The sequence below is a fragment of the Salarias fasciatus genome, chromosome 1 (genome assembly GCF_902148845.1).
Source record: "Salarias fasciatus chromosome 1, fSalaFa1.1, whole genome shotgun sequence".
Lineage (NCBI taxonomy): Eukaryota > Metazoa > Chordata > Actinopteri > Blenniiformes > Blenniidae > Salarias > Salarias fasciatus.
This window is the reverse complement of record NC_043745.1, coordinates 12180862-12302757: the sequence shown is the minus strand read 5'-3', so window position 1 is coordinate 12302757 and position 121896 is coordinate 12180862. Positions and strand designations below refer to the sequence as shown.

Genomic DNA, 121896 nt, shown 5'->3' with positions numbered 1-121896 from the left:
CTGATAGTTTTTGGCATTCCTCACCCTGGTTTTTTATAACTTTTGGAAGTCTATTCATTCATTCATTCATTTTCTACCGCTTATCCCTTTCGGGGTCGCGGATGGCTGGAGCCGATCCCAGCTGCTGTGGGCGAAGGCGGGGTATGCCCTGGACAGGTCGCCAGTCTGTCGCAAGGCGACGTCTATATAATTCCAAATGTTTTTCTCGGTCTGACCTATTGGTACAACCAATGACACGGCAATAATTTGCCATTTTTCTTGATAACGCTCTGGATCTTCCTTAGGACTCGTGCTTTGTTGTGATACGGAGTACCTCCAAGATGGCGAGTTCCGGGTCGATGACGCGCCTGATGACGTGTCGAGAAAACCCTCTATATGTTGGGCCTTATTTTGAGTATCTTGTGTCACATTTTTGCCTCATTTGGATGTTTTGTGTCTCTGTTGTTGTTGGGTATAGTTCCTACAAATTATTCTTAAGGTTGGTTGCACTTACGCCTGAAATTTGTCAGTTTGTTTTCAGCCAACCACGTTTTGTCTTGTCTACTAATTATAATGTCTCAGTCTAATCAGTTCGAGACACTAAGTTTCGGTTCTCTTATTTCTCCTTTATTTTTCAACATTTTACAAGCTTTTGTGGTTTTTACACACCTTTTTGTTCGCAACTTTCTCCTATGCTTTGGTACCTGAATGTGCATATAAGGCCAATTTAGCCATCTGTCTTATATTACATCTTTAAATAAAATGAAACAGACAATAACAAACACACAGCAAACCTGGAAAGCAAACGTTTCAACAGCAGTATATAAATTCATAAAGTAATTGCTGAAGTTTGTGTACTTACAGATTAAAGCTCAACAAGCTGCAGATGTCCGTCAGAATTTCTCTTTAAAGCGCCCCGGCTCGTCATTTGGCAGAAGAATCCACCAATCAGCTGCCAGAACGTTTCCCCTCTCGACCAATCAGAATCTGCGCTCACACATTAGAAACGCCCCTTGAGTCGCCGTCTGTCAAATTGTGTCGCTAGCTAGCATTAGCAGGGTAGATGACATCCACAGGATTCGTGGGCAGTTTTTGCTTAAATTAAACTGGTATATACAGCAACGACTCAATAAAAGGGACTTCGCGGTTTTTAACTTGACACGGTGAGTAACGTCGTGACGCTTCCTTACGTGCAGGTGCTAAAACGAATACGTGAAACCCACCAGCAACGCCAAAGCTAGCTTTTGAGCTAATGTTGTTGCTGACCATTGGGTAAGCCAAGAAAAACAGGTTACAGCTTCTGTGTTCGGACATTAAGTTGACTACCATTGCCGTATAAGTATGTTCAATCTGATTTCCAGCTGTCAACTAGCGTTACGGTAGCGTTTGTGATAAAACGCAGTTTAATGTTGGCTATCGTAGCACCCTAAGCATATAGTCTATAGTTAGCGTAAAGCTTATCGTGAATCGGACGTGAATTTCAAAGCAATTTGTCACATTTTATTTTTCTTTAAAGTTACGTGGTGTTTCTGCTCTCTCTGTAGAGATTAGCTGTGCTCAGTCTCGATTGAATTGTAGCGTTATGTTCGTGCTGATGGGGGATTTTGAGTAGGTGTTGTCACTTTGGTGCTGCAGCAGTCATTCCTTTGACTTGTCTTCTTATTCTGTTCTTTCTTCTCTCTCTCTCTCTCTCTCTCTCTCTCTCTCTCTCTCTCTCTCTCTCTCTCTTTTTTTAGGCCACAGTAGCCTATGGCCCGGACGGCACTTGTAGTGGGACCTACATAAAAAGAGGGACACCCAACCGAACCTCGAATGAGTAATGAACTTAAACCCCTTCTGGAGCATGTCTGCCAACACAAGTCGTAAGGTAAATCCGAAACACACTGACTGACACCAAGGCACATTGTATCACTTTACAATAGACAACATGCATCAACTGACAGCCTGCTAGAGGTGAAACTGGAAAGATGCTGATGTGTGGAAGCCTTGATTTTGTTTTTACATCACAAGATTCTCACATGAATTGCAGTTCAGTAATTTCAATTAGACCCTAATTATATGGTTGTGTTTAGAGTACATCACATGGACACCATGCTCACTACATAATTGGCTTCACTTAACACTGTTTGTCTTTAACAAGAATGTGGAACATGGTTTACTTGTATGTCACAACTTGATACCTAATAATTATTAGCAGTGTTTTAGTACTTGGTCTGTTCTTTTATTGTGTTGAGTTTTTCAGCCTTCAGTCCTTCACCTGTTCCTATTGCAGTGTTTTCCCAGGAATCCTGCTGAACTGGATATGTTAATAGAAAAGTTGAGGTGTGGTCTCACACACTCTTTGGGGTATAGCGACAGTTTAAAATTCTAGAACTGAAACATGTTGATTTTGACATGTCCTTTCACATCAATATGGCACAGTGTAACTTTTGTTACTGGTTTTGTGTAATTGTTTTGTACTCTTTTCTCAAAGTGGAATGTACAAAACATTTAGCATGCTGGTGCAATATGAGGTAGAGAAGAGGCGAGATGACCTTGAGTGTATGTGTTCATTTCTTTCTGCTGAGTCACAGGACTATTTCAGAGTCATTCTGCTGTCGGTTCATACTCTTATGAATGTGCAGACGAGATCGGTTTCACTAGCCTACCATCCCCTGCTTGCGTTCATGCCATGCTTGCTCTGGTTGTCGGCAGTATTTGTTGTGGCTTCTCGAGGCCCCCTGCTACTGTGCGCTTCATGTGCACAGTGACGCCACACCACAGCTTGCTCTTATCATTCTCAACAGCATCCATAAGATACCATGATAGCTATGCTCTGTCAGAGCTCGCTCACGTCTAGACACCGCATCCTGATAAGCTGTGAACCAGATGGGCCGTGTAACCTGAGAGGCCAGTCGCAGCACATGGTCACTGCTCTGAGCCAACGGTTCAATCCAAAGTATAAACGGTAGCTCGCTCTAAGGCTGCTGCACAGGGCATTTTTTTTCCCCCCTTTTCCTTCCTGTCTGCATTTTTACCAGTTTTCTGTGTTTCTGTGGTGCAGCAGAGGCCTGACAACGAAGATCAGAGTGGGCACGGAGAGCAGAGAGCCAGTCCGGCCCGACTGTCGTTTGGCAAAAAGCAGCTTCCAGCCATTCCGAAGAATGCAGCCCCTATAACCAAACCCACCTCTACAGGGACGCCTGTCCAGTCAGCCAATGGCATCCACGCCTCATATGGGCCCTTCTACCTGGAGTACTCCTTGCTGGCTGAGTTGTGAGTATTATTACTGGATCAGGTTTAAAGATTATCTAAGTGTTATGAAAGTAACTTTGTTCCTGTTGCTGTCACTGAACTACATAAAACTGTGAAGCTGCACTTTACTGCATTTCTTTTCTTTTTTTTAAACTATATTTAATAGTTCTTTTTATTTAATAGTCAGTTCTTTTCCTGGTTTTTATCCCAAAGACTGCTTCTTAGCTCCCTAAGGTTTTTTTATATTTATTTATTTATTTTTATCTATCTTGAACTTCCATATCTTTTTATTTCATCGTATCTTTTTACTCGGCCATTCTCAATTCTTGGACAACAGCAAAACGCCGAGCACTTGTTGTTTATCATCACTCGATCAAGTACCTGCTTGTCAGATGTGGTGTGTGTGTTTTCTTTTTTTTTTTGTTCCCGGTTGCCACATGCAATCATTTCCTACGCTACAAATATCCACCCACTGGTGCGAATAGATTAACCTTGACCTTGTCTAATCAATCTGCGCTTCACATGATGCTACTTGTACATTTTCGGCACTTGTAATATGTGCATTTGATGAGTTTGCGTACTCAAACATGTCTTTTTCATATTTGTCAATTATTCTTGTAGCACTCTTGTGATCAAACAGAAGCTCCCTGGGATTTATGTGCAGCCGTCATACAAGTCTGCGTTAAGTAAGTAGGCTACATAAAATATGCTACTGTAATGGTTTGACTTTAACTTGAACATTTCATGAGATCTCATCCTTCAGCTGCACGATTCGCCTAAAACTAAATTTGCATTTATGGCTCCATTTGTCTTACTCTTGCTTGATTTTACCCAAAGAGTAAAAAAACAAAAAAAATATATATGTAAAATGTTTTGTCTCTCACTCTTCAGTGTGGTTTGGAGTGATATTCATCAGACATGGCTTGTACCAGGACGGCGTCTTCAAATTCACTGTGTATATTCCAGATAACTATCCAGATGGGGAGTGTCCTGTAAGTCTTCAGTTCATTTAAACATGGAAAAAACATTAAAAATGAAGGTGTGTCAGATGTTGACTTCAAACACTCCACTGACCTCCCCTGTGCTTCCATTCAGAAATTAGTATTCGACATCCCAGTCTTCCATCCGCTTGTGGACCCTGTGTCTGGGGAGCTTGATGTCAGAAGAGCTTTTACCAAATGGAGGTTTGTTCACTTCTCTTCTACTGAATCGACTCACTGGCTTCATTCACAAGATGCTTTGCATCAATACAAAAACCACTACTTTAAAAATTATTCCTCTGGGTTTAATGAAGTATTTCTAGTCTAATTTGCTTCTATTATAAATGCATGTAGTTTAATTTTGTTTAGAATGTTGAGTGCAAACTTCAGTTGCATCTGCTGAATGTGCTTTATCGTGCCAGTAGAGTGAGACCTGTCAACTGTGTTTCTTACAGACGGAATCACAACCACATCTGGCAAGTCCTGATGTACGCTCGCACAGTTTTTTATAAGATCAACACCACAGACCCACTTAATCCAGAGGCTGCTGTGCTGTGAGTTACTGAGCCAACTTTCCCCTCATTTTTTTGATAGTTTTGATACTGAAGGATGTTGGTACAGTTTAGTAGTAAAGAAAAATATATTTCTGACGTGTGGACTTGACCATTTATCACAAAGTTTCTGAATTCCCATAACTGTGAGTTCATTTTTTTTTCCCTTTTGGAATCAGAAGTCTTTTCTTTCTTTCTTTCTTACTTTTGCTCCCCATCATTCCAGGTATGAAAAGGATGTACAGTTGTTCAAAAGCAAAGTGGTGGACAGTGTGAAACTATGCAACAGTCATCTTTTTGACCAGCCCAAGTTTGATGATCCTTACGCAATAAGGTCAGTGGACTGTCCTCATTTTGTTTTTGTTTTTTTTCCAGTGGTAGAAACTCTTTACCTTCTTGCATGTTATCTAGCATAAAAGGATCTCTCTTCTCACTTTCTCCTCTTGGTTGTAGTTTTTCTCCGTGGAACCCAGCTGTGCATGACGAAGCAAAAGACAGGATGTTTGCATACAAAGTAAGTCTTTCCACACCAAGGTGTGTCATTTACATGTACATTTAAGTTTAGCCTGAAGCAGCAACTGTTAGCTTAAGCTGAAGGTTGGACTGTGAGCGTGATAGGTTGGCCTGTGCCTGTTATGTAAGCACTGAGTTCTCTTTGCTGCCTTAGCGACGGCCTGAGGATCACCACAAGGGAACGCAGGTGTCGGGGTTGTCTTGGGTGAAGCCCGGCTCGACTCAGCCCTTCAGCAAAGAAGACAATCCTCCCCCAAGCTGAGCCTGCACTTCCCCACTGCGGCCACCAGAGGGAGGCACAGGGTCGCTGATGCCACGCCACACGGCTCGCCTCAGCTTCTTATGTGGGCTGGATCCTGGAAACAGTTGGGAGAACTCTATATCAACCCCTCCACGTTATCGCTCAGCTTTAAAAGCTTTTGTAGGCCTCTTCCTCAAACAGCTTTAGAATAAGGAAACCAAGTATGTATGATATGTAAATCGACGACAAATGGATGTCTCAGCAACCTCATTTAGGCTGGGATGCAACCAAAGCGCATCCTCACTTTGATTCTCTGATCCACGCACGTTTGCTTTAGGCGATAGCTTGTTTTCCCGCTAGGAGGTGGAATGTGTGAGCAAAGCGGTTTGCATTGATTCAATGAGCGGTGCAGATTTCGTGACTGATTCCTCCTGGTCAAACTGGCTCAAGACTGTTTGGCGTGTTGTCACTCGCAGCTCTGTGAAGGCAACACCCCAATCCACCCGTGCCCATTATCCATTCAGGCTGACAAGATTAGTTTTCTATTTCCTATCTGATGAAAACTTATTTCTACCATGTAACCCACATCCATGTCTTGCATAGTTCCTAATATATATATATATAAAGCAAAGCAGGCAAGTACGGTTATGAGTGACATGCTGAATAAGTATGCTTGTTTTATTTTGTTTAAATCATTCTGAATGTTTATGTGCTTTTTTTTTTTTTTGTTATTAAGGGTTAAATGTAAATAATCAGCTCTGTGCTAAGGTTGGACTTTTTAAGAGGCACATCTGTATCAATGCTTGGGTTTTTGGTTTCCATGAATGTTTTGAGTTTCTTTTCACCTTGTAAATTTCTTAATCACTCAATTCAAAGTTACTGCAGATTTTGAAAGAAAAACGGATGTCTTTTAAGGTTCAGTTGTTAAACGGTTTTTTTGAACAGCATTAATTTGCATTAAACTGGACTCCAGTCCATCTACCAGGGTTTTTATTTTTATTCCATAACAAAGCCAGTTTCTTTTTAATTTCTTCATTTTAGACAGGCGAGCTGGCTCCGTTGCCGGTTTGCTCGGCCACTTTCAATATGCAAGTCTTGTCAGTGAAACAGCGAGGATGTTTTGAAGGATGTGTGGGGAATCTCGGCTGGCAGTGATCATGACGATCGCAGATACGGTGCTCAAACCTGTCAGACTTATTTTTAGCTTGAGAGAAAGGTGGTGGCGTTAGTGTCCTCCGCATATGTGCGAGATTTGATGTGTTCTCAATCGAACCAGTACTTCTCCACTGCATAGACGGCACAGAGTTGAAATCATGTTCACTCAAATCAATAAAATGAGTATTTAAAATATCTTTGTTTTGTATTTTTTTTTTTGAGTGTGTGATCTCTTTTCCTCATTGATAAAGTGTGGGCTCCATAAATATGGGCCCTTTTAAAAAAACAATATGGGAATATACTGTGAGGTAAAACCATCTGAAAACACTTTATCTTATGCTTTATGGAGACAGATCCAAACTGAATGCATGAAGCCTTAATAAGGGGTTTTCTTCTTTAGTTTCCACAACTAAGAGTGACTAAGGAAAGTGTATCGATGTATTTAGACGATTGTCATATTCTTAATATGAAATAAAACTGCTTCTCAATAGCCATGATGCATAGATTAATGCACATAACTTAAAAGCCATTGCTAAAAGGATTGACAGTGTTGATGAAAACACTAACTCAGTCTGGGAATAAAGCAAACTCTCGCAGAAAAGCCTGATGTATAAATAATTAAAAAACACTGCTGCACCAAAACCCCAGCGAGCTGAGGCTTGATCAGCGTCGTGTCAACTCATTTTGAATGTTTACCTGTAACAGAACATTATTTAAGTTTGGTTTCATTCTAACTCATTTGACTAAAACACTCACACAATATTTGTCACCTTTGTTCGTTTTCAGATATGAACAATACAGCAGCTTCTCAAATTCAAACTAATCAAGAATCAGAAAATAAGGTGGATATTTAAAGGAATACAGGAAACACTTTATGTAAATAGCTGAAAATGTGCATACTTTTTGTCAGTTTATTTGAATGAAATTTAAACACATTTATTTTGAAATCCAGAGTCGTCATTCACGGAGCTTGAAACATTACGGATGAGACGTTGTTCTTAATCCTCTTTCCAGAGACATGAGATGAAGTGGTGACTTTAAGTTGCTCCACTGTGTTTATTCGCTTTGTGTCTCAATAAATTTCCAACATTGTCTAGTCATAAGCTGCAGCTCAGTGGAATCCTAACCTGGCTAAAGCAATGATTTCAGTATTTCATGAGCAAACAGAGCGGTGCCATGTTCCAGTAGGAGGTTGAGAGGAATGCAAAACGTGTTTCAACATACAAGCCAAGGTGAAAAACTGTAAATGAGCGAAGAGACGAACCCTGAAGAGTAATATGTCAAGCAAGTATGTAAAGCTTGGGAAATATCCTAGTTTTATGCAGAATATAGTGGTAAACGACAGTGATAAAAGACATTACAAAAAAATCAAATAAAAGTTACGCTATAATCAATGAAGCTAAAATTATTGTGCTTGTCTTTTGCTCTGCTGACGTTGCCCATGATTCTGATCAATAGCTTATTAATACCATTAAAGAACGGGATGTCAAAGAGACCAATGCAACCACTGTGACATTTCCAACCTGATCCTGATGGTGACTTTAGGAAATGAAGCTACACCATGCACAGTCTTTGAAGAATGAATAGATACACTATACAAGAACCGAAACATTAAGTTCCACTTCTCTAAATAGCCTTTTTTGTATGCCACCCATGTTTCACTCACACAACAGCCTAAAAATTCTCTGGATTCATCCCTAGAAGTGTTACATGCTTTAAATATGCCACGTAAACTTGACTTTTAATAATTGAAAGGTATACATATCCATATGCCTTAATTTTATTGCAATTTTACACATTGTACTATTTTATCTTCTTTCTATGTGCGCTTTAAATGCTGTTTAGTCTGAGTTTCACCTCCATTTTTTTTTTTTTTTTGCATTATATCCTCAGAGTTTATTCTATTAAATGGAATTCATTATTATAGCATGCCTTTCTGTGTGGAGTTTGCATGTTCTCTCTGTGCCTATGTGAGTTTGCTCAACGTACTCCGGTTTCCTTCCACAGTCTAAAGACATGCATGTGGGGGAATTGGGGGTCCTGCCTTCACCCACCTGTTACCCTTAACAAGATCAAATAGTGTAGAGATGGATGCTTGTTTTGACTTTTCTATGAAGTTTTTTTTTGATCGCTTGTATTAACTTTTGGTCATTATAGAGCCCATTTAGTGCTTTTCTGGAGTAATTTTGGGCTGAATTCACAATATATCGGGCTTTATATTGATTATCTTGTCACATTTAGATCACTTTGTGTCTATATGTTGTTTAGTAGCTCCTGTAAATGATCACCTTTAATTGTTGTCAAAATGTTTCCACTTGCAGATACCCATCCTTTGTGTGTGTGTGTGTGTGTGTGTGTGTGTGTGTGTGTGTGTGTGTGTGTGTGTGTGTGTGTGTGTGTCATGTCACATATATAAAAAATAAACAGGCATATATCTAATTTTATTTTTTATTATGTTACATTCTGAATATTCTATATCTTTTTACACAGCTCTCTGCTCTCATCTTTGTCTTGTGCATCTAATTCATTATTAATTCCTGGACAATATATTGCATTTCTGAATTAAAATCATAGACTTACAGTCAACCTTGATGCTTGGGTGTGCAATTTATCGATCTAGCTTGTATTATGTCTATCAACTAAAACGAAAAGGACAATTTAAATACACACAGCAAGAATGGACAATAGCAGTTTCATCAAAGCACTTCCAGTATTATAAATTCAAGATGTGTAACATGTTATGATTATGAGAGGCTTTTCGGGTCGGTGAGTACCGCAATCCGCCGCCAGATGTCGCTGCTCACCAGCGGTGGCGCGCCGCTCTCGCGCTGCTGTCACGTTCGCAGTGAGGAGCGCCTCCGCTCCATGTGCGAAAGTAAAACCTCTCCGGATTGGCTCTGGCCCGGACGCGGCCATCTTATGCACTCTGTCAACACGGACACTTTTCGCGTGTTTGCCGAGATTAATCGGCGGCCGTGCGGGGCCGGTCGGAGCGCCGCCGTCGCCACGGTCCGCGCGCTGGGGAAACCGGTTCGCGAATCCACGCGCGCGCGTGGCGCCGAGCGGAATTGCGGCGCGTCCAATCACAGGGGGAGTCACTAATATGCAAATGCGGTGTTATCACGGTCACGTCAGCAGCAGCGAGCAGAGCCGCTGCGCCGTGGTCGCCAGCAGGAGTACAACTAACAACACACACACACACACATACACACTCACAACTTGGCCGATAACACTCACACTGCCTTGACGTCAGGAGTTGCGCCTCGCGTCAATTTCAGGTAAGGAAACGACACTTTTGCTGCTGTTTTTTTCGAGCAAGGGACCCCGGCGACGTGTCCGGCTCGCGGGTCTCCGGTTCATTCAGACCCGGAGCTGTCAGACTCGGGACAGTCAGCCGGCGGAGGGTCGCCCCAGCTGTCTGATGACACACCGCCTCGCTCTCTCTATCTTCCCGGTTTGGAGCGACACACACCGCCGAGTTGTCAAACTTGTTCGTTTCTCTCTCTCTCTCTCTCTCTCTCTCAAGCCGGAGCGTCAAAAACCGAGCGATATGACTCGGTTCCGCGGAGTTTTGTCGCTTAATTGGAACACTAAGTAGTTCCCCCCGGTGGTCCTGAACTGACAGCGACCAGCCGGGAGCGCAGCTCGGCGTTCGAACTGAAATGAAAGTGGGACGTGGAGGACGCACCAGTCATTTGCATGATCACGGACACCATCACTGACGACCTCTCCATCCATCTCCGGCCTCCCCTTCCCCCTCTTCTCCACCTCCTCCTCCTCCTCCTCCTCGTCTTCCTCGCTGAGCACCGTCACGACACCTATCTGAGAGCAAAGTGAAGGGTTGGTTAGGAGCGCGTGTGGACGCGCTCGACACTTCCTAAAAGGAAACCTAAGGAAGCCACGCGTAATTTTGCGCATTATTTTGGTCTGCGCGCCTCGCACAGTTGCGCGTAAAAGTCGCGCAACACATTGCCGCCTCGTCTTATCGAACAGGGCGCTCGGCGGCTGAAGCCATTCCTGGGGGAGGGAGAGATGAAGAGGATGCTGCTCACTTCAGAGGTCAGCTCTGTCTTATTCCATCAGACCAGACAACACTTAAAACAACCGCTTTTCGCTTTAAAAGACAAAAACCTCCACACAGACTTCTATTTACTCGTTTTTATTCTTGGGGGAATGTTGCGGCTCATTTGTTGGTGCGCAGAAGTGTCCTTTTGTGGGACTTTTGGGGTCCCAGGCTAGAATGGCGACACACACACACACACATTGGTTGTTGATGGTGGTCATGAGTTGCACGTGTCTGGTCTACGCTTCCATGATTGTGGAGGAAACAGCTGGAAAGCGACATGGGGGGCTGGTCTGCGCCTCAGGGCCAGATGGGTGGCGTTTAAAGGTTAGCACCGACATGACTTGCTGGCTCCAGAATGTGCTGCACTGAGTTTTCTGTTCTATGTGAGGAATAATGCTTTACTATTAGATTATGAGTGAAGCATAACAAAGATTTGTGTGCAGTTTGTGCCATATGTTCAATTATCTAAGCCTGGGGTGTCAAATATATTTTAGTTCAGGGGCAGCATGCCGCCCAGTTTCATCTTGAGTGAGCCTTAAGTTAAAGCTTTAAAGATTCTTTGTGTTCTGGCACAGAGAATAACCAATGAAAATGTCTATATTTTCACAAAACCAAACAATTATTGCTGAAAATGGCTACAATCTCAACATTAAGCCAAAATCCAGTGATGTCAGCAAAAAAAAAAAAAAAAAAAAAAAAAAAAAAAGAAACCTCTCCTGAAGCTGCATTCTGTATATTTTTACACACTAATGACTGCATGACTGCAAAAAGGTGACTAGTTTTCATGTGAACATCACCAATGTCTCAGCTCAGGTCTCAGCATTGCGTCTTGTCCACTACTCTGAAGATTTATTTTAATAAAAACAAAACAAAACACCTTTCTTTGCACAGTTTTGCAATTTGCAGGTGGTTTGTTGGGCCAGATTTCAGCCTCTGTCGGGCTGGTTTTGGCCCACGAGCCTTATATTTGACTTGACAGCCTTGATTGAAAATGTCACATAATTTTTAAGGATGTTGCTCTTAAGAAATGCCATATGTGTTGGTGTAAGAACCTAATACAGCTCTAATAAATCTAACTTATCATGCGTTCATTTATCCTGAGACCTCCAGGAAGCTGGAGTCAGTTCCTGCACTGCGGGTTCAAACCCGGACATGTCAACAGGCCATCACAGGGAGAGTGTCAGCTATGCAGCCATTCAGAGGAAAACAGGCGATAGTGACAAAAGCTGTCACCGCAGCTGTGCGTACGATGGTGAACGGGGTCGCGGACAGCCGACGTCACAGTCGTGCGACCAGCGGCGGCCTGCAGTGATTATCCGCCAGTGTCAGAAATTCCACAGCCGTCATCTCATCAATTGAAGTGCAGCAGGATGTGATTCAACAACTGAACAAGTCGGACTTGATTTGAATGCAAAAGAAAAAAGTTTGTTTGGTTCTGAGAAAGAGAGAGCCTTGTAGAGCAGGAGTGGCCAACTGGAACTGGTGAATTATCATTTACTTTTGAATTCATTACAGTAATTATGCAGTATTATGATTATAGAAGTTGAAATCGGGTGAAAATGACTTGCCCAGTAACCACTGCTGTATTCATTTCTAGAAATCCGTCTGAGGTCCGCGAAGAATCCAGACGGGGCCCTTCAGGTGCCGTGTGTGTGTTGTAGAGCTGTGGCAACAGGAGCCTTGTTTATGCAATGTATCATCCAGCTCCTGCCGTAATTGCGTCATTGTGGCATTGCAGTGTCATCGGCCTTGCATATAGACACGCGTCGCAGTCGGCACTGCTATATGTCTGTGGACTTCACCTTCTCTAAGTGGAGCATTGAAGCATACGGTTGTGTCCCAAGCTACCAGATCCACAGTGGAAAGGGTGGCGGGAGACTTGAAACTGTTGGAGTCGAAAGGTATCGAAATCTGGACACAGAGATAAAGACACACAGACTAACTGAACAGGCATTATAACAACTTGACATGTGAGGAAATGATGTGAATGAAACACAGTGTCGGACGCTTTACAACGGTGGTGTCAAACATATGGCCCAAGGTCCAAAACCATGCCAGCAGAGAGTCCAGTGTGGCCCACTTGATGGCCTTACAAGTTGTTGAACTTTCACTGAAGAAATTGACTGGATTTTTTTCTATAAATGCAACGACTATTGCTAATTTATTTACTAGGAATTGCAGTGTTAACGTAAAACTAGCCAAGATAAAACATCTAAGGTGCGAGAACAGTGAGCCTGTGCTGACAGTTAGTTTCTGTATTGCTCGTCAGGTTTGTTTGTAAATGTTTTCACACTGAATTAAAACCTCTACACAGAAACAATTGGAAACATTTTGAAGTTACGCTATCATTTATCTTGTCCGGCCCACTCAGGATCAAATTGTGCTTGAGTCTCCCCTGAACTACAATGATATTTGATATTTTTCCTCCACAAATAGTGCATAATCCAAAAAGTCCGGCTGTTTCTTTATGAGTGGCAGTCTCTTTGGATAGATATTGGCTCTTAGTTTGCCACATTGTTTTTTTTTCCTGCAGTGACAGAAGTAAAGAAGAAAAATGCTGTATGGCTCGACTAAATGGCTACTGACCAGAGGTTAGTCATGGCAGACTTGACGACTGAGTGAATCTTGGTTTGGCGATGGTTGAAGAGGAAATGTCTGTGTGGCGTATGTGGAAAGTACTCAATCCTTAGAGACTTATGAATGTGTTATTTAGCCTATATGATGGACATGATGGGTCAAAAGGGTTTACTGGCCCAGTTACCTTTCCCATAATTTGTACTTATGACACAACAAATTTTCATCATTACAGCTAATTATGTTTCAAGTGTGACCTGCTCAAGAGAGAAGTATGAGCCAATTTACGACGTCAGTCACAGACTGACAATTACAGCAAGTGTAGTCTATAAACGAGTTGGGCAAGATGTCCATTTATTGTGAAACTAAAGGAAGCCGCTGAGCCAATTAAAACTCAGGGCAAAACTTAAGTGAAGATCTCCATTTGACGTTTTAAAGTTGTACAGAAAGTTGACGCTTGTTTGAGTCTGGCTGGGTTTTTCAATATGGCTGAAGTACTAAAAGACACATGGTAGAATAATTTGTAAGTCTTCAAGCAGCTGTAGGTGTGATTGTGGCAGTTCTTTGTTGGATTTGCGACTTGCCCTGGACACACCCTGGGCGCCAAATGTTACAGACCCCCCAACTTCCACCCCTTCCCCCACCCCAACCCGCAAACCTAACATAGTCGAAAGGTGTTTTCCCAGCTGCTTTAAGAGCTTTAAACAAGCACATTACTTTGAATATTGTTGATTTATCTTCTCTGCCACTATCAAAAAGAGTTCATTATTTGTAAACACAAATAAGACCATTGAGTTTGCTCTTTTTGTGAAATTGACATTGTCATAGGGCCATACAGTGGTGTAGTGGTGTGCACGCTTGCCTCGTAGCCAGACTGTCCCCAGTTCAGCAGTGTTTGATTAGTTCTGGCAGCCTTTCTCTGGGTCCTCCTCTTTCCTCCCACAATCCAGGGTGATTGTCTGTTATGGCCCTGTTTTCACCTTGCATTAAAATGTGATCGAACTTAAGTCGGTATTCATGCGTCTTCACACAGACCACTTCGCGAGGTGGTCTAGCACTCATATTTTCGTATGTTTGATAGTGGAAACAATTTACATCTTGAATGCGGTCTGGGACAGTGGTGTAACCAGAAACTATGTCATGCCCAGTGGCAGCTGGTGGTAAATTTCTTAGGTGGGGCAGTTCATCATTCTTAATTTCAACCAATATTCTGAGCGTTAACTTACAGTGTGTTTATAGACCAGACAGCGATGGACGGGATAAAATTCACCCTGAGTGGCGGCCATTAAAGGACACTGGTTGGTTTGATTTGATGTCATTCATTTATATTGGTAATCAGTGATTGGTGGAGTCACTACTAAAACCTGCCTCCTTCATGCCGTTTTTCCAGGGCTCCAAGCTGTTTTCATTGCAGATCTTTTAAAGAAAAATAGGAGGGGCAAACGTGACTTCGCTCCGCTGTGCACTGGGACTGTCGTTAGGAATTAATGGATACTGATCTGAAGCAGCTAGCCCGGCACGCATATTAATACAAGTGGTAAACTGGCATACGTCTTGCCTGGCCACATGTGCTCCAATCACACGAGGTGCATGTTAATGTCAGGTGAAAACGGGGCCTATAGGTGTGAATGTGTGTTACTGTCTTTCCTGCTGTGGTTGCAGAAAGTAGGGTTTTCCTGTGTTAGTCCATTGGGGTTGGCTCCAGTGCAACATGATCCTCAGTTGTATGAAGCAGAATAAAAGAGATGGATGGGCATTTCCTTATATTTGGAAGTATTCTTAAATAAAAGCTGCCCTTTGACCCTGAACAGGATAAATCGATACAACAGATGAATGAGTGGCCTGATGTTCAGTAATACCGACTCTGACCATTGAAACATACTAAATCCATTTTTTGGGTTGTGAAAAAGCTAGGATAGCCATTCAGTCGGATCGGTAGATATCAGATCAGGGCAGTTATTTGTAATTTTTCATTGATAGGGTGTGAGTAAATCTGGCCGATCACCTCACTGATTTTTTTTTTTTTTTTTTTTTTGATCATCTGCCATCAACTGAGTCTCGTTTGCGACCTGCCAAAAATATTCAAATAGCCAACACGCCATAAGCAGCATTAGAAATCCAGTGGCTAACATGTCAGCAGTCTAGAAGTACAGTCTGATCTGGATTATCTGGACCTCGCTTATCCAGATCTGGGCCGTGCATCAAGTGATCACCGTTTGTGGTCAGGTGTGCCCAGACGTGGTCCGAGATTTTCACCTCAAGGTGTTACAGAGCAGTGGTCGCCAACCTTTTTTGCACAAGGACTTGTTCAGTTTCAAGCATCAAAATCTTTCCAAGGACCGCTTTTTAAATAAAGCTTTTAATTTTTTATTTAAATTTCACAATATAGCAATAGCAAAAAGCATCGTATCTTGAAAGTATCGGGATCGGCTGATACTGAAATCTGAGAAATCGGGATTGGGGTCCAAAAAGTGTAATCAGGACTTCTCTAGAAAGAATAAACACTGTACCAATCAGTTCTCTGTTAATTTTCAAGGACTTCAGTTGTGTATTATCTGTGATTGAATTAGACATTCTGACATGACATCATGTTAAAAACCATTGAATGTGTTTTTGTGTGTATAAAGTGTGAATGTAAAAGATAAACAAGTTCACAGTCCTCTTTTGTCAGTAATCAGGATACATAGAAAAATCAGGGTAGAACTTATATAAAAGTTTCTGCATGTAATTTCAGATGCTTGCTGATAATCTGAGATGAATCAGTGGCATGTTGCATTGAAAATTGTCCTTTGAAAAAGTCTTTGTAAATGACAAGCATGAATTAAACAGTTCTGAAAAGTCACGTGAGCCTTTAATGAACAAGGTGGAAACCACAGTGTGCTGCGGTGAACTCAGTACTTGAGGCACAGTTCATACTGGAAACAGGAATTGCTTAATGTATATGTGAATGAATTTCACTGTGATGTATTGCAAAGGGTGACAGATTTGCTGCTTGTTTGCATGACTGCAGAAGAAAGATATAGTACTGTGGAAGTGAAATCATTACTTTGTTGGTTTGTGTTTCTTGTTTGAGTTTCTCAAACCGTTTCCGCAGTGTAACGTGGTTGAGGAGGTTGTAACAATTGATGTTGGGTTTTGAATCATTAGTTTTTACTTAAAGAATATTGCATTCAACAATGTAATAAAGCTGCAGTAAAAAGAGCAATTAGGACCGAGCTTCTATATTTTTCTGTTGGTGTGGGTGATCTGCCTAGAACCAAAGTAACTAGAGTCTAAATGTGGCCTTCTGTTTCATTGACAGCGATGAGTTAATGCCACATTTTTACTGGAATTGGTAAACAGTTCTGTGTCAGTTTCTTTTAATTCTTCTTTCCTGTTAAGCTGAGTTTTTATTGAAGTAATCTGAAAGCACTGCAGGCCACTGACCAGTGAGATACAATCCTCACTAAAATCTTCATTGTGTCACCTTCATTGGAATTTGTTTGACAAAATACATGATCCTGCACAAAGCGACAGTGTTTAATTGTCAGACTGCAATAACAACTGCGGTGTGTGTGGTCAGCTGAACAGGTGCTCCCCGCCTTGGCTTTCCAACTGCGCGTGTTGCGTTGAAGAAGATGTCACGGTAGTTTCACATAGTGTCACTATGACAACCAGTTATGCTAAGGGAGTACGATCTCCAGTGAAATGCAAAACCAGGTGCTAATAGCAAGTCAAGACGATGGGAGTGGAACAAGGATTAAGTGGGACTTGCCTACATGACCTGCAGCAGCAGAGTGTCTCCTCATTGTACATGTGAGATCAAGATTTCCTTAAATGAAAACTAGGAGAGAATAACCTTCTGTTTCTACAAAACCACCTCTCAGTCTTGCATGATACTGAGATGTGTGTGTAAACTTACTAATTATTTTTCATGCGAGACATTCCTGGGAAATATTGTCTTTAAGTACAAGTCAAACATGCAGTTATTGGAATGATAGCATGAAATATTCCTGATCTATGAAATGTGTATTAAAACAATTAAAAGCCTTGAGATCAGTTATTAATAAAGGCAAACAAATATCTCTTCATGCCAGACTTCTGTGTGCTTCAGTGCATAGCAAGTCAGCATGTAATGACTGACCTGGGTGTGCTTCTGTCATCTTCTGCTGGTCTGTGGTTGCAGCGCGCGCGCACACACACACACACACACACACACACACACACACACACACACACACACACACACACACACACTTTAAGAGCCTCCTCTGCTGCTGTCCTTAGCTGTTGAAATTCTATCAGCTGTCTGCACCTCCCACACATTCTGCAGTAGCAGGGCAGGCAGCTTCACTGTGTGTGGAGTTGGGGGTAGATGTGTGTGTGTCTGTGTGTGAATGTGCGTGTGTGCAAGCGTGTGTGTCTGTCTGTCTGTGTGTGAAAGGGGTGGGGGTACAGGAAGAGGCACCTGCTGGTGGCTGGCGGTTGGTTTGCACCAGCTGCTTTGCTGCACACATGAAAGGCAGTGCTGATAGATTACTGACAGCACCAAATTTCTCCAGGAGCCCTCTAACCTAGCCATTACCTGGATTTTAAAAGCTGTTCCCTGGATTTTTTTTGGACTTCACCTAGCCAATAAACGTAGATCCCTGATGAAACAGTGGTGAGGAAACAGATGATATAAGCAAATGCTGTGGGAAAATTACACCTGAGAACTTGTGGGGTCATCTGGGTCACGACATTTTTCACTGTGGTGAGGTTTCTGCTGGATTATTTTGATTAGTAAGTTGTTTGCAAATGTATTTAGTCTTGATTTGCATCACAGAGTAAATTATACGTTTTTATTGGTTTTTAATATACATTTTTTTTTCTCCTTTTGGGTGCAGGCACACACTATAATGGACATGCTGTAGCCCTGTGGACGGGCTCTTTGGGACCAGCTTGGATTCAAAGGTTCCTGTCACCCTCCAGCCGAGGCCATGGACTTCTTTGATGACCCCAACCTCTTTGTTGGAGGGTTGGATGGGCTGGACGAGGATGGCTTCTCTGCAGCCCCGTCGCTTGTGGATGAGCTGAACCTCAGCGCTGACTTCGAACCCCTCCAAGTGGAGCCGCTTGGCCCGGGGAAGCAGCAAGACTTGATGCCACCGGTTTCTGCTCAACAAGCCATGCCCAGTTACAGTCAACCAATGAGTCATTACATTGGCATGAAGGCACAGAATCCCATGGGGCAGGTATTTTCTGGTTCTCCTAGCACAGGTGGCGGCATGATTGCAGAGCAACATGGCCAATACCACAGTGCCACCATGAGCCAAGTGCCTCAGTCCAACGGGCTGTTCTGTAACAGCAGTAGCCCGATGTGGGGCAACCATGACCAAAATGGGGCTATGTACCACCCTCTTTCTCAGCAGCAGCGACAGCTTTGCCATCAGCAGCCACAACTGCACAACCAGCAACTCCATGTCCAGCCGCAACAAGCACAGCAGCAACACCACCACCCATGTCACCGTCAGCAGCAAGAGCAGCAGCGCAGAATGCGACAGCAGCAGCTGCAACAACAGCAAAGCCATCAGCAACAGCTGTTGAACCAGCACCAACAAATTAGCACGCAGGCTGTGTCCCTGCAGCAGCATCAGCAGCAGCATCACAATTTCTCCTTTCACCAGAGAGGTCAGCTCAACAACCGGCAACAAGTCCTCCACGCTCAGCCGCAGGTTCATCACCATGCACAGTTCCACTCGAGGCCTCTCCTCAACAAGTCTTATTTGGACAGTCAAAATGCTTCTCTGACTGGGACTTGCTTACAGACACAGCAGCAACAGTCCAACTACCAGTTGCTCAGGGGAGGTCAGGCCTTCTCTGGTTCACGACCAGAAGACCCTAACTTGCCTTTTCCCATGCAGTCGTCGTCCATGGTTCACGCCCTGCCTCCCTGCTCTGTCAGTTCCACCAACGCTTACCAACCGGCTCAATACCCTGCCTACCCTGGAGAGCCAGAAATACCCAGCCTGAGTCAGCAATCTTTGTCCTCAGCCTCTGTGTGTAGACCCACCACCACCACTGCAGCACTCGCTTCCACAGTGCCTGAGCTATCAGGCACAGCATGTCAGTTTTCATCCACAGCACTTATGAGTCAGCAGCACACTAGGGCCCCTGTCAGCCAGACAGAGGAATGTCCTTTCCGAGCCTTGCGCTGTTCTGGAGCCACACAGGGAAACTGCAAGTCATCTGAGATGTTTAGTGACTCTATGGGGTGCTACCCCACGATTGCCAGCCACCTGCCTTCTGAGCAGCCTCAGAGCTGCAGGGTAATCAACACTAATGGATACCAAGGTTTGGGAGATGGTCTCCTGCCATCAGAGGCTCACGATGGAGACTTGGACAGCCTGGAGCCTCCTGACCTCTTACCTGATTTACTACCCCAGCTGGAGGATGCCTTGAGGCAACAGGAGGAATCCAGCTGCTCCTGGGTGGACTCCAGCCAGGAGAAAGCACAGGAGTACAAGAAATTACCACCCATTGAGTACAAGGAACAAAAGGTAATTTGCTTTTTTTTTTTTTTTTTTTTTTTATTTAATTTTTACTATTTTGGTTCCAGAAACATTTTGCAATCCATGATTTTCCAGAGCAACCGTCTGAATTCTATTCTTAATTCACACACCTACATTACAGTTTCCTCATTCATTCACTGAATTTATCGGAACCAGCAGCAGGTTGTTTTTACACGTGCCTCTGTTTCACTTGTGGTAAACATATCGCTGCAGGTATTACAAGAACTTGTGTATTCTTCCTGGTACATGATGGCACAAAAGCCAATCAGTCATGTAATGTTTAACTAACCATTCCAGATAGAACCTGCGCTCGTCTGGTAGGAGACCTGCAATCAGCAGTGGGGCGGAGAGGTGGATACGCAGTACCTCGGGCTGCCTGCAAGCCTTCTGAAAATGATAATGGTCAGTCCAGCCAGGGCTCTCTATCTGCCCTGTGCGCTGACAGCAGGTCAGGCCTGATTAGGCTAAGAGTGGCAGGAGTGTCTTCAGGACTTAGCTGTAAGCATACTTAGGGCTATATCAAGATGTGGGTCAGGGCAAGCCAGAGGCACTTGCACACTGCCTCGCTGGAGTGTGGGGGAGGTTGCACACTGTTGTGGTAGCTGCCACAGTTTTTCTGTGCGTCTCTGTGCGTGAGCGCATGTGCACGTGTGCGTGCGTGTGTGTGTGAGAAAGAGAGAGATAGAGAGTGAGCAAGCGGCTGAGTGAGCGGTAGGAAGAGACCGTGGTGAAGAAGAGTGGTTAGCACTCGAGAGAGGGGGGAGGGGGTCAGGGAGATGGAGAGGGCAGCAGCTCATGGAAAAGAAGAGAGAGAGGGAGAGAGAGAGAGAGAGAGAGAGAGAGAGCTCAGGAGAGAAAAGGGAGGGAAAGAGAGAGAGAGGAAGAGCGGAGAGGGAGAGGAGAGGCGGAGGGGGAGGTTGAGAGAATGCATTAGCTGGCTGTAACAGGCTTCAGGCGGTTCCTGGACTTCAGTTGGCTCGTAACTTAGCAGCATCCACGCAGCCTCCTGGCCCATGAGTGACACATGACCGGCAGCGCAGGCAGCAGACGTTTCATCACGGTCTGCACGCTTAAATGTGCATGTGAATTTCACCACATCTGTGTGTGCCTTCTTCCCAACGTGTGTGTTGGAGTGCTGAGTGGTTAATTCTAAAACCACAAATGTGCAATTTTGCACAAGAGCTCTTGTGATTTATTTTTTTCTTTTCAGTATTCACTTCTGACAAAAAAAAAAAAATACTGCTGACGGCACAGAAATGTTCAGCATCATTTACAGGATTAAACACAGAACTGACTGCAATTTCACAGATCAAAATTTAACTTAGATCTCTTTTAGTGGCAGCGGACTGCTCGTGTCCCATCACTTTTCAGACTGAATCTTTGACCCTGAGCCCAAACAACTTGTGCTGTGAGTCCCTCAACTATTCCCCACCAGGCAGCGGGTGACCAGAGAGCCGGTGGCCTGCCTGGACCGGAGCTCATCCACACATGCCATTTGTTCATCTGCAAAAGATCCTTGATTGAAATGGGGCCACAAACCAGAGCCATATGAGCGAGCCTCTCCCTGTCTGTGTCAACATCCAGCCCTGTGTTGATGCTTACAGGCTGACTGTGCTATTCATGTGCACTGATGTGTGAAGAGCCTGCTGATAGTGTGTTTGCTGAACAGGCAAGGCATCAGGGGATAGCGGCCCACTCTTCACTCCCCCGCAGTGTATGTGGCTAATTAGTACTTCCAGTGGCTGTAATGGTCAGCTGCAGCTGTGATGAGCACTCCGGGTTCAAGATGGATCGTTCGCCTCAGATTGTCATATGCAGGGGTTAAATTGGGATGATTGGTGTCATCGGTGCTGCTGCAACGGATCTTAATTTAAACCACTGGTTTTATTTTGAGTCCTTTTTCATATTTCCGGGAATTTGCAGACTGCTCGAAGCTTTCTTGAGCAGACGGTTCACCCCTGTAGAAATCAGGCACACTGAAGTGAGCCTTTAAAGCTGGATGCTGATTTGTGATGCTTACATGCACTCTTGTCCTTCAGCCTTTATGCTGTGACTCGAGAGCAACCACTTTGCCCTCTCTGCATTTGTTTAAGTGGCAGACCAAACAAATGTAAATGTTTCTTGCACTGTCAGAATTCACTGGGCCCTTCATGTAAGCGCTTGAGTTGCAGAGTTATCGCTTTGAAGCGAAGAAATCCTTTCATTCCCATTGGCACAAGATAGTTATCGAGTTTGTTGCCCAAACTTAGCTGAAAATATATTTTCCACAACCCATTTAATTGAGGGATTATGCTGAAAAAACATACCAAATAAGTATTTGTAAACATTTTTGTGAATTATATAGAATCACAAACAGGCAACATTTTATTGTGCATCCATCCATGGGTCATTGTTAGCTGAGTTCAGGCGAAGGCAGCTGGACATCAGAGAGCAAAGACAAACACCCACATTCACACTCACAGGCAATTTAGAATCTCTTATGAACCACAAATGCAAATTTCTGGTTTTGTGGGAGAAGGCAGACATGCGCACAGAGTGAAAATGCAAACAGTGGACTCTAAAGGCGCGACCTGGCACTCAAATCTACCACATTCTCTCTGTTAGGCTAACGTGCTATCCACTACACCACTGTACGGCCTGACAAGGCGCCATCCTGGATTTTTTATGAAGAGGGGTGTGACAGAGATAGATAGCAGAACTTATTGATGTGTATGCTGTGTTAGCTCACCTGTTGAAGACACAGCTCCACCTCTGTTTTTCCTTCTTTTCTGACAGAAGCGAAACATCCTGTCTTTTTCTTAAGGTGGGACTGAGTGAGAGTGTAATTGTAATTAAACAAATTGGCCGAGTACAAGACTTAATCCAACAATCAAGGCTACAATTCAAACATGTATGACGCAACACAGTCATTGTTATGAAACTCCTCTTTAAACAAAACAGACTAAATGAAGATAATTTTGTATCTGATTGGTCAGAATCTTTAACAACCTGTAAAGCTCACAGTTTACTGATTAAACAAAAAACTGACCATAGAAACTAATTTGTCTTAGCAGTAAATGGCTGCAGACTGGGAGACATAATGCTGCTTGAAATGGCAAAATGACTTTTAGTCACTTGCATTTCTTCTTAAAAATTAAACATTTTTTTTGAGCAATTCAAAGCATCAGCAGTGTTAGCTGGACCACAACAACCATTGTATCAATAAACTAGAAATTGGCACTCAGAGAGCGCAGACCTCCGCCACAGGTCAAATCAGTCACCAACAACAATAAGAACACCATATATAATAAAAACACTGTGATCGGGGTGTGATCGGAGCGGAGCGCTGCGGCATGCGGTGACTCTCTCTCTCGCTCTCTCTCCGTGTGTGTGTGTGTGTGTGTGTGTGTGTGTGTGTGTGTGTGTGTGTGTGTGTGTGTGTGTGTTTATCTGAAAAGGAAAACCGAAAAGCCACATAATTTATGTTATTTAACTTCATTTTAATTTGAAAATTTACCGGATTGTCTCGTATTTTCTGTTCCCGACTTCCTGTCTGGTGCGATCTGCTCTGTCCAGCTTTACAACTGGCGGTACACGGCGCGCGCGGAGAAAATAGAGAGGAGCGGAGCGTCCGCGGTCCACAGCACGAGCCGCTACACACGCGGCGTTCCCCCGCGCCTCCTGTATGAACCGTCAGATAGGTTAACAGGGGCGCCGAGCTGAAACTCGGTGCGCGGCGCTTCCCACTTCCGCGTCGGAAGCAGCGTGTCCTGTGTGAACCAGGCTTTTGTCCCCCCTGTCGGCGGCCTGCCCAACTATGTGAAAGACTCCGTATCTGTCAATGATAAAGAATCCTTTAAAAAATTCCTAGATCCAGAAAGTGATCTGGATCATCACCAAAATTTAATGGATTCTAAGTTAGCCCAAGACCCACCTTTCCACAAAGTTTCATTGCAATCCGTCCATTACTTTTTCCGGGATCTTGCTAACAAACAAACCAACCAACCAACCAACAAACCAACAGACGGACGTGATTACATAACCAACTGGCGGAGGTAATAATTACACATGGGACTCACAATTGCATATTTAAACTATTTACAGCAATAGTTTGATTCATAGGATGGACCAAGCAGAGCATGTTTCATAGCAAAACCAATAAATGATTCTTAAACGGTTCAGTGTAAATACACGTATGATTTCTTTGTGCTATAAACAGGGGTAGGGGGGTTTATGATTATATCACCCATTCATTCATCCATTTTCTGAAGTGTTTATTTCATATTGATATTTGAATTTGTATTTATTTTAATTTAAAGCAGTACTATGCAAGATTTGCTTTAGCGCTCCCCCTACTGGTCTCCTGTGAAAGCTTACTGTCGTTAACGTCCTCCGCATCACCCCCCCTCCTCCACCCCCGCCCACGCGTGCAGAGAGCGTCCCACTCCCGTTTCCTTTTTTTTCCGCTCGTTAGACAAAGTTTTTTTCTGACTTTTTGGTTCTGCCATCCGTGAGCACCTAAGGGTGGCGTTGCTAACGCTAGCGAGGGTTTCATGTTCATGTTGGAGGCAGTTCCTCGCGCTGCCCGGGAACTTCCTCCGGTTGCTCCCTCTGTCGTAGACATGCCTGCCTCGCACACTCAAACTTATTGGAAAACAAACACACTCAGAGACATGCTGCTTTCAGCTCAGTGCAGCAAACTCACTCGCGCTCACTTCTACCAGAGGAGGTGCCACTCCTCTTTATTTTTCAGTTACCAAATGGAAATTAGAACCAATCAACACATCATGCAAAGATCGTCTATTGCAACACAATGACAGATCACTCCAACACTCCAACAGCTTTTATACTTGTAATCCCGTATGAGCGCCGTAAAGCAGGTTTGTTCTCGCGAGATGTAGTCGGGTCCGCTCCTCTGAAATTGCAAGCGCTGTTTTCAGGACACAGACCCCGGGGGGAGTGAAGGGACAGGCGAATCACCGTGACAAGTCTTTGTTAACCCCCACAGGGATTGTGAAACACATTTATTGAGGTAAAAAAGTTGCATAGTTCTGCTTTAAAGTAGTTCAGAGAAATGTTTTATTTTTTACATCCATGTGGGTTGGCTCTTTTTGTTAAAGGATAATTAATGACTTTAAAAGAATTTATATTGTCGCTAACTATGGTAAATGGTAAATGGACTACACTTACATAGCGCTTTTACACTGCATTGACAGAGCCCAAAGCGCTTTACACTGCATTATGACATTCACCCATTCACACACACATTCACACACCACTATTGTGGACAGTTAATCCTCATGTGTCGTGAGTCAGAATGAGCCAGTCTACATTTTAAAAGGGTGCAAATTAAATTGAGCCCTAAAAAGCTAAAAAAAAGGAAGATTTGCAGAGCAGCAGTAGAAAATTAGAAGAGCCTGAAAACATTCAAAGGAAAAGCGGTTACTAGACTGACTGGATTTTCACTTATATGCTTAAGACTTTTATAAGTAAAACACATGAAGAAACTAGAAAAGGCTTGAAATATTGTAGTTTGTATATGACAGATAACACATATGAATATTTTAGCGTTAAAATTTTCTATTTTATTTAAATCTTTTGAGATGCAATGAAATGATTGAAAGAAAAAAAGTGTCAGTAATCGACGCAAAATATATGAAAATAGAATAATCAAGCCATGAAAGTAGAGGGGTGACATCTCCAACAGGCTTCATTGTGACCTTTTGGTGGACAGTTCTGGAAAAAATGCTGGTGTGTGATGTTCTTGCACAGATTGGCCTATTCTGTGTAAAACAGCCATGGACACCATATTTCTGTTAAGAAATGAACAATATTTGAATAAAATGCATAATAAGTTTTCCCCTCAAATATAAAATACAGTATTAGAAATCATTGTATAAAGTAATGTAAACAACTGAAAACAGAAGTTTAATTTCCAGGTGACTGTTGAGCTCTTCTTTTATTCAAACTCAGGTGTTTTGTGACTGGTGCTTTGTCGTCGTGTGTCTCTGCGGCATGGCAACGTTGTTGAATTAGCCTGCATTTTTTTTCTTTACTCTACTGCTAAGCTTTTAATTTGAATCACACCAGAGGAGCCTAATCAACGAGCGCCAGCAGCTCCTGTGCTGAGCACAACAGAAAAGAGGAGATGGAGGCGTAGACTGATGGATACTGATGGCCCGGGTTGCCGCAGCCACCGGAGGCCCCTCGGTAGTGACACTGAGCAGGTGCCTCCCTGCCGCCTGTCTGCATCCACGCTCTGGATTTATTATCCCTCTGGCTTGCTTTCCCCCACTCAGCCGAGTGTCGGCCTCGGAGGCCCCGCGAGGCCTCATGGTGTCGGCCTCGCAGCAGGCAGACTGACGATGGCGTTTTTTTTGTGTGTCTGTGTGTGCGCGTGTGTGTGTGACACGCTCACTTCTGCTGCTTCCTGACCTCTCCAGGCTTTATGTAACTCTTAGCCAACCGGCCGGCCAGACTGGGCAGGCAATCCCATAATCAGCCCTGAAACTTGACACCGTTCAGCGTCCTGGCCCTCACCCCACCACCCACATGCACAACACATACACACACACACGCACACACACACACACGCACATACACACACACAAATGCAAGGAACTTCAGCGGACTCGCACGCCGGGGAAACCTGCTGCTTCCTCGGCCACATGGTGATAGGCTGTCATTCACACACTTTCTCGGATCACCTCCCCCAACATCCATGCACTGCTCACCCTCCCCTCTCCCCTGTGTGTGTGTGTGTGTGTTTGTCTCGTTCTGTGAAGCGCTCGGTGTGCTTCACCCAGCCCTGATCGTCCTGTCTGTCTGGAGACCTGCCAGAGAAGGGCGGGGGCGGGGGATAACGAAGGGTCAGAGGTAAACAGGAAGTCAGGCGGTCTGTGCTGTGGGCGGAAGGGGAGGGCTGAGTGCAGGAGGAGGTGGAGAGGGCGTGTGGGGCGGGGAGGAGCAGCGAGCGGAAGGGGAGGAGGGAGTTGTACTTGGATTGAGTGTGTCAGGAGCATGTGGGAATGCTGCCAGCCCCAACTACACAGTAGGTCTGAATTTAAAGTATGCTCTTTTCATACAGCTTTACTCTCCGTCCTACTCTCTTTTGCCTCCTTCTCCAGGGATTAAATGGCTTTGTAAATTTTTCCCGGGTGATGGGTGGGTGAGTGTTTGCCCAGCGGTTGTGGAGGGTTTTTTTTGTTTTTGTTTTTTTGTCTGTGTGTTTGTGTGTGTGTGTGTGTGTGTGTGTGTGTGTGACTGGAATGTGATAGTTTTTGGCGGTGACTCCTTGAACTCGCGCTAACCTTTGACTGGCACACCGGGAGGACGGGCACACGTTGTGCGTTTCAGTGGTGAAACACTCAGTTTAAGGAAGCCCGCATAAAAACCACTCATATATCAGCTAAATGTAGGGTGCAGCACAGGAATGACAAAGGACAACAAAGTCTTTCGACCTCATTGTCCTTGTGTTTACACTTGACACAATGTTAGGCGCCTTGCTGCAAAAGGAAGGGTCTGCTTCACTGAACCGTGGAAGAAAACATCCTCATATCAAGTCAAAGTTGAATGAAGTTTGCCAGTGGAATGCAGGTTATATAGGTTACATGCTCATAGTTTTTTTTTTCCTTTAAAGCAAGCGTCGGTTACATTGTTCTCAGATGGCAGTTTGCTCACTGGTTACTGATTTGTCACTTCAGCAAACAGGTTTGTGTCAGTCGGAAGTCATTGTCCCGTCGCTATGGTTGCCGATGTCCGAGGTGGCGTGGGGTGCTTTCGCCGTTATTTTATAACCTTCAGGTTTTGATGACATTGCAATAGATTCACCCTTGTACTTTTTATAACTTTTGTTTGCCCTGAAATGTGTGTTTCTGGAACCAAGCGATGACGGTTGAAGGAACACATGTTGCAATGCGTGTTTCACTGATGATTTGTTAATTTTTTGCCGTTTTTCTCCCGTGCAGTTCCTTCCACAAAAGCACGCCAAACATGCAGTTTTCACTTATATACATTGATTTCAGTTCCTCTTTTCGGATGTATGTGTATCAAGAGCGTGTATAAACAGCGTGTTGCTGTAATAGTGACACAAGTGGGTTGATATTTAGTTATTTGCTCTACAATCAATCCTCAACACAGTGGCATACTTGTGACAGTTTTATCATAAAGCAAGCAGTTCTGCTCCGAGCAGCTCGCTGTCGTATTTCAAATGATTGTACAACACAGTTAACATGATACTGTCAGTTCCGACCCAGGGGTTCCTTCAGAGGGGACAGTGACTTGCGTTCCCTGAATTAAATAATTGAATATATTGAGAACAAAGTCTATTGCAAAGTCTGCATGATACTTTTTGCATTGTTTTTGTGTTGTGCAACACCCAGTTGCACTTTTCAGATGTGCTTTGCCCAGTTTTAGGTGATATTGTTTACATATTATACCTACAGTTATGTTCTCTTTTCTTCATGGTGAGGCTATCCTGAGTTTGCATGTTCTCCGTGTGTGTGTGTGTGTGTGTGTGTGTTTACTCGTATTTTTTTCCCTAAATATTTCACTTTCCTCACACAGTCCATAAACATGGGTTTGAGGTGACTCTAAAATGCCCGTAGGCGCGGATGGGAGTGTGTGTGGCTGTCTGTCTCTTTGTGTTGCCCTTCGATGGAGAGGTGACCTGTGCAGCTCGGCCCCTGACTTAACCCATAGTCATATTGGCTCCAGCCACCTGCGGCCCTCAGTTGGACGTTTTTTTCAAAATTCAATTTCTTTCATATAAATTGAGAGATATTGTGGTTGTGATCCAGTTTTTTGTGCTTTAAGGGGGAAAAAAGGAGCAAGATATGGTCTGTACCATTTGAGCTGAGATTTGCTCCATAGATGTCCACCCCACGCAGAGCAGGATGTGGAAATCAGAGGAGGGAGGGAGGGGGGGGAGAAAAAAACCCTTACTTCATCACATCCTGATGGCTGCAGGTCGACTCCACACCCGTGCTGTCTTGCTTGTGTGCGGATGTACAGAGCTGCCTCTCTGTGTGTTCCTCTGTACGCAGCCCTCCTCTCCCTTTGCACTGCTTCAATAATGAAGGAGTTGTAAAGGTCTGGCAGTACGCCCCTCGCTGAATCCCCTTCCACCACATCCCTCCCTCCCCTCTCTCTCTCTCTCTCTCTCTCTCTGTCTGTGTCTGTCTAGCTCTCTCTCTCTCTCTCCCATCCTCAGGGACCTCCTCTCAGCTCCACTCTTCAGTTTGCACCGATGTTCCCATTAATGAATGGCATCATCCGGCTTGCTTGTTTTGCTCAGTTCAGCTTCACTTCACTGCCTGGTGTCTGACCCGCTGTGCCGTCTGTGATTCAGAGAGCGCCTCATCATTACTCAGAACATCCACAGTTAAAAGGCAGTTATAAAGAGGACGCTTCGCTTTTTTTTTTTTGCATGTGACACATCATGTAACGTACACAAAAAGCCGAGGCTGTTCAAAATGCAAAAAACGCATTTCGTTCCTCTAGGAAGGGATGAATCATACAGCACCTGCAAAATCTGCACTTCTTTTGCTTTCGGTAGAAGAGTCTGGCTCAACAGTTTGTTTTTTTATATTCGATTATTTGACCATTTGAGTTTTCCTTCCCTGTTAAATTTGAGCATCTGCAATAGAAGCAAAGCTCTATTCGATGAAGAAAATGCAACATGTTGTGAGCTGCAATTATCTTTTAATGTCCACCAGACCTTTTCCAGCAGCAGCAGCATTTCCAGGAAGGCGGTTGTCTCTGCATGGATCTGACATTCAGCTCCTGATGTTTTGTAGCAGTTCAATCTAAAGGACATGCAGGTTGTGAATGTCATGATTCAGCTGCAGTAAGATTATACTGACCACAAAAGAGGCCTGCATTTAGAGCAGTGAATAAGAAAAATTACCCACAATGGACCTTTTTTTTTTTTATTTTTAATGTGGGAGTCAGCTGTTAATTCTGAAAGGTGTCTGTCTGTGGGGTGATGGCCTCCTGCTTTCACTTTGACTCATGCTCGGTGGACCGTGCACGCGGCGCGAGCCCTTAAAATATCATCTTAAATCTTGCTGAGCGACCGGCCTTCGAGCTGACACTCTGCGATGCAAGAAGGGCAGATGCCCTACTTAGAATCACTGCCTGCTTTTCTCAGTGTTTGGGGCTGACTGACACGGAGCCAGGCCACGTTTATACTCTGTATGCTTTGCAGCTCTCAGACCTCACGTCATGACTGTTTTTATGCAATCAGTGGAAAAACTGTGCCTGTCTTTGTGGTCTTTATTCAGTTTAAGTAAGATTTAAAAGATTTTCATAATTTTAGAGAAAGTTTTTGAGGGTTTTTTAAGGGTTAAGAAAAAAGTATATTTATTTTAATAGTGCTTCAGTTCTTGAGTGTAAATGCAGCTCCAAGTTACACTTACATGTAGCAAATATTAAAAAAGAAAAAGAAAATGTTGAAGTTTACCGTTTCTGTGGGTGGTTCACAATCTGTCTCCTTTTTCTTCATACCTTGTTTGAGAGGTCTATAAAAACAACCTGGCATTTTCACTGAATTGATCCAGATATGAAGCTGATTGTGAACACAGTTCTCTGCTCCGCCTCCTCACAGTCACCCCCTAGTGTCCGCTTCTGTCCTAGCCGGGTGAGTCAGTCCAGCATGGTGTCCTGCCGCTGCCAGACTCCGACTCCACTGTGTCCGCTGTGGAAAATCGCTGCGCTTGCAGGGAGCGATCCCCGTTGTTTCTGTTTGTCTTTAAAGTCATGGTACTTTGAGCCATGCATGTGTGTTTACCAGCTCAGATACATGAAACGTGCAGCAGCACACATGGATGAGAAGCGGCCTGCAGGCAGTGTTTTCTCAGGCCAGGGCAGCGTTCAGGGCCGGACTTTGCTCGCTCGTTCTTTTGAGCTTTGTTGAACAGGCCCATTTATATCTGAGGCAGCGTGGTGTTATCACGTTATATGTTTTGAGTTACAGGATGAGGCGCAGGAAGAAATTAGTATCTTCCTTCTTCACATGGCAAAACACATCACAGTATATCAACATGCACAAAAACTGTCATTGAGGCCTTTAGAATAATTAGATCATTTCGCCCAACCTCACCGACATTTTCATCTATTTTTCTTAGAATTAGCTGATCTGATGCAAGATTTGCAATCAGTGAAGTTGCTGGCTTTGTGTCCAGTGATGATCTTTACCTTTGTATAGTTGTTAAATTTGTTTGGATTATAACTTGCGACTATTTGTCACATGTGACTCCTGTGTCTCCATCGTGTTTTGGATGCTGCTCTGCACAGATTTGAACATTTGCTATTGTCATATTTCTTAGTTTATGGATCTGAAAAACTTCCAGCTTTACACAAATAAGGTGTATCAAAAAATTAAGGTACTGTTAAAACACTTAGATTTCTATGTCCATACGAGCCAAATGTTGTCAATACGACATAAAGCATGGAATTTGTGTTAGATCAATGATATGAGACGGTACAGATGCTTCTTGTTTCATCCACCTGTAAAACACATCCAGTTGCAGTTTTGCAGTTATTTTGTGAAAGGGGAATATCACTGAAATTGTTGGAAAGAGATGCAAAGGCCATTGCATTGGTTGCATCTTGTGTGAGTCAGATAAAAATCAGCCTATTCCTAGTGTTTGGGCCTATATATGGTCAGATTACTCAGAAATAACTTGGTCTTCTGAGTGTCACTGGCCAGGAATGAAGGACGTTTGCTAAAAATTAGGATCAGACTTTATTTTTTAACTGAAGGTTAAGTTTTCTCTATGATACCGGAGTTTGTTCACAACCTGTCTTCGTGCTTAAGGGGTGACTTTAGTAGGCACAGTCGTACTTTAGGCAGAGAGCAGCGCGCACGGCTCAGCCTCTCTCACTCTTGACCCTGAATAAAGGATCATTAATGCGTGGCGCTGTATTTAATTGGTTGGGGAAGCATTGCTTTGCATCCTGTCTCCTTTCATTTATCAACCTTGCACTCCAAGTCTGCCTCCAAAGTGGTCTTTAGCCAGAGGCCCAATTAGCAAGGCCTGTTCTTTTTCCACCCGCGATTACACACACACACACACACACGCACACACACCACACACACCTATTCACTACGTTGTGGTCTGAGATGCATTGTTGTGACGTCTGACGATGGTTGACAAGGTGCCTTCGATGGTTTTATTTGTGTGAGAAAAGCCTGAGGCAAATTGTATCTTTAGTAAACAACACCAGGAAAATGTTTTCACAGATGTGTGAAACGTCACAGAAAGGTGAACTCAAGGTTGAGGGTGAAAGTGATGAGACCTCTCCAGGCATGCTATAAAAATATCATTTAAGAGACTTATAGTTGGAGAAAAGAGCATCTGCCCGAACTGACTGCAAACACATCCGTCACTCGTTTATCAAAGAGGCTTGTTTAACGTTTGAATGTATTTCACTCTTTATCCAGATTCATACAGATCAGAAAGATGCATGTTTTTTATTGATTTGGTAATTTGCAAATGTTGCTGCCGTCTCTCAGGTATTTAATAACAAAGCTAATCGTATCAATCAGTCCTATGGGAGACACTGGTTGCTCTGCTTTAGACAGAATGGTAATCTATTAATTTGTGGACAAGTATCATTTCTACTCCCCTGAGTGTTTGAGAATGTCTTTTGATTTTTTTCGCCACAGATTTAAAACGTGATGATGTCTCTAATTGCAGCCTATCTGTGTGATCTCTTGGTCCTCATGGTGACGCGTGCGTGCGTGTGTGTGTGTGTGCGTCTGTGCGCGTGTGTGCGTGTGTGTAAACTGTTTTATGCATAGCAGTTGTTTTTACATTTCCATGCAGGAATTCCAGTCATTTGAGTGCAACAGTCAACAAGGCTGCTCAAACACAATGAAAGTCAAAATACAACTGAATGTACAAGTCTGTGACAAAGTAATAATTTTTTTAGAGTCCACATGAAATAAAAATAGTTTTATTCATCATTGACTTTGAAGTTAACTTATTTTATGATCTGTAAGAGTAAACGTATTTGCAGCATCTTCTAATTTCTGCTTTCTATCAAAACTGTAAAATTTTGGATTTTCTCAATATTCACGTTTTCCTTCTGTTTAATGTCTAAAGTAAAATCATCAGATAATGGCTTTGAACAGAGACATGTAATGAACATGAAGCATGATTGACTCGACCACTTTATTAGGAAACAAATGTTTTCATATGCAAACATAAATACAAACCTCTAAGAACCAAAGAACCAGTGCCGTTTGAGATATACCTTCATGTTATTCTAGCCTTAAAGACAGGTCTGAATACTTCATCGCCCTTTTGCTGAAAAAATACATTCATAATAAAACCACTTAGTTCTGGCTTGACTGGGTATTTGATCATGATAGCAGCGTCCTGTTTCACATTGAAAATGAAAGCCTAAAGTTTCACATAAAATCACAAGTTTAGTTATTTCACACAAAGCTGCACCAGGTTTCACTGGGACTTGAGACCTGCTGGTGGTAGATGGATGGATAGAAGACAGGAAGTAAAGAAAGCCCCAACTCACGACACAAACTATGATATAATCCAGCTTGTCAGTTTTGTTATCTGTTTCACCTCAACAGAAAATTTTAGCTTAAATGAACAGAAATGCCAAACAGAAGACTTGAAACACAACTCTGTTGTCCTTGAGCTTGCCTGAGGTCAGGAGAACGGGTTTCTCCACCTGCTCAGTCTGAATTATTGTTTATTCATTGTTGATTTTTTTTTTTTTTTTTTTTTCCCCGTTTAACTGTGAAAGTTCAGAGCCGAAATAACCAATAATCAGATCAAACATGGCGTCTCGCCTGATGGATAATGGATCAAACAGCTCTTTCCCTGCCATCCGCTGCACCGGGGGAAATGTCATCAGCATCAGGTGCCATTATGTCCCAGCTGGCTCTGGATTTGAACAGCGGGCAGCTAGCTGCAGGCTCCGGAGCCCCGGCGGTCGCTTAGCCATCTTGTCATTCTCAGCCGGTGCACTGCGAGCTCTCGGCTCTCATTTCCCTAATGGTGAGTTAGTGCAGACTCTCACGGTGGTACGGGAGAGAAATGAGAGCAGTGGCACACTAATACGGACCCTTTGATGAGGAAGTAATGGAGTGTTCACAGACAGGCACCTGTGCCTCTGCGGCCAGCCCACCTCGCTCCCTCTGACACATTCACGCGCACACACACATACACACACCACTTTTTTTTTTCTCTCCATCCGCTTCCTTTCACCAGCTCTGCTCCTCCCCTCCCCTCCCCTCGCCGTCTCCCCTCCCCTCGCCGTCTCCCCTCCCCTCCCCTCGCCGTCTCCCCTCCCCTCCCCTCGCTGTCTCCCCTCCCTCATGTGTCCTCAAAGGAAGCCACTCCCCCTCATACAGAGCTGCCAGGGCTGTTTGCATATTAACTGTCTCGTTGCCAAGGAGCTGTGGCTTCTTGCCATGTGACCGTTGAAGCATGTGTACATTGGAGACTGATATACTCTTTTCTTTATTTTTCTTTTTTTCTCTTTCTTTCCAATCTTGTTTTCACACAAACAAGAGAACATGTTTCACCATCACGAACAGGCGCATACGGTAAAGAAGTCTGTCTCAGTCGAGCTCAGTGTTATTCAGACTCCGTAGAGGTCTATCATCTCCCGTCAAGCGGGATGCCAAGTACATTATAAGTCTGCTCACCCCTGGCAGATACAATAATGGACGGCTCAGTTTTGTTTTCATTTCAGCAGTGACAGTTCAATATGTTGGATGCAAGAGGAAACATTTTTTGTCTGTTTATTTGAAAAGCTTTGACTTAACACCAATGGCAGCGTGGCTGTGTGAGAGTGGAGACGACTCATCCCGTCCCCCCCGGGACTGTACCCTAGTGGGCTTTATCTGACAAAGGATTTGTTTAGCTTGGAGAGGACGGTGTTGCTCAGCTCCCAGTTAGCATGTGGTCTGCTTTAAAGTCCAAACTCCAAGGCCTGGCTTGTCTGGTTGATCTGATGCCTGCTGCTGCACACACTTGGAAGGGACAGCCATCGCTATGCTCACATAGCAGCGATGGCTGTCTGTGCAGGAGGCGCTGGGCAGTAACATGCAAAGCAACACAAACCACAGAGACGAGCTGAGAGCGCTCCCCGGCAGTTCACACAGCTCCGACTGGGTAGTTACACCAAATTTTATTTAGCATATCTGCATAACATGTAATGGAAAGCCATATTGAACATAACCTACACACACTCACCCACATATTTCACACCAGACTTGAATAAACTCACCAGTAGCATAGTGAGAGGACCGAGAATGGAGCTCGATCGCATGGTTATAAAAAGTAACATTATATGGGACATGCATAGCTTAAAAAGAGTTCCTGCCTGGAGGTTATGAAAGCGCAGAGAAACTATTTCATGTTTACTCAAATCTTAGCAATTCTGGGTAGTTATATGTAAGAGTATTTCACATGTTCTTCTAGAAGTCGACTTGTTGTGGATGTTTTGTCGTCTGCTCTGACCGTTCAGGAGCTGAGGCTATACATGTTTTTTTTTTTAATGCTTTTACATGCACTCATTCAAAATCCCACCTAACTCATAAACAGCCATTTTATGCTTTTCAGATGTTTCTTCACTTCAGCCGTCACATCAGCTTGTCAGGGACATGGCATCAAAATTATACCCCTGGTTTTACACTGAGGTGGGCTGGAGCATGAGACGTGAGCGGGGTTGCTGGGTGGAAAAGGTGTCTGTTCAGCAGATTTTGCACAGTAACTATGGGCTGGAAAAAAAAAAAAAAGAAAAGCTGATAGGCTATCTGTCAGTAGCGCAGGCCTGACCCAGTAGTCCTGAGTACTGTACCTGGCTCTGGGCCAGCCGTGTGTCTCTGTATAATTCCCCATCCCATGTGCCAGCCCGTGCACATGGCCCCTGATCTTGCTGTCAGGAGTTCCCTGAAAGGACTTCTCACTTTCCAAGATTTCCTCTGGCTCACAAGAAGAGCTTCTCTTGGACACTTCCCAGTTTCCTCACTTGGTTTCTTTTTTTTTTTTTTTTTCCCAAGAGTCATGACAGGATGACCCGACCTTGACCCCATAGAAGTGACTGATCTCTGCTGTGCAGACAGTGTGTACCCGACAGGGTGAGGGACCTGGAACACTCTGCTGTGTTTATTTCTCACCAGCTCTACCCACTGCAACTTTTTTTTTTAAAGTGTTTGTGTGTTTTCTGCCTTTGGGAATAAGTTGAACTGTGTTTTATTCTCATTCTTTTGGAAAAAAGCTCTGTGAAATACCCGGCTCGTCACTGGCAGTAGCCAGCATGGAGACAGAGGAAGCCACGATGTTGACAATCTGTGGCGTGGGAGAAAACCAGTACTTTGGGGGTTAAGTTGTGAAAGTTAATGTAATAACTGCTAGCACCATCTGCTGGCCTACTTCCTTACAAAGAGAGAGAGAGTGAGTGAGCGAGTGAGTAAGGGAGAGAGGAGAGAGGAGAGAAAAACGAGTCTGGGTTTTAACGACATCTCTAATATTCATGCTGATGCATTTTGCTGCTTTGTGCTTCATTTTCCGCCGCTCAGCCTGCCAGAGTCTCGAGCTCGCCACACACGCCTCAGCCAGGGAGAGGGGAGGGCAGCGAGGGGAGAACCAGGAAAGATAAGTGGGGGGAAAAGGAGGAAAAAACAATTAGCCAAACAACAGAGCAAGAAAATACACAAAGCCATTTTTTGTGTGTAATGAAGGAGTAACCTACCTTATCCTGGCCGGCGAAGAGGACGAGGAGAGGAGCAGCGGTAGAGGAGAATCGGAAAGACCGGGACAGAAATAAGAAGGAGAAGGCTCAGAGAGGTACTGAGGGCGCACGCGAGAGGCAGGCGGAAAGAGGAATCAATGAGAGGGGAGGAGAGACGAGGCAGGGGAAGGCAACTCTGACACACACACACACGCTCGGAGAGAGTGAGGGAGCCGGACGACGGCGAAAAGCAGCACGCAGTGGCAGAATGAGAGCTTCCTGGACTGCCACGCACCTCCTCTACCGCCAACAGCGCTGCTCCCTCATCACCCTGTGAAGAGACAAACGAGGGTGAGAGAGAAAGAGGAGAGAGAGAGAGAGAGAGAGAGAGCTCCCATGCGCTCTCTTGAGCCCTGCCCGCTGGGGAGGAGGAGACGGACAGCTCCGGCGCTCTCGCAACTGCCTGAGGAAGAAGAGTTGACCGGGAAAGAGGAGGAGGAGGAGGAGGGGAGGCAAAAACGAGGAGAGAGAGAGAGAGAGCGCGAGCGGAGAGGAGAGAGAGGGAGGTGGAGGGGGGACACACATACAGCTCAGGAAAGAGTGAGAGAAAAACGACTGTTAGAAGAGGGGGAAAGAAGTGAGTGTGTTTCTGGGATGGAAGACGTGAGTGAGCAGCGGAGGCAGAACAAACCCCGGCGGAAAGGGCAAGGCTTTTGTTAGCCGGCTGGAGAGGGGGAGGAAAGAGGAAGGAAAAAAAAAAACAAAAAACACCATGTCTACAGTGAAGAGGCCAAGAGGAAGGGTAAGGAGCTGCTCTCAGAGCTGGGAGGGAGGGAGGGAGGGAGGGGGGAGGCAGGGGGAGGAGGAGGAGGAGGAGGGGGAGGATGGGGACGGCAGTAACTGAACAACCTCCTCTGCTACTGGCTCTTGCGTGCACTGCCGCCATCTGAACTCATTGCTGCCTTTTTTTTTTTTTTTACCCCTCCCCTTCCCTCCATACACATTTGGTTTGCTTGTGCTAGGACCTTATCAAGGCATACTTCACATACAGTGTTTTCTTCCCCCACCTCCCCCCCACCTTCGTCTCCGTGTCCATGTCTCGCTTTTCCTTGAACGCTGCTCTCAAACTGCTCTACAGTTTATGTAAAGTGTTATGATCTGTGTGTGTGTGTGTGTGTGTGTCCCCTCCACGAGTTTGAGCCTGTCAGTCACCGGAGAGCCCGCTACATGTGGAAACAAGGGGGGTGTGTGGAGCGAGGGGAAGGTGTCCGGCCCAAATGGAGCTCACTACACCTTTTTCATCAGCCGTAATGGTCCTTGGCGTCGTTTTCACGGGGACGCCGTGCTGCTGGAGAGATTGAAATCACTGCAGTGTGGCAGGCTGTAATTTCAGTTATTTATAGATGTATACACAGCTGCAGTGCTCTCAGTTTTGGTGCATTTTATATTTTCATGGCCCCCCCACCCCTTTGCCCCCCACCCCCCCCCCCCCCCCCCCCTTTCTCTTTCTCAGTCTGTTTTCATATCTCGTCGTTCTCATTAATGTGTGATCACATTCTTACACTCTTAAGCATTACTTTCTACTTCTCTCCCTCTCTCCCTCACCCCCCTCGTCCTCTCTTGTCGCCATTACTTCATGAGAACATTCCAGCGTGATCAGTAAATTTCTCCTAATAGACTCGGCAGCGCACACGTGAAAATCATAATGCAGCTCTTGTGTGTACATGTGTGTGTGAGCGTGTGTGTGTGCATTTTTTTTTTCCCACTTTCTACCAAATGACTTCCGAGTGGTCTGTTCCATCCCCCCACTTTTGTCAGCGAGGTTCAAGCTCATTCTTTATCTTTAGCGAGCCGGTCGGGGGGTGGCACCCCCCCCACAAAAAACACAACCACAAAAAAAAAGACAAAGAAGAAGAAAAAAAGACACAAATAGGAAAAATACCAGCATCAGCGCGCCTGGGCTATGTAGGCGACGCAACACATTTTTAGATTAGGTATCCATTATGGGTTCCCCTCTCCGCTGGGCTAAGGCCCACCACAAGGCGCTTGTGTAGGCATAACCGCCAGTCACGCCATCTATTATTCACGTATTATCACTGATATCAGGCAGGCTGGATTATTTATGTCTGCGAGGCTCACTGTAACCTGCCACATCCAGCCAGTGTTTTCGCTCTGCTTTTTGAATGGCTTACTAGCTCACAAGAACTGCATTTGTATCCGACTTCTCTCACATCACCACGGCTGCTTGAAAGTCCTCTCCACCTCAAACACAGACCCCCCCCTCTCAGGGCAAGTGTCTGATAGCAGAGTAAGATAGGAGGCTGGGAGTTGAAATGAGCATCAAGCAGAGCGACACAGGTCCACGCCCCCACCCCCGGCATCTGTGATGGTGACAGCAACGAGCTCTGCTGTCTGGGTGGTTCACGCAGCCTCCCCAGGGTTTCTCAATGACTGAGTGGAGTTCTGTTGGACTCATGTTGCGTCCCTTTTTCTGTTACGCTGTTTTCGCTTCTTCTGTAAGTATGATGTGTCTGTGTTTAATTAACAAATCCGACTGCTTGCTGCACTGTGAAATGGCAGATCTGTAAAGGAATTTCAGATTTTCTTGTATAATCAACCTGTTAGCCGCGCTGTACGGATGTAGTGGAAAGCATCTGCTCATCAGGGCTAAAAAATAAGATACAGTTATTTATGGTTCTTATTCCAGCGTTACTTGTTAGATGTTTGCAAAACACAGAGACAGCTGTTCTGAACAATATTCACCCCGTTTCTTGTGTATTTATAGCATTTGGATGTATTAATGTGAACGCCACTGAGGAAAATTAATTATTAGGAGGAAAAAAGTAGACCTTGGAAACAGACAAGTATCTTTTTGCTTTCCTATACGAGGATGTGTGTCATCTTTCCTTCCATTATGGCTTTTAGTCTTCAAGGTGGTATTTATGAAAAGGCATCAGAACTGTAACTACTCATTATCTTTCTCTCCGTTCTGTTCCTTTGTCCTCAGCCTCGAAAGAACGCTAATGGTCCTTCAAACAGGTGCGGGTTCTCAGCCCCCGATGAAGACCAGTTCGTCGTCCTCCTCCTCTTCCTCCTCGTCCTCATCCTCATCCAGCCCGTCGGAGAAGAAAGCGTCGCGCGAGGACGCACTAGCAGATGGAGTCAATCCAACAGGACAAGCAGGCGAAAGCCAATCGGATAATCGGAGGCGATCGCCAAGGCCCGACAGCGAGGGGAGAAGAACATCCTCGAGTGATGAAGTCGGAGAGTTTCCCCAGCTCGTCGTCACAGTACAAGTCCAACCGTGACCGCGAGCACAACGGAACGGCAAGGCTCGGGCCAAAGAGAAGAAGGCCTGTAGGAAAGCCTGCATCGTCCCCTCCTCCAAGCCCAAAGCAGAAGGCCAAGATCGGGTATGTAGTCGCAATGTTAGTGCTGCAATGCACTGCCATTTGTTAAAAAAGAAAGGAAAAAAATCCACTAAGTAGAGCTTTGATCTTGTTCTTTCAACTCAACTCGTGCTTAAACCGCTGCTGCATTTCATGAGTGAGAATGAGCTAGTGACATATGCCACTGGTTAACTCTGTACTGTTCTGGCATTTTAAAGATGGAGGGCTGGAAGGAATCTGTAAATCACTATATTAAGGAACTCAGTTTAAATAGAGACCACTAACAGAGTGGTGGGTTGGTTTGTGTAATTCTTAACGGCTGAGATTCAGGGTTCGGGACGTTTTCTGATGCTGTCTATTCTGTTGTGCGATAATAGTATTTTTAATGTCTCTGTAGGCCTGACGAGAGATTTTGTGTATTCCACTGTTGGGTCCTGCTTGTGTACTAGTTTGTACAAATTTTGATGATCGATTTTCTTTTTTCCCCCTACCCTACATTTTCTGCATGTGGTTGCCAAGATGGAAGCTCAAAGTTCAACAGAATTTACTGCACACCATAACAATAAAATGGGCTCAGTCGTCAGCATGGGAGGAGCAAACAAAGACCGCATTTACATGTGAGACAGTGCAGCCGAGTATGTTTAGGCAAGTAGTGCTGATGTATAGATACCGTAATCCGTCGCCCATCCCCCCCCACCACCACCACGTTTAACTGCCAAAAGCAGTGTGTAGCTATAAGCCACACCCAGCACCAGCTATTAAAATATCAGCTGGTGCAGATGTGGAGGCAGAGGCAGGGAGACGAAGGAACAGGAGAATGTTTAAATATGGAAATGTCAGATTGTACAGCCGAAAGAAAGGAGGGAGAAAAAAAAAATCCCTCGCATTATTGTTTTTTTTAAAGCAGTACAGCGAAGGCCTGTATTTTTGAGACAGAGTGTGAGAATGACTGACAAGGGTCAACAATAGTATCTGGCTGGCAGTTCTGTTGATTAATAATTAGATGAGCAAGGCAAAAGGAGAAAAGCTGCACAAATAATGACTTTCCTCTGTGTGTGTGTGTGTGTGTGTGTGTGTGTGTGTGTGTGTGTGTGTGTGTGTGTGTGGTGTGTGTGTGTGTGTGTGTGTGTGTGTGTGTGTGTGTGTGTGTGTGTGTGGTGTGGTGTGGTGTGTACTTGATAATGAGAAAGTTGTGTCAGTGCTGATGTTCGGAGAACGGCGAGATGACAAAGGCCTCTATCGCGGTGAGACAGTGCTGCTGGTGCTCACAGTACCTCAGACGTCTCATGATGAACTGAGACAGTGGTGCCCGATCTTTTCCCTCGGAGCCGTTGTCAAGAGAGTCCTCTGAGAAAGGCTGTGGATGGCCCTCTCCAAACTCAGGCCTTTAGGTTTTGTAGTAGCTTTATTTGACACCGTGTTATGAGAAGCTCAGAGCCGGCCAAGCCTCTCACCCCTACCCGGTCACTGGCGCCCACCAAAGGTGGCAGCCATTAAACTAAATGATTGCTGATCTGGTAGCACCTTCATGCGTGCTAATTTTGGATCATTAAATTAACGTTCTGTTTGATCTTGTTGTTTTTCATACTTCTGTGATCAGGAGGCTCCCTTTGGCGTGCTCAAGTCCGTCCACGTACAGCTCCAACTTGCGTCAGTTGATGAAACCATTAGCATTTAATGAAATACAATTCAACACCTGTTAGCCTTCGAAGGACAGCTAACAAGTGGTCAGTCTTTCAAATGTGTCAGATGACGTACAATCCCCGTTGTTACAAGTTAATGAGCTGTGCTACCCAAGAAACCACACTTGGCCCAGATTTGAAAACAGCATTAGATCAAAATGCAGGCAGTAGAGTCTCCTCATCGTACCTAATATAGTCTCAATCAGCCTTTTATAGCACTCATTACTTCATGCATTCCAGTCATTTAAAACATTAAGATATTTTTGGTTGGAAGACAGACTGAAAGTTCTGGTGTCTAATGGCCTGTTCAGATTAAGATTCGCATGAGTGATGTGGATCCCAAGCATGGACCCCAATGAGATAAACACACACAGAATAATCCATTACAGTCACCATCTCACTCGCGGGGTTCTTTATCCACCCTCTCAAGATTCATTTGCACAAGTGCTGTGGCTCCCTGGTCCAGAACTGAATTTTTAAACCTTCAACTAAAAGATGGAAATAAGGCACATTGGACCTAACAGTCACAACTTCCCCCAGCAACGCCATGCTATGGGTTGAATGCATGAGCTACGTGCAAGTGGGATTATTCTGGTGGTATTTATTCCAACTGAGAACTCTCCAGAAGCTTAAAAAATGTATAAAGGAGTAAAAAGGAAAAAAAAAAAAAATCTGTCAGAAATTCCTCAGTTGCACGTACAGGCTCTGTTGAAAGATCTACGGCGAAGATAAAGCAGTTCTGACGCCTGTCACGTTCTGCGCTTGTGCTGTGTTCAGATCTCAGTCAAACCAGCCTGGAGTTGTGTAGGAAGCAGACTGATATCAGCTTTCTACGCTCAGTCGTGCTCTACTTGTTTGGTGCAGCAGGGTGCATATAGCAGCATTAACACTTCCGTGGACAGCACTAATAGAGCAACACACCAGGGTTGCTTTAATCAGACCAGGCCTGACAAGTGTGAACACACCTTCAACGTCAGCAGCTGAACCTGCTTATAGGCACATCTCAATCATCTCAACTGGTGCATGGCAAGAGTGAATTCCTTTGAGGAATGTATCACATGGCCTTCAAAAAAACAAAACATCACATGTGCCTGAGTTCTGCGTTTCAGGATGATCAGCTTGACCCAATGAGAAACGTTCAGCAATCTGAGCTTCGCTCTTCAACATTATTATACGTTGAAAGTAGAAGGCCCCGAGCAGGGACTTTTTGAGGAAGTAAATTAATCTTCCTTGACTCGATTTATATCCTGATCCCTGCGGTGGAAAGGCCGTCAGACAATTCAGACTCCTCAAAAGCTACCTATCCACCTCAAAGGTCCACTGTGGGAAACACAGCTTATAGTCTGTGACCTTTAAGACTTCTTTGTTTTTGGGATTTTGTTTATTAACCAAAATCAACTCAGGTTTTGGTTTCCTTGACACAGCCGCATGCTTTCAGCCTGGAGTCGGTGTTAATGCCATAATATGGTGTTTATTAACCTCATTAAAGCCCGTAAAGTCTGAAGGATGGATTGTAACTTTTGTGTGATTTACGATGCAGTTTAAGGGCCTGATGACACACACAGTTGTAAACACTCCAACCTAAAAAAGTGATTTCATTGTAGACCGGCCCTCGCCTGAAGTGAAACCACAGTACGGCATGAAGACCATTTTACAAGACTTTCGAAGCTCAGTTTTGACCTCTGCCTTTGCCACAAGTACAGTAACACTATGTGAGAACTGGTCTGGTCTGCCTGTTATGCTGATTGAACCTTTGACCAGTCGGCCCTGTTACAGTCACATCAAATGTCATATTGACACAATGAGCAAGGACAAATAGAACCCTTTAACACAGTAGTATGTCCTTCTTGCTCGAACATGAATTCTGCGATTGCAATCTTGGTTGGTCACATGTGTATGATTCACATCCCGTCAGTATGCGGCTCTGCTAATGCTAGTTACACATGGACCTTCTGATCCGGGTCTCTCTTTGGTGCAAAATGGTGCAAATGTGGTAATGACGTATAGCTGTCTGTATAAGACAAGAGGCTTGTGGGAGTGTGTGAATATTTCATCTGAGGTGTGAAGATTCATAGCTCGAGAATCTTTGTGCAAAAGAAAAGAAAAAAAATTGAGCTTTTATACTATTAGGGAATAAAGAACTGAAAATGCAGTGAAGATCTCTTTTTTCAAGAGATGCTTGAAAATGAAGCATAAAGACCTAACCAACATTAATTTAACACTTGACAACCATGCAGGCTCCGTTGATGAAGGAACACACCTCCAGCAGCAGCTGTGAATTTCCTCTTAATCATAAATCATCAGGTTTATCCAAGCTAACACAGTGAGGAGTTTGTGTATTGTGCTCCTAAAGTGTAGTGACAAATCCAGCAAGTCCAGTTTTACTGAGGCAGGCCAGACGAGACCTTGAGTCATGAGGAGTCACAGGCTTACGACACTGTAATGTAAACAGAAACCTCCAGCATACACACGGCCATAATGTCCTGGAAGAGCACATGACCTGATTCCTATTTCAGCACAATTTCTTCAACACACAAATGACACACATTTATTTTTTTCTTCTGAAAAGAAATGAATAGACGCACTGGTAGCGATTGCATTTGGACTCAAGTCAGACAGGAGGAAGTTTTCTAGCTTGCCGGAACAAACACAGCAGCAGTAATCCACCCCGAGCCGGTTGTTACAGTTAGTAACAGGTGAGGGGAGCATCTGCTGCTGTGAATTTTTAATGATGACATTTACATTTTGATCATGGACTTTTATGGGCCTCTTTTTCAAACGCATAAAGCAACAAAATGTACTTGAATCAAGGTTGTAGTGGCGCGTCGGCGTCCACCTTGAACTTTTTCTGCACGTTCTCCTTGCTTGTCTGTTGGATGGCAGGAAGTGAAAATGAACTAATAAAGTGGGGATGGTGTCTAATTCACACACACTCGAATACGGTGCAGACAAACCTATCGTGCTGTTTACGCGTAGGTAACTCACTCGTTTTTTGACAAACGTGAAGAATTAGGGCGCTGCAGTGAAGAGGATTGTCAGTTTGTTTTGTTAGCCTCCCGAAGTGTCACTGGAATGTGCGCCCGCCTCTTTAATTTGATGAGGACGGGGCTCTGCTTAGTGATACATTCTGGTGGAGAGTCCTCTTCATATGCTTGCACCACCTAGGATTTCCCCATAAAATATTAATGCATGTCGGCTGCAGAGGTACTAACCTTCCACTGAAGTCATTACTTCAGCCTCTGCTCTGTCGAGGGTTTTGTGTGTGTGTGAGTCGACTTGTGTTCACAAAGCTGGAGGTAGCGTGTGTGTGTGTTCAATGTAGAGTGCATGCTCAGTCTTCCATTGCATCATCTCACTGTTCTTTAAGCAGAGAATGGAGCCTGAGATAAGACTATTATCCTAATAGTCTGTGTGCTCAAGGGTCTGTTTCTGCAGACCGCTGTAGCGTCATTGCTACCTTTTTGTTTCCACTGGAATCGCTTGTGCTGAATTACCAGGATTCCGTGCTTTCAGCATTACTTAGTTAGTCGCTCCGCCAGCTGCTTGGAAAGCGACTGAAGGGTCGTATCATCATGTGGAAATCTGTCTTGTTGGTGGAGCAACTGAATGAAAGCAGCTGATTTTAATATGGATGCGCCAGCCGCTGTGACAGGTGGGCAAGACCCTAACGAGGAAAAAAAAAAATTGGATATACAGTGTGTCCTTGAGCAATTTCCATGCTTCATCTGCTGAAAATAGCAATCGGGACTCCTGATCAGGCACATCTTCATGGAAATGCCCCAACCTGAAAGGTTTACATGACCACAGTGTGAATTGATCTTTCATTTGGACTAAACCCGACATGAAAGCCGGCTATCGTGGAAGCTAGTTTAGCAGTGTCAGAAAATGTCTATTATTTAATAATAGACATGGCTTTAATCAGTGTAACTGTGTAGAACGTTTATCAAAGCCAGAACATGGATCAAATAGCATTTAGACAAATCGAAGCTCTTTCGTGTTGCTCCTGGAAGGGGAAGTAACCCTGGGGATTCACTCGGCTTCAGCTGTTTAAAAGAGAAAAAAAAAAGCACTGCAGGTGTTTGTCCTGCAGCTGTTTTGAATCAAAAAGGTCTTTATTCATGTATGTCCTTGAGCATAAAAGTACAGCGTCACATGTGAAACTGATTGTGTAGCAGACTTTTGTGTGAAGGTTTAGAAAGTGTATCTATTATATCTGTGTGAGTTTTCCTCCCAGACACGATGGTTCATATTCATGTTGCAGCAGGAACGTATTACACACTGTATTGTTGGTAAGATATCTCTCGTGAGCCTCTCCATATCCAAGCTATTGAAAGGTAAATTACAAAAGTGATCAGCTAAAGGGAAGGCTGACCACTTTTACACAATTCAAATTAATGTATGCACTGCAGAAGGTCAGAGAGTTCTTCAAAAGGTACAGCATTTGTGTTTATTCCAGCATTTCTATTTTTAATCTTCTAAAAGACTCTGATCTGATTCAGTAGAGCTGAGGCAATGATAGATTTCAAACTTGCTCTGTTTTCCATATGCACAGATGAAAATGTTATCCAGCATTTTTCACCCAGGGGAGAGGCAAGGGTTACTTTCTCAGTAAGGCTTGACCGATCACAGATCTGTGCAGGCTGAAATAAGCTTTTTCTAGGCAGCCTACCTGCTGAAAAATGCCCCCATATAATCATCAGATGAAAGCACTGTGCTGCTGCTCATTCCCCTTTTTTTTTTCTTTTGTTTTCTCTCTACACACCCTCGTCTCTACGGTTTTTTTCCCCTCTAATATGAATTTGGTTTATCCATCACGCTGGAAGCTGTGCATCCAATGTTTCCTGTAAGCAGGCATGTTCTAAATATGCTGATACCTCACAGCAGCAGGGTAGTAGGAACATATCAAACAAAAATGGTGCTTGTGAGATCAATTACATGATAGAAAATGGAGGTTTAAGTCTAGTGTATATGCTGCAGTGTATAGCTGTTCATATTTTTGCACTTGCCTGCTGGCTGTCTAATCTCTTCTCCCCTCACTTTTTTTTTTTCTTTTTATTAGGAAAAGGCTAAAGCTGTTTTTTTTCTTAATTGTTTTCCTGGTTAATCCGTCACAGGGTGTGTACGCCTGCATGTTCACGCGTGCTTGTGTGTGATATACCAACATGCTTGTGGTCTTCTGCATGTCTTCTTTCAAATGTCCATGTTCAGCTAAGGATGTGTGTGTGCGTGTAAGAGAGAGAAAACGAGAGAGCTGCCCATTTTAGAAATGTTAGAATGAATAAAACAGAAATCCCGTGTGGCCATATGTGCCGCGCTGATACAGTATTTGTCTTTGAGAAGGGGCTTGATGGCGCCGTTACTACAGTTTCCAGTTGTGTGCTGTGTGGCACTGAGATTATAGCCTTCCATTCATAAGAAGGGGGATTTCCTGACAAGGACCTGCACTACTGTGTCAATAAGCCCCTCAGGATGAGAGATGCACACAAACACACACACACACACACACATACACACAGCTCACTTAACAGCGATTTTGAGGATGACTCAGTCACACACGTTCACATTTTTTTTTAGGTAGACAGACATGCTGAAGCACCACTATGCAGCTCCATCCAGCCTTGATTCTATTAAAACCAAACCTCTCACACATACACTCCCAGTGGCGGCATGCCAAGTAGGGCAGGACAACACTGGGGGGACAAGGGATGGGGGTTATTTGGCACAATAGAGGGATGGGAGCCAAGAAAGCTTTGAACAGCAACTCGCCCACTTGGAATTGGGAAAGCTCGCTGCAGCCGACCATCCGGGATCGTTCTGTAATGTCAGATCAGGGGCAGCTGGAGTCTGATTAGAGATGCAAGATGATGTGTGGAATGTCTGCAGGATGGCCTCTTAAAATCTTGATGAGGAGGCAAATAAATCATTTTCATCTCCACCAGTAAAAAGCATTAATGGCAGCCAACACCCTCCAGGTGGGAATCCATGTAAAGGGTACAAATAAGAGGTGGAGTGGAAGAATGGCAGATGAAGGCTGAAGACAGCGGGAGGAGGAGGACTGGAGCAACGGCTCTGCTGGTCTGATTATTAAAACAAGCTTGAATTTTCCACAGGAAACAAATGAACAGAAACATTTATATATCTTCAACATACATGATTTAAAAGAAAAAGAAAATAAGAGTGCGAATGTGACTCAACGGGAATCAAGTGTAATTGAACTGCCGTCAACACTGCGGCTTCCTTGTGTCACTTGCTGTTTTAATTATCGAAAAACCACCATTTCATTTCTCCCTGGAAAAAAAAAAAAAACCAAAGCAATTATCACTAAAGACGGCCACAGTTTGACTCGTTCTATCCAGAAAGCATCAGGTTTTGAGCCATTTTAGTGCTCAGTAAGTTCACAATGGCTGGTTTTCAGATTCAGATGGGCCATCCAAGTGCAAATCAAGGATGAGCCTCAATTAGATATTTAATGCACCAGGGCTGCTTGGATTTAAGTCTTTCTCTTACTTGTGGGATATCAGTAGTAGTTTCCTGGTTAGGTAGCAGCCACAGAGTTGGATCAGTTCACTCTATACAAGCTGTTCACATCTATGAGATTGTGCTGAGCTGCATCACATGCTTTCTTTTTGTGCACTCTTTTTTGTTGAAGAAAAACTATATTATCTGCACAACTCCTTGCCCCTCCAAGGCCTTGCTGTTCACCAAGCTGGTTTGCATAAAAAGAAGCGAAGACCTAGGAAAGGACTTCCCGCTCTAGCATGTAAGATGTCCTTCCTGTGATCTTGGCAAGAGGAAATGTTGAGAAACATCAGCTCTGCGTGCATTTATTTTCCCATGATCACTGGCTAAACATTTGAGGGCATTAGCTCCGAGCTATCCTCCACAGAGCCACGTGTTTGTTCCAGATTTTTAGACTCATCTACTGAAATACTGACACTAAATCCTGTTGAATGTCTTGTGCATACAGTTTTGTACTGAAGGTTATTTGCATTGTACGCAACATTGCTAACTACAGTGCTTCTTCTATATTTTGGCTCTGAAGACATTAGACTTCCCTCTCAGCTCTGCCAAGCCATCGGTTTCATTGAAACACTCAGGTCAATGAATATCATTTCTGTGATATTTTTTTTGTAAGTTCCTCTCCTCAGGGAGGCTTCACTGTGACCCTGAAGACTAAAACAACCCACTTTAATACCTCTTTTCTCAGTGAGAGGCTGATTTGAAAGCCGTAGTTTTCCTCCCTGTCATTTGAGTTAATATATTCAGCTTTTGGGGAGGCCATCCACTCAGAGAGCTTGTACATTAGCACCAATGTTAGTAAAGCCCTGGGTGGTCCTGTATATCCGCCACAGCAGGGTGGAACAGGCTGGAGCCACCACTAAGATGTGGTGTTTGCTTTGTTGGCTTGCGTGCTTGCATGTATACTCCTAATCTGGAGCTCTAACTATCTCATATCGCCTGCCTGAATGCAGCAGATGTCCGAACCAAGGGATCAAGGAGCCGCCGTCGGTGTTCTTTATCTGCAGTGCCTGTCTCTGGCTGAAGCGCTGATTTTACAGGCCTCCAGTGTCTTGTTTTACAGTTCGTTCTCCTCCATATGGGGATCAGAGAGATGCTGTAGCCCTGTTATATGTTTTTAGCTGCTGAGCTGCTGTCTGGTGATGTGACACTGCTGTTCTGCAAAGCCAATATCACAGCCAGCTTTTATTTGGTCAAGGAAGAGCATCGTGCTCGGCCCCGCTCAGTTGCTTTCTTATGTTTTGTTTTGTTTTTTTCCTCGTCTATTTTCTGGGCATCACAGCTGGTTATATTTTTTTTTTCTTCCCTCTTCCTCATTGTGTCGCTCTGACTTGGCACATTTCTCAGCCATTCATAGTGTCGGTGGACATGTAGTGGTGTTGTTTTTCACAGGAAGTGATGTCACCGCGGACATTACCGCCCACATTGTCTAATACACTCCCAAGGGCATGTTGCATGGCAACCAAAAAGTGTCATTGTCAAAAGGATTTGTGAATGTAATTTCATCCGGGGGTGGGGGTGGGGATGGAGGGGCGGCGGACCAGTGGAGGGGACAGCTCTCCGGCGTCACGCTGACAGGAGACTGTTTTTTCACAGAGATCCTAGCAGGTGTACAGATGAGTGTTTGTAACTCTGTGCTTCACTTAACCTCCCGCTTCTCGCTGCATCGAGCTTTAGATGAGGCCTTGGATGATACGCTTCTTTTTCTCATCAAGTGTTGCTCATAATGTGTCAAGCGGTAAAACAAGCCGATCACATCTGAAAAGCGCCTACTTCAAAGAGGGAAAAAAAAGGATTTTACCACAAGAATATAGTTTTTTTTTTTTTTTTTTCTGATTTTCCAGCTTACCTTCTATCATATGTCTAGGCTGTAGTGGAGTACACTAGAAATAGTGCATCACTTCAGTTCTATTCTCTGAGCTCTTGAGTTTCAACTCCAGAATTTGACGTTCAAAACAGCCCTGATAATTACAGCTCCGTTCGATGACATTGGAGAAAACGGCAAGACCAAACTAGATTTTTAACTCCATGCAGTAACACCCTCTCTCACACACCGCTACCAGAGACACATAAATGCTCATTGTCTGGCCAAAGCTGGAGATAAGTGTGAGCGTGACAAGCAGCGGCAGACCGTCGTCAGCAGTATTGAACTCCATCATGACTTATTCACATGGAATATAAACCCAAATCCTCCCAAAGCAAGCCAGATAATTACACCCCAAACTGAAACACTTCATCGCTGTCCCGTCCCTTCGACTCTCTCGGCTTTGTGCTTTCTGACCGTTTGACTTCTGTATCCTTCATTCTTTCCGTCTGTGGATGGAGCTCCTTTTTTCTGACAGTATTTTATGACTAGCTCTTCAACATTTAGCAGTATTTGTGTGTAGGACTCCAGGCAAGTGCTGTATACTGTGTGGGCTGAATGGGCAGGTAGGTGTGCCGTTCAATTGTTTAATTTGTACTGAAAGGATTAGACGGATTTAATACAGGCATGTGGCTGCCTCTCAGAACTCATTTCTCTGCACTTTATTCTTATTTATTATTTGTTTGTTATATTGGCTGCTGACAGTATGTAGAAATATGGGAAAATAACAGGAAAATACTAAATGCATTGCTTGATCTACACTCTAACAATTATTTAATTGTTATGTATGTATACTGTTGTAAGATTTGATATCACTAAAAATGACGAAAATACAGTATTCTTACTGATAAACACAAATAAATACACACAAAAAAGGAGTTATAGATAAAATACAGGCCTTCATATTTCATGTGGTAAATTTACAACCCTAACCTGTTGGTGTATGGTCCCCTGAGGGACAGTGCTCTGAGTGCCTGGAGCGCTTGTTGACAGTTTAACAAAAGGATTTATTGGCTGACAGGATAAGGTGTTGGCTGGTGTGCAAAATGTACACATTTACTGAGAGTCTCGAACATATTGTTGTTTGAACGGCTCCTTGTAGGACGTCCCTTTAACTGGAGCCATATCTGCTCCAGCACCAACCAGTCCATCCAAAAAACGGTTGCGATTGCATCGTAGAGACCTTGTTTTCTTTCACGGTAGGCAAGGGTGACTTTTTGAGCATAAGTGAACATCACATGTGACACAAATACGTATATATACACAGATATATGTATATATATAAAAATATTTTTTTTTTCTCCTTTCACACACCAAGCCACAGAATTTGGCGCCTGTGGCTGGTAAGAGATAATAATGTGGAGAAGCACAAGATAGGAAGTGTCTCCATATGTGGTGAGAAAATATATGGGGAAAGGTCAGAGAAATAATATGTGACTGTGTATGAAAGCGTGAAGCATGAGAAAAAAAAAAGCTTAAAAGCTTCATGTTTTTTTTTTTTTTTTTTTTTACAGCCTGCTGATATTTTGGTTCTCGGTATCTAACATCTTAGCAGTCTGTCTAAGCTCTATAATTGTAGATTATCCTGTGGTGAGAGTCTCACCACTTCATATCGAGCAGGGTAGTATGAAAAGATATACAGTGTTTGCAGAATCCAGTGATTGTGCAGAGCAGGGAGAAGCTTGAGCCAAGCAACTGGACTTTTAAAGCCATAAACTCTCATTGTGGGAACGTTAATAAGTGTGAACATTCCTCACAATCCTTCCACTGCAGCTGCTAAATGTATGTTGTGCTTAAAATCTGCATGCTGACAGCTGCACAGGGAGATTTTCTTATGGAAAATTTAAGGACGCTGCTGCAAATGCACCTGGGTTTGATGGACTGCAGTGCAGCAGAAATAACCTCATGAAAGCTTGAGCTGCTTCAGCTTATTGCGTACCAGTTCCCACCTGAAGAGTGCTTTTCATGTATAAGCCGCAATCGAATATCCAGTTGTTGAAGGCATCTGTCCATCATGCATCTGGAACAATTACAGCCACCATATTCCATATTCACCCACATGAGTCTATACCCAGGGTCCGCAATAGTCGGACCGCGGCCCACATCCGGACCACGTCTTTGTGGACCCAGGGCAAAAAGCAAAAACACAGCACGCCACTCTGTCTGACTGACGCAAGGTTAGACTGGCCGAGTGAATGAGTGTGTGTGTGAGACTGTGCACGCGCTCACGCTTGCATTATGGGCTGTCATTCCCATGACAACGATGTGCTGATTGGGTGATTACTACGCAAACTGGCAGTTACACACGCTCCTCCTTCCGTGTGTCTCCTTTGCACGGCGCAGGAAGCGGCAACGTCTTTGCAGCAGGAGTGTTGCTCACACCCGGCACCTGACATCAAAGTGGCAAATCAGAGAAAGGTGGACACTGAAATCGCCGATTTAATGACAAATAGACGGACAAATACATGTTTATCTTACCTCTTTCGAGCACAAAGCCAATGTTTCTTTTGCACGAAAGCACTGTTGCTCTGATAAAAAGTGAGAACATGAAACACCATTATAAGAACCGCCACCGCGATTTTTAAAAAGATATGAAAAAGTCGTATGAGGCTTCTCGCATGAAAATGACCTCGTGCACCTTAATTGACTGTTTTCTTAAAAAGGACAAAACAAGGATAAAAACATTCGAAAAAATGTCCCAAATTTTTCACCGCCACACTCGCACTGTGGACCTATGGTTTCCTCAATATGTATTTTCTGGACCCTTGACATTTCTAATTGAGAACCCCTTATCTGTACACATGTTGTGGAGCTCTCTGGTCCAGAGCAAAGCTAATAGCAGTGAAAAGGTCACATTTGCACTTCGGCTGGGATTTAAACATGATGCATTTCATGCTTTTATGAAACATGAGTATCATAACTCCCATGGTAATGCCATGTGTTGGCAGAAATGCACTTTTCTGATAGGTCTGATGCAGTGAATCACATCGTTACCTGCTTCAGATCCAGCACTGGGGCCTTTCTTTGTCACTTTAGCATGTTTTCCCTTTGCGTGCATGAGGTTTTTTTCATACACTTCAGTTTCTCCCCACCTTTATGATGTTTTCATCTATGCTGGTGGGGCGTTTCAGTCCATCTCAGCTAACAAAGTGGGAAAAGGCAGGATACGCCTTGAACAGGTCTCCAGTCCAACACAGGACAAACGCAGAGAGACTGAAAGTCACACACACATTCCCTCCTGTAGGCAATTCAGGGTCAATAACTGTGGGAGAACATCGGAGCACCCAGAGAAGATAGGAAAAGCCTTTCCCGGACTTGAACACACAGTGCTAACCACAACACCACTGTGCTGAAAGATCATGCTTTTTGAGGCTCATTGGTGACTCCAGTCCCTGATGCTGGTCTGTCTTGTGATGGACTGGCAGCCTTTCCAGAGTGTGACTTGCTTTGGGGATGAGCTCCAGCACCCTGCAAACCTGTGGCTCAGAGGATGAATGGTTGTATGAGTGGATGGATTTTTTACCAGCTGAGAGCCTGCAGCAGTCATAAAGGAGTTATATGACAGTCAGCAGAATTAATTCCTAATATGCACACAGCATCAAAGAAAGAGTAGATCGGAATCCATTTGTCGTGTTTTGATTGGTTTGTATGTCTTTAAACACTGTCTTCAGGGTTTGAACTGTTGTGAAATGAGCTTTTTGGTGCAGTGAATGGCCCTCAAGGTTTGCAGAGTCATGAAGGCAGCGTTCACAAATCTATTGAACGAACTGCACAAACAGAGCAATCCCACATGAGTTTGTTTTAATCAAACTATATCCACCGTGTGTGAACACTCTATTAAAAGCAATTTATAAAATTTCCCCTTCTTTGCTTCTGTGTCTCACCTGATCTCTGCATGCTAGCACTGGGAAAAGAAAGAAGTCGATGTGCTCAAATATTCAGTTTTCAGTGCAAATTCTTTCAGACATGAGAATCTCTTCTTACCAGTTAATCGAGGCGTTGCAAACCCAAATCTGTCCTTCAACGCAGCACTGTGAATATGCCTTTCTGTGCATTGTATTCATGGCGTTTTCTTTTGTTTTTCTTCATCAGGAAAATTGTCATCAAGATTGGAAAGAAGAAAAAACGAAAGCCAGAGTCTTCAGAGGAGGAGTCGGATGATGATCCTCCTCCTCGACACGCCTCCAAGGGCGACGACTCCGTAAGTTACACTGTTCGTTCACAGACGTCCCCCTAAAGTGAACACACACGCACACACTTCACGGGCCAGCAGCGCAAGACGATTAGTGTTTGGACTTGGAGCTGCGATGTTCCGTAGTGCTGCTTGACACGGCGCTTCAACAAATTGAAATATTATACCCAGATTGTGAGGCAATACAATTTTAGGTGGGAACATTTGTACTTGTTTATGTGGCGTCACACCTCTGGTGAAATCAAGTAATTGTAAATGTTTTTAGTCTGTTGCTGTTGTTCTGAAAGTGGCGTCCTCGACCTGAGTTCACAGCGCCACTGCCTCGTTAGGAATCTCTTCACAGCTTCAGTTTGAGTCCGTTTGGGTCATGCTGAGGTCATGCAGAGGTCAACTTTTTGAGGTTCTCGTCTGCGTTGATGACGGGGGAATCTGACAGCGGCGAGCTATTATCCAGGTCAAAGCATTAACAATTGCACCATCATCACCAAAGTTTGAACTGTAATTGCACATTATATTGTCTTCCACTTTAGTCATAATTATTAATTTGAAAATAAATGCAGTTGCCAAAGCAGCCAGTGAAATTGAAATATCACCTCGCTTTTTTTTCTCCAAATCTGGAGTAATTAGAGGCTCATTGTGTTCTCCACATGAAAATATAATCGAAAATTAAAGCCTCATGAAGCTGGGATTATTCATTATAAGAAGACAGGACACACCATGAGTATCCATTATATTGTAGCAAATGATTGAAGCTGTCTCACATTAACGGACAAGTAGTCATAGATTACCAAACTATGAGGCAAATAACAGCAGCTCAGAACAAATGGCCTGTTAGGCAATGTTAAAAATGTTGCCATCAGTCAGGCCATTTGATAATTAACACTGAAATATACAGAATATAAATGCAAATGCTTCTAATTTAATGCAGAAAATGTTCATTTATTACATAGCTCAGCAAATGAGCGATCAGTGAATGGAGTAATACTTCACTGCTGGACTGGTTTAAAGGCTATTCTGCCTTAACGTTGTTGGCAGAAGATGGCAGAAAAGTACACAAAAAGTTGAAATAGGTAAAAAGGCTTTTGTCTGCGTATGCAAAATGCGCAAAGTCCTGGTGTAATTTCTTTACTTACGGTATATACAAACGGAAACATTTTGTAGGGACACAAGAACAAAAGATGTCTTTCGATCAACATTTCAGACCACTTCTTTTTTCTTTCTTTTTTTTGTTTTTCCTTGAATGAGGAAGAAGTTGCTCTGACTCCACTTCACCGTCAGTATTAACTGTTTAACTTTATGGTGTCATCTTCCGTTATAAAGCTTCCCTTCCTGCTCTGTTCCATCTACTCTCTTCTGTGCTTTTAACATCCATCATGTGTCAAACAGACCACACTCTGCTGTACGGTACTGTAAAGAGGACGCAAGCAACAAAGTATTTAATACTAATTTGGTTATTCAGGCGTCTGTACTTCACTTCCTTCCTTTTTCTCTTACTTTTTACTCTCACTTGCTACATTTGCAATTTCTCCTCTGTCTCTTCTGTCTCTTTTATTCTCTCAGCTTGTCTGGATGGATGAACCAGAGTTACAGTGAAAGCATCAGTCACAGCTGCCCATACTGAATCTTGACAAAAACGAGGATCAATCTACATTAATGATCGCTGAATGCTGAGAGGTGTTTCCATTTAAAAAATTAAAGCATTTCAGATTTCAAAGAAATTGAATGAAATTCGTAGCATTGTGACTGCAGTCCAGTCAGGCTTTCTACCTTTTCTTTAAATTTGGAAAATAATTTGGAGTTTGATCAAGATTCTTGTAAAACTCACTGTGTGTGCGTGCATCCAATGTTAGAAAAAAATGTGTTTTATATATGAAATCTGCTTTGTTATCCTTAAATAAATGAATGTGATTAATTTCTGGCAAAGTTGGTTATTGTCTGACCCACTTTAATGAAAATCGGGCATAAAATTACAGTTTCAGAAAATTGATGCAAAAAAAATGTTATTCCTCTTTAATGCTTCAATGCAACATTTAAAGAGGAAGACCTTTAAGTGTTAAAGGTAAATAAATGGTCATATGATGTTTGCTCATAGTGAAAGCTTTTCTCTCCATGCTCTTTCTTCTTCCGGTTATTGAGCTGTTATGTTCACCTGTTATCAGCTCGCACTCTCCTTCACTGCAGTGTAAACTACTGCTGCCTGCTGATGATTGACAGTCGAACCACAACCATGTTCTGACTGTTTTCTCTGTGACCCGACTCCTTTTGACAACAAAAAGAGGGGCCATCTCGCTCGATCTGTTATATACAGGCATTTAAAGACAGCTCTGTGTTGAGCGTTCCTTTTGCAAACTGACAAATCGCCTGATCGGCTGGGAGCAGCACGACCAAACGAGTGGGGATGACAAGCCACTTTGTCTCCTCGTCGGCCCCCCACGCGGCCCTCCTCTCCCCCTTTGAGTCCCATTCGGACTCCATCCTATGGTATAATTAGGCTGGATAAATGGCGCCCCCGGCCTTAATTAAAACAGTCTGCTGATGACTCATTTAGGGTGATCCTGTGGCAGAAGTGGAAGCAGCGTAGCCGACAGCCAGAACAGAAGCGCAGCCTCCTCGGGGGTTTCGGCCCTGTTGTCGTGGCATGTGGCAGGTTTGACTTCCCCGGCTCCTGGTCAGCTCGGGTTTGTGGATGTGAGGGTACATCTCCACAGGGATATTATACTGCACACCTAATTAACTTTGGCTCAGTGGCATTTATTCCTAATTAACTACATATTATCATTAGGAGAGGCTCATGTATTGATGCAGGATACAGCAGCCCACGCATATGATAATTATAAAGGCTTGACAGGAAGGAAAAGAAAGAGGCTGGATTTTAAAGTGCTCTTTCTCCCTGTTTTTTTTTTTCTTTTTTCTTTGAAAGAACTATTTGTTTGTTTGTTGTTATCTGGACTTCCTACACGGCTTAGTCAAATTTAAAAAAAGGTCTTTCTGGGTAATGTTAAGTCATGACCTGTAGCATTGAAGAACCAGTATTATAAATGCAGGAAAGTACGAATTCTGAACATTTTGGACCAGTCTTCATTTTCTGTTAGTATTCTTCCTCTCAGAGCATGAAAATCGACTAGATCAACAACTTGTGATTATTTTACGTGTGTCTCATGGAAGCACTCAGGGATTAACAAGAGTGATTAGTAACTGTAAGGAAAATGTCGAATCATTGTTCATTCATTTACTGAAAGAGCAGAAGGAAGAATTTATTTTAGCTGGAAGCGGCCTGACATGCAGATCCTTGATAGTAAATCATGAGTTCTGATGAAGAGAACACTGTGTTTCTTGTGTTTACGGCCAGGCGCAGGTCACTTCAGTAAAGCACGTGCACGAAGGAGTGACACTGTTGTTTTTACCGAAACACAGAAAAAAAAAAAAAAGCACTGTTTCAGCACAACGGTGAGGAATTCTCATCTGCATAATGAGGATGCAGCAGGAACAAATTCAAGACGATCCATAGGCAGATAAATGGCTCCCGCAGCTTCTGCTCAGTCCAGATCGATTTCATAAATGTGCTTCTTTTTCACCCTGTCTTCTCTAGAAGAGGCGGTCCAATCGCCAGGTGAAGAGGAAGAAGTACGCCGAAGAGCTGGAGGCCAGGCTGTCGGATGAGGAAGTCAAGGTTATTGTCAAAGCCAAGAAAAGCAACACTGCGGCGTCCAAGGAACCTGCTCTTCAGCTGTTTGTAGTGAGTATCTATGCCTCGAGATCCCTCCCATCTGAGGAGCCAGTTTAAGGATCAACGCTGAAAATAAAGGAGAATAAAAACTGAATTAACAGAAAAATACCGCTCCAGAGTGCGGAGTGGGGCCGTATAATTTCATCGCTGATAAATCTTTGCGATGTTTGTTGACTTACAAGGGAAAAAAAAGGGGGTTGTTTGTGGCAAATGGTGCACATAAATATTGTGGAGGAGACCTCACTCGCACGGCAGGAAAAAAAAAAAAACCACAAACACATTCTGCTGAAGAGTAACGGGACTACAAGCTCTGTGAAGTGCAGAACAGCCTGTTCTTCTCACCAACACATTGTGACGAACTAACCAGGACCCCTGCAGTACGCCTGTACAAAGACAGAAGACGCGTCTTCGCTGCCGCTCCTCAACTGTTTGGATGCGACAGCCGAGGAAATTGGAGAGGCGTACTGTGAAGACGGACCGGCTCCAAAACATTGTTCTAGAAATACTCAATACCGCGCACAAATATTGTTGGTCGCCATTCCTCCCTCACTGCTTTCTTTGGTAAAATTCACACTCGCTAATTTGCAGCAGGCATTTCTGATCTGCAATACGGCTTCTTGAAACTTTCAGACAATTTTATGCTCTGGATGTCTCGAGGATCTCGAACAGGGAACAACTACACATCAAAGATTTGGATTGGAAGGATAGTCGTACAAGTACACATAGGTACAAATACTAATTACAGGTTAATACATGACAAACACCAGATTGAACATTTTCACATTCACACTGGTGTTCAGACTCTGTCTAACTGTGACAGGGCTGTCAAAACAACAGAAAATAAAGAAAGAATGAAAGTAACATAAAAAGTCAAAGCCACCAGGGCTCGAGATCAAGATTAACAATCTCATTCCTGTCAGGGAACTCCACATTTAACGTTTCTGCCAGCTCAGGGCCGTTGTTCAGCAAGTATGGAGCCTAAATCTAAGGAAAGGATGTCATCAGAATCTCAGCCTGACACACACCCAAAGCATCAGTTACAACAGCAAAAAAGATGTTTGACATCCGGGGAAGAAGCGAACCTTTTCATCCCACAAATGCACATTTCTTACAAATGCATCACCGTTTGAATTGAGAACACAATAGCTATTGTCAAGAAAAAATATTACAACAAAGACATATTATACAAAACACTAATTCCCTCATTGTTTATATAGCGTACATAAAAATACACACACGCATACTCACCGTGAGTGAAAACATCCAAGAATATGAGAAGAGGAGAAAAAGGCATTATAGATCTTCAGTGTAAGTAAACCTTAATTGTTTTGTGCTTGCAGGAGAATCCCAGTGAAGAGGACGCTGCAGTTGTTGACAAAATCATGTCTTCTCGTGTGGTTAAGAAGGAGGTAATTAATATTGAGTGTCTCTGGCTTCGTTGATTGAAAACTAAATTGCTGTACGATTATGATGAGATTATAAATGAAGTTGCTTGTTAGTGGAAACTATTTTTCAACCCTATCGGATAGGTTATTTGCACAATATATTATTTATTCCTGTCTTTGCTGGAGCATGATAAACCAGTTGAGTTGTTTTTAATCATATGAACCTTTTCCTTCGCTCTTCTCTGCAGGTCTCTCCTGGAGTGGTGGTGGAAGTGGAGGAATTTTTCGTAAAATACAAAAACTAGTAAGTTTATTGTTCAGTCCTAGCTGAAAATTAGTGTTTCATCTGTTCAAGAAATTGATGTTTCACTTATCTTCCTGAATTACAACCCAAAAAAAATGAATCTAAAATTAGATTAAGAGGAAAAAAAAAACAGGAAGCAGATGTCTTGAAGGCTTTGTGAAAATTGTACAAGCATCACAGATGTCCTCGGGACAGCTTTCAGTATTGCCACTTGTGTTATCATCTAATTTTGCAACAGTCACTTTTCTCTTGTTAAATCAGGAACGTTAATAACAAAAAAAGGAAGAAAAAAATCAGCTCATTCTGTCTGCAAATCATCTGGATGAGAGTTTTTGAAAAAGAGAATTTAGACCCTTTTTTTCACCACGTGCCGGATAATTTGTTGTCAGCCAGATCTCTTTCAATACTTCTCACCCAGATGATGAAAACAAAGGAAACTGTCATAAATGTACTGAGGAGATCGGCTAACGACTCCGTGGCCACATCCGCAGCCTGCCATCACACCCGCACGGCTCAGTGCTCGTCCCAGATGATGTCCAGAGACCGATTTCCAGGATTTCTATAGTGTGTCTGATAATATGTGTGTGTGTGTGTGTGTGTGTGTTGTCAGCTCCTACCTACACTGTGAGTGGGCCACAGAGCAGCAGCTGGAGAAAGACAAGAGGATTCAGCAGAAGATCAAACGCTTCAAGATGAAGCAGGCACAGAGGGCGCTCTTCTTCGCAGATGTAAGGCTGCGCGCCTGCGACCTGTTGTGTTCCGTCCCTGCGTGGACAAATTGTTTAAAGGCGTCGCTATAAGTTGTCTGGCTGAGTGCGTGTCTGGCCTGATGTTACACTCCTGTGTGTGAACGTATAGAGCTGTTTCTCTGTTGGGTCCGTGTGGGCAGACACATGCGTGTGCGTGTATTTAAATGTCTTCATGGGCTCAGTAGATACAGTGCTGATGTTTATCTCCGTTTCCAGATGGTGAGTGGGCACTTAGGTTGATTCTCTCCTCTCCCATCTCTCTCTCTCTCGCTCTCCCTTTTGTCTTCCTCTGTGCGTCTCAGATGGAGGAGGACCCGTTTAACCCTGACTATGTGGAGGTAGACCGAGTGCTGGAGGTGTCGTATTGTGAGGACAAAGACACCGGCGAGGTAAAGGAGATCAGTCCTCTTTTATTTTCTAATTACATGTATGAGAAGTGTGTGTGTGTGTGTGTGGTTCATGTTCTTGAACATGTTTCCTCACTCCTCTCTCTCAGCGCTCCCCCGGTGTTTTTTTTTTTCTTTTTTCTTTCCCGTCTTCGTGTGGTTTTATTCCTTTCACTATAATCTCCAGTCTTGCATTGCCTTTGTATCTTAGAAATGCCCCAAGGCCATCCTAATGGGCTTCCTCGCAGCCTTTCTTAACATTATAAAAGCAAAGCTTGGCCTCGCTCTCGTCTTTTCCAGCGTTAATTCTCCTCTGCCTGCTGCAGGAAGTGGTGTACTACCTGGTGAAGTGGTGCTCTCTGCCGTACGAGGACAGCACCTGGGAGCTGAAGGACGACGTCGATCAGAGCAAGATTGAGGAGTTTGAGCAGCTGCAGGCAGTCAAGCCAGACTCTCGCCGGGTGGTAAGCTGATCCCCACCTGCATTCCTCAGTTAACACCGTGGCTTTTTTTTTTTCTTTTCCTCCCTCCATTGCTCTCATACACTGTGTGTATATATTTGTTTTCTTTTGTTGTCAGTAGTTTGAAGTGCTAATAAGGGTGCTCAGTGGTGTTTTTTTTTTTTTTTTTAGATAAAGATGTAGTGGATTCTTTGGTGAGCAAATGTTTACACTGCACCTTCAAACATTTACTGTATGGTGAAATTAATTGGCACCATCAGCCAAACATAAAACACCGAGGAAGGTGGCAGTCACTCAGCGAAGCGAAGAAACTTCAAGACTAACGTCTGCCGTCAGTCACTGAGCGATCCGCGATCAGTTTCTGCACTGAAAAGACTCAAACATTATTCTGTTCTGTTGTTGCTAAAGGCTTTTGTTAAAAGGCAAGTGAGCAAAAATGATAGGGAAGAAATAATCCACTGAGTTTAAAGAGAAACAAGCTCAGCTATATGTTTTCCAATGAGGCATTAAACATGTTAGAAGTGTAATTCAGTCCTCACACAGACTTCAATTTCAACTACTAAGACTACGCTGTGCCATCTGTCCTTGCCGTATTCGCTCTCCTGTGCAAATCCACCTTTTGCATTCCTTTCGATTTTTTTTTTTCCTCAACAGGTCAGTCTTTTACAATGCCTTTTCAAGTACAAGTACTTCAGGCCTTTTAGTGAGTCCAGCAGTAGCTGACATTGCTTCATTCAGATGCTTGTACTGGTGTGATAGTGTGAGCTCGCTGGTGCCTCCGTCTCTCTGATCTCCCACTTATTTGTTTAAATATTGCAGGCGTGGCAAGATAAAAACTCATGTTGAAAATACTTGGGATTGTAGAGATTTTCAGCTGCAGTGCTTTTCACATTTATTCATAGAAAAGTCTTTTGGAGGGTATTTTCCCATGGTCATTGAACGTCACAGTTTCACTTTCAGCCACCTGACGTCGGCTCTTCCTGCCACAGACATCACATTCATCAGGCCGCCCCTTACTGTCTTCATACATCTAACAGGCATTAGCAACACTAAAGGACGTATAAGCAAATCATGACATTGAGTTTCAATAGCAATGCTGCAAGAAATAAGGACAATACCCTTAAATGTTAATTCGGTCTACAACTAAACTTCTCTGCCTGTGTTGAAAATGTTTTAATTCACGTTTCACACTGATTCTTTAATTTGTAGGAGCGGCCTCCCGCCAACTTGTGGAAGAAGAGGGAACATTCGAGGGAATACAGGAACGGCAACAGCCTCAGGGATTACCAGCTCGAGGGAGTCAACTGGCTCCTCTTCAACTGGTACAACAGGTCAGTTTGAAGTGTGAATGCATGAACAGGCCTGCTGTGAAGCCACGACCCAATGAGGATGATCCGCAGCAAGGCATGGCCGGTTTTTACACCTTCCTGCCTCAGGCCCGTGCATACTGTGCTGATCTGTGGTCGTGATAATGTTCAGTTTTGCTTGATTTTGAACTGCTTTGATTAACTAATTCCTGTGTCGGATGCAGTTTGTGGTCCTTTTGTTTTCCTTGGTGCTGAAAGGTGTTGATGATTTCCATTTCATCCTGTTTGTGATGATAATCGAAGGCTACAATGGTAGAAAGACCCATCAGCGGAGATCACTGCAGGACATAAGATTGAATTTTTTTTTTTCTTTTCTACATGAACATTTTGTATTTCAAGAGAAATCCTCCAGCTGCATTTGCGACTGCAGTTAATGAATTATGAATGACACATCCTGTTTTGTATCCCGTGTGTGTGGACCACACTGAGATTGGGTAGCATTCACATTATTTGGCCGGGCCTTTGAGGAGAGTCAAATTTCCTGTCAAGGTGCACACTGCTGCTTTCCTTCGCCCACATTCGCAAAAAGAAGCCGTACATCTGGCGTGCACGGTGTCAGTGCGCTTGCATTAACCCTGGGAATTGGCTTTGTTATGTGCAAGCATGCAGGAGTTTGTGTATGCCTACGCAGAGAGATTCATCAAAAGTAGAGAGCTGCTTAAGAGGCCAGTGGGAATATCTGCACGTTGCAATTAGCATCAAGACATAATACCCCCACCCACTGGACAGCTGAATAAATGGTTTGCCGGAGTAAACCACGCAGCCAAAAGCACTTGCATTTGCCGTTATGTTGCATCTCATAGCCTTGGTTTGTTATTGCTGCTGATGACGCCGTTTTCTCTGCCGCTGTTTGCTGTGTATTTTCTTTGGTATCATGGGATTTTTGCATTTACTTGTTTTGCTCTCCGACCGATTCGACGATTACTCCACCGTGTGTGCACGGCAAAGAAACGTTCCATACTACAAGGAAATCCTCCTGATAAATTCACAGCACTTTGTCACAGAGATATGGGAACATAATGCTTCATACTGCAGCCTAGTTAAATATCTGTACCCCCCAGAAAACCTTCTTCATATTTGTACACAGTTGTAACCCCGTGGCTTCACAACTGTCTTTGTTTTCTTCTCACTTTTTTTTTTTCTTTCTCTTGGTACCCCGCCTGTCTCCACACCTTTTCCTTTCTAACCCTGGTGGTCCGCCTGGCGACAGACGGAACTGCATCCTGGCAGACGAGATGGGCTTGGGAAAGACGATCCAGTCCATCACGTTCCTGGAGGAGATCCACCGTGTCGGCATCAAGGCGCCCTTCCTCATCATCGCCCCGCTCTCCACCATCGCCAACTGGGAGCGCGAATTTCACACTTGGACCCACCTCAATGTTATCGTCTACCACGGAAGCATGGTCAGCCGGCAGATGCTCCAGCAGTACGAGATGTATTTCAGGGACGCGCAGGTAAATAAATCCGACGCACGGATGTCTCCCTTTGCATGTTTTAAAGACAATGAACTCCTTAAACTGTTATAGTTTTGAAATTAGGGATAGCTTTGATAATTTATGAGGTAAAGGTGCCTTCTAACTCACCTACATCAATGTGGTAGCTTTCATGTTTTTTAAATGTCGGCACAGCATGTTCCTATTTGTTGGTTTGGTGGATTCCAGCTTAAACCTTATATTACACAACACTTAGTGTTTTGTAGTTAAAAAAAAAACATAAAGGCCATACTGTGATGTGGATTAGCACTTTCACATCATATAAAGACGTCCCACAGCCTGGATTGGTGCTTGAAGGCCTTTCTGTGGAGAATTTGCATGATCGTGCTGCGTCTGAGATTTCTATGGATACTTCGATTTTGTTCCACAGTCCCAGAATGAACATTTGAAGCTAATTGGTGACTAAACTGTGACTTTCCGAGTCCAGGATTTAACACTACTGGTAAAGATAGTTACTTTTTTGCTGGGCATGACTAAACTGAGTGTTATTCATGTTTTTTTATTGTATCCTCTAAAGCCAGTGCAAAACCTGGAGCCTTGATAAGATACTTGATTGCTGCTCGAGCCGCCCGCCCTTCTTCCATTGTGACGTCAAGCAGAATTTGTTCTGCCCTACCAAGGACATTTGTCTGCAACTGTGTGTGACTGTCTGTGTCTCTGTCTTTATAATGTGACGTGTGGAGACCTGTTCAGTAGGTGGGCTTAAGGGGTATAAAAGCGGAAAAAAACATTCAGCAAATGACCAGCAAACATTTTGAAACATCCGGAGTCCATCACATTTCCCTTTCAAATACTTGTCAGTAAAAACTTCTCAAGTCTAGAAAGTTACCGAAATGATTGCAGTTTTTGAGAAATGCACAGTTAGCTAATGAATGCATTTTGCTTTAATAATTCATCAAATGTAAATACAGCTATTGGTTGTACCACTAAGTGATGTGTGTTTGTGCGCAAGACATCTGCCTGCACAGTAGCTGTTTTGGCTTGAGAAGAGCCTTGAGAAGCCAGACAAGCATCAGTTGCTAATAGACAGGGCTGACGTCCAGCACGTTTCACTTATTCAACACAAAGGGACTCGTGAGGCTTGAGTCGGCCTCTTGGTTCATTCTGACACCCCCAGTCGTTCCCGTTTGAAGACGTCCGAGCAGAAAGCGCCACTGCCGAGCTTACCTTTGGAGTGCTAAGCAGTGATTCACTTTGAATAAAATAATCACATGGCCTTTCAGAAAACAGCAGCACTGTGTCAGCAACATGAAATCCAGTGAGTAATGTAATGATACGTTTAAAAACAGGAGGCCTTACAACAATGAGAGTCGGATATTGAAAAGCCAGGCAGGGTTTGATTACCACGTACAGCACAAAGCCCAGAAACAGTTAAGAATCCTGCAGCTTCCGCAGCCAGATCACTCACCGCCAGGTTCCAGGTAAATCTACCTGTAGGGAGTCGGAGGATAGCCAAGACGTCGAAGATAAAAGAAACGTGAAAAAAATTGTCAGACCGAAAACAAACACGTTTGTGAGGCCTTCCTTGTTCGCATCGATATAAAGATGTGTTGAGAATCCATAAAGCAAAAATCCTGACTATAATTCGGCTGTGCGGCGGTTAGTGAGCCCTGGGAAGAGGCTTTCTGCGGCTGGCAGGCCATGTGATGTGTCACAGCAGGCAGTTAGGACCTCTTAGTATTCAGACAAACCGTAGGAGGAATTAAAGGCGGGCGGGAGCAGAACGGAGCGGCGCCGCCACCAGGCTGTCTCCCAGGCAGCCTGTGATGTCACGGCGGCCCCCGGGGGGAAGCTCGCTCTGTCAGCGCAGCTCAGGCACATCAGAGCGAGTGGCTCCTCCACAGCGGCGTGCTGGCTGGCTGGCTGGCTGGCTGGCTGGCTGGCTGGCAGTGGGAGGGGGGTTACTGGATAGCCGAGTGTCCCTGGAGGGCTGTTGTCAAGGCAATGGATACAAATGGAGAGGCGGGGTAATGCAAAGCCTCCCCAGACAGACAGACAAACAAATAAACACACAAACAAACAGCATGACGACTCACGAGCAGGTGCTGGTTCTCCTGCAGACAGCTTCCTCGCAGAGACACGCAGTTTCAGATCCCTGCAGCTCAGGTATTTTTGTATTGATGCCATTTGTTGTTATAATACATTCACAATTCAACCAATACAGGATAGGCTGATGCTCCTCCAGAATTATGCTTTTTACAATATGTAATAATACAATTTCTGCGAAATTCATACATTTAAAGCCTGTTAGAGCAAAGGAAAGTGTGTTTTCACTGGTGTCTTCCTCAAGCCAAGACGTGCTTGTTAACTGCTGACTCAGCAGTTAACAAGCCCGGAGGTTTGTTTGTGTGCGTATACATTGATTGTGCATCTCAGTTTGTTAACCCTCTGATGGACTAGTGATCAGTGCTACAGTAACTTAGCGAAGGTGGGTGTAGTAAAGTGAACGAACATCCAAACAAATGAAGAGTTTTTTCTTTTTCTCCATCTTTCAGGACTGAGCTTTGTCAGACAGAGATCATTTATTGAATATTATAACATCTTTCCTCTGAAGTCTCTCACCATCTCCCCCCTTTCTGCTCCCAGGGCCGTGTGATACGAGGCGCCTACAGGTTCCAGGCTGTTATCACCACGTTTGAGATGATCCTGGGAGGCTGCCCCGAACTCAACGCCATCGAGTGGCGGTGTGTCATCATCGACGAGGCCCATCGCCTCAAGAACAAGAACTGCAAGCTGCTAGAGGGCTTCAAGCTCATGAACCTGGTAAATGAGCCTCAGCTTTGAAAGTGAAGCGGCTGATAGTGTTTGTAGCTGCAGAGCAGACTGAGACGTGTGCCGATGCTGAATCTGAACGCTCATCTCGCCATCTCAGGAACACAAGGTCCTGCTGACGGGCACGCCGCTCCAGAACACAGTTGAAGAGCTCTTCAGCCTGCTCCATTTCCTGGAGCCGGCACGCTTCCCCTCTGAGAACACCTTCATGCAGGAGTTTGGAGACCTCAAGACTGAAGAGCAGGTGTGTGTTAATGTCAGGGAAGACACACTGTAAGAGGATTCAGTCAGTCAACAGAGATTTGAGGCTTTTTTTTTTTTTTTTTTATCTTATGACCTCGATGTTAAATGAAGACTTCTTTCCATGTTGTTAAATTATATGAAATAACAGAAAATAGGACATGTGTTGCTCAGATATAGGGCGAATCCCAATTCTCTGCTTAATCCTCAATCTTACTCCTCATTCCTCAAAATGCGCGCTCCCGTGAAGTTAAGTGCTGTCCCATTCCTTAACAAGTTGAGGGAAGGAGCGAGACTAAGGAGCGTTATCTCCCTTAATTTTGAGATTCTACCAGACCTACCTTGGAGTTAAGGAGAATCCAGAATGCTTGTTAATAGTTCGTTTTGCTGTTATTTTATTAATAAAAAATGGTGTATATTACTTTGGGAGTAGTTGTATTAACTTTCTATCACAGATAATATTTACAAAGGCTATTAGAAAGAAATCAAGAAAATTCATTTGAATGCATTTATTAACAAGGTCACACATGCAAAATGTTAAACATTTCTAATGCAGGGCGCATTACTTACAGTTATAAAGGGCGTTGTTATGGATCATTGACCAAAATTATCACTGCTGCCACCCCCACCACCCCCCACCACCACCACCACCACCGCGCTAAATTGTGCAGCGCCTTGACAACGGAGAGGGGAAAAAAACAGCGGTCCACGCGTGTGCGCTCTCTCTCTCCTTCGGACGGTCCACAGAAGCGTCGCGCTAGCCGCTAGCCCCCTCCCGACGGTCCAAAAACTCCCCGCCGCACGCTCCCCCCTGGCTACACTTTTTTCCTGCAGGAAACGCTGCACTTCTGGCTTTCTTCTACCCTCTTGCGCAGTGCTGCCCCCTGTGGTCCAAGGACGTAACTGTCTTTAAGGGTTGTCCCATTTCCAAGTGACATTACATTCCTTAACACTTGTTTTTAGGAGGCACTTAATTTGAGATTGAGGATCAAGGTTGAGGAGTGAGGATTAAGCAGAGAATTGGGATTGGGCCATAGAGATCTGCGCGGCGCTGATGGAGTCCTTGAAGTGGGTCCTTTTTCTAAGTAGGCCGCAGTGAGACACGCACGTCCGGCACACGTTGGATCATGATTACAGATAATGGGTTATTACGGTGCTCATTGTTGGACTACGTATTGAGACAACTGCACACAAAAGAGGTTCTTTCACATCTCGTTTTTGCAAAAGGCTGTGTGGCATTTCATCTTCATCCAGCAGAGCTGCAGAAATGCTCAAAGAAAAGACCATTAAATCACAACAGAAGTGTGAGGCAGAAAGTTGAAATATTTGGAACAGCCAGTACTCAGCACGTGCTTTTAAATCTAGAAGCCAATGGGAATGTGTAATCCTTTTCATAGTAAAAGCTGCTGGTGCTCATAGGAGGAGCATTTTCAGCACACGACTCTTGAGCGATGCAGTGTGTGTACAAAGGAAGAGGACACTGGTTGTGCGAAGCCGGCTCGATCCTCGGGGCCTAGTAGTTACTGAGCTGTGATGCCGTACTGCAGCACTACACATGATTTGGGAATTGTGGTTCTGCATGAAATAAAATACTGTAAATAATACGGCGCGACGGTCTGCTTTTAGCTTCAGCGTCTCATGATTTAAGAGCCAGATTTTATGTTTTACTGTAGAAGTGCTTCATGCTTGAATGAATCGTCTAAATCATGCAAATAGTAACCCACAATCCCGCTTTTCTGTACAGTGGCTATAAATGAACATGATCTAAAAGCAGCTGTTGATGAGTTATTGTCATGCTCTCATGCTGTTAGCACGCTCACTCTTCACGTATTACATGATATCTACTTTTAGTTGAGGCTTTTTTTATATCTCGGCCACTTGGTGTAGCTGTCAAACACGTGCCTGTCCATGTCAACCCCAGACCTGGTTTTATTCTGTTCAGTCACACCTTTGACCTCTGTTCCGGCGTCTGTGTGTCGTCACGGTAACCGTCTGGTTGGCCCACAGGTCCAGAAGCTCCAGGCCATCCTGAAGCCCATGATGCTGCGTCGTTTGAAGGAAGACGTGGAGAAGAAGTTGGCCCCGAAAGAGGAAACCATCATCGAGGTTGAGCTCACCAACATCCAGAAGAAGTACTACCGAGCCATCCTCGAGAAGAACTTCTCTTTCCTGGCCAAAGGAGCGGGCCAGGCCAACATGCCCAACCTGGTCAACACCATGATGGAGCTGCGAAAGTGCTGCAACCACCCCTACCTCATCAAAGGTAGGAAGCCGCTCAACAGCTCACACTGGAGAAGACAAAGAAACAACTGATGTTGGGATACCTGATCCAAGTCAAAAACTACTGAACACCCTGTGATCGTTTTCTTTTTTCACATATGGAATCTTTATAGATGACTGAAATTCACCAAGCGTGTGAATCTCGGTATTACTGATGCGTCTGTGTTTCCTCCATCAGGGGCAGAAGAGAAGATCCTAGAAGACTTCAGGGAAGTGCACAGCCCCACTGCCATCGACTTCCACCTGCAGGCTATGGTGCAGTCAGCCGGGAAGCTGGTCCTCATCGACAAACTGCTGCCGAAGATGAAGGCAGGAGGGCACAAAGTTCTCATCTTTTCCCAAATGGTGCGCTGCCTGGATATCCTGGAAGACTACCTCATTCAGCGAAGGTAACAGAAGTGCAGCTCTGCAGATGGGTTTAAGAGTCCCTGTCTGAACCTCTGGAACAGGAGTGGAAGTTTTCCAGCAGTTTTCTGAGTATTACTGAAATAGTTGCAAATGGTCAGGAACAACCTGACTTGTGTGGCATTGCGACACACCAAATTAACACATTCATCCTGAAGAGTTAATGTGAAGTTGGCTTGTGTTCGAAGTCAATGTTTCACACCACTTTTTTCTCGAGATACACAAATTTGACAGCTTGCTATTTTAATCACTTCGTTTTATTCCTCCAGCTCAGTAACATTGGTTCCAGCATATGGTTTCAATTCTGAGGTTCACAGGCCAATAAATACAAAATGTTTCACTCGTCAAAAAAAGGGCCTCAGTGGGTTTATTTGTCTGTATTCAGACTCTACCTTTTTCCTGTTTCTGTCCTCGGTACTCGGAGCGGCTCCTGGCTGCTCACCAGGAGCATCTGATAACGATGACTGACAAAGGCTTGGACCGGAATCAGAGCCGTAAAGCTACTGTGTACTAACCCATTCCCAGCTGAAGTACAACATTGCTTTTGAGAATCAAAAGAATTATGAGCTCTCATCGCACTTCCCTCCGTGTGTGTCTGGTTCTGTCTCAGTCGGCGGCGGCTTGGGCGAAGCCCAAAAGTCTTGTAAAAATCTGAGAGGTCGGGAAAACTCTGTAAGACAGTCATGGAGAGAATTTCACATCTAGGAATTAGGTTTAGGTTTAATGGCACTGAGGAATTTAGTAATTATGGATCAGACTTTAGGTCTGTGACTCTCATTTTTGTGTCTCCTGCTCGTCTCGCCTCGTCTCTTCCTTGCATCTAATGGTCTCTGTTTCCTTCCTTGCGCTTTTCTCTCTTCCGGCTTCCTCCCAGAAGCCGGCCCAAACCTGAGACCGTTGTAAACACGTGCAGTACTGTGCAGCACAGACCTCAGACAGGGTTCAGCAGCAGGTTACAGAAGCCCTCAGGGCTCCACCATATTAGACGAGCAGGAGATGCTGTGAGGTTTGTCTTGACTGGAAGTGAATTACCCCGGGGAGGGCAGGGGGTCGGACTGTGGGAGGGGATGAGAATGGACACGAGGATGAAAGAGCACAACCACTGCTTGTAGAAACATTTTTAACTCGGAGGATTCTCCGTCTCCAGAGCTGAAGGAAAAGAAAATCACACCACTGGGGAAAGTCCATAAGTACCACAACTACTGAGTTTGAATTATACATTCAAATGGTTCTAAAAAGCATTAAAGCAATTTCCCCTCCAGGTCAGTATTAATCAGAAGTCTAATGGTCGAGCAGGTCGTGAATATGAGCCAAGTGGCTCAGAATAAGTGTCTGGGTGATGTTCATGCATCGAGGTTTATGTGTTGTTGTTGCAGGTACTTGTACGAACGCATTGATGGACGCGTCCGCGGTAACCTGCGACAGGCCGCCATCGACCGCTTCAGCAAGCCCGACTCGGACCGCTTTGTTTTCCTCCTGTGCACGAGAGCCGGCGGTCTGGGAATCAACCTGACGGCAGCAGACACCTGCATCATCTTTGACTCTGACTGGAATCCGCAGAACGACCTGCAGGTAGGACGCCGGTCTGAACCGAGACCGTACGTTCTGTTTACCGCTAACTCTCTGCTGCAGCGACAACGCTTCTGTCCCCAGTGTCACAGATTCCTGTATTGGCTACTTTCAAAAAAGAGTCTGACCAACCAATAATGCATTAATCACCAATGATATAATAAATGACAGTAGTCCAATAATTTTGGCAATCATCAATGTAATAACTTGACGATAATGTAATAAAATGATTTAGAAAACATTTCTATCCTGCTATTCCTCATTGGTAGAATGCTATTAGATAATGACTCGCGTATCTTTTTACTTTATTACATTTGAAATGATCAAAATGATTATATTATACATTACTATATTATTTGTTACAGATGGTCACATAATGTCCATTTGTGAACAAACTCTAGTCTTACTGTAGATAATTTTAACGTCTCACTTGTCAGTGCTTTTGTGTAGTTTAGTTTAGTTTTACAAGATAAGAATTTATTCTTTTTTCATTCTGCTTTAAATTTGTGAGCCAACGATCTCAAAACCCTTAAAGTCATGCACTGATAGGAATAATTCTTATTAAATAAGCCTGTGCCACATTGTACCATTTGCAGTAATCTTAGATTTTATCTTTAGACTTTTAGAAACATTCCCAGGGCCCATCTGGGCATCTTTTCTATATTCAAACTCTGCTCCACTTCTTTTCATTAGATGTTTCATGCAAACTGCAAACAGATCAAATAGAAAAATAGAAATAGAAAAATCCCATTAAGGGTAAACTTATTAAAAGTACATCTTGTCTTGCTATTTTTGTATCTCAACTTTTCAGTTTTCAACATTCAGTACTTTCAGGATTTGTTCTAAAAAAAAAAACTGCCTCTTTGTGCAAGAATGGCTTTTAAAGCACAAGCAGATAAAAAAAGGAAGCTTTAAACATGAAATTTCACTTGGCAAACTCAAACAGGATTATTTTTCTATTTGTGTCAATGTGCTGCTGCTATAGATGTGCATAATTACAGTCTCATGTAACATGTGCCATCTCGACTCCTGCTGTTCACTTGTCTGTAGATCAGTCATGTGTTGGATCACAGCAGGCTGCCATTTAAAAGCAGGTAGCAGTGAGTCAAAGTGCAGACGTTAGAAACACTTGCAGCTATTTCTGTTTCCAGAGCGGTACTCTCAGTCTCGCTGTTCTTCGCAGGCCCAGGCTCGCTGCCACCGGATCGGTCAGAACAAGGCGGTGAAGGTGTACCGTCTGATCACCAGGAACTCCTACGAGCGGGAGATGTTCGACCGCGCCAGCCTCAAGCTGGGCCTGGACAAGGCTGTGCTGCAGAGCATGAGCGGCCGAGATAACAGCCTGGGAGGAAGCACCGGCGGAGGGGTACGTTTGACCGGTGTCCAAATGGCCGCGGACGCAAATGAGGAATTGCATTCTTCAACCATCCTCATTATGTCCAAGTTCTTTTTAGAATAAATACAATCGATTTTAGTTCGAAGTAATTTAGACCGTCTGAAACAGATATGTTTTATCACTGCCAACGATCTCTGTTCTCTCCATTGTTCTGAATTCAATGTCTTAAGAAAGACTTAAAGCAATATCTACAGATTCTACAACATGAGAAGTGTTATAAATGCTACTGACGACAATGAGACATCAAGCTCGGGAAAATGAACCCCCCGAAACGTGAAGGCCGCTCTCCAGATTCCACTTGAAGTGTAACCTATCCTATTAGAGTGTAATCTGTTTGTGAGGGAGTGTGTCAACAGTGTGTGAAGTGTGTAGGAGGATGCTGAGCTGCAAGCTCCGGTCCTCTTGAGGATTATCTGAACTCTAAGGTTGAGGTATTAGTGGTTTTCCACATCTGGTCTGACGGAACATATTTACATAATAAACAGCTGCTGGGGTCAGATGCTTGTTGGGGTCTGCACTGTGCATTCAGCAGCCCGTCTCTCTTAATATTTACTTCTGTAAGCGGTTTGTGTTTTACATCTAGAACTTATGTTCTTTCTGCAGCTGTGAAAAGAGCAGCTTTATGGTCAATTTTCCAATTAAAAGAAACAGATAATTCATTTGTGCAGGTCATTTATCTGCTTAGCATCAAAACTGTGGTTCAAATCATGCAAAAAAACCCAAAAAAAATCTTCAGCTTCCCCATTGTGATTCCTATAAAACTGCAAAACATTTTTCCCACATTTTTCATGGAAAATGATGGTTAAATACTGTTTTGTGGGATGACTTCTATTTTTTGGTGATTTAGAGTGTTTTTCCGTACTGTAACACCAACTGGATTCATGTGATGGTTTCTCACAAAGGCTTTCAGTTAGTTATATCAATGTACTATTATGCAATGAAAAAAGTCCTGAAAAAGTGCCGTGCGCCGCAGCGTAGTTACTCACTGCTCATTTCCGACCCCGAGGTCTAATTCAAAATCGATTGACTCATGACTTTTGGTTTTAAGTGGTGGATATTTTCTTGACCCTGGCTGTGACTGCCTCTCTTTCCCTCTCAGGCTGTGCAGCAGCAGCTGTCGAAGAAGGAGATAGAGGACCTGCTGCGGCGCGGCGCTTACGGCGCCATCATGGACGAAGAGGATGAAGGAGCCAAATTCTGCGAGGAGGATATCGACCAGATCCTCCAGCGCAGGACGAAGACCATCACCATCGAGTCCGAGGGACGGGGGTCCACGTTTGCAAAGGTAGTTGAAGAAAGATTTGACTGTTTTGGTTCATCGGGTCAGAATGCAGGCGCCCAGCGAACGGGAAAAATGTGATTACAGCTTGATGTGGTTCTGATCTCTGCTTTCAGGCCAGTTTTGTAGCATCCGGAAACCGGACAGACATCTCTCTGGACGACCCGAACTTCTGGGACAAGTGGGCCAAAAAGGCCGACATTGATATGGATATGGTCAATGGCAGAGTGAGTATCGCAGTCAGGAACTTTATCTTCTAGGATGAAGACTTAAACACGTTTTTGTGACAGACTAACAACAAGACATGGGCTTGAGTTTATTTTTAAAAAGAATAAACAAAGACATTCACATACATGGAGATGTCATCACATAACATTTACACACAAATGATATATTTACAAGTGATCTTTGCAAAGATCCAAGTTATAATATATCACATATGAAGTCTGGCTGAGCGTTGTGTTTGATGGAGGAGGCATTCTTTTAAATAGATCTTACATTTTGGAAAGTGGCCTCTGATGTTTCTGTTCCCCCCTCCCCCTGCAGAACAGCCTGGTGATCGACACTCCTCGTGTCAGGAAGCAGACGAGGCCGTTCAGCGCCACCAAGGACGAGCTGGCAGAGCTCTCTGAGGGCGAGAGCGACAGCGACGAAACCAAACCGAAGCTCAGACGAAACCACGATCGCCTCAACAGCTACGGCCGCACCGAGTGCTTCAGGGTGGAGAAGAACCTGCTTGTATACGGGTGAGATAAGTTAGATTTAAAAAACAAAAAGTGGAATGAAATGAATCTAAGTGTGTGGTCTTCTCACATGTTTTTTTCCTCGATACTCTAGATGGGGTCGCTGGAAAGATATTCTGAACCACGGCCGCTTCAAGAAGCAGCTGACCGAGCGAGATGTGGAGTCCATCTGCAGGGCGCTGCTGGCGTACTGCCTGGTCCACTACCGCGGAGACGACAAAATCAAGAGCTTCATGTGGGACCTCATCGCCCCCACTGAGGACGGACAGACGAAGGAGCTGCAGAACCACCTCGGTACGTCTCGCATTAACAGACATGATGCGTGCAGCAGCGAGCGAGAGAGAGCCGGGTTTAGGGACAAATGTCTTTAATCATTCGCACTAATCGGCTCCTTCTTTCTGTCTCTTTTTTTTTTTTTTTTTTTTTTTTTTATACCAGGCTTGTCTGCCCCTGTCCCTCGGGGAAGAAAGGGGAAGAAGATGAAGACCCAGTCCAGCTCTTTTGACATCCATAAAGCGGAGTGGCTGAGGAAGCACAACCCGGAGCACATGCTTCAGGACGATGGCTACAAGAAGCATCTCAAACACCACTGCAACAAGTAGGCCCTCACTCCTGATCCACTCCATATCGTCCTATAGACTTCAACCGACACATTCAGATTATGCTCCAAACCCAGCACAGGAAAAAAAAAAAAAAAAAATTCCAGTCTAATAATGTTCATAGATTAAATGATGTCCTGTATTATATTTAAAAATCATTTACTTTACTTGCCAGTGTAAATGCTGTCTAGTGGTTTCTTGCTGGGCTGCTTCGTCTCTGCTGGCTGACAATGTGTGTGTTCCCGTGTCTGCATTTAAACCTTTTTACTATTATGACAACTGGCAGGTGGTCATTATTCTCCTCTCACAGTGACTGTCTCCATTTATTTTTAATAGAATGAAGCCTAAGTATGCGAAAATACAATTTGCACGTGGCTCAAATTTTAAGCGCCGCACCGCCAAGCCACAGTAATTAGGAAGCACTAAAACGTGTATTGGAGCTGACAGCGTGCTGATTCATTAACGGACGTGCATCACATCGGGACTGGCTGGCTGATAAGAATCTTCATGAGGCTTCAGCCCACCTAATGGCCGTCATAGATCTCTCTTATTTACTGACAGGGGGGAAAGATGGCTGCTATCAAAACAAGATCCGCTGAGCTATAAAGCCAAACAGAAAGCTGCTTTTTTCACTCGTTTTCTTTTTCTTTCTTTTTCTTTTTTTTTTGAGTAAACCTGCAGCTTGTGACTAAAAGGGGCTTTGGATGCAGAGCAGTGCAGCTTCCACAGAAAGTTCTCCATTGTTTCCCCGTCCAGTAGTGCTGAATCCAGGGATTGTCTGATATGTGACACGCTGGGCAGTCGGGGACATGCAGTCAGCGGGGTTTGCTGACTTGTGCGTTTTCAGTCCGAGGACCTGGAATGTGACTGGTGGTGTGTGTGTGTGTGCGTGAGTGTGAGTGTGAGTGCGAGTGTCTGTGTGTGTGGACTGAGCGAGGAGGGGGAATTCAGCGGCCTCCTTAACCGGGCCACAAATGTAGGACAAAGCTTCCTGCACAGAAATGTGAACTGCAGAAAATAGTGGAAAAGCATTCTGACCAATTTCTCAATAATACCTTCACCACATTGTGAATCTTTTTCAGTTTTTTTTTTTTTTTTTTTACTTTGTGCATTCTTTAGTTAAAAAACTGTAATTTTTAAGTCCACTGAGGAATTATGCAAACATGTTGTAGCGTTTTGTGTTACAGCTTCATCTGTGAGGGAAAATATCCGTGTCACGCTGCTTTCTGATGAGTTTTCTCTGTCTGCGATCAGGCTGGGAAGGATTTCTAGCATGCCACTCATACCAGGCATACTTCGCTTTTGTGCTTCTGCGAGCGGCTATGCTGAGATCCGCTGCAGCCTCTCTGTGTGAACTACATCTTGGTTACACACACACACACACACACACACACACGCACGCTAACAAAAGCCTGGAAGCGGGGTGATGAAGGGCTGTGCTGACAGGCAGAGGAAGCGGCAGCTGCTCCTGGGCGGCTCCAGTCACTCGGGGAGGATAGAGGGCGGAGGAGGGAGCAAAAGGAAGTTCAACTCTTGATTTACCAGAGCCACAAGTCCAGACTGGTCACCGCAGACATCCATCACGCCGACAGACACACAGACAGGCGGACAGACGGGCCGACCTCGTGAGCCCTGCAGTTATTCCACGCCCTGTCAGTGCATCAGGGAAGGATTCATTTATAACAATATTTAGCTGAGTTACGGCCGGAGAAGGGCGGAATGCCTGGCATGCAGTATATCAGAAAGGCAATCCACTGTTCTTCCAGTGCTCTCCAAAGAAGAACGGCATTGTGGGAAAAGCCTTGCAGGAGAGGCCACAGCTTCACATGCTGGTGGATGAATGTAGCACCGTCAGTGATAATTGCTTGACAAGTGGCTGCAAATTCAAAGGAGGAGACAGCGGCACGGCTTACTTGAAGATCATTTTCCAGTTCATTCTCGTGTGTGGGTCTGCGAGGCTGTGGTGCCAACAGCTGGTGCACGATCATGCTCCATTACGAAGAGTTACAGGTACTAAAAGTGTCAGCCGGACATGGCATATTTATTATTATGGTATTTCTGAGTGTAGCTCACAGAAAAGAATATAAGGGGCATCGGCAAGAAGCTTTTCTCCAGCTCCCAGAACATTATGGAGATGCTTATCAGACATGAATAGCAGTGATTATAAGACAGATTCTACATGTATGAGTATATGAAAATGTTTATACACTGCACTTTAATCATTAGATGCTCTCTCAGGGCTTACCAGGGATTGTAGCCAGCTCACCACAGTTCCAACCACTCCAGTGTTCCTCCGCTCACAGGCGGCTGGCTGGCTGTGATGTGCGATCATGCATCACAGAGCTAATGTCTCCCCTGTGAGTCAGCCTCTCTCTACCTTGTCATCCTCAACTTCCCAGCCTTCATCTACCGCCAGAGTACAACCGCATGACAACTGGAGAGACACGCTCGTCTGTTCGCCGGGTCCTCAGAGCCGAGCTGTGGAGCTGCTCGCGGCTCCCTGTGAGATCTATAAAACGTTGTTGACTTACAGGATACAATAATTCACTGATGAGATAACTGATGGGGCTTTCTGACGTGCATATTTCATGTCTCGCTCCGCCACTCCTCGGCTAATGATGCACGGCTCCTCTGACATGAATATTGAAAGCATCTTTATTCAACCCTTATTGATTATGGAAAGGAACAAAATAGCTGTCACACATTTCACTCAATTGTTCGGTGTGTGTCTGCGTGTGTGTGTGTGTGGGTTCTGCTCGCTCAGCGTTTGTGCATGGTCGGGGCTTTGTTGTTGACCAGCGGGTTTTTTTTGTTTTTTTTTTTTCTGTGCAGGGTGCTGCTCAGGGTCAGAATGCTCTACTACCTGAAACAGGAGGTGATCGGAAGCCAGGCCCAGCAGGTGCTCGACGGCGCGGATTCCAGGTGAGCCGCACATCCAGGCGTCAGCACTGACACTTCCAGAGTGGCGTGTTTCTAGTGCGTTTACTTAGTTCTGCTCCCATAATGAAGCAGTACACTGACCGGGACGGGACGGCTGTGGGTGAAAGCAGATGTAGATCAGGCAGCTGTCGCTCCACAGAACAGACAGAACGGTCTTCACTTCCTCGCAGATCTTAATCCCCAGTGTCTTGAGTGTGATCATTACAGTGTTGTATCAACCTGTTGAAGCAACTCACAGATGAGCTGATGTTTCATGGGAAGGTTGTGGAGCACCACCTGCTGGTGAAAGAAGGAAAGGTCTTCTTTCCTGTCTCATGCTGTTGAAAAGCAGATGAATGTATCGCTCTCGAAAAGAAAAGGGACATGTTTTCACAGCTGATGTTGCTTCACAACAAAATCCTTCCAGTAAAGTTGGTTCAATATGAAAGGAGGATTAAACGAGATAATTACAGATGCATGAAAAAAGAAAAGAAAAATCAATATAATGCAAAGGCTCATTTTTCCTCATTTTGAAACTTGGTTATATTTTGGATTTATTACGCTCAACCTGAAATACACCAAGTCTCGTTGTTTCTTCATAATTTTGGCTCATAAGTCAGGAAAATAAGAACTATGTAGCTTGTACTTACATTTTTTTTTTTAAAGAAAAGAGCTTGAAACTGTTTAGTTTACATGTTATGAGTGAAACAACAACAATAAACACCTTTGCCATTAAACACCATTATGTTCTTTTTTTAAACACACTTGTACTCCTGCAAAATGGAAATGCTGCTGACATGACCAACCACAACCAATTGTTTCACTTTAATAATGAGTTTGTGAATCACCCCCTCCTGTTTGTGTGCAGCGAGATCAAAATCTGGGTGCCGGAGCCGGATCATTCGGAGCTGCCAGCCTTGTGGTGGGACGCCATCGCCGACAAGTGTCTGCTGCTGGGAATCTATAAGCACGGTGAGAAACTTCAGTTTGCATTGTTACTTGTTTTATATGCTTTTACTCCTCTGTTTTCAGTGCTTGAGTTGACAGTAGAAAGTTTATACCTGATATGAACATTAACAAGCTCCAATCAGAACTTCCCTCTTGACTTTACTGCTTCAAGTTGTATTTCATTCCTCTGTTTATGAGTGTAACGCCCATTCTTCTTGGCTCATCTCCCTGTACTCTGCCAGGTTATGAGAAGTACAACACTATTCGTGCAGACCCCACTCTGTGCTTCCTAGAGCGCGCCGGGCGACCAGATGAAAAAGCCATCGCCGCCGAGCAGAGAAGCAATGATTTCATGGACGGGTGGGTGAACAGCATCAGGCCCGCGCTTGAAAAACACCGAGTGGGCTTTGTCATAACCTCACTGGATCAATTTTTTAGCCAATAGTTTAATTTTCTTTGCATGTGTTGGCGCAGGGATGTGGATGATCCAGAATACAAGCCCGCTCCTGCACTGTTAAAGGACGAGATGGAGGTAAAGGCATCTCTATAATGAAGCTTAATTTTTCTGATACCTCATTGAAGTTTAATGTTGCAACTTTCTTCCGCTACTAACACGCTCTGCCTCTCCTGCAGGATGACGCCTCTTCCCCCGGAGACTTGGTTGTCACCGACAGCGCTGGAGGTGAGTATTACACGTTTGTAATCCCAGGCTGAATTATCTGGATAATTATAACCACAGGCAAATCTGGAAACTTGGAAGTTGCGAAAGACTTTGGCTTGCTCAGCCTGATCCCTCTTCACTGGTCCAGATGCAGTCCCAGCGGCAGAGGGTGAGACCGGCTACTGGCCGTCCCCCTCCGTGTTGACGGCCAGGCTACGGCGTCTGATCACCGCCTCGCAACGCTACACCAAGAGCCGGCAGATCCTGCACATCCATCAGACTCAGTCTCAGTCCCAGCAGGCCATGATACTGTCTGCTCCGCTCTGCCCGCTGCCCCCAACCCTCAACGACACCCTCAACCCCAAGATGGCCGCCAAGATTGAACGCCAACAAAGGTCAGAACGCAGATCGATGATACGGAAAACATCTGAAGCACTTCTGTCAGTGCGAGTGCAGAGCATGGATTAATGCAGTTTTTAATTTTGACACTCAACAGGTGGACCAGGCGAGAAGAAGCTGACTTCTACCGCGTTGTCTCCACTTTTGGCGTCGTCTTCGACCCCAACCTCGGCCGGTTCGACTGGACGAAGTTCCGGGCCATGGCTCGGCTGCACAAGAAGACTGACGAGAGCCTGCAGAAGTACCTGTGTGCTTTCACCGCCATGTGCCGACGGGTGTGCCGCCTGCCACCCAAAGAGGGAGGTCAGAGGCCCGCTCGTCTGTTCACACACTTAAAAACAGATGGTCTGCTTGTGTTTGTTCAACTTTAACCCTTCATATTTTGAGGGAAAGTTAGGTAATTGCAAGAAAATCTAAACAGCCACCTGAAAAATATTCAAATAATCATTCTAAAACTCAAGTGTGAGGGTATTTGAAACCTACCGGTAGCGGTGGATTGAGATATTGTCTTTGTACACGCCTGTTATGTTGGCCAGTTGTGTTTTACCACCATCTACTGGATTTGAGCTGTTTGGCGTTTAGTCGGCAAAAATCTCGCAATGTTTAAGAAAGTGAAAAATAATCTTCCCGATCCAAGTTGGATGTGCTCCAAAATGTAATGGCTTCTTCTTTGGCTTGCTTTTTGTGAATCAGGCCAGTTTATTTTCCAGTAATCCTCCTGACAGTCAGACGAACACACAAATATACAGAAATTGAAAATTCAACCAGAGGAAACATGTTTGGCCAGTCGTTTATTTTATGTGTCTCTAACCATGAAACCCAGTTGATCACATGCAGTATTTTCCAAACGTCATCGTGTCAGCACTGTGTTATTTTGGGGGAGAAGTCAGTAGCACTTTGGTAAACAAGCTGGCACAGCAGTAGCGGCAGGGGACTGATAAGGTTAATCATTCGTGGAAAAACAAACAGTTTGAGGTTTAAGTTCTCGACACAAACAGCTCTTTGGATTTGACTTTCAGAGTTCTTCCTCACACACCTGCTTCCTTCTCTCTCTCTGTTTCCAGACTCGGCTGTGGACCCGTCTCTCAACATCCAGCCCATCACGGAGGAGCGAGCCTCGCGCACCCTCTACAGAGTGGAGCTGCTCCGCCAGGTGAGGGAGCAGGTCCTCCGGCACGCGCTGCTCTATGAGCGCCTGGCGCTGTGCCAGATGAGCTCCGACCTGCCCGTGTGGTGGGAGGTCGCCACCCACGACCGTGACCTGCTGATCGGCGCCGCGAAGCACGGCGTCAGCCGCACCGATTACCACATTCTGAGGGACCCCGAGCTCAGCTTCATGGCCGCCCAGCGCAACTACAGCCAAACGAAAGCCGCGCAGCAGCAGCAGCAGCAGCAGCAGCAGCAGCAGTCACGCACGTCCACGCCGCTCCTGCACCCCCAGTACCAGGCCGCCAGCTCCGTGCTGACCGGGTCTCCGCTGCCCCCGCCCGCCCAGAGAGACACAGATCCGTCTGGGTTGGTTCCCAAAGTGGAGCCGGCCTCAGAGGGGGAGGAGGGCAAGGAGAGGCAGGCAGAGAGCTGGAGCCCCGCCGAGGCGCCGGCCACGCCCACCGGCCTGGAGGAGAAGCCCGTCCCCGTGCCGATGGACACCGAGCAGCAGATGGCGGCAGCGCGAACCAAACCCCTCACGCCCAACTCCTCCGAGAGGAAACCCAAGAAGTCCAGCAAGAGGGGCCGCCGCGAGAACCGGCACGGCTCCGAGTCCGACTCGGACGGCTCCTCCTCCAGCTCCTCGTCACGCTCCTCTTCCTCCTCGTCCTCGTCCTCCTCTTCCTCGTCACATTCCGGGTCCAGCTCCTCCTCCTCCTCCTCGTCTTGCTCCTCTGGTTCGTCATCGTCCTCCTCATCTTCATCATCCTCGTCTGATGACAGCGACAGCGAAGGTGAAGACAGAAAGAAGAAAGGTGAGTTTCTTCAACTCTTTATTGATAGAGTTTTTTTTGTCAGTTTTGTGTCAGAATGAAGTCTTTAGGCGAGTTTCTCATGTCTGCCTCATTTTCAGTGCCTGCAGCGAGTGTGAAGGGTTTCGACGAGGACAGCGTGGCGTCTCTGAGCACGACACAGGATGAAACACTAGACACCCACGTGACTGAGAACGGCATCGCCAGCAACTCTTCTCAGCCCTTCCAGGGAGGAGGATACATGCTGGCTGCGTCCTATTGGCCAAAGGTGAATCGCTGTCCATCAGTGTGGTTTTATTTATTTATTTATTTTCCATTTGAATTATTGCAAACATTTATTGGCAGCTACTAGCTACTTATGTTTATGTTTAGGATCGCGTGATTATCAACCGCCTGGACAGCATCTGCCAGGCAGTGCTGAAGGGCAAGTGGCCGGGAACCCGCCGTGTGTACGAGCCCGGAGGCGCTGTGGCCTCCTTCTATACCACAAAGCTGCTGGACAACGCCAACAGCCTGTGCGAGGACCCCTCCGCGTCGCCACAGGGGTCAAAGGTGACCAAGCATGTTGCAGAAAACAAGGAGTTCTCAGTAAAGCTCAACGATGTATGTGGATTTCTCCTCTTCCTCCCATGCCTCCCTCCGCTTCGCCCTAATCGTAGGACCCTCCCACTTCTGCTGCCGCTGCCATGACCGGTGTTAGCTGCCGTGTTCAGCATGTTTCTCTGGTTTTACTTCCTGCTTTCCTTTGGGTATGATTAGCGGTTTTGACTGCCTGGCAGGAGGAGAGATTAATTTAATAGCAGCCTTCCTCTCTTTTCCCACACACTCAATTTGAGTTGGGCTCTCAGGCTGTGATTACATGAGCACAAATCATTCAGTCATGAGAATATAATAAGGTTCAGTTTGAAGCCTCTCTAGACTGAAGGGGTCTGGCTAATAATCTGATTGAAACGGAGACCTCTGCTGTGGGTGTTCTCTAATATGCTTCTAGGCAACGTGGCTATTAACTTGGCAGGCTTCAGAATCGCTGCAATTTTTTTTCCCCCGCTTTGATGTCGCGCTCAGATAAATTTTTTTCTTTTTTTGCTCCAAATTTAACACGTTGTTAATCGTCAAACACCTGCTGCTTGCTACCTCTCAAATTGGGACTTGCAGACAGCAGCGTTCTCTTTGGCATGGCTTCCAACTACGGTCCAGACTATGAGCAGACTTCACCCACTGCCCTGCTAAGCGCCACCCGCTGTGTGTCCATGTGTCCCAGTCATACTAACCAGAAAACGCCTCGACATTATTTGCTGTTTTTGTGAGAAAATAGTTATGGAATTGACTTGATTACATAAAATTAGAAAACCCTGTAGAGTTTCTCTGTGCTAAAAGACGACGCTGAAGCCTGATGGATAGTAAATGAATTCGGCCTCCTTCTCCTTGCTCCGGATGTTTTTGTTCTGCGGTTGCTTTCCGTGCCTCACTCTGGTGTCTGTCTGCAGCAGGAGGGAGGTCTGAAGTTGACCTTCCAGAAGCAGGGTCTACCTGTGAAGAGGCCCCTGGAGTCCGAGGACGGCCCCCAGGCCCAGCAGCAGTACCTGGCCCGGCTCCACGAGCTGCAGAGCGCGTCAGACACCAGCCTGACCGACATTACCAAACCTCAGTGCAGCTTCCAGAGCGGTGCGTTTACATTTCAACCAGTGGAGAAGGAACTCCGCCCTCATTTTCACCACAGCCACTAGATGGCAGCAACATACAGTTTTGAAAACTCAGTCGTTGCACTTAACCTCTATTAAATGTAATTTAAATGGACTTTTTAATTAGTTTCTGCTGCTGAAAGTTTAAAAAAATCAATTTAGTCAAAGCAGCATTTCGCATAATGTCTCAAGGCGTCAATGTTTCAGTTTGAATTAAACTTCACTGCCGGTTTTGTTGACGACTGCAGCTCCTCCAGGTCTGCCTGGTCAGATGAGACTAAACGGAGTCCTGGACGGCCAGCCCGTGGTCAAGAGGCGGAGGGGGAGGAGGAAGAACGTGGAGGGAATGGACCTGCTCTTCATGAACAGGACTCGAGTTCCTGCTGTTCCCGATCAGGTAGGAACTGAAAAAGGCCCGTGTTGAACATAAAAAAGTGTTTGAAGGGTGATGTGCAATATGTCCTCCTGTGTCTGCAGGCACCTCCAGGGTGGGGTGGGATCGGCCAGGTGGGCATGGCTGTTTCCGCCGCACCGGGTTTCAGTCAGGTCCCGGCCGACACGGAGAGCAGGGTCCCCGTCATCAACCTCAAAGACGGCACCCGACTCGCTGGAGACGACGCCCCCCAGAGGAAAGACCTGGAACAGTGGCTGAAGGAGCACCCCGGCTTTGTAGCAGACACAGGAGCCTTCATCCCAGTGAGTTTCCACATTCTTCCTTCTCCTTTGAAATATAAGGCTTCAGCCGAAATAATTCAACCATCGGGTCACACTGTGAGGATGCTGGTGATCCAAGATTTATGAGTATTTTTCTTTTCCGTCCCAGGGGGTGAATAAGATGCAGCTGCAGTTCCACTTCCAGGACGGACGGCCCAAGCAGAAAAGACACCGCTGCAGGAACCCCAACAAGATCGACGTGAACAGCCTGACCGGAGAGGAGCGAGTCCAGATCATCAACAGGAGGAACGCACGCAAGGTGCCTTTCCAGCGAATCCCCACGCTCAGTCCAGATCATGGCTCAAGCAGTCCAGCATGTCTGTATCTCCTCTCTGGTGTTTCACCCGCAGGTTGGTGGAGCGTTTGCGCCTCCTCTGAAGGATCTGTGCCGGTTCCTGCAGGAGAACCCAGAGTACGGAGTCCCGCCTGAGTGGGCCGATGTGGTGAAGCAGTCGGTGAGTCCCGCAGCAGGATCAGAGGACTTCAGTCAGTGGACATGTTAAAGAAGCCAAAGCAAAAACAAGACACATAGATGTCATGTAATAACAGAAGAGATTTTACATTTGAATGTCCTGTCTGAAAGAATGTGGTTAAACTTCAGGATGTCTTTGCTGGCTCTCAGCAGTCGTACTCACTCAGTGTGTCGTGGTTTGCACAGGGTTACCTCCCAGAGAGCATGTTTGACAGGATCCTGACGGGACCCATCGTTCCCGAGGAGGTGAGCCGGCGTGGACGACGACCCAAGAACCCTCTGGCCAAAGCGGCGGCGGCTGCAGCGGCGGCGGCGGCGGCCCCCAACCCCGCGGCCTCCGCCCTGGGATTGAACCCCCTGCTCACCAACGGCCTGATGTCCGGGATGGACCTGAGCAGCCTGCAGGCCTTCCAGCAGAACCTGCAGAGCCTGCAGTCCCTGCAGCTCACCGCCGGCCTGATGGGGCTGCCCTCCGACGCCGGCAACCTGGCCGCAAGCAACCTGGCCGCCATGTTTCCCATGATGCTCTCCGGTATGGCCGGGTTGCCCAACCTGCTCGGCATGAGCGGCTTGCTGGGGAAGCCGGCTCAGGAAGGCGCGGGGGGGAGCTCCGAGGAGAAGACGAAAGGAGGCGGCGGCGGCGGCGGGACGGCAGAGCCGCCCCCCTCCAAAGCCCCCCCACACACCTCAGACAACACAGGAGAAAGGACAGAGGCCTCGGACACCACTCCCCCCTCCGTCTCCTGCTCCGAGTCCTCCGCCACCGCCACACAAAGTGCTTCAGCTGCGCCTGCAGCCTCCAGTCCGCCGCTCTCTCTGAACCCCTTGTTACTCTCCAGTATGATCTACCCAGGGATGCTTCTCACTCCAGGCCTTAACCTTCCTGCGTCTGCCGCACAGCCGCAGACCTCCAACACTGACTCCACGCTCCCGCCTGCTGCTGCTGCTGCTGCTCCTCCTCCTCCTCCTCCCCCTCCTGCAGCCTCGCCGTCACCGACAGAGCGGCCACGGCCTCGGAAGGACGGAGAAGAGGAGGAAGAGGACGATGAGGAGGAGGAGGAGGACGAGGCGTTGAACGAGGCTTTGGAGGAAGAAGAGGAGGAGGAGGAGGAGGAGGAATCCACAGAACAAAAAGAGAACAGTGGTCCCGATTGTTCAGGGAAAGCAGAGTCGTCTTCATCAGAGTCTGGGAGCTCTTCCTCATCCTCAGACGATTCAGACTCCAGTGATGAGGACTGATCCCACAAAATATATAATTATAAATTTATTTATGTATCGCCTAGAAATGTATACATATATTCACATATATATGGATTTTACAGCACTTACGTTGCGATTTCTCTACGTGTAAATACAAGAACTAACTACAATGTTGTGTAATAAAGAGTAGAAAAATCTAAAAAAAAAAAAAAAACTCACCAAAAAAAACAGTAAAAAGTGACTTAAAAGGAACTGAAATAAAACATCAGTGTTTGTTCACAAGGTACAGTCTTGTTTTGAGACATTTTGCATGTCAGACTTTAGTAGATTTCTGAACTCTGTGAACTTGTACCACACAGTTATGTACAATTGCAACAAAAAAAGGCATTATTGTAATTATGTCAGGATTAATTTTATTAAAAAAAAAGTGAAACTACATCAACACGCTCGTTGAGCTGTACTATTAATATATTTTGATTGTTGAAGGGCACGGGGGGGGGGCGCTCGACAAACACTTTGGTTTCTCTTGTAAATACTTTTACAGGTTGGTTGACACTTTTGCTTTGCCGATCATACATTGGATATGTCAGCAATAACTTGGGCAGCTAATGAATGTCACTGAAGCTGTAGATTCTCTCGTCTGCCATTGTTCCACCCCAGTGCACAACTCCCGCCGCGACCCTCGCCAACCTGTCGGCCCCCCTCGCACGCCGCCAAACACCTCCCCCATCCGTGGCTTTTTGTTTGGACACACACTCACCTGAGGTTCCCCCTGCATTCGGAAATATGTGCAAATACTGTTTTCCAGTCACGAACAAGCTTAAAAACCTCGCTTTTTATTTATTTATTGTCACAAATGTTTTTTACAGTCCTCACAGTCACCTTGCAGACATGTCACAACACGTTCCAGGCGCACTTTAGCTCCCCACAGTAAACGAGCACGTCTGTCGACTGTTTTGAAAAGTTACATAAAACCTTTTTACTTGTGTGCCAAACAAACAAACAAAAACACACTTTGACCCTCGAAGGCGGTTGACAAGAGTTGTGTGATCTGGAAGGATTCTTAATGGATGTTATTACTACTACAGCCCCGGCGTATTTGACTGCATCTTACCTCAACTTTTCCGAAATGGATTGGCTTCACTGTGCAAATGTGCATGTGCATGGGTGCGTTCTTCTCTTGCTGTCCATGTGCACAATCACCCTCCTGCAACCGCTCTGCGTGTTCGGAAGGGGAAAGGAAAAATCAAAAGGATGTTTTTTCTTTTTTTTCTTTTTTTTTTTTTGTGTTTCTCTAAGCAAAAGTCAAAATGTTGATAAAAATTTGGGTTTTATTAAGGGAGCAAATGTGAAAAACATGATGGGGAAAAAAGACAAAATCAAAAGAATAACAAGGCATTTTGTATTCCATTCGAAAAATAACTTTTTAAATTTAAAATGGTGCAAGAGGAAATGGCAATCAGCATCTAAAAGTAAAGTTTTTTGATTGTCCGTGAGTTTGAACTAATATTAAAAATGAGGCCCACAGTTTACAGAAGCAAATGTTGGGGGGGGGGGGGGTGTGGAGTTTCACATTGAGGAGGAATGTTATTTCATGAGAGAAAAACACTTTTTATTTATTTTTGTCAACTTTTTGACAAACTTCAAAATGCTAAATCTGAAAACAGACTTTTGATTTCTTTCCTTCATCATAATTTGTCCCTGGCGAGTTGCCGTCCCCTCTTCTTTGCTAGAATGTCTGCCAGAGGAATTTTTTTTTTTTTTTAGTTGGGAGCTTCCGGATGTTTTTTTTTTGTTTGCATTCTCTCTCTCCGGGCTGATCTCCTCACCTGCTATCTACTGCTTCCACACATTTCCGGTCTAAACAGAGGAAGAGCCGGCAAGATGATGAGCAGCAGCTAATTTACAAGTGTTCTTTAGAAGGTTGGACGATCGACGTCCTCCAGGTCACGCCGTACTTACCGAACGTTTTGCATCGCGAAGCACAAAATAGCTGAACGGCCTGGCTAAGATTGTAGGAAGCTTCACCTTCGACTGAGTATGATGTTTTTAAACGTGGTGCCAGACGGGTTTGCTTCAGGAAAGGGCTTTATTTAAAATAAAATCATTAACAAAAAAAGGCAATTTGAGTTAATTTGTCACTTTTTTTTTTTTTGTTTAATTTTGCTGAAGTAGAAGTGCCCTTATCCTGTACCTCACTGTCCCATCCTGGCTGATTTCGCTCAATGTCCCCCCCCCCTCTTGCACATGTTCATTTTCCTCTTATTGAAACGCTGTAACCAGGATACACACAAACACTGGAGGTCACTCGAGCCGAAGTACCTTTCTGATTCCTGATTTTGTAATCCTCTCCAGCTCCAGGACTGTTAGATACACAAACTGTTGTGGTTTCATTGGAGTGTAGCTGTAGCATCGTTTCCTCCTGTGAGTTCAGGCGTAAAGAACACACAGAGACTGAACGCACGTCCGATTTCTAACGTTGCTTTCGAGGCGGTTTCTCTCTGTATGCCTGTTGTCTTCTGTTTAGACGAGCTCGACACGGATTTGCTTGCAAATTCAACTGCGTTCCTTTTTTTAATTGTTCTGATTACTAACAGTTCGGTATTTTTCTATGTCTGAGCGATGAACTTAAACACACGCCTCTGTCGTTTTGTATTTCTGCACCTCTGCTCTCTTTAAAAACTTGTAGTGCCCTTATGCAAACACCCAGCCACCGCTCCGTCTGCTGTAGGTGTCTGATGGACTGACACACACACACACACACAAACACACACACACACATGGGAAAGAAAGTAGACTCAAGATGGGATTTTTTTGTTTGTTTTCTTCTTTTCTTTTGCTTCTGCTTTTGTTTGTCGGGTTGTACTGTGCGGCACTAAAACAAGCAGTGCTGCTTCTGCATTCAGACAACAAAGACCAATATGCAAGAGGAACGACAAAAACACACTACTGCTGTACAGGGAGGCGTTTCTTTTCCAGTTCTCGTCACTGAGATGACAAAACGAAGCATCATGGGTTTTGTATTTTTTATTTGAAGCTTGAACATGATTCTAAATGTCACCCTGGTCAGTTTGTGTCTCTCTTTCTCTCTCTCTCGTTATTTTCCTTTAGACAGTCGTAATATTTGCAAGTCGTGGTCTGTGTAGTCAAAATAATTCATGTAGTGCAGGAAAAACACGTCTTAAAGTCATTTGTAATTTATTGGATTACTTTCTATGAAGTTCTATAGAGGAAATTGAGGTTTAATTATTTTTATTAAACATATTCTTCTGACTATCAGTAAACTGGTTTTGCATTGTGAATTTTTTTGGGGGGGTTGGGTCAACATTTCTAATGTGTCTCTTTTGAAACTCTAACCATTAAAATGACAACATAACCTATGAACGATTTATAATTGACTTATGAAAGTTTCCACTGTGTTTGCTGCTGAAAACGTGCAACGCTTTGTTTGGTGCATTTAGAATACTCAGTCCTTTAAAACAAATTAGATATAAAATTACCGAAGTCAACTATAAAATTGAGTTGTATTGACATAAATTAGTCGAATTGGTGCTTCTGCTATTACCGAAAAAAACAACCCATAATGACATTTGGTTCAGAGCAATAAAGTTTTTTTTCTAAAATGCACAACATGATATAAGATCAGCCTGAAGAGCTTCTGGTAGGTAATTTAGGTGTTTCCAGAATAACAATGCAGGTCAAATAGTTGCTGAGCTGCTGTCTCTCTCAGTTACCCTACCGTTCAACTTGCTGTCCACAGGTTGGTGATTTTTCTGTTCTTTTGTGCTCGTGTGACTTCTGCACAGCTGTTCTGTGTCCCTCACGTCGGCGCGCTTGTAGTTTGAAATACCTTTCATACTTTAATAAAGACTCAGTGAGCCAGACAGACTAAAACAAATGCTCGTGCACCGTGTTCAACTTCCAACTCATCCGAGCTGAGTTCAGCTTATGAGTCACAGCAATACTCGATTACCAAAACTGAGAGACACATTCAGAAGTAATGCGCACACCACTTTTACAAGAAACCTTTTTAAATGTTGCCAAAGCAAATGAGCTACTTTTCACACATTTCAGAAGTGTAATCAAATAGAAAACAGTTTATCTTCATTCAGGATGATGAAACAAAGGTTTTAAAGATCATTCTGCTTCACTCTCAGCCGAGCACCCTCCCCTGGGTGGTGCTCAGAGGCCTCCTCCTCCTCCTCCTCCTCCTCCTCCTCCTGCTGCTTAGCATATCATGGCGTTCATCATAGCAACAAGACCCAGATGACAAGTCGGGGCTTGTCTGCGCCGGGAGGCCAGAGGGCTGAACTTCCTCAGGTTGGCAGCACTGAATCCTGCTGAGCTGCTGCTGCGTGAGGCGGGACTCCTCTGGTAGCCACATGAAGTGACCGAGAACCCTCCAACACACTCAAACCATCCCTCCGAGGGCCGCCGGTGCTGGTGAGTGACTTTGAACCTTGTTTTATGGCTTTTGTTCCACTGAAAGTGCACAGAAAGTCCAGGGCACACTGACTTCAGAGCTTCAGGGCAGACAGTCCATGTAAACAGCCTCATTACCGAGGACAGCAGGCAGACTGTGACTCCCAACACCAGCCTCTGCAGTTAAATCTACTTTAAGAGTATAGCAGCACGTGTCAGTGGAGGCCGGCGGAGAGGAAACAGGAAATGGGTGTGATCAGATACAGTATCTGATGCCGGATGGTAGGGATTCAGGAAAACAAGCGAATAAAAGTCGGCAGCGAGACAAGCAGTTAAAGCAAATACATGTTGATCATCTGCCAGAGGGGAGCAAAGTAACTCAGGGTGTTTTCTGCTCTGAATCATTCGCGATGTTTGTGTATTATTTGTTGCAGTTGGGGGAAGTGAGTCACGCGCAGGAAACAGTTTAAAGAGACGGAGGTAAGAACATTTCGATATGCTAAAGTTCCTTTAGATTTCATTTATAGCGCTTTTTCGTGTCACGAGGTGGTGTAGTCTACCCTCGAAGACACTGAACTAAAGACAAAACACTGCCTGACAACCGAAACTCTATCAAACAGCAGCTGTAGTCCATTCCTCTGACTCAACACACCATCTTGTGGTTCAAACTGGTATTACAAGGTCAGACAGGCTGAGGCCAGCTGCTGTTTGTTCAGCTCTGTACTACTTCACTCCATGCTCAAAGGGAAAGTTCAACATTTGACAACTGCCAAAAGCACACTAAAGTTTTGTCCAGAACATTTTTCAAGGCCTATTTTCAAAAAGGAAGACCGGTAAAACAGGATGTATTTTCATAAATGTACATAAAAGTTAATATATAAGGAATGTCCATTTTTTTTTACACCTCATGTCTTTAGATCTGCAGTTAGAAATGTTAAACTTTCTTAGATTTCATTGAAGATCTGAGCCCATCTGAGAGAATCTCAAAAATAAGCAGAAGATCAATAAGGGGATTTAGTTGAAGATGAAGATGTTTCTTGAAGGACTGAAAAATATCAGTAGTGAGATCATTACAATAATCCCCAAAACTGACTTGTTGACTGCGGTTATTGAAAAAAGAACATACACGAAGTTCACAAACACTCAGATAAAACAGTTTAAAAAAAAGTGATAAAAGTGCAGAAACCATCATTTACTGCTTCTGCCGCCAGTGAGGGGAGCAGTGTGTACACACACACACACACACACACCAGCGTGTGAGCAGCTGAGGAAAGAGGACACAGTCTTTAAATCTTTGCAAAGAGCCTTCAGCAATGTCAAACGAGTCTCTTAAAGTCAGTTCTTCTAATGAGCAGACTCTCTGCATCACCTGTCGTCACTTCTCCCCTGACACAGCCCGGGGCCGCTCTGCCTTTAATTATTTTTCACAGACTTGAGCCTTCTTTGGCATCCTAAATATTCCAACACAGCAGCAGTCACTGCTCAACAACCCAAAAAAACAGTAAACTGTGTCTGCACTGCACAGATGAGGTACTGCAGGGGAATGGACGGGGAAGCCGGGAGTCGCTATGTTATGGAAACATGTTGCTCAAACCGGTGACTGTAACTTGCTGCAAGAATCATTCATTAAATACTTTTTGCAACTTTTTAGTTGCTCTCAGTTTGATCTGTGTGAAACTTGTCTCCTGACATTTTACTTGGAATTTTTTAGACATTATGCATGTATTTTGTAAATGTAGAACAATATCTATGAGTTGCATTGCTTTAAGCCACGCAGGCCCAAAACACTGCTAAATTCTCCAGGTGATGCATGTTCTCCCTGTGCATACAGGTGAGGTTTAATAGTCAACTCAGAGGAAACCAATAATTTAATAATAGCCATATATCAATACCTGCCAATAGCGTAATGGCTGCCATTAACTAAATTGTGAAGGAATATTTCTTCAAAATAACTCAAGGAATCACACAGCATTAGCAAGTTTTTCCTATTGGTTATCATGTTATTAGCTCTATTATATGTTAATTGCATAAAATGATCAAGCTGAACAAAGTGGTATGGATGATGGATTTATAAATTGTATTTAACTCATTGAGAACATCAGCTTAATTTGAAACAGCTGTGCCAACACCACTGGGAAGCTCTTCATCCTCCATTGGCCTTTTGGATTTCATATAGAAACAGATGAAGATAAACTCCAATTCAACAATAAATCACACATTAATCAGTCCAGCTCAGGTATATCACACATATTTACTATCACTCACTCATCTGAGTGACAGGCAACATCAGATTCATCTCCATCGATAAGGATGTAAAGTTTAGAACTATAATGGTCTCTCTGAACTCATCAGATTTTAATGGAAGAGGCTGTGTACCAATCTCAGTTGTAGTGTTTCCCTTCAATCTGACTATGTCAAGCACATCCCGACCAAAAAACATGGATTCATCCATGACCAAATACATTGCATTGAATCGATGGTATTATTTTTTCTGGTTGTCTCATTTGTAGCCATCTCCTCCCCGTGGCAACCGGCACGTTCCTGTGAGGAAATATGGCAGCGGTCAGCAGGGCACAGCACAGCCTGATATCTGTGACTCAGAGCCAGACGCAGAACTGAGGAGGCTGGAACACAAACTGATGTTTACTAAATAATAAAGGACAGATTGTTCACCTCATATTACAGGCTGAGTCCTCAGAAACAATGAAACGGTTACTGTACAAGTCTCTCTGTAACACTGACTTCTCTATCAGCACTGAGACGAAGTCTTCATGTCCTCAACTATAATCCGAAGCTAAACGCACCATCTTCTAAAAAAGATAATTACTTTTAATGCCTCATCAAAAGAGGCTGAAATGTTGTCTTTAAAATTATGTATTGCTGATTAAATGCTGTTGGAAGAACAGTGACCACGGATGTACAGTAGTGTGTAGTTAAAATTCTCAGTTACTACAGTGTAATACAGTCTGAAAAATCATCCTTCTAATGCAATTCACAAAATACTGTTTTTTTAAATATATTCAGAAGGATTATTCCAAACAAAATACTGTTTCATGCATATTTTAAATACTTAAAAAACTAATTTTCCTGTAATATATCCCCAACACATGTAGTCCCTTGTTTGTTTTTAGCATAACTGAATTTGGTGATCTCAGGCAGTATTTTTCCAAAGTGCATCTTCAGCAGCTGATGGACAACACAACACACACACACACACACACACACACACACACACACACACGCGCGCGCGCGCGCGCGCGCGCGCGCGCGCAGTGATACCACAGTTAGTGCAGCCTGTTCTTTCTTTATCAGACCAATATATAAAACTTGACTGTTGAGAAAAGGAAGCTGTGGTGAAATTGGACATGTTATTGTTGAAACAGCTGATGGGCAGCGGCTGCGTCCCAGTGCCTCTAATGTCCTTTCCTCCATTAAGGTGCCCAGTCGATTCTCATCCCGTCCGAGTGAGGAGGTCACCATGGCAACCGCACCTCGGGGCAACGTGGGAGAGTGGACGTTGGGCCCCGGTGACCGCCTGATGGCCGTGTTCAGGTCAGCGCCGCAGTCCCATGGCGTGACTCACTCGTACATCAGAGCTGACCGTGTGTCAGCCGTGTCGGCTGCTACTGAGCAGCGGCCACTTTCAGTAAGAATAAGACGACAACAGAGCGCCGACGCCCCAGCTCGGTGCTCCGTCACTCGCTCTTCATGCTCCGTTAGATTCATTTAACAAGAGTGACTGACTGCTGTTAACATCTGTTGTTTTGGTGAAAGGCAAACCAGCCTGTAGCTGATGACTTTCAGATGTTTCCCAACCACAAATATGGAGTGTACACCATTATTGTTTTGTGCTTTTAGTTGATTTCTGTTATTTTACCTTCCCTACATTGATTCAGGGCCTGTTCCAGAGATCCGACTCAGGAAATCACAAGGCTGAGACACATGCTGGACCAGTTCCTGCAGCACCCCTGGGACGAGAGCGCCAAAGGTAACCCAACGCCGTGGATGATTCCGCAAAAAGAATATAGCTTTTCTAGTCTGAAATCCTAATGTGATTAAAAAAGCAGGCTGGGCTTCAATAATCAGTGATCGATCTGGAGTGGCTCACATGTTGCTGTTAATCTGGTGTTGTTCCAGAAGTGGCTGCACAGTGCTGCAGAGACGCCACCAGCTGGTACTGGACCATCCTGGAGAAACTCCTCAACCAGGAGAGCAAGAAACCTGGAAGCAGGGCTTCAGTGAGTCTGCTGCCATCCTGTGGCCACAGCTGGAACTGCATCCCATGAAGCGTCATCACAGTTCAGATACTTGATGAATTAAAGATCTATAATGTCTCTGGTTGTGATCTGTAGAACATCTTGGGGTTTGACCTGATCCAGCGCCTGTTGGTGGCCTGCTCTCTGGAGATCGCCATAACCACAAACGGTCTGCCATGTGACATCCCCGAGCTCCTTCAGATACTCAAACTGTCATCATACGACTTCTTGAAGGTGCGTTTCCAGGCCGTGGATGGAGACCGCGGGCCTTGGTTGATTTGAAGCTGGAGGGTTGATTGTGTTCTTTCAGGCGGTCATGCTGGTGTTCAGGGCTGCGGAGAACGTTCCCCGAGCTGGAGTCAGACACCTCGTCCGGATGGAGGAGAAGGTTCTGGAGAGCTTGGTCTGGACCAGAGACTCTCCGCTGTGGGAGGAAATCAGAGCCAACGAGGGCCGGCTGCCCTCCTGCCTGCAGGTCACATCAAACTCTCACACATGTCCAGGAAGTTTCCAGACATGTAACATGTAATTGTTTCTTGATTCACCATTGACAACTTTATTGTTGATAACATGATATATATTTATATTTATTCCCACAAAACTTTCATGGTCATCCAAAAAAGCTCCCAGTCCCCAAATCAGTGAGTCTGTGGTTTCCTGCTAATGAGAGGGTTCACATTTCTGCTGGAACTGAATTTGAATGTGTATCTTTTCATTATGAGTTGCTTATTTCATCTTTGTCCTGTTTGTCTGAAGCCGTATGAAATAACTGGTCTTCAACTGACTTCATTGGTTTCTTCTGTTCCACATCTCTGTCATTTCCAAGCAAGAAGTAGTTTTATTCTGAATAAGACAGAAAAAAAAAATAGTAACATTAAAAACCAGACTTCAGATGCACTGTACATTCCTCTGTGTACTTCAGATTAATCTAATTGTTTTTCAGTCGGATGGGATTGGCTCGGGATTGTGATTAAACATGGATGACGGACAGGTTGTTTGATGGCGAGTTTACTTCGAAGTGTTCTGTGTCAAATCCAGGTCTTGTGTCCGTCACAACTCGAAGATCCAGCGACAATAGATCAAAAACCCAACTCAGACCCTCCTCCAACAGGTAGAGATTATATATTATAACTCCATTAGGATGACAGTCCTCAAGTACAAACTGTGAATTTCCATGTAAATTGTGTTTTTGCCAGCAGGTGGCACTTCGGATGCAAACCCCAGCACCAGCTCAGACCTGCACTCCTCCCAGTCAGCTGGAAACAGAACCAAATCCATCCATCCGTTTGCTCGCAGGGTCAGTGCTGGTGCTGTTTATCTGTGGCCCATGCATTAGTCATCATCTTGAGATGTGCTCAGCACAGCCGTGTCCCCCCCCTCAGGTGTACACCCTGATGGCCGGGCGCCTGAGGGAGCTGTGCTCTGCGCTGGACATCTGTGACGAGCTGCGGCTGAAGATCTGGACCTGCTTCGAGCACTCGCTGGTCCACTGCACCTTTCTCATGGCAGACCGTCACCTGGACCAGCTGCTCATGTGTGCCGTCTACATCACAGCCAAGGTGGGCGGGGAGTTTAGGGCAGAATTTAACTGGAGAGTTCTGGATTGGCAGTGCCGATCATCCATGTCACAGGAAAGGTTTTCTCAGTCTCTCATTTTATTGGAAAAATAAATTATATCAATCAAAAATCCAATTCAAATATGACAGGCAGAAACAGAAGAGTGTATCTGAAAGTATCATTAGAAGAGAGAGATAATAAGGGGTCTGGATGAGTCTGGAGTAGGACGCATGTTCTAAACTGACTCTGTCCAGAACAATGAGAAGCAGCATGCAATCCATCAAGACCACACTCCAGCTCCAATGTCAAACAGGAATTTTCAAAATGTGGGGCTTAATCCCACCTCTCAATCAATATGTTTCCCCCCTAAATGAATTCATTGAAATCCTGGAGGATTTCTTCTTCTCATGAATGCCACCGACATGTCATGCCTGAGATGCAGTGATGGATGGTGTTGTGAGGCAGTGGGGACGAGTTCAGCTTCTTCAAAGCACCGCTGGCACAAACTAACCTTCAGCAACATGGAAAAGTCAAGTCTCACAAATCACTGGATGTAGCTCATTAAAAAAAAACAACCTATTCAGCTTGCTGTTGCCTGAAAATAACATCCAAATTAACATATTAGCTCAGAACATGGTCAGTAGCACGTTATGTTTATTCCATTTAGACTTCTAACATTGATTGATAGGTACCATTACTAAACCTGATCGTCTTTGCCTTACAGATTACCCAGAGGGAAATACCTTTCAAAAGCATCATGAAGTGCTACAACTCACAGCAACGGACAAACAGAAGTGTAAGTTTCTGGACGAAAACCAAGAAGGAGTTTTAGAGAAGGCTTTAAAGAATCTTGAGAGGTCTTTGGCTTTTTAGATAGTTAAAAACTGTGTATTTCCTGATAATTCACCTGAGATTCACAGTGGACAGGAATAATCATGTTGTGATCGGTTCAGACAGCAGACTGGTTTGGTATTTGTGCTTTCAGGTCTGCAAAAACTCGCTGATCACTGGAGGAGTCACGGAAGATTTCACAACTGTGAAGAGTAAGAGACATTTTAAGAAAACGTTATACACCCAGTATTTATCAAAGTAAACCCGATTAAGAAAATCAGAGTCCCGAGTGACGACCTCAGTATGCAGCACACAGACCAGAATGGATCTGTGGCTCACATCTGGGGTCAGATAACACAGCACATGCGCAGAGGTCTTGATGGGTCGGTCATGTTTAAGCAGCAAAAAGAGAACGACATTAGACATAATCAATGTCACCCAATCACACACTCATGAGAACAGTGGTGATGGTGTCCAAGAAAGACCTCTTCAGCTCCGGAACAGGTGGAGGCGGGGGTTGGACCTGCTCTAGCACCGTTAGCAGACACCAGCTCCATTTTCAGTGACAGTATGTAAAAAAGGAAGGAAGGATGCACTTTTGTGTTGAGTTTTACTTCTAACATTAGTCCAGTTGTCTGACTTTTTTGGACTTGAGGCTACAGATAAACCCCATTTGCCCATTTAAAACACTCTATGCACAAACTATTCCCAGGATTCTATTAGTAAATCCGGACACCGAACACAATAAAAACTTATGATCATTCTTGATTCCAGAAGAGCAGAGCAGCGCTTTCTTGACCCCCAACACACCGTCAACACATTACCCAGAGACTCGTCAGCAGGAGAGAGGAAACATCATCCACTTCTACAACAAGGTCTACGTAACGACGCTGGAGCCTTTTGCCAAGCAGTTTGCCCCCTCCTTCAAAGTGCGTGAGGACAGCAGAGAGCAAATATGCTTTCTGAGTTTTTCAAATTTGTCTAACACATTCGGTGTCGCTCTCTTCTAGGGAGACACTCCTCCTCTGTCCCCGTTCCCCCGACAGAGGAAAGCCTCCGTTTGTAAACAGCGTCTGTCCAGCCATCACTCCATCTTCATTTCACGTTTGAACACAGAGATTCAGTCTCTCGGTAAACCCGCAATCTCCTACGTCTTCAACTCGAGCCCCCGAGACGTACGTTTGCAGCAGCCACATTATCGCACCCGTTCTTGATTGATTTATGTTTTGAAGCTTGGGAATAAGTTGACAAACCGTCCTCTTGTTTAGCGCCTGCGTGAGATCAACAACATGGTCAGACTGGGGAGGCCTCCCGACAGTCCGAGCCGCGCGCCGTCAGCAGGTACACAGGGTGAGGAAGAGGAGGGCGAGGAGGGAGAGGATGGACCCTCGGCCAAGAGGATCCGTCTGGACGATCAGTCGGCCTGGCACAGACGGCTGAGGGGCGTGGTGAACGACCGCGTCGCCAAGAGGAACCAGGTCTAGGTACATTCATCCCGTTCAACGAGTCCAAGCGCTCGGAGCAGGATGTCGCCTGCTCACTCTGCTACAAACATGTCAAACAGTTGGGAAAAAAAGCAGTTTTTATTTCTTTAACAGGTATTTCTAAGAATGTCTTTGGGTTCAAGTGATTTGTCAGCGTAAAGCGCTGAAATGCTGAATGCTGAAGGGCGCCGAGTGGACGTCCTTGAATGTTGCACTGAAGCTCCAGCTCAGCGGTTGGTGGTGAAGGACTGGACGTCCCGGGCGGCTCCCCAGTGAAAACACGCTGTATGGTGTGTGAATGTGAAAAACGGCATGGCTGCAGAGCGCTGACTGGACTTTCTGTGGATAAACGTGGGGTTAAAGCGGGACGGGACGTTACCAAATGGACTGCAGCCGTACACAATTAGCTTGTGGGCTCCTTTCAGTGCAGGGATGAGCTTTTACAGTGAAGGATTACAGTAAATTGTGATCAAATTATTGCCTGAAAAAAAAATCCTCATGAAGATATTTCCTGGAAATGAAATGTTAGTCCCATCATGAGAAATGTTCGTGTTTTTAGTATGAATTAGCCGATGGAAAGGTGACCGTCACTTTTATAAGATCATGCCTTTGAACTAAAAGCACTTTTTACATACCCATGTGAAGTCTTTTTTAAAAATGTGTCTGTCAGTCAAGATATTTTAAACAATAAATGATGATTTATTAGAAGGTGAATAGAGTATTTGAGTCCCTGTCTGGTGTTTTTACAGATAAATACCTGATCTCGACACAGACCTGCTGACTGCTGTTATGTGATTGACACACGATCCTCCTCAGTGTTTATCAGTAACCATGTCCTGGCACGCTTTGAGTTAATTCTCAACCAATGTTGCTTGGGAGGTAATTGCAAGGGGAAAAAAAAGCAAAAGGGCAGACAAAGACACGTAAACCAAAACCAACAGCAAACGCAGCGCAAGGGGAAGTCTGGAGGTTGCCATGGAGAACAAAGGCACCTGAGCCCACAACATTCACACTGGCTTTAAGGTGTTGAGCAGTGTTTTCAGGCTCTACACACCTCGGCACTCCCCTCAGCTCCGCAGCACGCCGCACACTCCGCTTTAGCCAAGCCATGGGCTGTAACACGAGCAGGGGGACCACGGTGGTCGACCCCGCTGAGAAGCCGGAGGAAAGACCCAAGACGGCCGCTTCCTCCAAGGAGGCGTCTTCAGAGGAAGCCAACGGGACGACGGAGGAAGCGCCGGACGGGAAGCCGGAGAGCTCCGGCTGAGCTCAGCCCTTTCTCCAGGTGAGACGGTGACACATGGCCTTAAATTTGTACAATTCTCTCCAATATTAATCACACTGAAATCACGTGGCCTGTCCTTTCATTCTCCTTTCAATCCTATCAATGAGCGTAGAACCCTCAGCTCCCTATAAAGCAGGCGATTTATGACGGTTGCACAGGGGTCACTTTGATACAATCACCTCTATAACTTGACTGCCATGTCTCCGGGAGGCTGTTTGACGTGACAAACGGGCTGTGTGGTGACTGAGATGGGCTCGGTGGTGTCTGTGTTGCTGTGTGTACAGATTGGCCTGTCCGAGGGTGAAGGAGGGCCTGTCAGCAGGAGGAGCAGGAGGAAGAGGAGGAGGAGGAGGAGGAGGAGGAGGAGGCCACGCTGCACTACTGTCCATCAACCTTTCTGTCATCTTTGCCAGCCACACATACTAAAATACACACATTCACTGACACACTTGTGAAGAAATCCAGCTCTTATGTTCATACTCCAGAAAGTGTTTGCTGGTAAATATACTGATTCCAATCCTGAGCTCTGTTGTCTTGCACCTGTGTTTTCTTTGTATTCTTTGTTTTTGCATTGGTTTAGATGTGTGCGCACACACCCCTCGCGGCGTACTTTGCCTGTCTTTGTTTTTTTTTTTTTTTTTTTGTTTTTTTTGGTTTTCTTGCATGCATTTCCTCCTCCGCCTCCTCCTCCTCCTCCTCTCCTGTGCTCACACACACCTCTGGTCAGGACTGATAGTTACAACACACTCTTTCAAACGCTTCCAATTGTGCTGCAGGCGAGCACAGGAACCCTTTCAGATAGTCAGCTTATGCTGGAGCTGTGGGGGGTACCTCACAGAGCCCCGCACTCTGCATATCAGACGGCTGCTCAACTGGGACAATCACAGAAAGCAAGTGCTTCATACAGCAAATAATGAACTGCTGCCAAGAGTTGGGTTTGAGGAGGGGAAAAGAAAGAGCAGCACATCTCTATACGGGCCACCAGGGGGCAGTAGCAGCTGAGAAACCGGTGAAAACCTTCCCCAGTGACACCACCAGGGAGCAGGAGTGGTCTTCCCACGTGGCTGACAGACATCTGAGGCTGGATCCATTTGCTGGAGACATTTAATCTGAAATATAGGTTGTAAGTTTATTACCAGCCAGTGAATGGAGCTGGAATGGAATAGCCATTTTTACAAAGCCATATCAAAAATACCCATCTCAGAAGCACAGGGGGAAATTACATGAAAATATTACCATTATACAAATGGAAAGTGTGATTGAATAATGTGCCGGAGAAGATAAATGAAAAGCACTTTGTTGGAAAACGTGGCACTAAATAGGTTTTTAATTTCAGTAGTGGGATAAAAGAAGTGTTTTTCTTTTTTGCCCCATTCCACTGCCAATTGATTAGTGGCTCCACACCTGCAGATAGAGAGGAGGACCTTATCGTCTCATTATCAGTTAATTAATATGCATGCACACACGCCAATTATCTTTCCTCTGCCATTTAGCAGAAATGAGACATTGATGTTTTAATGGCAGCAGAATGGATAACTCATCTGTTGCTTTAAAGACAAGGCAGGCACATTGATTGACATCGCAGGGAAATGTTAAGAGAGACAATTGAATTAAGAGCAACCTGAAACGCTTGATTATTACATTAATACTTCTCAGCGGCTGCCTTCTCGAGGCTGCAGCGCTACAATCTCTCAGAGTTTTTTGATTAACTCTCTCATGAAAGATACAAAAAGGGCAAGGCTTATGGCGCAGTATATGTACTGTATCCACCAATGAGAATCCATTATGGAAACATTTTATTTGAAGGACATGCAGAACAGCAAGCTATTACATTTTTCCACTGTGCCATGACTATTAAAGCACCCAAGGCCACACCGAGTGAAGCAAACCCAAGATGAAAGTTATATTAATCATTATTCGGTTTACTGTACTGTGTGTGTGCGGAATTTATGTTCATGAGTCACAGGCCAGTGTTATGTGCCAGTGAAATAGGCAATATTATGGAAGAGAGCTCTATTGACATTTTTCATTTCTGCATAAATGCTTCTGGTTGCACATAGCGCCCAAGGCTGTTAGTTTTTCTTTTTTTTTTCTTCTTCCTGTAATAAAAAGATCTGTATTCTTTGAATACAGTACTATAATGTTGAGAGATTCTGTCTGATAAAATAAATAAAAAAATAAAAAAGACAGAGGTCTTGCGGCTAAAATCCAAACCAAAGATTTTTCAACACATAAAACATCACAGAGGACAAACTCGTGCCACTGGAGGCAGCTGCTCACAGGACTGTGCCAAAAAAAAAGAAGAGGGCAAACAGAAAATGAGAAGGGCAACTAAAAAAAAACTCTCCGGGGTGTAATCTCCTTACTCAGTAATGGACCATTTATATGATATGTATAATGGGGGCTGCCACAAATATTCACAAGTAGTGGTCTTATTTTCAGCCAGCCTCTCTTTAAAGATGCGTTCTTCACTGGGTGTCTTTTGTGAATATATGATCAGAGGCACGACAGCCCCGCTCTTTAATCTTACACTGGCCTTGAAGAATGTCACTGATTTCAACCCCCCCATTCTCCTCCTCCTCCTCCTCCTCCTCCTCCTCCTCTTCCTCCACTCCACCACTGCAGGCTACAGAGACCGTCCGACTCACACTGTGGTGCTACAGCATGTCTCGGGTTGTTTAGAGAGGTGTGGGTTGCTTTATTTTGCGCTTTCAGAAGTAACTAAATCCACAAAAAAACCAGAGACTTGTCTGAAGTGTGTGATCCTCGGCAGGATCGCAGCTTCAACAACAGCTGATTGAACAATATATAGCAAAGATTTTCTCATTTCTGTCTTGGCCTCGCTGTTGGAAAAAAAAAAACAGGATCAATTTAACAGTAGAGATTTAATTATCCAGCAGACAGAGGAGAGCTAGCAGAGCTAAAAACATTGTTGCAGTAGAGTTTGACCAATGTGTGCAAACCTGTGTACTTAACTCTGCTGTTCATCCCACAAATACATGCTCCTTCCAGTATAAACAATAAGTTAACATTCAGTGTTGAACAAAGAAATAATATATCAAGCACTTGATCAATCTTTGTGGATACTTGATATAAATCAAATTAAAAACAGTCATACCTCCATAAATAACAATAAATGAGGCCTTTTTCTTACACTTTCTCCCCTTGACTCACTGCTCTTCTAATTTCTGAACTAGTTGTGTTCAACTGACTACATGTTTTCGCTGTTTGATCTGATAAGATGATGGAAAAACACAAATAGCATTTCTTAGATATTCAGAGTGATGGGCCCATGAAAACACACATATCTCTCAAAAGTCACTAATGCCTGCAACGAGTCGATAAAATCCAATTTTCTATGAAATACAGCCAAAGACAAAAGTATTAAACATCATATAGTCCAGGAATGGACAATCAGTTCCTCCTGAGGGGCCGTATGAAAAACTAGGACTTGTGTGAAAGTTTAACTCAGTTCTTATCAAAATATATCTCTTCATAAACAGTCGTATGACGTTTTTGGTAGGTTGTTCAGTCTGCTTCACTTGTTGGATGCTTTCAACAGTTCTAAATGAAGTCCTTAAACACAACAATGTAAAACTAAAGAACATGAAATGAAGAAAATGATTTGATCTTTGCATGACAGCAGCTGTTAGCTCTGCCAGTCAACACAGTGATGACTGGTCAATGGTCCTATGCATGCAAAAAAAAGCATGCATCATGTACTCTTACCTCTATAAAGACAAGTAACAAACCTTAGTCTGTGTTTAATATATTAGTACTGAATAGCACAACTTCAAATAAATACTTGAAGCAAAAAATATTTTCAGAGACTAAAACAAATTGTGGCAGCACTGGCTGTGAGTTAACTCAATAATGGAGGTACAAGAAGAAAAAAATAACTAAATAGTTGTTTGTTCTGATTTCAGTGACATTTTAGGTCACAAACTGGACTGACATTCGTTAATTAAAAACAAAATGTACCCTATGCAACAGATCTGGACTGCTGTGCACATCAAGTATTGACGTTCAATGAAAACGGTGTTTTATTTATTGAGAAGATAACAGTGTGAAGAACAAAAGACTGGGATCCGACACAAACACTGTCTGACAGTAACTCTGCTAGCACTAACTGCACTGCTTCTTTTGGTTTCACATGAAAGTTTGGTCTCTTTCCATACATGTTGGATTAGATTAAGATCAGGACTCATGGAAAGCCACTTCAGAGCAGCCCAGCATTATGAAGTTTCCTTCTCCTCCACACTCGGATGATTTTTGCCGAAAGTTTTGGATCCTGCTGGAGGGGCGATGCTGTGAAAATGGGTTCTTCTCGCGTCTCCTTCCATACTATCCACTTTGATTCAGGAAGCAAAAGCCGGTGCGACCCCCGCGACATCGTCATGCCCCGTTCTCAAAAGTCAGCTTTTAAGCGTTATGAAGTTTTTCTTCAAATTTGAACCCATCCCTTCTGTTCAGTTGCAGCTTCCCTCTTGTGGTCATGAATAGAGAGGTCAAATTACAATCCCACGGGATTTCAGCCTCCACCAGGATGCTCAGAAGTGGCCTGAGAGCCTGGAAGGCTGTTGTTATTCACTTGCTTATCTGCTTTGACAATATACATACAGTGATATCAAGCAGCACCTGTGATACCAGAGCAGAACTGGATGTTGTGAAAACACTCATGAGCTGCGATAACACAGAGTACCGAATGTTTTTCCTTCAAAGTTAACGTGTCAGAAGCCAGACGACTGGGTCAGATCATCCACAAAACTGCAGGGCTTGTGGGGTTTTCCCAATCTGCAGGGCTGCTCTCTGTTAAAGAAAGTCCAGAGAAAGACTAGCAGGGAACCGACATGTTCACGAGTGGCCGGAGCTCATCGGAGTGGTCCCATCGAGCCCCCATGGTGCAGCTCACGGTACTTAAAAGATCTGACGCTCACGTCTTGGTGCCAGGTACCACAGCACACATTCAGAGGTGTCCTGGGGTCCATTACTCCACGGTCCAAACTACACCTCATTCAGCAAGTGGACAGTGCTGCTGTTTTCAGGTACTTCTCACAGCTTTTTGTGTTTTTCTGAAAGAAATCAAAATACAAACTGACGCGCCTGAGGGGCTTTTAAGGGTGTTTTTGTCAGGATGGCGTCACTGTCCCCGAAAATATGGACATGTTGGACACATTAGTTTAACTGTGCATCTGCTTGATCCATTCCCTCTCTGTTTGTGTTTCAACCATCTGGCACCACAGACTGATGGAGTCATATCACTGATATGGGAAAATGACAATGATCTTTTTACTGGACAATAGACAATAATAATAAAAAAAAATTCTATTTTTTTTGTTCCAGAGTTTCTTTTACTTGTTTGGGAGAAACCTAATGAAGCACATATCCGAAAAGGTAATCTCCTTAAACTATGGGGGAAAATGTCTCTGAAGCGAAGCATCTTAAAATCCATCTCTGACTTCCAAAATGATTCAGTAGAAGTCAACCGCAAACGAACACAGCGACTCAAACATCTTACCATTACGCTTTTTTGTCAAATGTCATAGCAATGAAAAGTCTGTAGGACACTGCAAATAGATTATGAACGAGTGGAAAACCCTATAAAGTCCCGAAGGCAAATAAGATTTAGCTGGAGATAAAGGTCAGGGCGCTGGAGGACAGATACAGGGAGGCATGTGGACAACGATGACTTGATTATCCTGGATGGGAGCACAAAGAGACATGTCCTTTAGCAACTGGGTTAAAAAATAAATATCAGCCTCTAACAACAGAGGCAAAAGTTCCGGCTATGAATGCTGGGAAATGAATACACGCAGGTCAGAAATGATTCATGGAAGAAGCGAACTCTACATAACAGCTGGAAAATTGTCCCCACTGTTTCCTGTCATTTATAAAAACTCCATACATAGTGTCTGTACTTTCATCTCCTTGTTTTTTGTGGTCAGTGTTTATTAGGGTTTTTCATCAACAGGCAAACCAAAGACTTTACAAGAAGAAGATCTTCTAAATAGTCCCGATTAAACAGTGTCTTTCACCAATTTCTTTCCAAAGGATAAAGATTTGTTAGAGGAGTCAATGCGGCGAGCTGAAAGTATTTCAGCATTTCAAAGTGAACTTTAGGTGCCGGCCAGTTATTACAGAGTGCATAACTCCGAGCAGGTGAGATGCACTGGCTCAGCGCTAACTCCAAGTCCTCTGATGGGCGTGTGCACGGGTGTGTTTGAGTGTGAACATGTCTGCTCGTGCAGCGCGACACCTTTCAAAGAAAATGGTGAAAAATGGGAAATTGTACTCGAAATGTCATTCATTCAGTTTGGATGTCGGGGTGACCTTCAGCAGAATCAACTCTTCCTATTGTGCACGTGGACGAGTGGGCTCTGTGAAATATCAGATTTGATAAGAAAGAGGGGGGGGAAGTGTGTAAAAGTGGATGTGTGTATGTCCGGTCCCAAGTTCGATACTCGGTTATCTACATAGATACTGGATATTAATGTCATTTACAGAAAATGAGTAGTTATTTTGATTTTGTTGAGAATATCTATGATCGAATGGATTTTTTCGTCTTTACATTAAAAATCAGAAAACACTCGCCAGTTTTTTCACTGTACCTGGACGCCGCCCATGTAGACAAACAGACGGAGCTCCACTGCCGCCCACGTTATGCACAAACGCCACCACAACTGGGTGGATAATCGCAGCACATTTTTGTGTTGACTCAGCTTTTTGGCCACCATTAAAATTTGGATTCACTCCAAAGGAACCACCGATTTTAAAGTCCCTGCTGTGGCTCTGCCCAACCGGGGTTGTGTTGGACATGTTTCCAGAAGGCAGTTATATCCAACTCATGAATTTGATTTGGATCATTAAGGAGCAAGTTTGTAGCTGCTTGTAAAGTCTGCCAGAGGCCGTCGTGAGCCCCAGATCAAGAGGTTCTGGTACAGGGAGAGCGTGTCGAGGCGGCAGATTTTGTCTCGAATCGGGTGCGCCGTGACGTTCATGTGCCGAGGTTGGGATTTGTGTTAAATGCATTTCTGTGATGATCTGATTGAGGATCACAATCAGATCATATGTTAATATACTGAAGGGATAAACAGTGATTTATTTACTGGTGCTAGCTGAGGTTGTGGAAAATGCTCGTTCGATGCTTTTTAATAGCTCTTTCCATCAGAAGCATTGTGGTGTGACTTGGTGCTCAGGAGACAAAAAAATAAAAATAAAAAATTCAACAAGTCCAGTAGGAAATTGAGCCAAGTTGTCATAAAATGTCGATGACTGAATTTGACTTCATTGTATTGAAAGGACTGCATACCTGTTGTCAACAGCCACCCATCAACTCGTCTGTTTCTCTCTGCCACCCTCCGATTGTTTTCTCTCTTACCATCCCATAAAACCCAACCACAGCAGCAGAGAGCCGCCACCTCCGAGCCGGGATCTGAACAGGTTTCTTTCTGGTAAAACGGTGTTTTGTTTTTTTTTTTTTTTCCTTTTCCGCCGTCGCCCATGATTGCTCATGTGGGATTGACGGATTTTTCTGTGAAAGTGCCCTGAGGTAGCTATGTTGTAATTTGAGCTATACATATATATATATATATATATATATATATATATATATATATATATATATATATATATATATATATATATATATATATATATATATATATATATAAATCTAATTTAATTGAGTTGAAAATGAAAAGTCAGAGGCAGAAAAAATTGCAGAGTCTCTAAGTTGCTTCAGGTTGGAATTGCAATCATGCGTGTTTATGGCAGGATGATCTTATTCAGGGTAAGATTGATCAGTTCTACCTTTACGGGCCGATGAAACGATACACCATGATGCCAGAATGTTCTTTTCTGGACCAATATGCAGATATAAAGGAGGGAACCCTCTTTCTGCTCTCTGAGGGTGCGGTCAGCGGTCAAACCCGATCACACCTCCATCTGTGAAGGCTTTGATCAGCGCATGACCTCCTACCAACTCTACAACTCAGAGACGAAGCCGGCAGTGGCACCTGACCTCCTGCCTGCATGTGGGGGGAGAGAAAGCATGAGAATACTGAAGGAGTCATGCATATTCTATGTATAAGAAATATCAAAAGAAGGACTGAAGCAAATGCGGCGGGATGCATGTACTCGCTTGTTTGGTTTGACGCATTATTTTTGCTTTGGTGTTTAACATTTGACATCACTGGAAACAAATCCATTAGGGGAAGAAAGGCTTATTATCACAATAATTTTCCCCGACAGTTTGCCGGAGCTTTTGTGTTCACCATGACAACCGGCTTAATACCCCTGAACATTACTAAACCATCTGTAGAGGGGCTGCTTTACGCACATCAAATAACAGTAATAGTCTGCTAATGGCATTATTGCCCGCTGTGTCATCATACCACAGTCCTGCATGCCTCGAGGGGGAAAAAGAGAAATCTGCTCGATTGTTCCAAAGTCCAAACTCTTGTGAAAGGGTGAAATATGAAGATTATTTCGTTATTGGTATCCCTCTCTGTGATTCTGCATTTGTCTGTATGAATTTATAGGCTTAAAAAAACAACACGAAAACTCCAGGGGTTTGATGCTGAATGGATGGCATTTAACCAGCGTATTTGTTTGTCTGCAGTTTGTTAATAACAAGCTATCCTATTTACGCAAAATGGGCCATGAGGAATTTGACCTCATCCCTGGGAAAAAATAATTAGAACGGCCGTCCAGAGCATTCTGAGGACCTATTCTTTGTCTCCCACAGCACAAAGGCAGCCTTCTGCTCCACTTTCTGTTTCGACTGTGGCTGAAGTGCTAAGTACGACCAAGTTTGTTGCCTGTGATTGAAACGGCTGCCGCGCCATCACGCCGCGATCAGCGATGAGGAGGACCGGGTTTCTGACTACGTGTCACACACAAAACAAAAGGCTGCATGTCAGGTTTCATGTCTTTCTGGACCATAAAAACAATGTGTGTCACTGCTGTGGCGCAACATTAACGACCACTCATAAATAATGGCAGCTACTAATCCGGAGGCTCCCACCCGCCAGGAGTCATGCGCTCGGGCTTTTCTGCGTTGGTCAGAGTGGTTTGGAAAAGCAGAGACTGGACCTGCGGTGTTGTAGGCTTAGGACCAGTCATTCAAACAGCTGCGACGAAGCTCAGCACTGAAGTATAAATCTCGAGACAGCTTTGAATTCATGATATAAGAGCTTTTAGGTTTGCTGCTAGAAAACAGCCATATTTGCACGTTTCCATTTAGTTCCATTAGACCACATAATTACTGCCGGTATTGTTTCTCCTACAGGCGGATTTATTCCATATTCATATGAAAAGGAGCTTCATTCCCCCTTGAGATCAGGCCATTATTAGGATGCCTTTGATGTTTGAGCCTGTGTGCAGTCGAGCAATTTGCTCTCCCGTGTAAACACGGGTAAATGTTTTCTGCTACAAGGAATGACGGGCACAGGAAACAACGTGATTTATAGGAGCACACGTTCTTTTTTCGCGAGGAAATGTACATCTTTGCCTTTTTTGCATACCAGCCAAATGAATCCTAATGGTCATTTGGAAGCTACGTTAGTCTTTTAATTAGCTGGAAAGCCTTTATCCAAAATGCTCTCATCCTTTACCATCCTTCACTCCGCACGCAAGCTGTTACAGGGAGACGGATGGAAATGGTAGAATTACCAAGGTCCTCAAAGTGGCTCTCTGGATATTTCTGCCCCTTCTTTTGGATCTGCACGAGCGCCTGCGTGCATGATTGTTTTCATGTTGTATGGTTATTGTTCCCATCGTAGCACCATGCCAAAGAAAATCATCAGGTGTGGGCACTGATACGCAGTGGTAACTGATGATATAATCACTCTAATGGTTTTAACGATCGGTTTAATGATTTAATCAGCCTTTTGGAGATTAGGCATGAAGCTGTGTGCGTGCTTGTGCGTTTGTGTGCAGAAAAATGTCTGTCACTGTGTTACTTCTCTTACTGGATGCCCCCCAAATGTTCACCCCAGCGGCTGCTGATTGTGTGCATGCAACCCATAGGCGTGTGTTTGTATGCGTGCGTGTGTGTGTCCCTTTGTGCAGGAGTCTCTGATGTGTGTCTATGTGTAGCATCTGCTCATTGTTGGCTGAGTGGTGCAGTGTGTGTCAGCGCTCAGGTGCAGCTGCTCTCGTCTCCTGTTGCTGTGATCTCTGAGCTGAGAGGCATTATTAGCAGCCTGCAGCTCTCGTAGCCTTTTCCACCCTAATTACACACCCATCATTAAAATGCTAATTCATACTGTTAAAGGGGCAATTAAAAGGGTAATTAAAAAGGCTTTGTTCCACCAGTCTACCTGCGTGAACAGTCTGACCATTGCTGGTTCTCTTTTGATCTTGACTATTTCCATAAAGCCCGAGGTCTAATCCCCTTATCCAGGTTCAACTGGGAGTCAGCGGTTACTAGAGGGGGCAGCAACGGAGGCTAAAAGATTACAGTGCAGAGTACTCCAAATAGAAATAATCTAATATAGCAACTAAAATCCAAATGACCTTGTAAAAGGATCTAGCACAATCGATCATTTTTGAAAATAAGGGTAAATAAATGCGTGAAGCCACAATGGAACACCGCTGTGGGACAGACCGTCTTCATTTAAATAGCACAGTTCTGATCATGTGTGGGTTTCAGGAGGAAGACTCTTCCAGCTTTTGAGAAGAAATTATGATGGAAATAAAAACGTGGAGGATATCCATAATCCATATTCCATATGACTGGATTTATGTTTTATACAATGGATAACCTGCAAGTTCAATGTCGAAATAAGCTTTAGTGCAAAAGCACAACAGTTACAACAGCTGTCGATCATGTTTCAAAATACTACATATTAGCTTTATATTGTTTGTGAGTCCAAACAGCTGATCTTATATTGTGTGAAATATTAGCCTGAAACCAAATGCTGTTTTTCTCCATGGGCTACACTTTGAATTTGATTTGAGCTTTGCCAGATTTAAAGATATTCAAAATACTTTACATCAAAAACCCTGAATATACAAAAGAAGTGATTATTCTTTTTTTCTAACCTTACTCATGTTCATGATCAAGTTACATCAGACTGTCAAAGTTCTGTTTGACTATCGTCTATCCAAACACCTTTTTCCTACTTAATATGTGTTGTTAGCCTTTGAGTTTCTTCCAGCATCCAGAAGGAGACATTTATAAAAAAGTGTTTTTGTGGAGGAAAGCAATGACAATAATGGAAGTAAGAAACGAGGTGGCTGAGTCTGCATTGTGAGTTTGGGGTTCCTGGTTGCTGCAGCTCATGTAGCTCCTGTTTGTGCATTGTGAGAAAACAAAAGTCTAATTTAAAATTATTTGATCAAGCTTTAATTTTTAAGTGTAGTATATTTATTTTAACTAACTCTTTACAAAGTCTAAGACAAAAAAAAAATGTTTTTATTGTTACCTCAATGAAAATATATCATCAGATTGATTTTCTCATGATTTTCTTCAACAAACCAATCTAAAGGCTCCCACATTACTTCAAGTTAACCATGCTAATTTCTTGATAAAAAAAAAATTATAAAAAAATCCCCCTGTGGTTGCGTTTGCTTTTTATGACTAAGATTTGGAGATAGTGATGCATTAGAGTCCAACCTGACGGTTTTACGATGCTTCTCGGTTTCAGCTTTGGATATTTCCACTGGCAGATGAACTCACACGGTTCAAGTGAAAACGCAGGAATGATGACTTCAGCTACAAAACTTGTGTTTCACTGAATTTGTGTGATCGACTGTTGCAATTACAAAACTGCTCCTTGTCACCTTATCACGGACTGTTGCATTTCTTCTTCTTTTTTTTTTTTTTGCAGTCACAGAAATTAATGAATGTGTTACGGGTACCGGGCTGCGGCTCCCGTGGGCAGTTATATGTTGCTGAAATGATAAAGACGAAGTGATCACACGGGAGCCGTGGCTTCTCCTTCTCCGATCATGCAGCTATCTTTATTAAACATGTCATTCTATTTACTATTCATTGACATTGTCCATTTTCAAAGGTAACAGCAAATCACTGTTTCTTTTAATCTCTGAAGACATCTTCAAACATTCACAAAACATGTGTTTCTCTTAACCCATTTCTTTTGCATAACATAAACAAATCTGTCACATCTTTCAGTCATTCATCCAAAATCCACGCCAAATAATATCATGGTAGCATAATGCACTTGATATGCATCTCATTTAAATACTGTAAAGTATTCTCATGGACTTGTGCAAAACAGAATCATGTAAATAGACAACTTTCAAACTTTTTAACCAAATCATCTTTACAACAACATGAATTTACTTCTTTTTAATCAACATTTTACTATTTAACCTCTTTTTAACAGTTTCTTTAAATGCACACCGATTAAACTTTATGAAATCATGTCATGGAGCCAGTCAAATCATGAAAAACACTCTTTACCCAACAGAAATGAGTCGTGCTGCCCATATAAAGAAATATAAAGATGTCTTTTAACTCTATCTGCGTGCCACACCGCCATCTTTGTCACTTCTGGCTGACATGTGGTCCCAAAAACACAAGATTAAGCACTCTACTGATCATCTGAGTCAATTGCATCTCGCCCAAACCAAACTCAAAATATTTACAAGTCTTATGAACACTTTCACTAGTTTTTGATCATGTTTCATACCTGAAATGATAAAGACGAAGTGATCACACGGGAGCCGTGGCTTCTCCTTCTCCGATCATGCAGCTATGAGAGTGAACCGGAGGGTGAGGTGACAGATACCACAGGCTCACAGTGCCTCCTACTGGTTGGAGTGCTGCGACTACATGTCAGTTTCACAGATCATACCTTTTATAGGTCTTTTTCACAAAATAATAAACACATCAATGAGAAAAACTCAAATAGAAAAATAAATTTACACAAGTGGGCACACACTGGTGGGCATCACACGCTCCCTGACAAAATAAAAATGGCTCCTGACATTTCAAAATACTCATAAAACTCTTTAAACCCAAATATTTATTGACCCAACTCTTTCAATTACTCACTCCTGACTTAATAACAAAACATCGTGGGTGTAATGTATGTGGCTGGTGGATATGGTATGTGTGGTGTCTGATTGTACCAAATATGATGAGAGTTTGGGACACAGATTGGTGACATCTGTGGTGTGAGTGAATGTGTAAGTGAAGTGTGGTGAGGTATCATTGCAAACACTGGGTATGGCACTGTATGAGCAGTTGCGGAGTTGACACTGAGGCCTGACTGCACTGACGGTTCACCAAGTGTTTCATACGTGAAGAACTGTTTTGGTTTTCTGTCACGTGTAGACTTTCTCAATGCAGGCTGTGTATGTTCAGCAGGGGGTGTCAGGGGTCGATTCTCTGTGTCAGGATCTGAGTGTTCATTAACTCCGTCTTCTTCAATACTGATGTCTTGTAAGTTTCGATCATCATCCTGTTCAGTCTGACTTTCAGTTGGTAATGGAGTATTGTCAGGTATGTACTCAGGTACAATGCTGTCAGGTATGTACTCAGGTACAATGCAACTTTCTCTTTTCTCCTGTTCTGAAACATCCACGTCTGTTCCAGGGTTTTCAGTTGGATTCCTCTGAGTAGATTGTTCATGGGTATTCTCCATTCTCTCTATTGGTATCCTCAACCAATAACCTGAAGGGCAGTCATCATCTGAGTCAGTGTTTTCACTTTCATCTGCTTCCTTTTGAGTTTCTGACTGTTTTCTTCGTCGTTGTTTGTACTTTTCTCTCTTTTCAGGTATTGTTGGAGTAACTTCGACAGGTAGGTCATTTACCAGCAAAAGGAGGTTGCGGTGGAGTGTTCGAGTTTTGCTCTGATCTCCAGTTTCAGGACAGACGATGTACACTGGGTTCTCGGCAATCTGTTTTTTGACTTTGTAAACTGTCTTCTCCCAGTATGATCTTATTTTGCCTGGACCTCCACGTTCACTGAGGTTCCTGACTAGAACTCTGTCTCCGGGTTGCAACATCACTCCTTTGGTTTGTTTGTCATAAGTTACTTTCCCTCTTGCACTTGATTTTCGACTGTTTTCACTGGCAATCTGGTAAGCTTCTGACATTCTTTTAGCCCATCTTTCTGCATACCCTTTCGGTGAGTATGATTCCTTTTCTTCAGTTAATCCAAATAGCAGGTCGACTGGGAGATGCGGATGACGGCCGTAGAGTAGGAAAAAAGGTGAGTAGCCAGTCGATTCATGTCGAGTACAATTGTACGCTTGGACAACATGCGGGAGGTGATCCTTCCACCGCAGCTTCTCACTGTCAGTTAATGTTCTCAACATCTGAAGTATGGTGCGATTCAATCGTTCTGCCGGATTGCTCTGTGGGTGGTATGGCGTTGTCCTTGAGTGACCAACTCCAGATAGTCGCTGCAACGTTTGAAACAGTTTATTTTCAAATTCACGACCTTGATCGTGATGCAATCTGGAGGGATATCCGAACCGAGGAATAAAGTCACTGAACACGAGCTCTGCAGCTGTCTTTCCACTCTTGTTCTTAGTGGGGTACGCCTGGGCAAACCTAGTGAAATGATCAAGCACCACCAAAATATATTCATATCCTCCAACACTGGTTTCCAAATGCAAGTAATCAATACATACTAGTTCCAAGGGAAAACTAGATGTGATACTCCCCATCGGAGCACGAACGTGTGTGGTAGGCTTTTTGGCTTTAATGCATGGACATTTTCGAGTGACATAATCTTCTATTTCCTTTGACATAAAGGGCCAATAGAATCTCTTTCTTGCCAGATGTAGCACCCTCTCTGTGCCAACATGACCCATCTCATTGTGCAAATACTTCAGAGCGAGTGTTCTGTATTTGGTAGGGAGGACCAATTGCTTGTGCTCATTTGTTCTTCGGTAAAGGAGATCATTGTCAAGATACAACCTGTTCCACTCATGTAGCAGCTTTCGGGTTGCTCCACTCACACTTTTTCTTGCTTCATCTGTTAGTTTTGTGTTTGACGCCTTTAACTCTCTTATCTGATTGATTGCTTGATCCTCTTTTTGGGCTTTCACGAGATCTTCATGGCTGATGGTTGGTAGATTGGTGTGTGGCTGTAAGGACATGTCTGAGGAGGTGGTGTTGAGAGCTGCGACCCAGGCCACGTCTTTACGCTCTGCTGCCTGACTTCCATCCCATGTCGCATGCACTACCTCATCAGAGAGTTTTTCTGTACACACACTTTCATATTTCTCCAGATCGAGGGGAAGGCAGGACAGTGTGTCAGCGTCCACATTTGCTTTTCCAGGCCTGTATCTGATGTCGAAGTGAAAATCTGAGAGCTCACCCACCCATCTATGACCCACTGCATTTAACTTCGCCGTGCTCATGACATAAGTCAGAGGATTGTTGTCGGTGTAAACGGTGAAGTGTGGAGCATAGTACAGATAGTCTCGGAATTTCTCACAGACCGCCCATTTCAATGCAAGAAACTCCAGCTTCCCGCTGTGCAGATGGTAATTGCGTTCGGCTGGTGTGAGTGTCCTTGAGCCATATCCGATAACTCTCAGTTTTCCATTCTGGCGCTGATATAGAACTGCTCCTAGGCCCTGGTCTGATGCGTCTGTATGTAGCGTGAAGGGGAGGTTAAAGTCTGGATATGCCAAAACAGGTGGATTTGTCAGGAGAGCAACAAGTTGTTCAAGGGCATCCTGATGTTCAACATCCCAGTTCACCAACTCTTTGGAAGACAGCTGTGGATGTTTGGAATTTCGGCTTTTTGTAAAAGACTGGGGTTTTCCTGGTCTACTCTGAAGAAGCTCATAGATTGGTCTTGCAATTCGAGAAAAATCCTGGATGTATGAGCGGTAATAGCTCAGGAAACCAATCAGTTTTCTCACCTCTCCAACTGTCTGCGGTTTCTTCTTTGTCAAGGTTTGTACTGCTTCCAGGTCACGTGGATCTATTTTGACTCCTTCAGCAGATACGAGACGGCCTACATATCTGACTTCATGTCTGAAGAGCTCACATTTATCCAGTCTCAGTTTCACTCCATGCTGCTGCAGAGCCTGCAAAACTTTTCGGACAGCTTCAACATGTTCATTGAAGGTTTTAGCAAAACAGAGCACGTCGTCAAGATATGGGATACAACATTCATCTCTGAGGGGTCCAAGCATCTCCTCCATGCTTCGTTGGAATGCAGCTGGGGCATTTGAGACACCAAATGGTATACGGACCCATTCATAGAGGCCCCACGGCGTAATGAAGGCAGTGAACTTGCGCGAACTCTCTGCAACAAAACCCTGATGATAGGCTTTGCCTTGGTCCAGGATACTAAACCATGCATTTCCCCCAAGGGTGTCCGTCAGGTCCTGTATCCTGGGCAGCGGATGTCGATCAGGGACAGTCTTCTTATTCAGGAGGCGATAATCAACGCACAGTCGTAGACTGCCATCTTTTTTTCTGACGCAGACCACCGGTGCAGCATACGGGGATGTTGATTTTGTTATCCAGCCTCTGAGCAGCAGTTCCTGTATGTACTCTTTAACTTCTTTGAAGAGCGGCTTTGGAATAGAAGCATATGTTCTTTGTACAGGTATTCCATCCTGAAGAGTGATTGACATCTGCAAGCTCGGTATGCACCCAATATCATTTTCATCACGCGCAAAAGCTCCCGATTCCTCACAAAGCATTTTTTTAACCACTGCCCTTTGCTCCTCATCAAGGTGGCTGAGGTCAACATTTGGCTGCCAGGGAGATGCTTCTGGGCTTTCAGGGTTTAAAACAGCACTGTTTACAGTCACTTTGGGCTTGGGCATGTCAGATTGATCACATGGGATCACTTTGCCAACACTTTGAATGACACCAAGAGCCGTCATTCTCGGTAGAGTGATTGGGTGTTTTGTTTGGTTACTGACAGGGAGGGTCACATACGGTCTCTTTGGATTCTGTATTTCTAGTAGTCCTTCACTGACATTCAGCTCTGCTAACTGCACATTACTGTCGTCAGGTTCAAACAAAAAGACTGAGTCAGCCAAATCAAGGTGGGGTGGAACGTGGCACTTGACCCAGGTTACTTGGCCTGCTGGAATCACAGTGTCCTGTTTGTGTGTTCGAATGCGTCCACACTGCATGGGAGGTTCACTGGCCTGGATGAAGTGTACGAGGAGCTCTGCTGTCTCTTCTGGTAACGACATGGCATTACAGAGCAGAGTGATGAGCATGGGGATTAGTTTTTGAGATTGTTCTTGGATCATCTCCTCCAGTACATTAAAACCAAGCAATGGTCTTTCCAGAGTCAGACTACTCACAAGAAAAGGCACAGTGATTGACAATTCTGGGTTTTCATTCCCCTTTAAGTTGACTGTTAATGCAACCCAGCCGTCAAATGGAATGGTGTCGCCATTGACTGCATACACTTTCAACTCCTCTTCATCATCAACAATCTCACTGAGTGGGTTAACAGTAGTGTCAGGGAGATATTTATTTTTCCATTCTCGATCGATCATGCTCACTTGGGCTCCAGTATCCAGCAAAGCAGTGATCGCCAGACCATTCAGATTACATTCAGTGAGAGCTTTTCTCCCAATAAGTTTAGCTAGTCTTTCACCTTTACTGCTCGGGAGGGCATGAGCTGTTTCACTGGATGTCCGTTTTGTCTGTCTTTGACTCTCTGTCACATTGTCTTTGTCCTTGATGTTAAGTGTCACCACACTTGTTTTGTCAGACTCACCAGAATGGCAGGTGTTAGTTTGGGACTGCAGGGACCCGGTCACTGTCCGTCCCCTGGCAGAGACCGGCGAGAGTTTCCCTGGTGCTTCGGATTCTTCAGACAACCAACTGCTCGGTGGCCATCTCCACCACAACAAAAACAGTGAGTACAGTCAGGCAGATTCAGCTCGACACATTTATCACAGCCATAGGGTCTCTCTTTTCTGCCATCCATTTTGCTTCTTCTTGGGTGACTGGCTTGCTCTGATTTTTGGGTGTGTATTGACTGTTGCATGAGTTCGACAAGATTGGTAAGTTTCTCAACTTTCTCTGTTAACTCTTGAATCACATCTGTCTTTGTTTTTTTTCCAACATTTTCCTCTTTCACATTGAGAGACTGAGCAGCGTTTACTTCAACCTGAGCACTGTGCACATTTGTTGGTTTGTGACGGGTGGCTGGGCCTAAGCGTCTCTGTCTTTCATTTTCGTCACTTATTATTCTCTTCATTTCCTTTAGGATGGCTTCATCTGTTACATTGGGATCTGCAAGCAATGATTTGAGATCTCGGCGGACATCATCATACTTGTGTGCAAGCCCTTGATACACAGTGTGAAGAAAAATATCTTGCACTGTACTTGCATTATACTTTACATCTGTGTCATCACGTTTTGAAGCCAGCAAGATCTTTTGTTTAAGTCCAATGACTCTGTACAGGAATTGTTGAGGTGTTTCACTGTCCTTCTGTTTAGTACACATGAGTTCTTGGAAAAGTTCCATGTTGCTCTGCTCACCAAGGTGGGAATGGAGGAAGCCTTTGAGCTCTCCAACCGTTAAGTCATCCTTATTCATTAACATGTCCTTGAAGTTCCCAGGTTTGATTGCTCTTAGGACAGCCCTCACAATTTCTGCTTCACTGAACTGCTCCTTTACTCCTTCCTCAATCTGGCGGCATACATTGTTGTAGGTTATGTCTGACCCTTGATCTCCAATCTGACCCCCCAAAATCTTAAACTCTCTGCGATGGAGGTAAGAAAGCTCTCTTAAGGAGACCATTTTGTCATGGGTCATGGGTGTGGAATGCTCTTTTTGACTGTTGCTGTTTGATTTGTATTGTGGTCTTGTAGATGACTGAGAAGTGGACTGCAATGTTTGTGGGGGAATGTACTGCCTGATTTTCTGACTTAGCTCTTGATAACTTGCAAGCATTTTCTGTATCTCGGTATCACACACATCCTTAACTGCAGCTGAGGGGTGTCTAGCATGAACATTTTCACAATCATGAGCCCCACCATCATCATGTACAACTGGATTGACAGAAGCATCAACTTCATTTTCTTCCTCACTTACATCATCAACATGTTTGTCTGGAAAAGAACCAGGGGGAACACCACCACTTGGTGCATGTGTTTGCAAATCAGACCTGTGTTTCTGCATAGCCTCTTCAATCTGATCTTTCAAATATAACAAGTGAGCAATACCTGTATCCTCAGACTCTAGCAAAAGCTTACTCTGCATATAGCTGGTGATGTACTCAAAACTCGCCTCTTCATCCTCTGATGACAGCCTGGCTTTGTCCCATCCTGGCACTGGACCCAGCGTTGTGGCGATCTCGAACAGTTCATCTGGCGGTAGGGCAAGCAGGTCCTTCTTGATGATCCACACCAATTTCTTCCTGTCACCGTCCGCCATGGCTGCTTCTCTATCACCCACACCTGGTCACGCAGTTCTGGAGTTCTGGAACCGATCTCTGCCTCTGTCCTCGACGAATGGCGACGTCAGCACAACACCACGTTCACTCTTCCTTCTTCACAGGTGGCATGCTGTTGGTAGCATCACATTGCTTCTGGTCCAAGGTTTCCATATCACTGGATCAGCTTCCGTCATGGCAGTGGAAGTGATCCCGGACGAGCCCCCAATAAACTGTTACGGGTACCGGGCTGCGGCTCCCGTGGGCAGTTATATGTTGCTGAAATGATAAAGACGAAGTGATCACACGGGAGCCGTGGCTTCTCCTTCTCCGATCATGCAGCTATCTTTATTAAACATGTCATTCTATTTACTATTCATTGACATTGTCCATTTTCAAAGGTAACAGCAAATCACTGTTTCTTTTAATCTCTGAAGACATCTTCAAACATTCACAAAACATGTGTTTCTCTTAACCCATTTCTTTTGCATAACATAAACAAATCTGTCACATCTTTCAGTCATTCATCCAAAATCCACGCCAAATAATATCATGGTAGCATAATGCACTTGATATGCATCTCATTTAAATACTGTAAAGTATTCTCATGGACTTGTGCAAAACAGAATCATGTAAATAGACAACTTTCAAACTTTTTAACCAAATCATCTTTACAACAACATGAATTTACTTCTTTTTAATCAACATTTTACTATTTAACCTCTTTTTAACAGTTTCTTTAAATGCACACCGATTAAACTTTATGAAATCATGTCATGGAGCCAGTCAAATCATGAAAAACACTCTTTACCCAACAGAAATGAGTCGTGCTGCCCATATAAAGAAATATAAAGATGTCTTTTAACTCTATCTGCGTGCCACACCGCCATCTTTGTCACTTCTGGCTGACATGTGGTCCCAAAAACACAAGATTAAGCACTCTACTGATCATCTGAGTCAATTGCATCTCGCCCAAACCAAACTCAAAATATTTACAAGTCTTATGAACACTTTCACTAGTTTTTGATCATGTTTCATACCTGAAATGATAAAGACGAAGTGATCACACGGGAGCCGTGGCTTCTCCTTCTCCGATCATGCAGCTATGAGAGTGAACCGGAGGGTGAGGTGACAGATACCACAGGCTCACAGTGCCTCCTACTGGTTGGAGTGCTGCGACTACATGTCAGTTTCACAGATCATACCTTTTATAGGTCTTTTTCACAAAATAATAAACACATCAATGAGAAAAACTCAAATAGAAAAATAAATTTACACAAGTGGGCACACACTGGTGGGCATCACAAATGCAAGCGAATATAAACAGTTTGAAGAGCAACTTCACCAACTGTCAGAGCACATCAGTGCAGCATTGATACAGCTAAACAATGAACAATAAACTCAGTTCTGATTTTTGTATCTGTGGAGATTCAGTTTCACTTCTATAACAACAAGCAGAAGTCTTCATATTGGTGTACTCCTGTCTTTTTAAATCAGAGGTACCTTTGCTGTTGGTGAAAGAAATGCTCTTTGATGAGAATATACAGTGAAGCAAGTCTCCAGAAATGTTTTTCACTTGCAGGTGGAATCACAAACAAACCTAAAAAAAACTGCATAATCTTTATTCATGTCATAATATGAAGACTATTTCAGTTACCAATCAACTGCATCTCTAAATAACAAACAGTAAATAAGATACTCACTCCAGATGTCATTCTGTAACCCGTTAGGGAAGCGTCTGACGTGTGCCACGTGCGCTCGCACGTCATAAAGAACCATGATCAGGCGCAGCAGTCCTGCTGCAGACGGTACAGCCTCCTCAGAGTCCCGATCTCAACATCCTGGAGTCGGCCACCATTACACGAGGAAACAGAAGCTACTGTGACAGCCTGAACCAACAGAGGAGTTCTCCAAGACGCTCCAAACAACCGCCCGCCAAACGCCACACAACTGGACCCCGGAGATCCGTTTATTCCCGTTCACTGTGCTGTGTGTGGATTTAAACGACGACTAAAAACGCTGCGTTATTCATTAAAATGGTCCCCACTTTATGTTTGGTGTGTGTAAGATTTGCACACTTGTGTGTGTGTGTGTGTGCTGATTCGATTTTGCCAACCACCAAGTTGTTTTTTTGGATCCTGTTATAAAGAGCAACAAATCATCTCTGGGATGTGGAGTTACAATAAAACTCAAATGAGTCATCCAGGAAATCATTTCTACCATCTGCACAGCGCAGAGCCAGAAATATCTGCTCCAACTGGAGCACACATTCTGAACGCTGGCCGTCTCTGCCAGGACAGAGTGGAAACGCACGCCGACGTAAAGGAATACGGCCGTTTTGCACCGATAAAGTTAGCTCCTTCACCTATTTATATATGTTTTTTCATGTGGAATCAAACACAATGCGAGCTGGTGAGTAAGGAGTGAAGTGTTTATC

At 44.3% G+C, this 121896-nt stretch overlaps 3 protein-coding genes and 1 long non-coding RNA gene across 12 annotated transcripts; 3 read left to right on the top strand and 1 right to left on the bottom strand.

Annotated features, from left to right (window-relative positions):
• The first annotated feature begins 1006 nt into the window (after positions 1 to 1006).
• On the top strand, positions 1007 to 6846 carry aktip (akt interacting protein). 2 transcript variants are annotated; one of them, XM_030097812.1, is made up of 10 exons: positions 1007 to 1142; positions 1716 to 1846; positions 3026 to 3234; positions 3835 to 3899; positions 4105 to 4205; positions 4309 to 4397; positions 4649 to 4747; positions 4971 to 5078; positions 5198 to 5258; positions 5412 to 6846. In XM_030097812.1, exons 2-10 carry the CDS (start codon positions 1799 to 1801, stop codon positions 5517 to 5519), a joined length of 888 nt encoding a protein of 295 aa, XP_029953672.1. In that variant the 5' UTR covers positions 1007 to 1142; positions 1716 to 1798; the 3' UTR covers positions 5520 to 6846. The 2 variants fall into 2 exon arrangements, with proteins under 2 accessions (XP_029953672.1, XP_029953663.1); XM_030097803.1 differs by having other exon boundaries at positions 3023 to 3234.
• Positions 6847 to 9833: 2987 nt separating this feature from the next.
• chd9 (chromodomain helicase DNA binding protein 9) lies at positions 9834 to 87227 on the top strand. Of its 6 annotated transcripts, XM_030093888.1 has the most exons (39): positions 9834 to 9931; positions 18159 to 19811; positions 39520 to 39925; positions 54059 to 54167; positions 57748 to 57894; positions 59226 to 59294; positions 59519 to 59574; positions 60185 to 60302; positions 60626 to 60712; positions 61036 to 61173; positions 62380 to 62501; positions 63748 to 63991; positions 66617 to 66793; positions 66903 to 67046; positions 69050 to 69305; positions 69501 to 69711; positions 71104 to 71299; positions 72480 to 72662; positions 73792 to 73977; positions 74088 to 74198; positions 74518 to 74717; positions 74809 to 75008; positions 75153 to 75312; positions 78146 to 78235; positions 79101 to 79204; positions 79423 to 79540; positions 79655 to 79712; positions 79814 to 79862; positions 79990 to 80236; positions 80338 to 80543; positions 81305 to 82204; positions 82303 to 82469; positions 82574 to 82804; positions 83689 to 83866; positions 84132 to 84280; positions 84361 to 84579; positions 84707 to 84856; positions 84948 to 85052; positions 85256 to 87227. In XM_030093888.1, the coding sequence occupies exons 3-39, from the start codon at positions 39669 to 39671 to the stop codon at positions 86306 to 86308; spliced, it is 7395 nt and encodes a 2464-aa protein (XP_029949748.1). In that variant the 5' UTR covers positions 9834 to 9931; positions 18159 to 19811; positions 39520 to 39668; the 3' UTR covers positions 86309 to 87227. The 6 variants fall into 6 exon arrangements, with proteins under 6 accessions (XP_029949748.1, XP_029949759.1, XP_029949788.1 ...); XM_030093899.1 differs by lacking the exons at positions 9834 to 9931; positions 18159 to 19811 and adding an exon at positions 26794 to 26853; XM_030093928.1 differs by lacking the exons at positions 9834 to 9931; positions 18159 to 19811 and adding an exon at positions 36932 to 37314 and having other exon boundaries at positions 82574 to 82753; positions 83692 to 83866.
• Positions 35794 to 36668, bottom strand: LOC115390191 (uncharacterized). The gene is made up of 2 exons (XR_003931653.1): positions 36534 to 36668; positions 35794 to 36391 (listed from the first exon to the last, which is right to left on the bottom strand). It is a non-coding gene; the product is annotated as an uncharacterized LOC115390191 (long non-coding RNA).
• Positions 87228 to 90525: 3298 nt separating the features above from the next.
• On the top strand, positions 90526 to 99527 carry LOC115390169 (retinoblastoma-like protein 2). 3 transcript variants are annotated; one of them, XM_030093947.1, is made up of 16 exons: positions 90526 to 90712; positions 91126 to 91171; positions 94128 to 94243; positions 94588 to 94679; positions 94829 to 94929; positions 95044 to 95181; positions 95258 to 95422; positions 95986 to 96058; positions 96144 to 96244; positions 96330 to 96506; positions 97229 to 97300; positions 97490 to 97547; positions 98110 to 98264; positions 98346 to 98510; positions 98604 to 98819; positions 98934 to 99527. In XM_030093947.1, the coding sequence occupies exons 3-15, from the start codon at positions 94170 to 94172 to the stop codon at positions 98817 to 98819; spliced, it is 1587 nt and encodes a 528-aa protein (XP_029949807.1). In that variant the 5' UTR covers positions 90526 to 90712; positions 91126 to 91171; positions 94128 to 94169; the 3' UTR covers positions 98934 to 99527. The 3 variants fall into 3 exon arrangements, with proteins under 3 accessions (XP_029949807.1, XP_029949815.1, XP_029949801.1); XM_030093955.1 differs by having other exon boundaries at positions 96147 to 96244; positions 98604 to 99527; XM_030093941.1 differs by having other exon boundaries at positions 98604 to 99527.
• Positions 99528 to 121896: the final 22369 nt, after the last annotated feature.

Coding starts and splice junctions, on each gene's coding strand:
- aktip (XM_030097803.1), top strand. CDS start 1,799: ATGAACTTAAACCCCTTCTGGAGCATGTCTGCCAACACAAGTCGTAAG. Junction 1,847..3,022: donor CTGCCAACACAAGTCGTAAG/GTAAATCCGAAA, acceptor TCTGTGGTGCAG/CAGAGGCCTGACAACGAAGA. Junction 5,259..5,411: donor ACAGGATGTTTGCATACAAA/GTAAGTCTTTCC, acceptor TTGCTGCCTTAG/CGACGGCCTGAGGATCACCA.
- LOC115390169 (XM_030093947.1), top strand. CDS start 94,170: ATGGCAACCGCACCTCGGGGCAACGTGGGAGAGTGGACGTTGGGCCCC. Junction 95,182..95,257: donor CATCATACGACTTCTTGAAG/GTGCGTTTCCAG, acceptor GTGTTCTTTCAG/GCGGTCATGCTGGTGTTCAG. Junction 96,059..96,143: donor CTCAGACCCTCCTCCAACAG/GTAGAGATTATA, acceptor TGTTTTTGCCAG/CAGGTGGCACTTCGGATGCA.
- chd9 (XM_030093888.1), top strand. CDS start 39,669: ATGGAGTCAATCCAACAGGACAAGCAGGCGAAAGCCAATCGGATAATC. Junction 71,300..72,479: donor ATCCGCAGAACGACCTGCAG/GTAGGACGCCGG, acceptor TGTTCTTCGCAG/GCCCAGGCTCGCTGCCACCG. Junction 79,541..79,654: donor AGCAATGATTTCATGGACGG/GTGGGTGAACAG, acceptor GTGTTGGCGCAG/GGATGTGGATGATCCAGAAT.